The 144179-nt window shown below is 32.7% G+C and overlaps 7 protein-coding genes and 1 long non-coding RNA gene across 12 annotated transcripts in view; 7 read left to right on the top strand and 1 right to left on the bottom strand.

Annotated features, from left to right (window-relative positions):
• LOC139512041 (DNA/RNA-binding protein KIN17-like) overlaps positions 1–762 on the top strand; it is a 20236-nt gene extending 19474 nt beyond the window's left edge. Inside the window, exon 11 of the mRNA XM_071299360.1 lies at positions 270–762. Within this exon, the coding sequence (XP_071155461.1) occupies positions 270–338 (69 nt within the window). The 3' untranslated portion in view covers positions 339–762. The remainder of the gene's footprint in view (positions 1–269) is intronic.
• Positions 763–18217: 17455 nt separating this feature from the next.
• Positions 18218–31099, top strand: LOC139481951 (tyrosinase-like protein 2). 2 transcript variants are annotated; one of them, XM_071265528.1, is made up of 5 exons: positions 18218–18975; positions 20349–20405; positions 20842–21235; positions 28182–28294; positions 29533–31099. In XM_071265528.1, exons 3-5 carry the CDS (start codon positions 20843–20845, stop codon positions 31085–31087), a joined length of 2061 nt encoding a protein of 686 aa, XP_071121629.1. In that variant the 5' UTR covers positions 18218–18975; positions 20349–20405; position 20842; the 3' UTR covers positions 31088–31099. The 2 variants fall into 2 exon arrangements, with proteins under 2 accessions (XP_071121629.1, XP_071121636.1); XM_071265535.1 differs by lacking the exon at positions 20349–20405 and having other exon boundaries at positions 18614–18975.
• A 27858-nt stretch (positions 31100–58957) lies between these two features.
• Positions 58958–63565, top strand: LOC139481931 (uncharacterized). 3 transcript variants are annotated; one of them, XM_071265504.1, is made up of 4 exons: positions 58958–59275; positions 59585–59991; positions 61123–61220; positions 61912–63565. In XM_071265504.1, exons 2-4 carry the CDS (start codon positions 59593–59595, stop codon positions 63473–63475), a joined length of 2061 nt encoding a protein of 686 aa, XP_071121605.1. In that variant the 5' UTR covers positions 58958–59275; positions 59585–59592; the 3' UTR covers positions 63476–63565. The 3 variants fall into 3 exon arrangements, with proteins under 3 accessions (XP_071121605.1, XP_071121621.1, XP_071121613.1); XM_071265520.1 differs by having other exon boundaries at positions 59139–59285; XM_071265512.1 differs by having other exon boundaries at positions 59192–59332.
• A 6439-nt stretch (positions 63566–70004) lies between these two features.
• LOC139481924 (uncharacterized) lies at positions 70005–74187 on the top strand. The gene is made up of 3 exons (XM_071265491.1): positions 70005–70923; positions 71667–71764; positions 72571–74187. The coding sequence occupies exons 1-3, from the start codon at positions 70525–70527 to the stop codon at positions 74120–74122; spliced, it is 2049 nt and encodes a 682-aa protein (XP_071121592.1). The 5' UTR covers positions 70005–70524; the 3' UTR covers positions 74123–74187.
• Positions 74188–77786: 3599 nt separating this feature from the next.
• Positions 77787–84231, top strand: LOC139481923 (uncharacterized). Its single transcript, XM_071265475.1, has 3 exons — positions 77787–78458; positions 80936–81033; positions 82371–84231. The coding sequence occupies exons 1-3, from the start codon at positions 78057–78059 to the stop codon at positions 83923–83925; spliced, it is 2055 nt and encodes a 684-aa protein (XP_071121576.1). The 5' UTR covers positions 77787–78056; the 3' UTR covers positions 83926–84231.
• A 4961-nt stretch (positions 84232–89192) lies between these two features.
• On the top strand, positions 89193–91299 carry LOC139519405 (uncharacterized). Its single transcript, XR_011663583.1, has 3 exons — positions 89193–89286; positions 90121–90228; positions 91076–91299. It is a non-coding gene; the product is annotated as an uncharacterized lncRNA (long non-coding RNA).
• Positions 91300–105512: 14213 nt separating this feature from the next.
• On the top strand, positions 105513–117924 carry LOC139512010 (uncharacterized). Its single transcript, XM_071299317.1, has 4 exons — positions 105513–105736; positions 105827–106233; positions 114690–114787; positions 116238–117924. The coding sequence occupies exons 1-4, from the start codon at positions 105691–105693 to the stop codon at positions 117793–117795; spliced, it is 2109 nt and encodes a 702-aa protein (XP_071155418.1). The 5' UTR covers positions 105513–105690; the 3' UTR covers positions 117796–117924.
• A 1277-nt stretch (positions 117925–119201) lies between these two features.
• LOC139512019 (uncharacterized) lies at positions 119202–125172 on the bottom strand. 2 transcript variants are annotated; one of them, XM_071299336.1, is made up of 3 exons: positions 125003–125142; positions 124317–124670; positions 119202–119409 (listed from the first exon to the last, which is right to left on the bottom strand). In XM_071299336.1, the coding sequence occupies exons 2-3, from the start codon at positions 124663–124665 to the stop codon at positions 119330–119332; spliced, it is 429 nt and encodes a 142-aa protein (XP_071155437.1). In that variant the 5' UTR covers positions 124666–124670; positions 125003–125142; the 3' UTR covers positions 119202–119329. The 2 variants fall into 2 exon arrangements, with proteins under 2 accessions (XP_071155437.1, XP_071155428.1); XM_071299327.1 differs by lacking the exon at positions 119202–119409 and having other exon boundaries at positions 120756–124670; positions 125003–125172.
• Positions 125173–144179: the final 19007 nt, after the last annotated feature.

Here is a 144179-nt window from a genome sequence, read left to right as displayed (position 1 = left end):
GTAATGCACATTCTCATTTGTGGTGAAAGAAATTGAGAATGGAAATAGGGAATGGGTCAAAGAGACAACAACCTGATCAAAGACCAGAAAACAGACGAAAGCAACCAATTGGTCTTCAACAAAGCTGGCCCTTAAACAAAAATGTTTACTACTTTAATCCTTATGCAAAAATTAAAACATCCATAATTTCTAAAATTTATAATTCATTCACAATGTATTCCATCTATTACATTAAAAGTTAAACTAGAGTGCTTATTATTATATTTCAGGGTCCATCAAGAGGCAGAGTAATAGAAGGTATAGAATATGAGGATTTAAGTAAACTATATCAGCCATGACAGGATTACACCTAATTGAAGCCACTTAAGATCTCTGTGATAAGAAAAACTCATTAGCTTATGAGTAAATGGATCATTATCCCTGTAATAAATATTGATCTATCATTAAGCTGTATAGACAGAAACGTGAGTGTAAAAGAGAAAGTTGCCTTGAAACAACAGATGTTGCAAAAGATTAAATCTTTGTTGTAATAAACAAGAGATTTTCTCATACCTTTCATCACTTATTCAGAACAGTGAACTCAGTTTGTTGATTGTATTTTTTTAATATATTTCTTTTAATTGCATATTTTTCAAATGACCATTGCAATTTCTGTTTTTATTAAAGGAAGATTTGGACGAAAAGTCAGCGTTGTAAATTGTAAATATTGATTTTTAGTGTAATATAGGATAATGACTAAACTATTTTATATTGATTATGAAATATTCTTATTTATTATGCCATCTGAAATGATGATCTTTTACTTATGAAAACTAAGTACAGTACTTAAAAGGGGAAAGTTTAGTTTAAAATTGAGTTCCCGAAAGACTTTTATAAATTGTTATTTTAAATAGATGGAGATTTGTCTCATTGGCACTCATACCACATCTTCCTATACTGTGGATTCATTTATTTTCGTGGGTATCAATTTTCGTGGATAGAGAAAAAAAGACGTTTCGTGGTATACGTAAATTCGTGGATCGCTGATTACAACAACAAAAAATAGATACGTAATTCGTGGATTTCTTTTTGATTTAGGAGATCATATAACCTCCTTGGTTTGATCAATAATAAAACAAAACAAAAAAGAAGGAATTCATTGAAAAAGCTCGCTTGGTCATTCTAGGTTAAAGTGTTCATTGATAACTTCGATTACAATAATGGACAGAGACAACTAATTATTTGTTTGTTTTACAATTTATAAATTCTTGTCTGAATTCTATAAGGCATTTAAAACTTTATGATTGAAAGCTCATTTCCCTAATCACGATATAATAAACAGTGAAATAAGTATAAGGTGTGAAAATAAATGTTCCTGTCATAATCGATATTACCTACGGGCAATATCCTCGTACTTAATCCTATTCATGTTTAATCACTGGTAAACCAAACTATGACACGGTAATTAACAACTTGCAGTTATTTTCTATGAACAGTTTTAATCAATTTTAAAAAGTAAATTATCACTGATATTAGATATATTTATTATAGATTTAATCAAAATACTTGTATCTTCTTTCAATAAAATACACGTGTTATGTTACAATGTTTATCGCTAGTCAACACTATACTAGATCTGTATAACATAACCGAAAATAAACATCTGACTCAATACACATTTCTCTGGATTATTCTTCGTTGAATTCTTAAATTCGTGGTTCGCTGTTACCCACGAAATCCACGAAAATTGGTATACCACGAATAAAAATGAATCCACAGTATCTAGTATTGAGTTATGACCCAGTACCTAAAAGAGTACCATTCAGTTTTAAATCAGGAGTTTAAAGGGTAGTGTTCAGTTTTCTGGAATGGTAAGGGTATGATTAAAGATAAGGACATGTGGTTTGATTGCCAATGAGACAACTTTCTTTCAGAGACCAAAGGACAAAAACGTGAAGTATCACCCATACATATACTATGACATTAATGCTTGTTATTTATGCATCTTTTGAGACCTGAAATCACAATTATGTCACATTATTGTAAAGGTAAACCTGTATTATTGTGAAGTATGACTTATAATCCTGGTACTTTTGATAACTATTATCAAAGGTACTTTATGTAAGAAATATTGGTAAAGTAAAATACTGAACTCCAAGAAAAATTCTAAATGGAAAGTCTGTAAGCCAATGGCAAAATCAAAAACTCAAAAACATCAAACAAATGGCTAACAATGTCATTTTCCTGACTTGCTGCATGCATTTTCCTATGTAGAAAATAGTGGATTCAACCCGGTTTTGTAGCACTAAACCTCTCATTTGTAAGACACCACCAGTAAATTCCATTATATTGAATAGGTGGATATCATCGTGTATCATCAGTACAGCGGATATAGGTACTAACCAAGCGGGCGTGATCGATTTTGACCTCACACGGTAATGAAAATCTTTGTTTTGTTCACATAATAGCAATGTGTAACTCAATCTAAACATAATTGTTGTTTCAAGAAATGATTTGGTCGTAGGTTGATGATTAGAGATGTCTCATTATTTTCCCAAAACAAGAAGGCAGTGGCTATTTGACCGGCACCGGCTAAATAGCAAATTTGCTATTTGACCGGCACTGGCAAAATAGCAAATTTGCTATTTAGCCGGCACTGAATAAAATTGTTCATTGATGTGATTAGTCATGTTAGTGAGAGAATATAAAAAGTAAAATCACAAAAATACTGAACTTAGAGGAAGATCAATTGGGAAAGTCCATAATCACATGGCAAAATCAAATAACAAAACTCATCAAAAACGAATGGACAAAAACTGTCATATTCCTGACTTGGTACAGGCATTTTCAAATGTAGAAAATGGTGGATTAAACCTGGTTCTATAGCGCTAACCCACTCACTTTAATTTATAACTTAATAATATAAAAGCTGAATAATAATTTAAAATCATTTTATCACAATATCAAGCATTAAAATACAGTCAAATCAAATATAAAATATTGAAGATGTTCATATAAATAAATAATTTATAACTTAATAATATAAATAAAAAGCATGAAAACACCTAAGGAGGAAAACAACCAATATAGTAGTATGAAACGTTTCTGGACATACATCAAACATCAGAAAACAGAAAGCAATGTAGTTGCACTATTTCACAGTGAAGGTATACTACACACACACACACACACTGTAGACCAAGCAACCATTCTAAACAAACAATTCTGCCTTTTCCACCAAGGACACATATAATGAATACGAGTTTAAATCCAGATGCAATATGCCAGGTCAATATCCGTTAGCAGAGGAACTCAACATCACAGAAATGATAAAAAAAAAATAAAATCCAAATACAGCAGCTAGACCAGATAATATAAAACCTGAACTACTCAACGAACTGGCCACAGAAATAGCCCCAATCCTTACAATCATTTTCAAAACATCAATAGAAACTGCGGATGTACCAAATGACTGGAGAAACGCAAACGTAACACCAGTATTCATTAATAGAGTACGCAAGTCCAGTATGAGACCCATACTTTAAAACAGAAATAGATTGTCTAGAAATCGACCAGAGACGAGCAGCAAGATATGTGTCCAACAAACACCATAATCACTCATGTGTCAGCAAAATGAGTGAGCACCAGGAATGGCCATCTCTGCATGGGAAAAAGGCGAAAAGACGCTAGACTAACCATGTTCTATATAATAGAATACAACAAAGTCGTCTTGTGCAACCAACACCACTGTCTAGGAACATGCACAAAAAATTTTCCAAATTCCAGCATCCAGAAGTGATTACAGGAAATACTCATTTTTCCCGAGAACGATCAGGGATTGAAACGCTCTCCTTCCTGGGGTAGCATAAGCACCGTTAGTCGAGGCCTTTAAAGCCTCGCTGACAAAGCTGAACTAAATTATCAAATTGGGGTGGGTGGGGGAGGGGTCTGTATGCGTACCTAAGTCATGGCATAATAATCAGCTCGTTGATTGTTGCCATTATCAGGCAGAAGCAGAAGAACACATTTGTATACATATATCATAATACTAAATATATTTTTTTCTAAAATATTTATAAACTAGAGGCTCTTAAGAGCCTGTGTCTCTCCGCTTGGTCTATGTGCATATTAAACAAAGGACACAGATGGATTCATGACACAATTGTGTTTTGGTGATGGTGATGTGTTTGTAGATCTTACTATACTGAACATTGTTGTTGTCAGAATTATCTCTATTTATAATGAACTTGGCCCAGTAATTACAGTGGAAAATATTTTCTAAAATTAACAAAAATTTACAAAAGTTTATGAAAATTGTTTAAAATTGACTATAAAGGGCAATAACTCCTTAAGGGGTGACTTATTTGTAGATCTTATTTTGTTGAACATTATTACTGTTTACACTTTATCTCTATCTATAATAATATTCAAGATAATAACCAAAATCTGCAAAATTTCCTTAAAATTACTAATTCGGGGGCAGCAACCCAACAACGGGGCCGATAGATCTTGACCTGATAAACAATTTTACCCCACGTCAGATTTGCTCTTAACTCTTTGGTTTCAGAGATAAAAGCTAAATCTACATTTTACCCCTATGTACTATTTTAAGCCATGGCCTCCATCTTGGTTGGGTGGCCGGATCACCAGACACATTTTTAAAACTAGATACCATAATGATATAATGATGATTTGTGGCAAAGTTCTGTTAGACTTGGCCCAGTAGACGGACGACGGACGACAGACGCCAAGTGATGAGAAAAGCTCACTTGACCTTTCAAGGTTAGGTTAGCTAAAAAGTAGATGTCCAAATCTGTGTAAAATCTATGGTTTAAGTATCCTGCCATGCGATGAAAATAGTGTATGTAAAACTACGCAGATCATAAAAAAGACAATATTAAAAGTTGTTTGCTACGAATTTCAAAAGGACACATGATTTAACATTTGCAATTTTTACAAAACCAATTCTTTGCCTTTAGAAGTTGTTTCAATCTAGCACAAGATAAATTTTGCCACTCCAAACAGGAACTATACATAACACTGGCTTTCTTTGAATCTGCACCATGTGTGCATATGTTGCATATGAAGGAAGATAGGCTTCTTTTTCTTCTCTTCATATAGTTTTACGCTCTTTATAAACAAGATGCAGTTAAAAGTTCAGATCTTGCTTCAGCTTGTTCCTCGGATGTATTTGTATTTTAATTTTTTAAATATATTTAATTTGATAGTTAAAAGTTTAAGTGTTTATATGAGTAACAGTTACACAAGTTTTTAAATATAAAATTTTGATATTTAATTATTATTCGTACATTTTAAGTCCATTGAGATATAAATTATTCAGTGCCGGTCAAATAGCAAATTTGCTATTTAGCCGGTGCCTGTCAAATAGCCACTGCCAAACAAGAACGGTTACTAAAAATATATGCAAATAGTTGTCAAAGAAGTTGCCACTTGTCTCTTCCGATATAATTCTATATTCATTGCAACTCTTTTTCTGATAGAAGGCCACTGTGTGTGTGTAATAAGTATAGTTGTATCAATGATTGGCATTGAAAGCTTTCATGCATATGTTTTTTTTCGATATTTTATTCCGAAAAGAAGCGTTGTGTATGGTGTTTAGCTGACCACATAAATCCTTCTGTACGGTGCATAGTTAAGTTGCTGTACACCGTACTCAAAAACACAATTTTCATACTCGTTTATTACCCAAAAAGTTTCAAGGAATGAATAATCACAGGTAGTTTTATGATTGGTAACTATTACTTTTGCCTTGTATTAGCTTTCTTTCAGGTAAAACATGTAAATGTCTCGACAATTGTATCGAAATTGAAAGTTGGTGTTGACATTCACAACTATTTGGGTATTTGCAAGTAAATTGTTCTTATTAGAATATAGAAGTTGTCTTATAAATAGGAAAAAATTGATGCGAAAATTATTTTGGATCAGGAATTTCAGATGTTAAAAAATATACACTGGATGTTGATAAAACAAAACAAAGATTTTCGTTTCGGTGTCAGTTCAAAATCAATCATGCCCGCTTGGTTAGTACCTATATCCGCTGTACGATGATACACAGTGGATATAGTTTTTATATTATCATGATACATTTGTATTATATATAAATTATAAGCATGGCTGCAAATTGTTTGAATACTAAGTGAAAAGCTGTATGACCAAAAGGGACGAATATCTTATCTACCTAGGGTCAACTTTACCTGGTGGACATACGAATATCTTATCTACCTAGGGTCAACTTTACCTGGTGGACATACAAATATCTTATCTACCTAGGGTCAATTTTACCTGGTGGACATACGAATATTTTATCTACCTAGGGTCAACTTTACCTGATAGACATACGAATATCTTATCTACCTAGGGTCAACTTTACCTGGTGGACATACGAATATCTTATCTATCTAGGGTCAACTTTACCTGATGGACATACGAATATCTTATCTACCTAGGGTCAACTTTACCTGGTGGACATACGAATATCTTATCTACCTAGGGTCAACTTTACCTGAATATCTTATCTACCTAGGGTCAACTTTACCTGAATATCTTATCTACCTAGGGTCAACTTTACTCACGCATATCGTATCTACCTAGGGTCAACTTTACCTGATGCAGATTGAAGCTTAGTTTCTTAACTAATTAATTTCTGGATTTACCAAAGGAGAGTTAATGAAAAAAAATATAATCAGGCCTAAAAACATATAATATTGATTATCTCAGTAGTGTTACTGTGTTTCCTATCACGATTTCCATGATAGAGGGTTGCTGCTTACAAGGAATCTATTAAACTAAGAGTTCCAAATGGTGAAGTTGAAAAACCATATCACAGATGATACCTGATATGTTCTTCCGTCATAACTACAATCCCCTTCCCTTTTCATGAATGTGACCTACCGAATTAGACTATTTACCGTTTGTTATAAGATGAGTTACACGATGGGTGCTACTTTTGGGGCAGGATCTGCTTCGCTTCTGGAGTATCCGAGATCACCCCAAGATTTGGGGAAAGGGGGGGGGGGGTCGTGTTGCTTAGTCTTTAGTTATCTATGTTGTGTCTTGTGTACTATTATTTGTCTGTTTGTCTTTTTCATTTTTAGCCATGGCGGTGTCATTTTATTTTCGATCTATGAGTTTGACTGTTCCTCTGGTAGCTTTCGCCTATCTGTTTTATACACTCAGGGACTAGATGATTACCAGCTGCATAATCGACCTAGTGATAAAAAATGAAAATAACATTTTATAAATGTTAGTGCTTCAGAAGAACTATTCTGGGTTCAACCCAAACATTAAAAGCCAAGGATAGAAATACTTGAAGTTTGATTCATACAATCTTCTTTTTATGTAAATGCTCTTGGTGTAATGCAGGAGAAAACGATTGTTTTATGAATGTGTTATTAAAATCAAGAGAATTGTTGTCTAATTGATATGCAGTCAAAGATTGATGACTTGAAGTTGAAGGAACCCAATGTAAAAATATCCTGCTTTAAAAAAAAAATCGGTTCATTCTAATTTCAAAAGATTTTTTTTTATCAATTTCTTGAAGTTTTTGTCGTATCAGAGTAAATAATGCATTGAACAAATGGAAATTTACCAGGACATGTCATAGTTATCATCAAAACTGAAACTCGGTTGTATTAAAAGAATTAATTTAAAAGAAGTAAATGTTGTAATGTCTGTCTTTTGACTTGACACTGCCAATGTTATTGATTCATATAAACCTTTGCTTGTGACCTGGAATCACTATTTAAGTATTGATAAAAACCTTTGATAGTGCTTCTATAAAGGTTTCGGAGTTTTGACCAAGAAATACGAGTTTAGTGTACCCCATGAACTATATATTCGTGTTTCGATTATTAAAAAAATCCCTTTGCGCAAACTACTTTTTTACATTTTTATTTTACTTCTCTGAATATGTAATTTACGAAAAGCTGCTTATTTAAACATCTTGATCAGATGTTCAATATTTTACTATTTTAAACTTATTGTAATGAGCATTAATGAAGTAATTACATTTTATCAACATAGTTATCAAAGGTACCAGGATTATAATTTAGTAAGCCAGACGCGCGTTTCGTCTTTATTAGACTCATCAGTGACGCTCATATCAAAATATTTATAAAGCCAAGTACAAAGTTCCAAAATTCCAAAATGTTGTGCCAAATACGGCTAAGGTAAAAGACTAGTGTGTTTTCTTGTTTGTCTTGCAATGATTATTGACCCATGCTGTCATTTTTGGTTCTCGCTTTGAAGCTGCCAGCAAAAGAACACCATTTTCTTTGATTATTAGTTCGAATGAGGAAAACAATTGCACAAGGTTATATAAAGAAATGTATGCTCTGATGAATATTACCATATAAAACAGACTAACGACCACGGAGTGGATTGTTATGAAACATAATTAGGTTAATTTAGGTTTTGCCTTCCAACTGTTTTAATTTTGGCATCGCTGACGAGTCTTATGTACTTAATTATAAGCCTGGTATCTTTAATGAGTTTTTTCAAAGGGTGTGCCGATGCAACTGATGGTGGACGTCCAGCACTTTAGTGGTGACATGAAATTTCATTCATATGTTAATTAAAAAAAATTACTGTTCATAAAACGGTGAATCGTATCTTCACCCAAGGCATAGATTCATTACCCGTACTATTTTATTTCAGAATTTATCGTTTTTTGCTCTCCAACTTCTAAATTGATTTAGCCATTCAACAGTTTTAGGTGTCATTGATTGATTTTATGTAGACGAAACGTGCGTCTGGCGCACCAAATAAATTGGCTGGTATCTTTAATAAGTTTTTGGAAAGATTTGAATTATTGTACCAAATCTTTCGTAAGGCACCGGCTTCATTACAATAAGTGACAAAGGTTGGCTACCAAATCTACAAAATGTATACACACTGAAATATAGTTCCATATAATTCTTATTTCTGAATACATATGAATGCACGAACTGTGAAAAATTCGGGTCATATTTTTTTGAGCAGTTTATTCAAGCATGTATTTCCTTAAGGTTTGTCTCTAATGTGCAGTCTGTTTTTTGTTGTTTTGAAGGTAGAGTAATTATACAATACCAGTATAATCGATAAATTTCACGATAACTAAACAATTTGTTCATTGTTTATTACTTTTGATCTGCACTTTATAAAGTTCCGAAAATTATGAAAGAATTTGATGAAGTCACATTTAATTTCTAAAACGTGTTTCGAAAATTAAGAAAGAATTTGGATGAAATTCAAGATTAGATTTGTATGACTTATCTAACTTATATTAATAGTAGTGAAAATTAGAACACTAATTAAGCGATTAATCTTGGATTAATCTTCGATTTATTAAACGAATTGACAAAATATGACAGTTACATATACAAAAGGAAGTCAAGTATTTAACTTGATAAAGCTGTGCAACTATCATCTGTAATTAATCAATTATTAAATGCAATAATCATCTGTTATTAATCAATAATTAAATGCAATAATCATCTGTTATTAATCAATAATAAAGTGCAATAATCATCTGAAATTATTCAATAATTAAGTTTAATACACTCATCAGTGATTGGTGTGAAATACAAACAGAAGTTTCAATATTCTTAACCCAAGCAAACCAATATTTGTTTTTACTCTTTACCCCGTCAAATGTCTATGAACAATTTTAGCCGTAGAAGTGTATTTTCGTTATTACGAAAGAATCTCAATTTCAATTAAATGAAATGAGATTTTGTTCAGTTGAAAAAAGTACATTTTCAATGCTCATTTGTTGAAATTTTAAAACGACTAACTGAATAGGAATCTTCATAAAATTGTTTTCAAAATATAAAATCCGAGAAAAGTAGTATACCAATGTTTCCATTAACAAAATACCTTAGAAAAAATATGTCCCTAAAAGGATTTAAACCTAAGTAGAATAACCGTTGTTTTGTAATTTGTTCTATTTCAAAAGACAAAGCGTAAAAGAGGAAACTTGAGGGAAATGTATTCAGATGATATAAACTGCAATTGAAACGAAATTGTTTTGCAAATTATCATTGATTCACATTTAGCTCATTTCATTCAATGAAAAGTGCTTATCCTGCGAATGACCGACAGTTAATGCAATTGTCATTAATAGTGTTATATTAAAGTACTTTTCATCCACACCGTTACTAGATATGATTTGAAATTGTTCAAACTGCAGAAATGTCACTTGATTTGTCATTGAGACATTATAAACACGTAGAAATTTACGTATGTGACCTTAAATGACCATTTCACTCATTTTTTTCTATCAACTATGTTTGAGCGACAGCTTGATTCAAAATAGATTTTACACTAATGAACAGCGGTGAATTATCATTGATATGGTCATGAATATAGATTAACTGTTTACCATTTTTTTTTATAGAATTTTTGAAATACTAAGGCCTTTCTACCCCAGGAAAAAAAAACCTTAGTTGTATCTGGCAAAGCTTTTATGATTATTTGGTCCTCAAAGCTCTTCAACTTGGTATTTTATTTGGCTGCTTTAACAATTTTTTTCCGAACACATTCGAACGTCACTGCTGAGTCTTTTGTAGACAGAACGCGCGTCTGGCGCAAATATAAATTTCAATCTTGGTATCTATAATGAGTTAATTGAGGCAAATTTTACTTTAAAAAATGATTAGAGGGTACCATATCAATCACAATGAACCAATTTGTCAGAAATAATATCGGCCTGTCAAGGTATAGAAAAAAAGAACTAACAAAATGTCCTTGTACGATTGATAAAATAATTAACTTCCAAATTCAATAAATTATCAAATATACGATAGACCAAGTTCAGCATTTCAATTATGTTTACTTCTGGTAAATCTTAATATGAACAGTAAAGCAGAACTGTTTTTGAAAAGGAGTTTGACTGTGCTATGAGTTTCATTTGTTTGTTTTTATATCTGCACCATGACACATTTAAAACAATCAGTCCTGGATATCATATCAACATACGTTCACCTTCATAAAGTCATATAAGTGCAGACATGGTGCAAACCTATGTAAAAAGCTTCTTATTGTAGTTCAATTGATTTTTGACTTGGAGTACCACATAGTTCAAAGTGATATCAATTGTTCTTGGAATTTACATAACAAATTGTTATTAAGGTTAAAAGTATCTCTTTATATTAACATATTACTTAATGTTATGAATAAATGTTGGTTTTTTTTTCATTGAAAGGATAGAAAATTGGAGACATGATTAAGTACATTATAATTAATTATACTAGGCTTTGTGACACAGCTGTTCAACTATATGAAACGTATGGTGTCAATATCCGACAAATCAATGCAATTAAAATGATTGAAATACAAACAATAACAACGATTCTATACATGCAACACCCGTAATGCGAATTCACTATAAGAAAAAGGACACAATCGGTGAAGTAACAGATCAGACGACTACACTTTGATTTTTTTTACGTTATATAAATAAATAAATACGTTTAGGTATAGAACCAACAATGTGGGCCCTGTCTGAAAAAACATATTTTAAACCAAAAAAATCCTACCCATAGCTGCAACTTTGTCGATAAGTAAAATATTTGGGTAAATATGGTCTCAAACGAAAGCTTAATGACTTGGGATCACTTGAACCCTCATCAAATATAAAAAAAATAAATAATAGGAAGGCACATGTGTCTTGTTGCTCAGATTGGAAGTACCTGTTTGTATACTACCAACCTTCCGGGAACCAGTGTGCTCTAATATACAGATGAATTCATAATGATTTTTTTTTTGCAAAAGTCAGTATAAAGTAAAGTTTTGACATGAAATGATTGTCGCTTTATTTGAACTTACGACAAAGCAGCCATTAATGCTCTCAAATGCAGACTATAACAAAAAGAATGGCCCATGGATTAATAGTTATGTTACAAAAACCACGTATAAGTATCTTCACTATTGTCCATCTTCAGTGTACTAGCTAGAACGTTTGGACAGAGCGCCGCGCCCGCCCTTTTTCTTGACGCCCGTGCCTTTTTCAGTCGTTTCCCCAGCGCCCTGCCCTTTTTATCGCGAAATTAGATTTTTTTCTCCGATGATCTTTGTCAAAATGTTCGTCGTCATTTTCTTTCCTTGTTGACAACGAGGAACGCGTCACCTATTACTAATTAGCATAAAAATTTGCATAAAAAGTGTTTACCTTGACTATCGATTGATTTCGGGATTAGAATTAAACTGAGAACTTAATTAAGTCCAAATAAATTTTAAATCATTATATTCACAAGGCCAACTCGAGATAGACGCCTGAAAGATGAAACCAAAAAGAATGTTAGACAAAATAAAACCCTGAAATAGTTCTTTGCTATGTAAGTGTAAATTATTTTTAGAAAAAATATCATTTTTAAATCATTAACGCGCTTAACTAAACTCCTACAAATTAAAAATAAATAAAGATATTTCCGGGTTTTTTTTTTATAGAAAAGAACCACTTCAGGCGCCTGTCTCACCAGTTAAACGAAAAGTGCCCGAAACTAGCCAAACTGAAACAGAATCTCCGCGTAAAAGGCATTATAGTGGCCATCGTCTAGGTTTTGTTAAGAGTTGGCAAATCGGCAGAAAATTGTATCAAAACTACAGATGTAATGAATAATAGAGATATGCCATTTTGTATATATACATACCAAGGAGAAACTTGATGCAAAGCATTATTATTTACTGTTTCATTGCATTTGATAGAAAAAGAGTACTTTGTGGCAAATAAACCAAGATTATTATAGAAAACCCACAGCCTTTAATGCAGAGATTTTTGTCATAAAATTTGAAACATAGATTACTTACTTGCTTTTCTATAATGTGCTAGTGTTTATTTTTTACAAAAAATTCTTACCAACCTGTTAATTCTAAAATATCTCGTGATAAGTCACTAAAGTCGAGCACACCCTAAAAGGTGTACTTGATTTGGTCCATATTTTTATTTGTTTTAACCAGTAATTACATCAATAAACTAGTTTTAAGGAAATCATTGCTAGCACTGCATGCAACAATCCAATATATACCAGTCATCAAATTGCCAAATATGAGAGTACAAGGATAAAGGCTGTGGATTTTCTATAAAATTTCCCTATGTTTAGCATTGAATTAACACAAGGATACATAATCCTTAGTGGTTTATAAGGAGATGCGTTTACAAAACCGGCGAAACATATTGTACCGGTCCAACGTACGAACGGAAAGACGGACTTCATTATCACTATAAACCCCCGCTTTACAAAGTGGTGTACAATTGAGTGTCAAAGAGACAGTTCTAAATCCAAAACAAAGTGAAGGAACTGTGATCAATTATAGGCTACAGTACGGCCTCGAATGTGTGTAAATACATGCATTTTTATATAACAACTAAATATATGTGTTTGTACACATTTCTGAAACTTATATATACAACAAAATTTCCTCTTATTTAAACAACATTTAAACATCCTTATACTTTATGTAGTAAGTCGAGTACACCCTATCAAGCTAAAACATGTTTCATAAGTTTTCAGGATGTGAATTTATTTAAGGAATGACTGTGATATTTTTTCTGTCTATGAAGAAATAACATAAAAAAATTTGGTACACACTGAATAACGCGCGTAGCGGGTTATTAAACAGTGTGCACCACATTTTTTTAAATAGACAGAAAACAATATTACAGGCTTTCTTATAATTTAATTCTAAATTCCAATTTAAACTGTAGAAAACCATGAAAAAACGTTGATGACGTCACGGTCACATGACTAAATTATATCTATGGGCTGATAATAAAATAACGTCAGCCAATCAGAGAACACGTTACATCCAAAATTAAATTATTGAAATATATTTGTGTTATTTAGAAAAATGCCACCTTCTAATGTATCGTAAATAACTTTGAAATCACCACTAGAAAACAGTGAAATAAAGACTGATCATACAGTTTCAAAATATACTAGCGAGACTGATCGTACAGTGACAAATTCAAATAAGTGTAACTTTCTTATTTCAGGCTTCAAAGATCAGGTTGAAACTTTTACCACCACTTGAAGTATACTTCATTAGTTAATTAAGTCTGGTTTTTACGTTAATTTATACACTAAGAGGGTAAACAGATTGTTTTTATGTTCACAGACTGATTTTCCTTAGTGATGCACTTGAAAATCTCTTGATTAAGGCAAAGATACGAAAAATGAATGTGCTGAATTTATTTCTTAACCATTTGAAAATATCGATGTCAGCGGAATTAATCATTTTAGCAATGTACAGATGATCAACTTACCGTTTAATTCAGTATAGCCATCAAATTTAAAATGTGATCCAAAAAGTTCTCGCTTCGAAAATCGCGACTTCCGGATATCGTACAGAATAGTATCTACACTGTATAATGGTAATGTTAATTCATTTTTAATTACTATCGGTTCTTATAAAATAAATATAAACAAGGTATTAAAAAGAAATTAGAAATTAACATCAAGTTTATCAAGACTGCATTACTTTTAAGTTCAATTATTTTTTTTATTTGATGTTACTATCAATTTTATTTTTAAGTTGATATTTTTCATATTTCAACCTTTAATTTATGATTTAAAGGCATATTGTGAATTATAACTTACCTTATTAGATAAAGCACTTAATAGTTGATGTTGATTTCCAGTTTTATTTAATACCTTGTTTATACTGCAATATTGTATGTATTGTGGTAACATATTTTTGGGAATATCTTTAGAGCACCACAGTTTGAGTATAGAGTTCGTTCTGCGCAGTCTTTGTTTTTCTATGCCGTGTATTGTATTGTGTGTGTTTTTTCAAATATGTTTTTTCGTCATGTCTTTGTCAATATTTATCGACAAAGAAGTTTTAATTTCCTTTTGGTATTTTTCGCCTCTCTTTTTAGAAGTTTTAAGAAAAAAAACCAAAATACTTGACTCTAAGATAAATTCAGAAAGGTAGAAGTCAATAAAACCTGACAAACCAAAATACTCGACTATATCAACGAACTAAAACAAAAACAACAGTTCTATGCTTGACTTATCAGTATAGAGATTTTCCGGTGGAAATACTGAATTAAATCTGGCTCATAGCTAACTAGACACTCCACTTGTATGACAGATGTTTATAGTTCCTTTATTTTGTCAAAATTTGTATTAGCATGATTGCCTAATTTGACCGTACTTGAGATGCAGCAGTGTAAATTGTGTAAATACACACCATAAACTGAAATTATCCAAATGATCATACAAATAAATATGACAAAGACGAAAACATATTTTTGTCGCTGACAGTACAAATTAAGTAAAACATAAACAATAGGGTACACAAAATGAAAAGAAAATTATACAAACATGATCTGCAACAATTGCACCTCCGGACCAACTCTTATTAAAAACACTCCAAGCCAAAACCTGAAAGCTGAATGCATAAAAACCAAGCAGAGTCAAAAGCCGTACTACACAAAAGATTATTAATATAACAAAGAGAAACAAAACAAATATAGAATAAACAAAAGATACTCGAAGTACAACATGGAACTCAACGCCATCTTGTATTATTTGTGATGTTGACATTTAATATTAATAAGTTATGTCTTGGAACATTCTGATAAAATGTTAAAATAAAAATGCACGAGACGCAAAACCTGGTTATTTGACTGGGACACCGATGACGTTTTCCAAAGTCTTGAGTAACAGCTGCAATCTCTTGTATTTCTTATCAGTTTAGAAATGTAAACTCTATATGCGGGTAAAACTGGAATATTGATGCTAAAATAAAGAAAAATTTTGATTTCAAAATCGTAATCGTCTTGGTTGTTTAAGACTATGATGATGAGATGACCACCAGAGTCAAGTTCGATAACTATATCGTAAATGACTCGAATAAAGCTGTGTCTTTGATTTCTAGTTCAAAAGAATATATTAATGGGACACAATCAGAAAAGTTTGGATTGTTAATGGAGAGAAGAAAATCAACATGCCTGTAATACTATGTGGAATTGAATGATCTAGCTTCTTTGATCTTAAAAGAGGGACGGAAAATACTAGAGGGACAGTCAAACTCATAAATCGAAAATAAACTGACAGCGCCATGGCTAAAAATGAAAAAAAGACAAACAGACAAACAATAGTTCACATGACACAACATATAAAACTAAAGAATAAGCAACACAAACTCCATTCAAAACTTGGGGTGATCTCAGGTGCTCCGGATGGGTAAGCAGATCCTTCTCCCCATGTAGCACCGTCTTGTTGCTCATGTTATAATAAATCCGGTAAATAGTCTAATTCGGTAGGTCTCATTCATGAAAAGGAAGGGGATTGTAGTTACGACGTAAGGAACATATCCGATATCATCTGTGAAACGGTTATTCCATAACGGTCAACCAACTCTTGATGGCGTGCGTAAAATTTACGAATGGATGATTTCAACTTCACCATTTGGATCTCTTGGTTTAATAGCTTTCTTGTGAGCAGCATAATATCTGTATGACAATAATTTTCAACGGAGTCTATTATGAATTGTCTGGATTTAAGCAAACGTAGGAACGCTTAAAGCCAATTATTTGTAAGCCCGGGATATATAAGAACCTAAACATATGATAGAGCTATATGTAATCAAAAAGGTCAACTTTGTCTGAGGGAATATTAGAAAAATTATTTGCTTACAATTTCAAAATTAATTAACGGACAATTTTAGAAAGGTTTGTTAAAAAATCATATTAATACTAAAGAAATGATACTCTTGGGGACTGATAGTCAACCAGCAGAGTAATTGCTTCAAACAAAAATATTTCAACAGACCAATCCAATTTTAATTTAAATAGCCTGTGGGAGGTAAATGAGAAAAGCAAAATAAGTAAATCTAAAGAGATCACCAAATCCTACAAGTCCCTTACTAAACAAAACAATTCGACTTATATCCACTTTTTCAGTTGGAGCTAAATGAGAAATCCAAATATATAAATTTTAAGAGATCGTCAAAGCCAACACGACCCTACCATAACAGACAAGTCAATCTTAATATCGTTTGGCCTTAGGAGTCAGATGAGGAAAGTAAAATCATTGATCATAAGATATAAGCAAAGCCGAGAACGCCTTCCTTAAACAGACCATTACAACTTAAATCTAATTTGTCTGTTAGAAGTAAATGAAGAAAACCAAATACACAAATTTTAAGAGAACAACAAAACCAACATGGCCTCGATTAAATAGACAGATCCGACCATAAATTAATTTGCCTATGGGAGGTAAATGAAGAAAGCAAAGTATATGTACCAAAACATATCTTAAAAAGATCATCAAAGTCATCATGACTTGACCCTATCAGACTAATCTGACTTAAATCTACTATGCCTTTGTGAGGTGAATGATGGAAAGCCAAATACATAAATCGCAAGAGATCAACACAGTTAGCACAGCCTTAACTAAACAGAATAATCCGACTTTGTCTGTGGGAGGTTGATAATAAAAGCATATTATTTTGTGTATTTCGATGTGCCGGGAAGCCACGGATCGAATCGATCAATCAGATCATTGGATGTCAAAATTCGCGGGCTAAGTGGAGATAATCGGGAATTTTCTTATAGGTTGCGCTGTATCGAAAACAAAACAAATCTCTCGCTAGCGGCAACAGTCGGTAATACGACGATACCACGTTACTACCTTGTCATCGTGCCTGTTTGTTCATAATAAAAGCATATCATTTTTTGTATTTCGATGTGCATGTTCTACTTTTGAGGTACGGATGGGTATCTCATATACTTCTTGGGAGGTTGATAATAAAAGCATATCATTTTTTGTATTTCGATGTGCATATTCTACTTCTGAGGAAGGGATGGGTATCCCATATACTTCTTGGGAGGTTAATAATAAAAGCATATCATTTTTTGTATTTCGATGTGCATGTTCTACTTCTGAGGTATGGGTTGGTAGTCCATATACTTCTTTTCTTGAGATCTCCCGACGAAGATAAGAAACATGAAACCAATGAAACCCCATTCTATTGAAAACTTGGCGTGTGTGACATTTATCCTTCTTAGAATTTTCAGGCACTAAATTGATAAACAACGAATTTGGTCATTTGACAAAGTAGATTTTTCGTATTCATAATGATTTGTAAAACTTAACAATCAAGATAAAATGTGTGTTGCTATGGTCAAGCTATGCATATAAAGGCTCGATCATCACCTGGTGTATATTTTATGAACTTGTTTTCACATTCATTTTCCACTTAATTGATATTGTAAATCATTTTAATACTTGTTTGCGACCAAAATATTTAAGACCTTTGTCGACATATGGCTTTGAACTCACTATCATTTGTTTTTTTTTCTTTCTTAAAATGGCTTAAAAAAAATTAAGGATCTATTGTTATTTCCGCCAATTGTTGTTTGTTGCTTTTCCGATCTGAATTTGAAATACTTAAAGCCAAAATATCAATATTTTCTATCAATCTTGAAGGATGAAATTGACAAGTCTAATTATTCAAAAGTCTAGTTCGGAATGTTTATTTTCCTATTGGAGAAATACAAATAAGAAAGACTTAAGTATTTTATACGGTATTAATCGGCTGTTAAACTTAAGTTTGTTTTATTGCTCAAAATATTATCCCCATTCGCCCATTTGCAACTAGAATTATGTACGTAACAAAGACGCGCACGTGAACTAACAACTAAAAGGACGTTACTTCGCTGTTTCAGACTTCATTTTGAACGGATTAGGTGACTCTTTCATGTTGTTTCAAAATTTCCGAATAATGATGTAATTGGTTCATTTATGTGTTTAAACCTGTTGCTTTACAAGATTAATACCGTGTTTGCATACATAGTCTCAATGGAAAATGAATATATATGAGAAATAAAAAAGACAACCTAGAAACATAGTTTTCATTAAACACAGCAATATAGTTTTGTACTTTTATATCAGTGTAATTAGGTTGAAGTTTTTAAAATCTTTATTCTAATAAATAGTTCACGTAACTCAAGGATTAGTATTATCAGAAGTGATCTTAACTAAAAAGGTAAGTTTTACACCAGAAATCCAAAAACTGATGATTTCTACTTAAGAAAATGCATGTACCAAGTCAACAATGTGACAGTTGTCCTTTTGTTTGATGCGTTTGAGCTTTTGATTATGCCATTTGATTTGGGATTTTCTGTTATAGTTTTGCGATTTGACTTTTTTTTGTTTTAATTGATGTTAGCGACATAACTTTCTGAAATTTTTCTAATACAACTAGTCAGACAATTTATACATTATCAAGATAAGAAAATCAGCAAAAACAAGAAACCAAGTATAAATCTAAAAAGTCTCCTTTTTTCTTATTCTTTTAAAGTTTCAAAACACATAAGCGGAAATCAAATAACCGATTTACTTCTGATTTTGCCATGATGTGAATTTTTGCAGTTCAGTAGTTTTATCATTTTACTTATTCCATGTAATTTTGATCGTCTGATTTTAGAAGGCTTCATAAACTAGCAATTGTCCAGAATACTGAGAAAAACTATGCCACTTTATTACAGATTATTCATCAGCTGGATGCTAGAACATTTGTTAGTTATTGCGCATTCAATTACTTCATTCAACTCATTGTGTGAAGAGAAGATATTGAAAAGGTTATTTCGAATTAAAAAAAATTAAATATTTCTTCTTTTGGTGTGGCTCGGTATTTATGCATTCTATTACTAAGTCATTGTGCTGTAATCCTTTTTTGTATTCTTATCTATTACTATATATGTGCTTTTTCTATAGAGTGTGTCTATGTAATTTTTTTTCTTTTTTGACATTGTTTTTATTCTGATTATTATTGTAACACAATATTGACATTTTAACCGACTACATAACTGAGAATTAAAACGGGGAATGAGACAAGAACCCAACCAAAGAAAAGAACACAGGTTTTGTGTTATGTTTTTCTCACACTATGTTGTCAATAAAATGGTTTTCTATGCGACTCTATACAAGTGAGAGCTAGCAATAAAACCAGGTTTAAACCTCCATTTCAACATTATGCATTGCCTGTACAAAGTCAAGACTATGGTTTTGATTCATTCGATATGTTTGAGCTGTAAATATGGAATTGATAAGAAACTTTCCGTTTTGAATTCTCCTTGGAATTCGATATTTTTTAATATTTTTTTTCATATCTATTTGACGTTATGGTATTATTCATTTCATATATTCGGTCAATCTGGATTAACCATTGTTGAGAAGTTTGTTATTTTTTAATTGTGTCCTACGTTTGAAAAATGCGTTTATTTAATTCATATGAACCTATTTGACAAAAAAGTTTATACAGTTTCTTAATCTTTAGTATTAGATAGTGTTCTGTTATTGGTTATTTCAGTAGAATTTAACTTTTCCTCCATATTTATCTGAGTTTAATATTTTTAGCACACCTATAGAAACCCATAAAGGATACGATTAATCTGGATTACCCATTATTGTAAAGTAAGACATATTCATGTTGTTTGATATATGAGTTTATAAGATCAGGTTAACCTGATTGACATTACAATTTCATATAGTTTATAAAGGATAAGATACTTTTATGATTGGTTGTAATTTAAGTAGAAAAATGTAACAACCACAAGGATACATGTACCTGTTCTAAAAAATAATCAAAATGAAATAGATAAAAAAAAAAAGCCGTCCCAAACTAAACTCATTAACAATTGTCTTTCAATAATCAGTTTTTTCAATCTCGTAAGTTTGTTGCTTTTGAGATTTGTTTAATTATCCAACAATGAAGATATATAAACCTTTGAATTCACAAAAATAACACATTATATATACACACAGACAATTATCAACATATATATGTAAGTATATGGTGTCTTTCTAATTTGAAACACTTGAACTAAACAACCATACTTTTATTTTTCAGCATGAAACACATCACCATAATTTTGGTTTTTGGAGTTGGATGTATTCTATCACTAGTTAGAGGTATGATAGATCCCGGAGACTTACCAGATGGTCTGAAAAAATGTTTCGAAATGAAGACTAACAATAGTAACGTCAAAGAGGTTCCGAGTGAAGATATCTGTATAACGTGTATAACAGATTATCTATGGAAACAGGGAAAACACGTTCATTGCTTCAATAAAACAGAACATGATGTAAAATGGGTAGCGGAATTATTGGCAGAACTTCATCCCGCTTCAATGAGAACTAAACGAAGTGCACCGAGACGATGTCGAAGAAAAGAATACAGAATGTTGACAGACGATGAAAGAGAAGATTACCATCGTGCTGTAAATCTAATGAAAAAAGATAAGGTAAGGTCCGGCGTATTAAATTATAATCCTGTTACCTTTAATAACTATTTACACTACTTGGTTCGATGCCACTGCTGGTAGATGTTTCGTCCACGAGGTTATCATCAGCCCAGTAGTCAGCACTTCGGTGTTGACATAAAAATCAATTATATGGTCATTTTTCTTTTATTTTTAAATACATTTCATGTTTACAATACTTTGATTTTTTTCTTATCCCTGGCATAGATTACCTTAGCGGTATTTGGCACAACGTTTTGAAATTTTCGACGCTCAATGCTATTCAACTTTGTACTCTTTTGGGTTTCTAACTGTTTTGATCTGAGTGTCACTGATGAGTCGTGTGTAGACGAAACGAGCGTCTGGTGTACTAAATTATAATCCTTGTACCTTTGATAACTAACTATTGGCGGTAATAATATAGTTTTTGTATCATGTTTGAATTGATAAAGTTTGATAAGCACTTACTAGTAGATTTGTGATTTTTTCAATAAATTTGCCGAAATGCACTTGATGTACTGTAATAAAAAAAGCTGCACAATGTTCCTTGTGTGCATTACCCTGGTAGGACCGTTTCAAAACATCTGAAAGTTCTGAAAACAGTTATCATCTCTCAAAATTTAAATCAAACTGTAAATGTCTATTAACGCCTTAAACGTGTATTATTATATTATACTTATCGGAAAGATCCGAGTATTTAATCCTTAAAATATAGAAATGGCGTTTCAAAACATTTTGAAAATTCTTTAAAATGTAAACCTTTACACTGTCTTAATCTGAAATTTATCTAAAATCAAATAAAAAAATACCAGACCCTCAACTATCCTGGGTTGTAAAACAGTTGGATTTCTTCCCGCTACAAGTTCATAGCATTTGAACGCTTCCGCTTTTTTATTTTATTTCATGCAACATAAATGACAATTAAACAAGTAATGCATTTTTGTTTGGAAAGCTACAAATGAATACGACAATGATTCCACACACAAGATTAGGATATATAATTATTATCCACGAAAACTTATCACGGAACCCCATTCATAAACATATTTACTATGACAATTATATTCTGACATGCACATTAAACTCACATCATCATAAAAAACGGGATTAAGGACATTAAAGATTGAATCATATAAAAATGTAGAATAACTATTTTAAGAACAACCATCTTCTAGAATATTTTAAGTGTTCAATTGTATGGGCAAAGAAGAGTATAGGTATACACAAGGGTCACAAATTAATCGAATACAAAACAAATTTGTAATTTTCTTTACATTGTACTTTTATCAAATATACACAACGACAAGGAATCTTAATATGCTTATACACAGTTTGAAACTAAACGAAAAAAAGAAATGTGTCGTTAAATTGTATTGTATTGCTTAATCTTTAATCAAATCATTTACCAGTCAAAATAGAGGCGGAACATATTTTGAGTAATAACTAAGCTCTTCTTAGAGGGGCACTAGCTAAGAGATATACAAAAAAATAAATAAAAAAATATGATTTTGTTTGTTCAATCATTAATGAATGTCAAATAGTGCAATAATAATTCATTTGAAAGTGAATAATCCGACCTTATTGAATTCATATTCATGTGACCTTCAACTTAACCCATTAGTATAAGATGAACAGTAAATAAAATGAAAAGAATGTCAACATTGAAAGGGAAACAAAGGTAAATGATTTTAATGTCTGATTCGATTCACCAAAACTTTTTTCGTATATATGCAAAAACGATGATAAAAAATTTATACCAAAAGTCATCTCTAAGAGTGACTAGTGAAACATAATGTTTATGTTCTTGTTCGTCAACTCAAACGAACATAAAATATTTATGAATAAAAAACCAAACACTATTAGGGATATCAGCTCGCCTGGACAGTACAGTTAAATAAAGGCAACAGTAGTATACCGCTGTTCAAAACTCATAAATCCATGGACAAAAAACAAAATCGGGGTAACAAACTAAAACCGAGGGAAACGCATTAAATATAAGAGAACAACGACATAACACTAAAATGTAACACACATAGACAAAATCCCACGAGAATAACAAATATAACATATATATATAACATCAAAACCAAATACATGAACTTGTACCGTGACACGTCTTATCGCAATGTGAATTTACACTCAAAGATAAGAGAAAACAAACGACACAACGTTATAATGTAATACACACAGAAACGAACTATAATATAACAATGGCCATATTCCTGACTTGGTACAGGGCATTTTTTAAGGAAAAAATGGTGGGTTGAACCTGGTTTTGTGGTTAAGCATGTTTATTCATTTTATTTACAATATATGAATACTTGTCTGCACGCCCGTAGCCGCTGCTTCAACATATCATTGTCCAATTATACACAATCTACAAAAAGAAATATCTTTGTTAACAATCTTTACAAGCATGTATAATCTTAAAAACACCCACATCAATCATAAGCATGAATACATCAATTTACAATATTGACAAAAGAAAAGTGGGTCGGTGGGTGGGGTCAAATGACCAGACTGAACTGTCCGAAATGCAAGAGTCGAATGACACATAATTACACACAGATTTACCGTTACAATTCTTCCCGCTTATATTAGCTCGTGAAATACTCATTACTCTAGAGTATACCATAAACCGGTATATCTAGTCATGTGACAAATGTCACAACAAATACACGTGTTCTTTATAACATTGATAAATACATTTATCAAATTCTTGAACCAATGCATGTATGTATCATAAATTTAGTCTTCTGTGCACGATGTTTTTCTTTTTACGCATCCATATCGTATAATTGCAAAACAAATTCCCTCGGTCTGTTGTGATGTTTACATAATGCAGCTAATTAATTGTCATGTTTTGAAGCTGTAGTGTACCGATTACCACCTTAGTAAACAATCAACTGTTGTGATGTGAAAATATAGCAGCTAATTAATTGTCATGTTTTGTAGCCGTAGTTTACAGATTGTCAACTTATTAAACAATTAACAAAGAAGCATGAATATTTAGCACGTGTTTAACATGTAGAATACGATCATAATAGATTATTACAATGACAGATCCATGCGTATTGCAATCACCGGATTTTAACGGGAGAGGTCACTGCATACGGAAAACTTATCGGCGAATTGTTTACTGGAAGCAAGAAATTACAAAAGTAACCTTCTTCTTAATTTTGACTAATTAAAGAATTTTCTTGAGAAAAAATATATATACATAAGTTTTATAATTAAAACTAACCAATTAGTTATAAAAAACATATGCATTTTTTTTAATTTGAAGTTTCATATGACTTTAATCTATAATATGAAATTAAACAGACTGAGAAAAATTCAATTGTGCAAATTCGCGATCTATTTGTGTCTATATGTATGTTTATGTCGCTTTCATGAACTTCGGCAGTCTTGTTTTACATTGCCTTATCGGAGCCTTTTATAGCTGAATATGCGGTATGGGCTTTGCTCATTGTTGAAGGCCGTACGGTGACCTATAGTTGTTAATGTCTGTGTCATTTTGGTCTCTTGTGGACAGTTGTCTCATTGTCAATCATACCACATCTTTTTTATATATTCGGTAGTCAACTCTTTTATTCATTAGATGGCGTCTCGTCTTTGATTCCCACGAAACGTATTATGGTGGCCCATTCCTTGTAAATTGCTTATTTTAGACTTTTTTATACCTTGGATATACGCTTTATTATGTTATAAATCAGATATGAGAATTTGAGTCCAATCGGTAATCAAAAATTTGACAGACATTGCCCCTTAAACAACCATAGAAAAGAATAAAGAACAGATACAAGGTACATAAAGTAGGAGATACCAAAGACCATAATTTACGAATGACAAACAAAACAATTGCTAAAACTAAAAAAAGAAAAGACAGATAATGTTTATAAAATACTACACTGACAATCAAAGATTAAGCAAAATGTATCCTACCAAAACAGACGGATAAACACAGGTGCTTAACAGGTAAGCAGTCACCACTCCATTATCTAATTATTGTCTTCCCTCACTCTAATTCGCCGACAACGTTTGCGTATTCGGTAACCTAAACCATGCATGCAGCCGTTAGAAAATCGACAATCACCCAGCGCATATACAAGGGGAACAAATGTGTAAGGAAGATACTAGTAGTATTAATGGATTTAGAAAGAAACATTATATTCACCAAATAATTTTATGAAATATATTGTGTCGATTATACATTATTGATTCATATTAAACGAAAGATAAACCGTGCACCTAGGGCTTTGTTTAGTACATTTGAATATGCATGCAATAATAACCATATAATCAAAATCGCCCGATAACTCATTTTATATGAATTGAATTCTGTCAAATGACATTATCGAAATAACCAAAATCATATAAATTAAGAATTATAACAATACAGTTATTGCGCTTTTATCACATAATATTCAAAATAAATACATAATATCTGTGTTAAATAGATATCAATAATAAATAAAAAACGAATAAATTAGGTGTGGTGGTAAAACTCATTTCATAACTAGATCTAACAACACAAGTTTTTCATCAAAAGATCAACGCACTATCTATTGTACTAACTCGTTCCAAGTAATGATATTGACAGATACATACTCATTTGAAATACTAGTAGATAAGTAAACACACAAAAAAGTAGGAAATATCGTTAATTAACAAAGTCATAGTTTTACTGGTCCTCATTAACCTGATTTAAATTGAATTCATTTGAAAATGAAGTTCTTTAATGGATATTTTGGATATATTAGTAAATCTTTGGAAATAAGATTTCTTGTATGTAAGTTAACTTTATAGACAATTGGTTTCAGCATTAATGCTAATATTAACTTCTCCAAACCATCAGCCCAAAGCTGCTCTACATACAAATACAACGTATCAATGATTTCTAATTTTCTAGATTCTATAGCATAAGACGGTTAAAAATAAAATATGGTCGTATGATTTCTTTAATTGAAGTGTTCGTTCGAGACAAGTGCCCTTTTTCATTAAATCATTGTCGTGAAATTGAGTGTTAACTTCCTTGCCTGTTTTTTTTTATTATATAACTTTGCATATAATGTTCGAGATTGAACCGTAAACAACATAGTATTGTCTTTAGTTCATAGCCAACGATTTTGAAGACTTTTTAAATATCAAACAATAATGATAAACACTTTTATCTAATACTAATGTTATTTATGACCTGAATATCAGTTATATTACCTATGTCTTTACAAATATGTTTTTGTATTATCACAACAGCATACTAAGAAAGTATAGGATTTAAAAAAATAGATAATTTGACTATACGGTATGGGCTTTGCTCATTGTTGAAGGCCTACGGTGACCTATAGCTGTCAATGTCTGTGTAATTTTGGTCTCTAGTGGACAGTTGTCTCATTCGCAATCATACCGCATCTTCTTTTTTTTTTTATATATTAACTCCTTCTAATTAGTTGATCGAAAAATTGAAACTGGGGAAACGTTGAAGGAATCACATCTCATACCGTAACGTTTCTATTAAAATGCACCATTTTTTCCGAATGCACAATAGGAAGATTTACAAAATAAAATCAATTCTTTAAGCTCATTAATCTGTATAAAATAACAGTTAATACTGCTACAACAGCTGGTGGTAAAAGAATCAAAACATTTTTACATTGTTGTATCAGCAAGTTTAGAATGGGAAAGGGTCAAGGGGGTAAAGGAAGCATTTAGATTTTTTTCAGTAGTTTGACTTGAAATATTTTTTATCCATTGTCATCGAATGGGACAGCTTAACTTTTGACCTTATCGAACTTTTTTTAATTGTATGCCTTCCCTATACCATTCTTTACATAGCTAAAAATGTCCAAAGACTCCACAAACAATGTCCGAATGATTGAACCGTATCATGCTAACCTCGAGTGCAGCTTTAATGAATTTAATCCTCGACCGAATAAAACTGTCAAAAGAAATCCGCATTAACTGCTTTTCCAATAGGTTGAGAAGACTTTCTGTGGACGTTAACTATGTAAACTTTTAGGTTGATATACCAACTCAGCGTGCCGGTCTATAACAATGCACATTTCATATTCATACCACATCAACATGTCCTCATTTATATATGCATGATTTATTGTTAAATATTAATTTTCCAACCAAAACTCTTTTTGTCTATTGGTCTTTCTCTTTCATAGCCATGGCGTTGTCTGTTTATTTTGGACATATGAGTTTGAATGTCCTTCTGGTATCTTTTGCTCCTCTTTCAAATGAACACATTTATAAGCGGCAGAAAACAATCTTACGAGAAAATGAAATATACATCTAAGAGATATAACATACAATCATTATTTGTATTAAGATTTGTGTGAAAACGACCGCAGGTGAATGTCCATAATTATAGTTTTGAAGACTGTGTATGCTAGTGTCGTGTCAGAGTCAATAAAGACACCATTACATTAAATATCAAATGTAGCAATATTTGGTATAGTATTATTTGTATCTTCTACTTAAGAAAAATTGACCCTAGGATTTTAAAATTTAATTAGCAGTATCAAGATTTACTACTATAAATGCTAAGCATTACATTAATTATGTTCGTATGGTAGATTACTAGTAAAAAAACATAAAATTCACACATATCATCATATGTATCCTTGTTACATTAAATCAAGCAAATTTACTTGTTTATGATAATGATCATATTTGCTACTTCGATAGGTTTGCTATATTTTACCCTTGCAATTCTAAATGAATTCTGCAAGTGTAAAAAATTCATATTTCCATTTTTGGAAATTTAATATGCTCTCATATTTGTTTTAATCGTTATAAAAAAATAGTATAAGACTGCTTAAATTGTGCTCTGTTTCTTAAATACTTTTAACATGTTTAAACTATCTTTTTATAATGACAATACAAATATTGACAGTTTCTCAAATTTAGATTAATACTAACTTCTTCTGTCTGTTTCCAGAGTATATGGCCGAATCGCTACGATGGCTTTGTGATCTTCCACAGCGGAATGTCTGGTAAATCAGCTCACAGGGGACCTAACTTTTATGGATGGCATAGAATTTTATTGATCATGTAAGTATTCCAAATTAATATTTTACCTACAAACTATTAGGAAAAAATTAGTTCATGCATTTATCAACATATGTTTGAATATATGTATAAACGTAATAATCTGATTGTAAACCATCATTTTCTAATTCAATATCATATAAGATAATAATAATCATATACCTACAAAGTAAACATCAAAACTATTATTGATTAAAAGTCTTCATAAGCCAATGTGAGTTTCCTTGAATTTATGTTAAATATGACAAAGAGATGATATCAAATGCCAGGTGATATATCTATTAGTAATATGAACCTGACTTTTAATTAATTGATTGATTGGACGAGGTTAGCTTAACGTTAACGTGTAATTGAACGCAAAATAGTTTGATAATATAAGGATGTTGTTAACATGAAAGTTCAGACTTTTTATTATACTGTGGATTCATTTATTTTCGTCGGTACCAATTTTCGTGGATTAAGGAAAACTTACATGTTCGTGGATATTTAAATTCGTGGTTTTGCTTAAGTCTTCGTACAAGCCTATAGGAAATTATTAATTCGTTGAACATTTATTTCGTGGTTTAACAAATTGCAATGAATCCACAGTTGTACCACAACTGTTTGAAACATATTCATTTTTTTTTCTTAAAACTGAAGTTTTATATGACATTCATATGAAAACTTCGCTGGTGTAGCAACAAATTTATGATAAAAATCAGTTTAAAAAAGTATTCACACTTAGGAAATTTTACAGTCGATATAAAGATTAGTCTATTGACAATTCCATAGTTGAACTTTAATATCCATGTGTACTAGTTCTTTCCTTTTAGAGGGACATAAAGTGTCAACGATAATAAAGAGCTATCGCAATAAGCAAATGCGTATGTGCGTAATTATCTTAAAGTTTTCAAATCTCTAACATGGAAACATACTTTACTCATGAATTTTGCTTTGAATTAACATAAGATTAGTACTTTGTGTCTTTTGTCTGTTAAAAATAATTTAAATGTGCATATCACGTGAGACTTAAAGAGGAAGTAAATAACACTCACTCCAAAGTTAACAGGGTTTCCAATTTCGCAATTAATAAATTTTGATCGCCACAATTTTTTGTTTAAATTGGCGATCGCCAGCGGAAACCCTGTGTACATCTCTTTACTTTGGTGATTGGATGTGTATTGGGGCTTATATGTTTTAGAACGTTTACAATTAAGTTCCTTATATATTTCAAATTGAAAACAATGTTCTTTATTTTTCAGGTACGAATATTCGTTACGAAAACTTGTACCGGGTGTTTGTCTACCATATTGGGACTCTACTTTAGATTCTGCCATGTCAACAATGCCTGAAAATTCTATCATATGGAGCAAGCATTTTATGGGAAATGGAGATGGACAAGTACAAACTGGTCCATTCAGACGTTGGATGAATATAGATGGCAGTCCACTTATGAGAAATATTGGAAGTACTGGTCAATTATTGACAAAACGTACTGTCTTAAATATCCTTTCAAAGCGTTATAATCACCAAATATGTGAGCCTTCGCAGAATGTGATGCATAGTTTGGAAGGGTTACACGATCAGGTTCACATGTGGATCGGTGGTAAAATGTTTGATATCGCAACGTCACCAATGGATCCAATTTTCTTTATGCACCATGCCTTTGTTGACTGTCTGTGGGAAATATTCAGGAAACAACAAATTGGATATAAGATAGATCCCAGTAAGGATTATCCCAATACCGGAGACCTCTTACAACACCCAGATAGACCAATGGACAGTCTTCCACCGATACCAGGATTTGGAAGGCTAAGGAATAAGGATGGTTATCTCTCTTATTGGACGGATAAATTTTACTTTTATGACCCTCCTCCAACATGCAGTTTCCCAACTTTAGACTGTGGATCAAAGTGGCTAGAATGTGACACAAGAAGGAAAATTTGTGTTTCCAAAAGTAACCAAGCAATGTCTTTTCAATATCCAACTTTTAACTCATTTAATCCCTGGAATTTCTACTTAAAAAGAGGTAAACGAGACACATATAAGGTTTTATTAGGTAAGCTCGGCGAAACTGAATCTCCTGATCAAAGCCAAATGAGTTATGAGAAGGTTAAGCTAAACGTTCCAAAGGAGGTTGCTTTAGGATCACCAATACAAAATGCATTTGACATAGATTGCGTTCAAGATATAAGAGCATGGGCATTTATGGCTATCAAAGTAATCCACTTAAGACCTCAAGAAGTTAAAATGTCAGCGCATATCATTGAAAATGGCAAAATACAAGATACAGACATGTATAACGAGAGTAACTACAGAAGCTTAAAAACACATATAAGACCCGGTTCTCCCGCCATGTATGATACTTGTATGGAAGACAATTCTGGCGCTTTCAGGATCAATCTCGTATCACGTGGACTTAGTTACAATGGTTGGTATGAAGACTATGTTATGGTAGACAATCGCTTACCCATCTCGTCACATGTCGGGTATATTGCATTCAAAAAGCCAGGTCCAAACGATACAGAACCAGTTACATCATTTATTTCAGCAACAGATACATGTGGTCGGATGTGCAAACCCAAGTGTCTGAAAAAGGGATCAGGTTCAAAGCCGACATATGTTCCATGTGATGGAGTAATTAAGGCTACAGCACAATCTCCTTTGATGTATGGAGAGACGTATGGGGATGCTGCAGGTGACATCTGGGACTTCTCTGATCCCATGGTTCCTGTAAGCAAGGAGAGTGGTATCTTTATGATATTCTATTGTGATTATTCGGATACGTGGCCTTGGGAGAGTTGCAATAAAAAATAATTCAATTTGCAATCCTTCTTTTTTTACAATAACCACACATTTTTTCGAGAGAACAGTAATGTACAAATTTATTTAGGTCTTTGTTCAGTCAGATCACCAAGCTACGGTTTATTCAACCGTTAATAAATTGATTAAGCGAAAACAAGTCCGAGTTACAAACTAAAACCGCTGGAAAGACCGAACTGCAACAAAAAGTTGGCTTTATTGACATTTTTGTTAAAATAATTTATTTGATACAACTTTTAAAATGCACATCGAAATGAGTGTTATTTCTATTCAAATTCTACTGAAGGAAAACAAGTGAAAATCTCCTTTTTCACCAAGCATGCCAATGCTATTAGATTAAATGTGATGATTACTTACTTTCAACTCACAGCATTTACAGATTTTCAATATAAGAATAAATATGTTATTGACATTATAAATCTGAATACGTCATATAGCTGAAATTTGCCAAGGAGATAATGTTTTCAAAGTAGGTAGTTCGTAAAATTTTAATCAAATTTCAATCATCATTGTACATGTACGTGTAGATGATAGGATAATTTCTATTGTTGTATCTCTTTATCCATTATCCATAATTCAAGATCAGAAATTTTCAACTACTATTTTTCAAGTGAATAAATTTACAGTTTGTAAAAGGATAACAGGTCGGGACCACTACCTTTTATGGAAATGCATAAATTAGCATACTTATGTACTCGCACGTGTAATTGTTTATTTACATGTGACGCAATTTATTTTAACCTAGGTTTTTGACCAATCCACTAAATGAGTCACAATGCATGATGGACTACTACGTGTTTACAATCAACCAAGAACACGTGTTATTTACTGAAATATAACACATTTTTTCGTGCAATGCGGGATTCACAATTTCGCTTAGTTTTTCATTTTGTGTATCCTCATCTATAGTTCGTGATATAAAGTATTACTTCCATCACTGGTATTAAAGAGATAATAGTAACTGCAATTACGATTATCCCAATATGGCGACGGTAGATATAGGTAAAATCTTTACACTCGTTTTTCTTAAATGTAGCATGTTTTTGTCAATAGTTACTCAGCTGCAATGTTTATCTATACCATTACATCATATTTGAATCGTAACGGTGCACTGGAATTGTCTAAGAGCTGTGAAAATAGCCGTTGAAAAATTCGGGATGATAATCGTAACTCTATGGTATTTTTCTTCTTTGATAATCGTAATTTTCTTTATATGATAATAGTAACTGAAACATAATAAATGTGTCTTTCAGCATTTCAATGGTATTTTGTGTGTTAAAAATGTAAATGCCCAATTAAACGATGACATTAACGCATATAAAAATAAATGAAGAAACTTACAGGTTAATATCTAGGATAAATTTACCTATATATCTCTAATTGATGAGAAAAAGGATGGATTAGCTATATCCCATATTCCAAAAGTGCAATCCTTTCAGACTTAGAAAATTTGACCTGACCAACTTGACCTCGAAAATACTATTGTCCTGACCGATATGAAACGGCTAAAAAATAATTTATTATTGACAGGATAGACTTCAAATTCGATATCAAGGAAGATTAAATCATTTATTACAAAAATATAAGAAAAAAAAATTAAAAAAAATATTTTAAGAGTTAGAAAACTTGACCTGACCAACTTGACCTCGAAAATACTATTGTCCTGACCGATATGAAACGACTAAAAAATAATTTATAAATGACAGGATAGACTTCAAATTCGATATCAAGGAAGTTTAAATCATTTATTACAAAAATATAAGAAGAAGAAAAGAAAAAAAATATTTTAAGAGTTAGAAAACTTGACCTGACCAACCACGTCCAGCCGTGACAAATGTCCTGACCGATATAAAAGTGCTAATACTTGCAACATTGTTGGTATGATTGAGTTTTTAATTGAAACCAAGTCAAATTGTAACGTTTTTATTTTTGTACTTGCTGCAATAAATTGGAAACAAAATATTTCAAAGGAAATAAATACTTGACTTAACCCCTTAAACTTAATACACAAACAATAACATTTTTAGTTCTTACCTTATATTGTAATTGAATTTATATATTTCCTATCCATAAAATACAACATCCAAAGCAAATAAATTTTGTTAAATGAAAAGATAGGGGAAATATGAGTTGCTGAGTGACTGTGAGTATTGTTTACCCCTTTGTAACACAAATCTACTTAATTTGATTAATAATTCAGATTGACTAATGAAACTAATTATTGAATTATTAACCTCAATTAAAAACTATAAAAATGTATAGTGATTAGCTAGCTACCTACTGATTTTAATAACTAAGTTAATTGAAAGTTTTCTTTTTCTTTTTGGTGCAATAACTAAGTTAAAAAAAATGTATTAAAATAAAGGCAAAGGAAGGTGACAAGAATCAATAAAATTAAAACACACCTACATTAATTACTATAATCACAATTTGGAATGTTTTCTTTACAATCAATAAATTTTGTTTTATCTAGTTGTTGAGTGATTATACATGTCATATAAAAGCAGGAAATGGGCTTCGTTTTGTTTGAAAAGGATGTGTATACAAGCATATACATTAATATTATATTGGAATCACAAAGAAATACAATAAACAATACACAATAATAATTTCAATAAAATACACAATACCGTTAACAAGTACAATACAAAGAATAATTATATTACAATACATAATACAACACAATATACAATACAACACAATACAACACAAAACACTATACAACACAAACTTAAATACAGAATACACAATTATATAAATTTGAATTACAATACAATACACATTACAACACAATAAACAATACACAATACAACACATTTCAATTACAATACAAATTTCAATGACAAATACAAATTTCAATTACAATACAAATGTTTATAACAATACAAATTTCAATTACAATACAATACACAACACAACACAACACAATTCACTACAATACAATAATATAATACAATGTTCAAGCATCGCGATGTTCATCACAGTACCAATCTTCTGAAACTCCTGAACATGTCTGATGAACCCACTTAGTACAGCTTATCCGTCCTCTTTTCGCTTCACATCCAATCATGTTCTCAAAAACATCTGTTTTACCACACTGACAACTACACTCAATTCTTCTTGCATAAATCCTAACAAAGTCTGTACTTGATGTTGTATTTTGAGGAAATGGTGTAAAATGGCCCTTTTCCAAACACGATATCAAATGTGGTCGCATGTATTTTTCAATAAACTTCGCCCGGTACGTCTTTGAGTGTTGAGTTTTTCTTTATGACAATATTCCACCAAGTTGGCAATAGCATACACTCCACAAGTTCAAGTTCATAATTAATTAATTGGATTAACAAATAGGTGGTTAATCTAATCACCACAAGCCCCTAATCAGATTAACTAATAGAGCAATAAGAGAATGTTAACATGAATAAACAATACACACATTCAGCAACTGGGATTGGGCCTAACACTTTTCTTTCCTTCATTTCAACTGTATCTCTCGTGTTCAATGTCGTTTTTAATATTATTGTGATCGGATATTTTAATTTCACTAATTTAAGGTAAGAGGTTAACAAGTTAGAAAATTTATCAAGTCCTACAGTGGTCAGGTCAATATTATTTACCCTTGTAATAATTTTTCACTTATTTCTTTTAGTCATTTAAAAATTTAATAAGATAATGATAGTTTTCAAACTTAAAGACATTTATTTAAGTAATTAAGATAGTCATTCTATTTTTTAAAGATACATGCCTTTTTTCGGTGAATAGCCTATGTTGGTCAGGTCAAGTTTTTTTTGTCTTTTCAACATTTTTTTTCTTTTTATTTCTTTTAATTTCTTTGTTAAATGTTGCAATCTTCTTTACTACTCAATTTGAATTCATTCATTACAATAACAAAATAGATAGAAGCATTTTATATCGATCCGGACATGAGTCACGGCAAATGTGTAGTTGGTCAGGTCAAGTTTTCTAACTCTTAAAATTATTTTTTTAATTTTTTTTCTTATATTTTTGTATTAAATGTTTTAATCTTCCTTGGTATCGAATTTGAAGTCTATCCTGTCAATAACAAATTATTTTTTAGCCGTTTCATATCGGTCAGGACAATAGTATTTTCGAGGTCAAGTTGGTCAGGTCAAATTTTCTAAGTCTTAAATTATTTTTTTTTATTTTTTTAATTTTATTTATTAAATATAAGTTCTCATCGTGTTTGATTCCAAATTTCAAGTAAATCCTTCCAATAACAAAAAAGTATTAAGCATTTACATTTCTGTCAGGACTTTGTCAGGACATTGTCAGGACATTGTCAGGACATTAGTGTAACCCGTCTACAATGTCGTTTTACTATACCTTACAAGAAGACTTTTTTACATTAAGTTTAAATTTGTACGAATCGCAACCATTATGTTTATTAACGACAAAAGGATATGATATAAATAGATGACATATCATTTTAGTTAGTTGAGGTCAATTTTTTGAAAATATGAATTCAAATTATCATGAATTACGACTAAGAGTCACTATCACAAATTGGTTGACTGTTTGAATAACTCAAAGATGTGATATTTGAAGTGGACGGGACATAACATAATGTATAAATGTTAATCTGCGGGTAGTTTAGTTTAGTTTAAACATATTTTATTGTCCAAAAAACATTGACAATAGGATTAGACACACGTTTTGCAACTTAGAACGTCTTCTCCATTACATACAAATAATAAATAACCGAACAAAAATGAAATACATTATAATAACATCATAAACAATATTAATATGAAGACATGAAATTAACGAGAATTTAAACGACATGGCTCATCTATTTCTAAAAGTCGAGTTGACCGTAAATTTTATGATAGACCTACCTGGTAGGTTGTATTATCTTGGAATAAATATTCCCTCAAAAGGTAAGTTTTTACTGTATTTTAAACAAATAAGTTAAATTGTTGTTGTCAACTGATGAATTATGTACTAAAATCAAATTGATGATCCATGTCTTGGGAAAAAATGAACAATTTCATTCGAAGTCAACAAAAAGTAATAACATTGTTATTGGTATATATTTAACCATAATGTCTATAAACTATGAAAAGCGATTGGTCTCTTTAATATAATTTTGCACTTTTATAAAAATTAGCCTGTTTATGTTAATAGTAAACAAAGCATTGCCGTACATTAAATTTTCAAAGTCGGTAGGTATATTTTCTTTTCTAAGTTCAAAAAATAAGGTATTCCTTTGCACTGTATAATTTTTACACGAGAGGAAATAATGTTGGGCATTTTCGTATAAATAACCACATTGACACATTGCGTTAGTTTTAATATTAGCGTGATACAGATCCATGTTCAGGGCACTGCATTTGTTTCTTATTCTTGCGTGTAAAACATTTAAATATCTATCGCCAATATTGAAATATGTAGGGGGTGATTTGTTTTTATAATATTTCTGTTTAATTTTTAATTTAAACATATTTAAAGAAAGTTCATTTCTAACACTTAAATCAAGCGAATTCCACAGTTTGATACTAGATGGAATAAATGATTCCTGATAAAGAGACAGTCTGCTAGAGGTTTGGTATATATTTTGACTGCCTCGTAGATTGTAATTGTTTGTTTCTGCAACTGTAGGGGGTATTAAATCTAATAAGTATTCTGGGGCATCCTCTTTCATAATTTTGTAAAATAAAGTTAATTTCTTAACTTCCCGTCTAATCTTTAATTTTTCCCATCCCGTCTCTAAATAAAGTGATTGAGTGCTAGCATAGCTTGTTAGACCAGTGACAATACGTGCTGCTTCCAGTTGTAATTTTTCTAATCTTTCAGAATTCAACTGTCCGCAATTATCCCAAACTTCAGAAGAATATTCTAGAACAGGCCTTATAAAAGTTAAATATATTTTTTCTAAATATTCCCTTTTTAGTCGGAATTTCAAACGTCTAAGAACATTTAATTGTTTTGATACCTTTTCTATTAAAGAATCGACATGCTTGGTCCACTTACAATCACTGCTAAAAAATATGCCTAAATGTTTATGACTAGTAACTGTATCTACCTGAACTCCACCAAAATTAAAAATCAGGTTATTTTTTGAATTTTTGTTACTAAATAACATGATATTAGTTTTATTTAGATTGAATTTAACTAGCCAATCATTTGCCCAGGAATTAATATTTTGTAGATCGATATTTATCATAGATTGGAGAGTAGTTACATCTGGAGCAGTATGTCCAATAGATGTATCGTCTGCAAACATTCTACTTAATCCAATCATATCATCTGCAATGTCATTAATAAATATTAGAAAATAAAAGAGGACCCAGTACCGAACCCTGTGGAACACCAGCTTTAAGATTACCTAATTTTGAAGTCGCATCTTTTAATACTACCCTCTGAGTTCTATTTGTTAAGTAACTTTCAATCCATAATAACAGATTGCCTTTTATACCATATCTTTCTAACTTAAGAAGTAGACCCCTTATCCATACTCGATCGAATGCCTTGCTTACATCGGCAAAAGTTAAACTTGTATAGAATTTATTGTCTAAAGCATATACGATAGAATGATACATCTCAATTAGTTGATGAAAAGTAGAGCAGCCGGGTAGGAAACCAGACTGAAATTTATACAAAAGTTTATTAGAAACTAAATGATTGAATATATGTTTATATATTATTTTTTCTAGTACCTTGCTCACGCAAGAAAGAAGTGATACTGGTCTATAATTACACGGCATTGACTTATCTCCATTTTTAAATAAAGGAATAACATATGCCAATTTCCAATCTTTAGGAAATATATTTTGAGAGAGCGATTTATTAAAAAGAATACATAAGGGAAGTGCAATCTCATTTTTTACTGCTATAAGCATTCTATTACTAATTTTGTCTGCGGGTAGACAAGTGTTTGTATGAAATTTCATGTTTATAACACTTTTAAAAAAAGTCGTGAATCAGATGGAGAGGTGAAAGGTACCAAAATGACATTTAAATTTCACAAAGTAGAAAATAAACTTTATGAACGAAGAAAAATGTTTGAAAAAAAGCAAAAAATCACAGTACACAAAAAACAACATAGAAAACTAAAGAATGGGCATAATGACCCCCACCAAAACCTGAGGTGATCTGAGATATTTAAAAAGGAGTAGTAAAGAGTAGATCTCTACTCCAATTTAGAGAGAAAAAAAACAACAACAGGGCAGGTAAATGTTTCAGAAAATGTTCATCAGTAGGACACATATTGTCACATATTACAAGTTACCAGCTTTGACTATAGTACAATAAAGCAGGTATTGCATGCAGAGCGCAAAGTTTATCAGCTAACAAATATTGTTTTGCTTGTCTTTATCTTCATAAATTGCAGCTGTCTCTGAACGTGCATTTGTATTACGGCATTTTGATTAACAGTGTTGCTTCTACACTGGCTGCTTCTGGTTTTTGTGCATCTATCTAAGCTACATAATACATACCTACATTTGTATTCAAGTATTTATGTAATAACAAAAGTAATAAAAGAAATAAAAATAATATACTCAGTAAAGGCAAACGATTTACTTCTCGTAAACAAAATGACTTTCTTTTCACTCCGTAACGACTTCTAAGTTTTAAGTCATAAAAGTAAGTACTGCTTACAGTCATAAACACTTTAACTATCTTCAGATATTTGAGTGGCATTCGAATTGCTGAAATTCCTTCGTCAACGTTCTAATTGATTTTCTGCCTATGAAGGTAAAATAAAATTAATTAAAACAATACAAGTCAAACAACAATGAAGGATTTTATCAAATTCGTACCTACATTGTTATAAGGTCGGCTATGGTAATCGAATTTACAACTTAAGCCTACATAAAAGAACGCAAGTCTAACATCATATAAATATTATTTAGATAAATTTTCATCCATTAAGGATAACTTGTGTACTGAATAATTTAAATCGAAAACAGAAGTTTATAAATTGCATGCAACTTTTGGGATTTACCTTTATCAGAAATCTTCAAAGCCGAATGTTTGAAACACAGGAATGCACAAGATCCGAAGCCGTTTACAAGTTATGTGACAGACATGAAACGAAATAACTTAATCGATATAAGAAAAGCTTTGCCTGAGGGAGTTTCAACTAATTTCTTTATTTATAAACAAACAATTTAATAAAGGTTTGTTATAAATCATGTAAGTATCGACGTATTGGTTATTGAACAGTTGATACCCTCAGGGACTGACATTCCATCAGCAGCGGTATAGACCCAGAGCTGTAAAACTATTTAACAACGCCACATAAATTGCATGCGCCCGAAACAGTTGAAAAGTATGGGACATAACAAATTCAACTTATTCTCAAATGGTATATAAGATAAAAATAGCCTTAACATGCTATCATTTCTTTCCTTCTGAATATTTATTTTAAAGTTGTTGGGATTAAAACCATCTGTTCCAAAATTTAATTGGCTAAAAGGAAATAAATATCCAAATTTATTGGTATTCATCTTCTAAATGACGCAGTCCGATTTGTTTTACATTTGTAAAATGTCACGAAATAATGTGTGCGAAACAATTTCGTCATGATTTATATATATACAGAATATATATTGCAATATAATCAATCTGGGGTTATAGTGACTTATGGTGATAACAGGATACACAGAGGTTTTTTTTAGTTAAATGTTGACAGTGTGAAGCAGAAATTTTTTAATTTACAAATTCGGAACACGCTTAGATAACCCGTTATTCTTTTGTATCCTCAGCTTCTATCACATAGCTGGGACTATTATACTAACAGTATAATAGTCCCAGCAGATAGTAACAATGTCACGATATCACAGTAGCATGGGTTCGAATCCCGGCGAGGGAAGAACCAAAAATTTGCGAAAGCAAATTTACAGATCTAACATTGTTGGGTTGATGTTTAGACGAGTTGTATATACATTATGTACACAGCCATGTATCACCATCATTGATGGCGATCCGATGGATACATCTGTTGTAGAGTTGTCACTGACTCAGACGTACTTATAAATATAATTATTTTCTGTGACTGTATATTACATTAATTTGTAGGATCCTTTACTATAGATAATTTAGCTGATCTGTAACAATAACATCTTCATGCCTTATAAATAATGTACTGTAGTACGCCGCTAGATTAAAACTGACGAGGAAAGGTAACACACGGCCAGCGAAAGCTCTTTTTTTGAGAGCCCAGGTGGTCGTGTGGTCTAGCGGGAAGGCTGAAGTGCAGGCGATTTGGTGTCACGATATCACAGTAGCATGGGTTCGAATCCCGGCGAGGGAAGAACCAAAAATTTGTGAAAGCAAATTTACAGATCTAACATTGTTGGGTTGATGTTTAGACGAGTTGTATATATATACATATATAGAGTTGTATATATATATATATATATATATAAATTTCATATTAACAGTTATATGTAAAATTATAGAGATAATGTATTAAAGATAAATAATGTACTAATGATAAACAAATGTATTAATGACATATCTATCTATACTATTAAACGAGAAGACCTCATTTTGTGTGTCGCTTCTCCTCCTTCCACAACAAACTAATCATTATGCATCTGTGTATTATAGGTACCTTGCATAGTCGCATTTGTCATCTATTCTAATGACTATTCAGTTTTGGTTATTTTATGAGAAAAACGAAAATAAAGGTGTCCGGATTGTGTTCCCGTCACCAGACCAAATTATAAGTCATACAAGACTTCCGGTTTTAAACTTGCACATAACTTTCAATTAATGGAAACACAAAACATTGATACAAAAAACTGGTTTTTAACAAAATATAGCTGAAGAAAGGGACTGACAAGATGAATTTGATTTTTGTCTGTTTTTTTTTAATAAACAAATAGTGTTCATGTGTGTATCAACTGTCGGTGATGTTTATAAATGAAAAAGAACGATTTTTTTCACTAACAATTATTAATCATATAACAATTTTAATGCTCAGTAGATACTACTTTTTTCACTCCCCTTATGATAGTCAAAGTGATGAAACAGTTTTGACTCCGATTGTGGAAGGTTGCGCACATGCGCATATAAACACTGATCTCTTAACTCGAGTTAACCCGAGTCGGACGAATCGAAGTAGGCCGAGTACTCGGGGACACCAGGGGCGGATCCAGCCATTTTAAAAAAAGGGGGTTCCAAACTACATGTCCCCATTTAAATGCATTGATCGTCCAAATAAATGGGGGATCTCCACTGAAATAGATGTACCAGTGAAGAAATCTGTTGACAGCATGTGATTTGTTGTTGTTAAATATAAAAAAAAAAGAAAAAGGAAATTTATATAAATGTGCATGTTGATGTTTTAAACACATAATAAAATGTTTCTTGTAAATGGTTATCATATTTTGAATTCCACGTACTGAGCTGTTCCCAAACTTTATGTCTTTATATTCATATTTACTGTGTAAAATCATGCAGGATTTGTTTACTATGCTCTAAGTACATCTGAAAATTGAAACTAGAGCGGTTGGTTAGCCATTGACAATCGATTAACAAATACAAACCGATCTCTAACTATAAATTTATTAACTATGTCTATTACATAACTATCTTTAAGAAAATTGTAATGCGCATAACATGTAAAAATCTTTTACTCCAATTTTCCAACACATATAAGAGGATATTATACCTCACAGGTATTGTTTTCTGATTAGATAGATCGTCATTTAACCTGCAAAACTATCGAACCACAGATGTAAATCTTACAAAACGTACAGCATAACAAAATCCAGTCAGTCATCGGCGGTAACGGCCATATTGGTTGGACAACAATTTTTATTTTCACAAGGAATCTGTCTTCTATATTTGTTGTTGATGGGTGTAACATATAAAAAAAAATCCCGTTTCAATGTCAACTTACCACTGTTCCACGATTACACCAGTCTGTCCATACTTAGCTTTGATAGTGGGGGTAATTAACGACATTGACTTGTTATAAAGCCGTCGCAAAGTCAGGGACACATATTTTTAGTTTGTTAATTGGTCCTCCAGAAAACGTATGTTTACTGACCAGATATCAAATTATGGCATTAGTTTTAAGTAAAATGAGACGGTCAGATAAAGGTGTAAGACACTGCAGTTACGGAAATCTAGAACAGTTAAATAATAATTATTTGCATAGACATCTTTGGTGATAAATGAGACACATCAAATTAAGTATCATATAATAAAATGAGAATATATGGTATGATTGTCTATATATGAGACAATTCTCAACCATAGACCAAATGACTTAAAAGGTAACACATATAGTTCATCGTATGAATTGTTCTTTTGAGAACATTTAAGTGTTGATGTTTGCATGAAATAAGCAATGTAATATGAAATCGTGCCTTATACAATTCTACTAAAAGGATGAATCATGTAAGTATTGTGTATAATTAAACAAATAAACTCATCATAGATACGAGGATTGAAATTTCATATTTACGCCAGACGCGCGTTTCGTCTACAAAAGACTCATCAGTGACGCTCGATTCCAAACATGTTTAAAATATATTACATGAAAATATGATTCTCAATGTATGTTTGATTGAATTAAATGGTAGAAGTTATTCCGAGCATGTTACTTAAATACGAACAAGTAGACAGAATCAAACCGAATATTTGCCTTACAAGCAACTTTTTATGTTACTATGCGTAAATAATAACACGAAACAAGTGCATACAGGACATTTATCAATAAAAGACAGGGAAATTCAAATTATTAGTAAAATAAAATTAACGGGGCAAAAAGAAGAAAAAACAAAACCAATAATTTACAAAATACCGGGGAGTTTAAACTTTTATTCGAGAAAAAAACAGAACAAATACGACAAAAAGAAAAACAAACATGCAACATCAAAAATTAAACAAAAATTAACACAAATAAAAAAAAAGGCACAAAAGCAGTACAACTACGCTTTCGTATTTGTTAATATATCTGACTAGGTTGGAACAAGTTTTCTGTCTAGCGTTTTCACGGCCGACACTCGGCTAACCGAGAGTTTGGTCGGTTAATCTATATTGAGTATGCGGCTATATCGGCGGTTGGTCTGTTAATCGGGTTGGTTATACGTCTGTTAAGAGTAAAACTCACAATTTAATGTTAAACTCTGTTAAATATACAGATTTTTGCCATATTATGAGAACCACATCAAAAAAAGAAAAGTGTCTGACAAAATGATATCTATCATAGAACATTTCCCACCAGTTAAAAAAATGCATAGCCTGCGCAGTTTTAAGTAAAACGAAAAGGCGTCTCGCAAGTATGTGGTTTTTATGCTTGTACGCATAACAATATTTTGGATAAAAGGCTAAAAAACATTTTTATATATGATTTAAAGGACACAGAATAGTACTTTGGTTCTAAAAAAATAATTGTCATTGATAAATATTTCATAATTGTGTAATAAGTTGAGTAATACCACATTTTAATGAATATTAGGGGAATACAGTCTGTTAATGGGTTGGACAATTTAAATCGTGTCAGTTAAGAGCTATTTAGCCACGACAATAGTCTTACTACCTTTAGTTTATATTTTCACATTGAAAAAAAATGAGATGTACTTGTGACGAAAAAATTACAATACGGTGCAACAGTATCCTTATAGAAAGAGAACTTTTATTTTAATTTTATTTCTTTGCATTTCATTGAAGGGTGTGTCACTTCAATATAGCGTTATATGGACTGATTGGCCGCTCGAATTCGCACGAATTTATTATTTACGCCAAGTTATCAATCAGCCTTTTTTTTTTTTTTTTTGTCTGTTCAAAGTCTGTAACATCTATGAATCTGTCATGTGTTGCAATGCAGCTGGTTAAATTCCATGCGTTTTCTTTGAAATACTAAGGCTTTTCTACCTCAGGAATAGATTACCTTATGCTGGCGTCACACATTGGCGTATAGACCGGCGTGCACCAAACGTACAGAGAAAATTGACAAAGTCGGTATACGTTAGTTGCATGCCATAGGAACGCTTAGCAATCGTTCAAAGCGCGTTGCATAAGTTTGTAGTACGTCGAAATACAAAGGTAAAATTGAGAAAGGAAATGGGGAATGTTTCAAAGCGACAACAACCCGACCATAGAGCAGGCCAATGCCACCAATGGGTCTTCAATGTAGAGAGAAACTCCCGCACCCGTAGGCGTCCTTCAGCTGTCCACTTAAAAAAATATGTATACTAGATCACACAAGACTAACAAAGGCCAGAGGCTCCTGACTTGGGACAGGCGCAAAATTGCGGCGGGGATAAACTAACCCGAATAATTCAATCGTTATATTCCGCTGATCTACGAAGGCTTCATTAACGCCTGAACGTCTTCCTCAATAAAGACCGTCAACCGGAAAATTCACACCACTATGCAATATGGGAATTTTGATTTAAGCTGGCAGCTAAAGAAGGAGGAGTTCCGGATGTTAATTGATGTTAAATGATGTAAACTGATGTTAATTGATGTTAATTAATTATTATCAGATTTGTGTTAATTGAATACACGTGTTTATTAGGATAACTCAAAGGCAGTTGCGCAGACTCATTATCCTGATCGCCGCCGATTGGCTCTCTCTCTCAGAGAGCAGGCGGCGCGGCCAATGATCATAAGGAATTCAAGCCCTCGTGTGGGAGAAAATCGGACACGGAAAGGGCTTGAATTATTCGAGTTAGGGATAAACATGTTTATGAGATATCAACCCTCCCCCTATTCCTCTAGCCAATGAAGGAAAGTAAATACGCTTGATGAACGCTATAATCCCAGGAAAGGACAAGGTATGATAAGGGCCGTTTCTGGCCCCCCTTTTTCCAGAATTTTTAAACTTTGAAGTTGAAACCAATCTCGCCTGTGTAATGAACTGCAGTATTTGCTCGTCCATGTAGAACCTTATTTTTAGGTGTTATGTACTCAAATATGTTCAAACTTAGACCTTGAAAAGGCTTAAACGGCGAAAAGTGTCAAAAATCTACAATTTCGTCATGTTCGGAGACAAAATTTGACATCAGCGCCAACGTAGACCATCTTGAAATTTTCAACCATCAACTGTACTCTTGTGTATCTTTCACATAATAAAATATCATGGTGGTCTACGTTGGCGCTCATGTCTTAAAATTTGAAAAATAATCCGATTGTTTACAATTTTGACAAGTCATTTTAATACGTCAAAGTGAACGGCACGGGTACGAAATTATTCCGGAATCCATAATTGACCAGAATATCACGTACGGACAGTTTTACGTCGTATCCAGTCATCAAGACATGTCACTCTCTTAAAGAAATATGTTGTACGTGAAATTATACCCATATAAATCAAAATAGTCTATCACTGTGCAGCCAAATACAGAGTTATGTCCCTTGAAATATGGTGATTTAATTTTTATTCATTATTATTTTAAAATATTCAACGAAATCTTACAAATGAATTTTATAATAAATTCACAATATATTCAAACTCTTTTTGCAGTTCTGAAGAAAATCATTTCATCAAAACTTATATATTTTGCACTTTGAAGTTTTCTATTTAACCATCTACAGAAAAATAGATTTATGTATATTTATTTCGTGTAATAGATGGCATCAGTTGAATTGCCGACCGTGCAAGGGCTATATAGCCAGTCAAGGTCGTTAAAAACTTCCATTTGTCATCAGTTGAATGAAAGATTTCAATTGTGCATTATTCTTGAGAAAAGAAGAAAAAAAAAATTATTCTTAATTAAGCAAATGTGCATTGTCCATATTTTAGTAGATATTTGAACAGAGAATTAAGAATAGTTATGAAAATGAGTCTTTGATAGATAAAAACGTTTTGCAGTACTAAACTAATATGTTGTGCATCAGTGCAGTCAGTATTGAACCCAAAGTATGAAATTATGTAATTATTAACATAATTCCATGTAAAGAGCAGTTGATACTGAAATTAAGTTAACTACACTTATACTACACTGAAAATTATGTATTTCCAGCCTTTTCATATATCGGTACACTAATGATTTTTCTTATATATGTGTCAGAGTACTCTTTTGACAAGCTGTAATCATAAAATAAAAGTACACATGGAGCATTCAATTGACTCAGATCCTATTTGGGTTTTCAAATAAAAATTGGATAAGACCCATGACAAACAAACTTATGAAGTATGAGCGAAAATACATGTGCATTTGTTTGCCATTTCGAACGTGTATTTTGTTTTGTCTGGAGTTCTATGTAAGTGACAAAATTTCATGCCAAACCTACACCGATTCCTGGAGTGCAAAATGTCCTCTTAATTCTATTTCACATTCCCTCCTCCCCTCACGTGACAAAATGTCGAGCACGTTGGTTAATTTAGATATGTCCGTACGTCCATCCATCCGTCCGTTCGTTTGTTACTGTCCGGACATATACGTCTAGCTATCTTCCTCAGTTTTTTTTTACCTAAAAAGCTTTTTATTTATGATAGAGGTGTGTATGTCTACAGGGTTTTGATTTTTTTTATAAAATTTTCTTCAAATGTCCGGTATTTTGACACATTAACATTTTGGTACAAGCTATATATAAAACAGTCGGTTATCCTCCTACAGTTTATGAGATACAGCTTTAATACCTCATAGGTTTATTGTACACATAATTGAAGCATGCGTGATTGCCACCGGATTTTTGTTATTCTTCAAATATTCTAAAAATGTCAGGCTTTTGGACAATATTTCTTGCTACTTAAAAAAACAATAAGGGTAGTTGTTGAATATTCACCAAAAACGGTAGTTGAACTTGTTTTCCCTCTCACTTGCTATATATATATATATATTATTGAAGGCACAAATTGCACTATCAGTACTATAATTTAATGTCCCTAATGCAATAAATAAGATTTTTTCAGTAATTTCAAATATTTATTCAATACCGGAAAGTTTAAACTTGGTGACTACTACAGCCGATGTCATTGAGTATGAAGTCAAAGGTAATATCTTTAGTTAGTTTGCTTGTTAGATGAACCATAAAGTCATTGCTAGGTCAGGTAAACTACCCTCCTTTAAGAATATACTAGTCCAGCAGATTACCAATCTATCTATCTGATGGGCTATGCTACTTCGAAAGGAGGGTAGTAAACCTGACATAATAATGACTTCACGGTTCAGCTAACAAGCAAGCTTACCAAAAACATTACCTTTTGCTACACACTCAATAAAATCGGCTGTAAATCTTGAAAATTGAAACCTTTTGGCTAGACATTCAGTCCTACAAGTGAAGACATTCAGAATGAAAATAATAAATAGATCAACATTGAAAGGAGAAATTAAGGTTGAAAACGAGTGCACCCGCACGACCGGGGATCGAACTCACAACATCAGCGTTGACTGACTAGTGATTACAGAAGTAACTTCTTAAACCACTCGGCCACCGAGACCCTTTAATGAAGTATATCTACGTTTCTAATCAAATTCAAATGTTTTGGAGTTTCATTAAATTCTACTTACCAATAAATGTTTCATTAAAAAAAGCATAACATTTTGGATAAGATAAGGAGATGTGGTATGATTGCACATGATATCTATACACCGGCGATCAATGTGCTAATTTCAGGATATATATCGTAAAAATAATATATTTGTAGAGAAGCCTTAAGATGTTCATGCCTCTTTCGACTACATATCTTCATGAGTTTTTAACGTCTTAAATCCTGACCTCATCGAAAACTTTGAACTTTGTTTTCAGCATTTCTTTCTTTAAAATATTGTGTTAAAAAGTTCACAGTGTACGATTTTTGAAATGACAAGCAATGGCATTGTACAGGCTATGCATATTTGCTATACATACTGTATAAATCTGATACTGAATCTTCAATAGTATTTTTAATCCATTTGAGTTTTTTTAATGTACCGGTTATCATCATGAAAATGTGAAATGCTATATTCATAACTTCCACTATTATTTATGAATTATAAGTGTGCCACTTCTTGTATAACTTAAAATTTTTGTATGCTCCATTTATGGGCATTATGTTTTCTGGTCTGTGCGTCTGTCTGTTCGTTCGTTCGTCCACCCATCCGTCCGTTCGTCCATCTGTCCCGCTTCATGCTAAAGTTTGAGGTAGTTTTTGATGAAGTTGAAGTCCAATCAATTTGAAACTAAATACACATGTTCCCTATGATATGATCTTTCTAATTTTAATGCCAAATTAGAGATGTTGCCCCATTAGCATGGTATACTATACTGGGGACACATTCTTGTTTATTTTATCTATTAACTTGTTAATGTTTATACTTACTAATCATTATGTGACAATATAATTTGTATCTATGCTTTTTTTTTTATTAAACCGACCAATTTCTTGATAGCTATCTTTTATTTAATACTAAAATTGAGAATGAAATCGGGAATATGTCAAAGAGACAACAATTAACCCGAACATAGAGCAGACAACAACTGAAGGCCACAAATGGGTCTTCAATGCCGCGAGAAACTTCCACACCCTGAGGCATCTTTCAGCTGGCCCCTAAACAAATATGTATACTAGTTCAGTAATAATTTGCGTCATACTTAACTCGGATTATAAACAAGAAACTAAAATTAAAAATCATACAACACTAACATAGGTAAGGGGCTCCTGACTTGGGACAGGCGCAAAAATGCGGCGGTGTTAAACAATTTTTTTAAGATCTCAATCCTGTTTTTGGTTACAGCATATGACTTAATATTTACTTCATCAAGATATAATAATGATAGCAAAAAACCTACTTCGGTATACAAAAAAAAACCCAAAACATTATTTAATCGTTGCTAAGCACTATTGTGGTTGCTAATCTTTTTATCAGCATGATATACAATTGACTTACTTTCATTTCTTACTGCTAGTTATTCGTGCATGTATTAACCAATCTAACCTGGTTTTACTCTAATTTGTACGATTAAAAATCACAAGGGTTTTTTCTGAAGTTCAATTTGATTTCTATCTTTTTCGGCTGTTGCTAAGCAACTTTTAGGTTGCTATGGTCAATTTCCTTTTCTTGAAAAAATAATGATGACTAAGACATCATATATATGAAAGAAAAATCATTTACGGTAGCTAAATCTTTAAATATTGCTATATTTATACCTCTGAGATGGCCGAAATTACAAATTTTTGAACCGTTGCTAGGCAAAATTTGTGTTGCTAGGTTGTTGCTAAGCATTTTTTAAAACTGAAATTGAAGTGTCTTTTCATTTGCAAACTCAAGTTAGTGTTAAACAAACAATACTTTTTTGAATCTTGCTAATGTGTAATGAGAAAGCAATGCATATATGTGATAATTTGGCTATTTATTAAAACCGTTGCTAGGCAACCTTCCTTTCACCGGAACATAAAAAAAATCATAGTTTTGAATAGTTTCTATACTAAGGCTATCAATGATGTATACATAAACTTATTTGGGAAGGGGGCCAAAAACGCCTCTTATCATTAAATTAAGAAAGGAAATAGTGAATATGTCAAAGCGACAACCACCCGACCATAGAGCAAACAACAGCCGAAGGCAACCAATGGGTCTTCAATGTAGCGAGAATTCCCGCACCCGTAGGTGTCCTTCAGCTGGCCCCTAAAATATGCATAATAGTACAGTGATAATGGACGTCATACTAAACTCCGAATTATACACAAGAAACTAAAATTTAAAATCATACAAGACTAACAAAGGCCAGAGGCTCCTGACTTGGGACAGGCGCAAAATTGCGGCGGGGTTAAACATGTTTATGAGATCTCAACCCTCCCCCTATACCTCTAGCCAATGTAGAAAAGTAAAAGAATAACAATACGCACATTAAAATTCAGTTCAAGAGAAGTCCGAGTCTGATGTCAAAAGATGTAACAAAAGAAAATAAATAAAATGACAATAATACATAAATAACAACAGACTACTAGCAGTTAACTGACATGCCAGCTCCAGACCTCAATTAAACTGATTGAAAGATTATGTCTTCATCATATGAATATCAGGTACAATCCCTCCCGTTAGGGGTTTAGTATCATACTATCATAAAATATATGAGAAGAACATAACCCGTGTCATGCCAACAACTGTTTTTTTAGAAATAAATGTGTTTAGTTCCGATGCAAAGACCCTATCAGTGAATCAATGTTAAAGCCAAAATATGCAATCTTTAATGACCTGACAACAGTATCGTAACTATATCCCCTTTTAATAAGTCTATTTAAAGGTTTTGTTAGTTTCTGAGGAGAATACTGACATTTTTGTGCTTTATAAAGAATATTTCCATAAAATTTTGGATGTGAAATACCTGAACGTATAAGATGTCTGCATGTTGAGTTATATTTACGAATTATTTCCTCATACCTTGTCCAAAGTTTGTATGCAGCATAAAAAAACATACAACATACGCCAACATACGTTTCTAGTACGCCCAATACACGCTTAAAGCTCGTTTTGCACACGTTACAAATATGATTGACAGGTTAAATGCATCCAAAATTACTAGCGTATTGGCAGCGTAAATGATTTTGAACACACCAGTGCTATACGCTGATGTGTGACGCCGGTATTAGTTGTGTTTCCTCAATGCTTTTCAACTTCGTATTTTATTTGGCCTTTTAAACCGTGATTTTTTTCGTCACTGATGAGTTTTTCGTAGACGAAACGCGTGTCTGGCGTAAATATAAGGCGTAAATATAAAATTTCAATCCTGGTATCTATGAGGAGTTTATTTCCGGTATGTTTTGTCTTTTGAAATTAATATTACTTTGATATTACACTTTTAGAAACCATTTCTATCAATTTTCAGATTCCATTGTCTAAACTTATGTTTCATTGTTCATGTGTTGTTTCCATATATTCTAGCCACTAATCTTGAGTCTATCCCTTTATTGATCTTTATTCAGATAACACCCCATATTATTGTTATGCTTGTAATGTCATTCATAACTCTTAACAGACCAATTAACAGACCGAGTTTTATACATCCGACCCATTAACAGACCACATTTTTTATAAAAAATTGATTTATGTCACCAAAATACAGTTTTTCGTGTAGATTTTTTACATATTGATGTTAATATGGGAAACAAACATAATGCCTGTCTTTTTTCGATGTTCAAAATATTGCATGCAAGTAAACTCAACCAACTTGTCATTTTTGTGTACATTTTGTGTGTGTAAAATGTGTATAAATTTACTGATGAGTAACTCGCCTTTTCATTTTATAGATCGTTTATTGAAGCTAGAAAAAAAATAATTACACCACTGGATTCAGTACTCCAAATCGTTTTGTCAGACATGAATAGTTTTTATGATATAAATATAATTAAAAAGTTATACAATGAAACATATTGACCTTGCAATGATTTTCTCGATAACACCTGATTAACAGACTTTAGCCAACCCGATTAACAGACCAACCGCCGATATAGCCGCATACTCAATATAGATTAACCGACCAAACTCTCGGTTAGCCGAGTGTCGGCCGTGGTTTTGTTGACTGAGTTTTTTTGTGTACTATATTTCTTTTAGTCATGATTGTCTTTCTTCGTCTTATAAATTCTAACATTTGTCTCGTATCGTCTCACTTTTATTTTGATTATATATTTTTCATATTGACTTGTAAACCAATACTCATATTCGTTTTGTTATACAATTGGCTTTGTATATTAAATCAATCGCTGTTGTTTATCCTTTTAACTATATGTTTTATTTACATTATTTTGAGTTTAACGATTATTCATAAGTTGTTGGAAATTCATTCCTATCAATACCTCTCGAAACGTCTGTATATATAATAGTTTAATCTGGAACAACAAGTTGACACCCTTTCCTTTCCTTTTCTTTCCTTTGGTTTTGTGATTTTGTTTTGTCTTTCAGTTTTTTATATGGTAAATATTTTCTTACTTTTTTTGATGTACGTAAATTGTCACGTATGATTCATATCTCCCCCTGCCACGTAAATGAAAATTGGGATTTAAGTTTCTGTTGACGGTTTACAAAAGAGTCCTTCGAACATATAAAGTTCAGTTTATAACTTCCAATGTGACAATTATTCAAAAAGACAAAAGGACATACGTATATATCAATAAAGGTCACCGTATTATCTACAACAACGAACATAACCCTTTATTTGTAATTCTGATTGGATATTGTTTTATTTCTTATCGGTTGTGGTTTTATGTCTTATTAATTTTCTACATGTATGTTAAAGTAGGGATAATTATCCACCTACTTCAGGTATAGAAAATACATCAATTGACAACATTGCAAACTTATTCCAAATTTTATACTCTTTTTTTTTTTAAATTTACATGTGACGTCACTTTTTGTGGGGTTGATACATTCGTGTGACGCCGAGTTCACAATTATATTATCCTGTATTTGTGTACAGTCGTTAATAAATTTTAGGTGTTCTTTGTTATTCTGTGTTTACCATGTCGAAATGTACTATTATATTATTTACTTCTCTGTCTTGAGTATTCTTGCATGTATTTGTACTGTATTCCTGTCACGTAATGTTGTCATTTTCTCGGTATTTTGTTCATTCAACATTTACGTATTTTTTTTTTATGTTACTGTTATGGTTCGGTTGGTTAATCTGTCATGCTTTATTGTTTGTAGTCCGAATGGTTATATAATTGCCTTTCCATAACAGCATTTTCATGACAATTGTTTGGACGAGTATTATGAAAATAATTGTATAAAGGACGAGATTGAATGCTTGTTACGTAAGCGTGTCACTGTTTTTGATATTCTATGGTGCTTATCGTTGATAGAATATGTTCGTGGCTGTTCGGCGGTTTGCATGCTAAGTCGACTATTATGTTATTTAGTTATGTATTTCTCTGTTCTGAGTGTTCTTGCATGTATGTGTACTGCATGCCTGTCACGTTATATTGTCATTTAAGCGGTATTTTCAACATTGTCATATAAGCGGGAGGTTTTGCTAGCCATAGAAACGGGTTCAACCCTTCCATTTGTTTTCCTTGAAATGTCCTGAACCAAGTCAGGAATATGGCAGTTGTTATCTATCCTATTTTTGGGAAAGTTTTAGAAATTCAAATGTGACGTCACTTTGTACGTCGATCTCTTCGGCTAACTCGGCTGTGACTTTTTATGTGCTACTTTAGGTTGTTTTATGTTTTCGATTTTTTTTGTAGTTAGTTAATACTTCGGTTTTATCATGTATATCTATTACATAGTTTTTTTTTTTTTTTATAAATTTACTGTTTGCAAAGGTATGAACTATTCTAATTAATAAGGATGTTCTTATCCCAGGCAGAAAACCTTAGCCGTATTAGGGACATCTTTTTTGAACTTTTGGTCCTAAATGCTCTTCAACTTTGTACTTATTTTGGCTTTCGAACTTAGCGTCACTGGTTAGTATTGAGTAGACGAAAAGAGCGTCAGGCCTTTTAAATTATAAATCTGGTGCCTTTTGATAGCTATTATTCGTGTGTTTCTCTGTCCTATATGTTCGCCCATTTATTTGTATTGTAGTTCTGTCATGTAATGTTGTCATTTTAATGTTATATTTAACATTGCCATGAAAGCGGGAAGTTTGGTTAGCCACAAAACCATGTTCAACCCACCATTTTTTTTTCTTAAAATGTCCTGCACCAAGTCAGGGAAACGGCCATTGTTATATTATACTTCGTTTCTGTGTGTGTTTCATTTTTAGTTTCTACTGTGTCGTACTTTTCCTCTTATATTTGATGTGCTTCCCTCAGTTTTAGTTTGTTTTTTTTCTCAATCGATTTATGAATTTCAAGCAGTGGTATACTACTATTGCCTTTATTTATCTAATAGTTCGTTTCTATATATGTTGCATTGGCGTTTGATTTTGTTGCACTTTATACAGGATTTCTGTTGTTTCGTATTTTTCTCTTATGGTTAATGCTTTCCCTCGGCTTTAGTTTGTAATCCGGATTTGTTTTCTCTCAATCGATTTAGGATTTTTGAACAGTAGTATACTAATGTTACCTTTATTTACCGATCAAATGACCTTAGATAACCAAAAATTAAAACCTTCTTAAAAATACCTGACTTATGATTATGTACGAGAGAAATTTGTTTCGTCTATAAAAGACTCATCAGCGACGTAACAAGGAGGGGAAAAAACTCGTTTGAAGGCCAGATAAAGTACGAAGTTGAAATTGAGTTTATTTCATGCTGTTTGGATTTTTAGAGGTGGGAACTATATTATTCTCTTCCTTCTAGATGATAGGCTAATTCAGTTAATACATTCTAATTGTGTATTATTTCTATTCTGTTGAACATAAACGTTTAAGCATTTATTCTGGTGACCATCTGTTTCTAATGACTATGTATATGGTCCTGCCCACATAATTTGTTATAAGGAGATTAGTTTGAAAAATCTGTGTGTTTCACCATGCAAATAATGTACTCGGGTTTGTTTTACATTTATAAAATGTCAAAGTATTTGTAATTGCAATAAAATTAGATACTTAGTACAAAATTTGTGTTAAAAAGTTATGAATTTAAGAATAGTGTTTTTAACAATCATTTAATGCTTATTCACATAACACCCACTTTAGGACTGTAATGAGTTGCTATGAAATTGTAATCTCCGTTTTGGAATTAACATTTATCTAAGATGCAATAGGACTATTTCACCTTCCATCAATTTTTACGTTTACTAATCTAGTAGAAAACAATACTGTACACGTAATGTTGTTCATTCTGTAATACTAGAACGTATATTTTGTAGACGAAACGCGCGTCTGGCGTATATACAAAATTTAGTCCTGATATCTATGATGAGTTTATTATACATAAGAAGTTCGTTATTTGCAGTTAATTTGATAAAGAAAAAGTATTTAGCATGTCATTTTGAATAGCCCTTTTTAGGTTTTATTTCTTCAACATCGTTAAAACATATATGCCTTTAATAGTAAAATGGTCCCATAGACAGTCTCCGAAAAATAGTACGATATTCCTTAATATATTAATTTAAAATAATATTATATTGAAGAGAAAAATAATAGCTTCATTAGGTAATCTATTGATATTACTAAGACTAATGAATTAGTTCCTCTATCAGTAAATGATTTTGTCGAGAAAAAAAAATGACATTTGCATGATTTTAATTCTTTTCAAGGTACATTCCCTGGGATATTCTATCTCTTTTTTACGTTTATTCGTATTATTATATAACTGCTACAAGACATTAAGATTCACTTCCTTGCTACATAAAAGAGGGACGAAAGATACCAAAGGGACAGTCAAACTCATAAATCTAAAACAAATTGACAATGCCATGGCTAAAAATGAAAAAGACAAACAGACAAACAATAGTACACATGAAACAACACAGAAAACTAAAGAATAAACAACACGAACCCCACCAAAAACTAGGGGTGATCTCAGGTGCTTAAGAAATTGACTGTACCTGGAAAGACAGGAATATGACAGTTGTTATCCATCCGTTTGATGTGTTTGAGCTTTTTAGTTTGTCATTTGATTAAGACTTTCCGTTTTGATTTTTTCTCGGATTTCAGTATTTTTGTGATTTTCCTTTTAAATGTCATATCTCGGATGCACTTTTCTGGATTGACCTTCATCAGGAACGTTGAAAGCCGAATATTTGAATACCAAGGATTTATAAGAACTTAAACAAATATAAAGCTACGTAACCAAAAGAATTTTCGAACATTTCGATTGCTTATGATCTTCAAGTTTGTATTTAATTTAAATTTCAATCGGTTTAGAATAGAGTCTTTTGGAGACGAAAACATTTATGAAGTACAAAATTATCAGTCTTGTATCTTTGATGTCTTTTTATTTGGAGTGAACTTTTTTTCTTCATAATTTGGAATAAAATTATAAGTTATGTAAACGGGAGGCGACATTTATAATTAGGTTATCCATTTCTTTGGTGAATAAACGTTTATTGTCGTTACTGTATGTTCTGAGCGAGAGTCAATCACTTTATAAGTTGAAGGTTAAAAGATAAACTTATCACCGGATGTGTACTACTATGAGCCACACGATGGGTGACACACGTGGAGCAGGATCTGCTAACTCGATTGGAGCACCTCACCGGTTTAGGTAGGGTTCGTGCTGCTCAGTCTTTAGTTTTCTATGTTGCGTTTTGTGTATTGTTGTTTGTCTGAGTGTGATTTCCTTTTTAGCCAAGGTGCTGTCAGTTTATTTTAAACTTTTGAATGTAAATGCATTCTTTAGCGAAACCAAATACTGTCGTGGCTCCAAACCTTGTGACCTCTGAGTCTGGTCAATATTTTGACATAAATCAGAAATGCAACTGAAAACATTATATAAATAAACATAAAAGATCGATTAATAAGACAATACTCAAGTATGGTCTGGAATTCGAAGTTATATAAATATTATCGATTTCTAGCCAATGTCACCTGACTTTATACATTTGGGAATATGAAAAAAAATCCGTAAACTTAATTTACGTATACGGTGACAGAATTTTCAATCAATACCTCTAGATAACTATGTATGAAGGTTGAATCCACTAACATTACCGGTCAGTCTCTATATATGGCATATATTAATATTTGAGTCGGGGTGGGGGATATAACCTCAAGAAAGTGAAAATAATGATAAAAGCCAAAACCAATCACAGTTGTGAAATGCATAAATAAAATCGAACATAACATCAATATTCACAAGTTGATGAGTCACTGGTAGACGAAATGCGCGTCTTACGCAAATATAAAATATCAAACCTCGTATCTATGATGAGTTCATTTACAACTCTTGAACTTAATGTAACGAATTTTCAACTCTTTTCTGGTGTATCAATTATAAGCCTGGTACCTTTGATAACTATTAACACCACTTGGTCGATGCCGCTGCTGGTTGACGTTTCGTTCCCAGCTCCAGCCCAGTAGTCAGCACTTCAGTGTTTACATGAATATCAATTATATGGTCATTTTTATAAATTAACTGTTTGCAAAAGTAAGAATTATTCGAAATACTAAGGATGTTCTTATTCAAGGTCATCAATTACCTTAGCCGTATTTGACACAACTTTTTTGGAATTTTGGGTCCTCAATGCTCTTCAAATTTGTACTTGTTTGAATTGGCTATTTTAATCTATCTGAGCGTCACTGATGGGTCTTATGTAGACGAAACGCGCGTATGGCGTATCGAATTATAAGCTTTGTATCTATTCAATTTTCTCCTGTCTATGAATTTATCACATTGAAAACTGAATTAGTTTTAGTTTTCAAAGAAACCAAAAAAATGCCAAGCTATCTGCATGTACTATTTTTTTCGTTAAGTAAAATTGAGAATGGAAATGGGGAATGTGTCAAAAAGACAACAACCCGACCATAGAGCAGACAACAACCGAAGGCCACCGATGGGTCTTCAATGCAACGAGAAACTCCCGCATCCGGAGGCGTCATTCAGCTGGCCCCCTTAACAAATATGTATATTTGGTCGGGTTGTTGTCTCTTTGACACATTCCCCATTTCCATTCTCAATTTTATACTAGTTTAGTGATAATGAACGTCATACTAAACTCCGAATTATACACTAAAATTAAAAATTATACAAGACTAACAAAGGCCAGAGGCTCCTGACTTGGGACAGGCGCAAACATGCGGCGGGGTTAAGCATTGCTTTACTAAATATCTAACGTGGTTGTTTACACTTCGAAAAAAATCAAATCAAGAAAAAGGGCATATTCTGAGTATCAACGTCAATAGCTGGAACAACAGAAGGACACCAATACTTGATAGAAGCCTCAAATGAACAATCCAAATATGTTTAAACAAACAAAAAAAACCTAGACAATATCTTAATATACAAGACGCGGGAAAACCAGAGATATAAGAAATAAAGAATACTTCAACAGCTTTAATCAAATAGCTGCAGAAAAGGTAAACGGATCTGCTTTATCCTGTTGAATTTTTAAGAAATCTATCGATAACTGTCAACAGCAAAAAATAAAGACAAAATTGTAGATTGGACTAAGAAATATTATTAAATGTTCTAGGTTTTTAAATACTATGACCTAAAAAATTACTTTAAAAACATATTCATTTAATAGAGTAGGAGCAATGCAGTGGATCACAAATAAATGCTATAGAGAACCAGGGACTCTAACATCACTCCTTTCTCTCAGTAGACAAAACGCGTGTCTGTCGCATTAAAGTGTGGTATCTATGATGTGTATTAGTAAACGGTTGAAATTCATTGACAGGATACTTTTATTATACCTTTGCTTTCTTTTTATTGTTATTTCATCTTTACGGTGTGAAAGACATTTTTCGACCTTTGTATCTTTTTCTTCAATCGGATATTAAACCGATCCACACATGTACATATATACCTGTCCAAAGATGTAACATCGGAAGTGGTATACTTAACCTCAGTGTACACATATGCATGAAGCATACTGTAAATTAACACTTTGTCACCTATTTTCCAATGCAAAGTATTGGAGGAATCCCATGTCCAAGCATAGTTAATATTTATAAATAAGGCATTGGATGAAGAGTCGTCTCATTGGCACTCATACATGTACCACATCTTCCTATATCTATTGAATTCCTCCAAGAATTCACATTGGAAAATAGGTGGCGTGCAACGGAGTAGAATACCTTCCATCTACTAGTATATAATTATTACCAATGACGGCTGTGGATATTAAATAAGCAATTGATAGTAATTAAAGTTTTTTTTTCTAGCATATTTATGTAAGTCTAACATTGAAAACAGGAATATAGATTTTGGAAAAAGGGGGAGGGCAAAAAATTAGTTCTGTTCCCAAGTACCCGGGGTAAATCTACATGTTAGCAAGTTTTTTTACTTCATCATTCACACCAACACATCAACCTTAATTAGAGACTATTAAAATCATTTAATGAGAGAGACAAATGAACCCATCACATGATCACATTATGCTAAGTCATGATTTCTTATGTATGGGTGCCGACATTATTTTCGCTGTGTTATACTCTATTATTTTCATAAGGTTCCATTGTTTTGTGAATAATATGCATATTTGCTTAGTAGATATCAAAATATAATATAGAGCTTAATAACTACGAGAAGTCACCGTAAAATTTAATGAGCAAATGCAACTGTTACTTATTAAAAAATATAACATAATTGAATAGGTATTAGAATCATATAAGTATGAGTAAAATTAATAAAATTTACACGCGCAGGGACTTCATCGAGATCACATTTCTTTAAATATCAATAGGCAACAACGAACATAATTCTTTGGATCGGAGGGGAGGTAAAAAGTGGTGTGAGCGAAATTTTGTTCTAATTTTATGACTTTATAAACGAAAAAGTAATCACGAAAGAAATTAAAAAAGAAGACAAAATCTTTCTTTTAGGCAGACCAAATATATCATTTATCATTTCAAAGTTAAAAGTAACATTAATTAAGTCAATTAAGTCTAAGGGATTGCATAACAAGATACGGAAGAGACTGACTTCTCTTTTTTTTTTATTTTTAGTAATGCTTTTACACAAGACTACAAGAAATCTGATGCCGATAATATCAGTAAGATCTGTTATGGTACATCATTATATTTTTCAGGTTTTACCATGCTGTGTTTGCGTATTTGGCTTCTGCTGTCTTTGGTCAGTTTAGGAAGATGTTTGATAGAAGAAATACAACTGCCGCCATCTTTAAAAGAATGTTTAATGATGAAGAGTAAATACCAAGACGTTACTAAATCACCCAGTGAGTCCGTCTGTAATAATTGTATAACAAGATTTTTGTGGAAGGAAGGACCGAACTTGCAAAAATGTGACCACCCGAACGATAATATAACTGTATCGGACATAAGTAACTATTTTGGAAAACTTCTACATAATGAAATAAAAGGAAAGCGAACACAACGTCAAGCAGGGAGTGTTCTTTATCGTAAAGAAATTAGAATGTTAACACGTGCCGAAAGACTCCGATTACAAAGAGCCTGGTCAAAAGCCTACAAAAGTGGAGTAAGTACAAAATTTATTATGTTTTAAAACAGTTCTTGTTATTCTCGTCACTGAAATTAAATTTAAAACTAATTATAAAATCATCAATTGTTTTATAGATTTAGTCTTTAAAGATATTTATTTATGATAAAGTATAAATAAATATGTAAAATAAAAATGCAATATTTGTCCATAAATTAATGGTCGTCCTCTACATTTACTCTGGCATATGTAAGTCCTGTATTTTTTTCCTTCAATTTATAGTAAGTTTATATGTTTTGGTGTTAAGTGTGACGTCCAGTACTACTGAACTAGTACTAGTTTCTGTTTAAGGGCCGTCTAAAGCAAGCCTCCGGGTGCAGGATTTTCTTACTGTGTTGAAAACCATTTGGTGGCCTAATGATGTATTCTGCTCTTTGGTCGGGTTGTTGTCTAATCGAAACATTTCCTATTTCCATTCTCAATTTATAAAACGTGGAGAATTTCCGATGAGATAAAAGTATCCGATATAGCATTCTTTACTTTCTTCTTAACGTTTGTTACGCACTAGAGAGGTTCCAAGAAAAATAATATTTGTAAGCAACAAACGAGCGATACTGTGTACTTCTTTCGGGTACCACAGATGTTGGAATTCCCACAGGTATCAGAGCTGCAGAAAAGGCACAAAATATTAAGGATGCTACTGATATTTTTTAATATTGTTTCAAGAAACAGTCATATAAATTTATTTTCGACAATGTAGTGCTTCAGTCAAGTAGTAAAAGGCACACAGCACAATAACAATATCGCCTTTAGTGGGTTCAAGACAACGCATCCTACTTGGTAATAGAGTCATTGAGTCATTAACAAAAATCAGAAATCTCAGACGACCAACTCCTTTTTACTTATTGATTTGTGTAATTAAATATTTGAATGGTTTCCAAAATTTTATTTGATACCTTTCCTGTGATGTCTTAAATGGATATAAGAAGATGTGGTATGAGTGCCAATGTGTTTATTTGATGTTCCAAAATAAAAGCTAAGAGTGTAACACACGTTTTGGAAAATCAAGAGCAAACAATTCTCTGTTTTCTAGATTGATACATCTTGCACATCTACAAAAAAATATATATTACATATTCTTTCTTTATAATACGTACTTTTTATTTTCAGTATTTTGGCTGGCTTGTTAGATTTCACAACGACAATAGCAGAAATGTTGCACAAAGCGGACCTGCCTTTCCTGGTTATTACAGATTTTTATTACTGATGTAAATATGCATATTTCCTTTTCCTTTAGACAAACTTCTTAATGAGAAAACTATTTGAGGCATAGACCTTACGATCTGGGTTTTTAACTTTGTTTATGCTTTATGAAAACTCCGACAACTTTTATGGGACAAACGCTTTAAGAGCAGACATCAATTGCAAGACGGAACATGCTCTCATTAATATACCGAGTTTTTGACTGTAAAAGACAACAAATTACGTATATCTTCGACTGTTCTGTTAGTGAAAAATAAAAGGAAATATAATGTACGTTATAAGTATTCAAAATTAAATATAAACGGGTCGGGCAGGTATTGGTATCCCTTGCTGAGTGTGCTAGAATGGGAGTATGTTGGTTCAATATCCGTTCGTTTCAAGCCACAAACTCGAAAATAAGTATGTTATGCTTACAATATTAGCATGTGCGATTAAGGAATAAGACTGAAAACTTTTTGAACACACCAGCTAAAGTTCAAAAGTAAACAAAGAAACAAAATTGGTTTTACCGATTTCTTATATTATTTTGGGTTTCTGTATATTTAATAATATCAAAGAGTTTAATTTTTTTTATTTTCGATAGTTGACTGGCTAATAGCACATTTGCGTTAATAATATTTTGTTTAGGATTTTTAATAAGCAACAGTAATGTCTACCTTTTGCAAGGAGTTACATTTTAAAAATATTTCTTTTCAGATTAGAACGAATTTTACAGAGTTTTGATCCAGAAGTATCTCTCCCTTATTGGGACACCACTGTCGAGGCTAATATGGATAAACCTGAAAATTCCATACTCTGGAATAATGAATACCTAGGGGAAATAAACGGATTCGTCAACACTGGTATTTGTGGGGGATTTAGGGACCTTAGGGGTAACAAAATCATAAGAAATGGTGGGAATGGTGGTGCATTATTTACACATACTAATCTAACGTATGTATTGAATAAACAAACCATTGGCGATTTAGTTGAAGATTCTAGTTACGATACAATGGAGTCGCTTCATGGCAATGTTCACAATTATATAGGGGGTACAATGTCCTTACTTGAATTAGCACCATGGGATTGCGTTTTCTGGTTTCAACATGCTTATATAGATTATACTTGGGAATTATGGAGATATACCCATGGGTACAACATTGACTATCCATTTAAACCCAACAAAAGAATACAAGAGGCTGAAGTCCCAATGGAAAATATGCCTTATATAGATTTTCTTGGACATATTCCGACCAACAAGGACGGATATGGTCATCAGCTCGCATCTTTGACCCAATATCAAATGTCACCTACTTGTTCACAACATAACCTGTATTGTGGATCACCTGATTTGCAATGCCGAAGAATTGATGGCTCCTTTAGATGTACTGCTGTCGATAGAATATTTAGACACAGTGTAGCGCCATATTTAAAAGCTGCGCAAGGCGGAAAAGTCAAGCTTGATTTAGATAACCACCATGAAGGAAAAAGGACAAAAAGAGACACCACTAATATCCATCTGACTACTATTAAAAACACTGTATCTATTGTAATTCAATCAACCGAAATAACAAATATCTACTTTCCACAAGAACATGAACCATGTATGGGAAAGCCAATTCAAAATAATTTTGTAGCAGGTTGTACAAAAGCAGACGTGAAGAGATGGGCATTTATACCAATTAAAGTCGTTCATTTGCGTCCAAAAGAGGCCCATTTTACTTCACAAACCGAAACCAACGGAAACAAGAACAGATATGATATGTATGATGAGCACAAATATAATCATTTGAAAAAGCTTGTTCGACCTGGTAATCCAGCAACATACTATAATTGCCAAGAAGATGAATCCGGTGCATTCAAAGTGAGACTAAAATCTACTGGATTAAGTTACTTTGGTGCATACACTGATTATGTATTTGTTGACAACAGACTTCCAATATCCTCTCATATTGGTTATATCGCAGTTGAAAAACCAACATCGTATACACCTACAGACGCATTGATAACTGCCTCTGACGCATGCGGACGATTGTGTAAACCAAGATGTCGTCAATGGGTGAAGGGTAAACTTTATTATGTTCCATGTTCCGGAGCTATTAGAGTCACCCAACAGAGTCCGTTAATGTACGGAAACGACTTTGGGGATGGTGTTTTATCGATTTGGGAATTTAATGAAGATTTCACACCGATCGAACATGAATCAAATATCTTTATGGAATTTTTCTGCGATTATTCAAATGAATGGATGTGGAAACAAAGTAATGCATACAAACGTTAATGATTTGTAATTGGTTTTATACAATTACATAATTGTATTAGATCTGAAAAAAAAGCACAGAATCTGAATAAAAACTGAATTGTGATACAAGTATTAGATATTGTCTCTTCTTTTATATCGTGCTAATATTTTTACATGAACATTTGCATGATATAAAAAAAAAATGAGATGTGGTATGATTGCTAATGAGGCAACTATCCACAAGAGTTCACGCAGATTAAAAACAAATAAAGTTTACGTATTGTGATCAGATAACACTATTCTAATGGCATTTCAGCAAAAAACAAAGATCTTGATCTCCCTTCACTGAAATGAAAGGCGTTACAAACACTGTTATATTACCGAGTATGCCAAATACTCAACGAAAACTCTTTTCAAAGAAATTATCATTATTTATTTCATCAACAATCGAAGCTGGGCTTCAGTGATACTTTAAAGGGTCTCGTCTTAAGAAATTGAAACACTTCAAAGTAACAACTAACTATTCAATTTATACCAAAAACAGTTCTTCACAAAAAAGACATGAAAAAGACATGAACCAACAAAAATCACTGAATTACAGATTTATGGCGTAGGAAGACAAAACAATACATTTTAAAACTGAACAGTAGTCGAAGCACAACAAAACAAATATGCATCTTTTATATGTTACACTATTATTTCAGATTCGGGTGAAGGTTGGCGCCTGTAAACACTTTTTGCATTTGTATGCACATGTCCTAAGTCAGGAACCTATTGTTCAGTAGTTGTCGTTTGTTGTTGCGGTTAATAAGCGTTTCTCGTTTCTTTTTTTTTTTTATATGAGATTAGTCTGTTAGTTTTCCTGTGTGAATGGTTTTGCACAAGTCACTTTTGGGGCCCTTTATAGCCTGCTGTTCGATGTGAGCCAAGGTTCTGTACTTTAACCTATAATGGTTTACTTTAACTAATTGTGATATTGATAAAGCAATATATGCATTATTAGTAATTCGATCTCTAAGTCGTTTCAAACAGAACGTGTCACAGTTAAAAAATATATCAAAACTTCGAATAATGTAAGATGACAACTATGGACATATAGACATATGTTTGAATTAATAAGTGTCTTTAAGGTTAAGACTGTGCCAAAAATCGATTGAAAAAAGTTAACTTTCGCTAAATAAACTACAAAGACAAAGGAAAAAACACAAAATTACCACAGTCTAAACCAAAACACAACACTGAAAAACAATCGAGCAATACTTACTACTAGTAACCAAAAACCGGAGATATACTCATGATCTAGATGCATTGGGTAAAAAGTTCCACAAGAGACATCCGTCGTTTTACTTTTGTCAACATCAATAATTAGTAATGTAAATGGATATACATCTTGGAGCGTGTATAAAGCGATTTTTTTCTGAATTCACCTAAACAGGAACGTTCAAACCACCAAACATTAAAATATAAAAAAGAAGATGTGGTATGATTGCCAATGAGACAACTATCCACAAAAGACGCCTTGAATATATAAATACTTGAATACGTAATCAGCTGTTTGAACAAAAGAGTTAAAAAAATGAAAAGTCAGTTCTATCTAAGCTGTAGGAGTTAGAACCTTAGTTTCAAAGTAAATTATTGATTATGAATCAACGGAAATTTTTGAAACAGTGTGCTATAAATCATGTCCTTACCGAAGCACTGACTACTTGAAGTAACGGTACACTCGATGACTAAACGCACACCATAAGTTGTATCGATCCTAAAATACCGAAAAGAAAATAACACTTTATAAGTTTGGGTACATCCGCGGCACTATTTTGGATTAGCCTTCATAAAAAATGCTTTTAAACATTTTAAGGATGTAAAAAAATACGTAAAATACGTATGGAGCCATATGCCAAAAAGTACATAAACGAATAGCCTATCAAATGTGGTCCATTCTGCTTGAGATCTACCAGCAGTGTTAGAAAAAAAAGGAAATTACGCTTCACAAATTTTATTCGACCGAATCGCTTTTTTTCTGGATATTTATTCATCTGGAATGATTAATAATTACATTAGTTTTGTGTGCTGACTAGAATCTGTGAGTATGATTGGCCATCAGAAATTGATAAGTATTTCAAAGTAAGTTTTTATTTCAGCATAAAAAAAAAGTAAAATAACAAAAATACCGAACTTCGAATAAAATACTAAACGGAAAGTCCATAAGCAAATGACAAAATGTACAGTCATTCTCTAATGTGGAAAATGGAGGATTAAACCTGGTTTTATACCTAGCTAAATCTCTGACTTTTCACGATGACAGTTGCATAAAATTCCATTATATTGATAATTATGTGTGAACAAAAACATACAGACATTATATGTAATAATGTCTAAAATAGGGATTCAGCAGTCAAAATGCTGTTATAACCTTAAGAACAGAAAAAACAAACAAATATGTCAACAAGGGAATACAAAGATAGCATAAAGACAAAGCACATTAGCAAAAACAAAAGACAAGAATACAAAAACTTAAATTACCGCTTCACAACAACACAATGACGGGATGTACAAGTACTGAGCAACGTCAAATAAACACTACCAAAAATAGACTTAATTAATAGTAAAAGTAATAATTTACAAAGACAAATAATAGAATACAATAACACGTTATACAGATGATAACCAAATCCAGTTCCTAGAATCTATACTTGAAGACCATATTAATTATGAAGTTGATACGGAATATTTATCAACACGGTCTTGGTATCTTCCGATGAACTTCATTTTCTAAAAAAGGACGATACGTTCTTTGACTACCCCTGGTTCGTCAACTTTCTGCTCAGACACTAAAATCGTCTCGTTTATCATAGATTCTGTTACTGATATGACCGCTTATGTCAAATTCGAGGTATAAGTCTAAAACGAGACAGAGGAAGCCGTGTCTGTTGTTTCTTTAATTTCTAGTCCTTGATGATATATAAATGGAACCCAATCAGAAAAGTTTTGTTTGTTAATGGAAACAACATCATCATTACACATGTTAGCATTTATGACAAGCCAATGTCGACCTTGTAGCAATACATAGGAAAATAAACCGAAAACTTTGATAGAACTCAAAATTACAAATAGATGCATAATAAAGTAGCTAAAGAATAGAATCCTTTTTTTTGTAATTGAATATGGTTGATAAAGTTTTGACTGTATGCAAATTTTGAAGCGCTATATAAAAAATGTGCTTCGTTCAACGCTATAACAATCCAAAAAATTACGAAAACAACATTTCAATTCTTAAATAAATACATGACTTCGTGAGGACCTATAAAAGCAAGACCTATGTATCTAGATTTAAAAATTCTTATGCATATAGATTCAACTTTGCCTCACGGTGTTGAAACTTCATTTCGTCATCTATGACGAGTTTATTCTTTATTCAAATCTTTTAACGACAAAGCGATGGGGGTATTCCCTTTGTAGAATTGTTAAAGTGAAAGAACACATAACAGTCTATTATTTGAACTTGGAATTATTTTTAACTATGGAATTTGCTTGATTTCTTGTTATTGAAATTTTTAATAAATTCCATGATTATTCTGTACTGAAATGTTCTGTGCTGCGCACAACACTATCTATTACAAAGAAAATAGTATATTTCCAATAGACTGTACTGTGCCGCGCACAACACTATCTAACCAAAACACCTTGTATGGAAAGTGTTATTAACCACTCAAAAGATCATAATACAAAATAAACATGGAATTTATAAAAAAAATTAAACACAAGAAATTATGCGAATTTCATAATTAAAAATAATTCCAAGTTCAAATAATAGCCTGTTACGTGTATTCCTTGATAAACTTCATAACACAATAAAGCATTGTTTTCTTTTCCTAACAAAAATCATCGGAATATGTTAACAATTTAAACTTGGTCATATGATAGTTGATTGGTTAATTGGTTGGAATTTAACGCCACTGTTGCACTATTGTGCATTTATTGCCTTGCCAAGGATCTGTTCCTACTGAAGATCGGTAGTTATTGCCAGGTACTTCGGCTTCCTCCACCAATAATAATTGTCCGCCAAGAAAAGGATGCCTAAGCCCAGATATTAAACAAAATTCTTCTTTGGAAGAAAACTTAGTATTCATAATAAACCTTAATAATTACATTACGGTGTTTACATTTCACAACTCGTTCGCTATGTCTGTGTCTGTTGTGATGTTTTTGATTTTAACGAACGTCATCTATGTATTACTGGTAAATTATTAAGCCAGGGATTTTGTGACCAAAAATTACTTTCTTTCTTAGATATACAGATTTGGTTTTGAAGATTGCTTGAACCTTTAAAAAACTTATTTCAAAAGGGACAGCACATCCTAAATTTTACGGAAATGTTCTTCACCGTGCCGGAAATTTTAAGAAACAATCCTAGTTAGCTTATCGATCCTTTCAATAAACTTATTCTAAAAGGTTACCTATTCAACACTGTAATTAGATCATTGAATATTGTTTTTATTGGTATTAATATTGATTTTGTTATCAGTAAATTAAAAGCAAACTAAATATTATTGTTTATACATATACACATTCATGGATCTACAAACTGTCGATACATGTATCTGTATCTTAGCATTGCACAAGGTCATCGTTTGCTCTGACTGTTTATGCCGTCTTTACACTAAATCCATTGGATGTTGGATGTGTACTGATTGATAATTTAGTCTTATATGCATGATTTTTTTAGCTGTTAGTTGCTTTGAACTAGCTGTCAGTAACTGCGAGTACTCTCCGATCTGTATTTAGTGTCTTTTTGTTGATGGGATGTACAAATATCCCATATTGTATTTGTGGTATTTGTATTTTAAATTTATCCATCTGATGAGTTAAGCCTTTATCAACTGATTTTTATAGTTCGTTCTTATATTGTACTGTTACACCACTGTCCCAGGTTAGGAGTAGGTTGGGATCCATCCCACTAAAATGTTTAGCCCCGTCACATTCTGTATGTATGTGCCAGTCCCAAGTCAGGAGCCTGTAATTCAGGGTTGTCGTATGTTTATGTGTTACATATTTGTTTTTCGTTCATTTGTTGTACATAAATTAGGCCGTTAGTTTTCTCGTTTGAATTGTTTTACATAGTCATTTCGGAGCCTTTTATAGCTGACTATGCTATATTGGCTTTGCTCATTGTTGAAGGCCGTACGGTGACCTTTAATTTTTAATTTCTGTGTCATTTGGTCTCTTGTGGAGAGTTGTCTCATTGGCAATCATACCACATCTTCTTTTTTATACTTATCAATGGCTTTGGATAAGTTTCTATGCATTCTTACTGTCTTCATTCCTGGTTTTGTTCTTTTGTGCATGCACATATTCGAGCTTTTTCTAGTTCAACAGAAATATTATAAATAATGACCGAAACAGCTTAGAACAACTTGAAATTTGGTATACACATTCATTAGATGTCTTTCAGCCTTAGATGCAAGATTTTTTTTATTAGTTGTTATTAGCTTTGAAGTAGCTGTAAGTAACCGTGAGTACTCTAAGATTTGTACTTGCGTCTTTTTGCTGTGGGGATGTATACGTACCCGTCAATGTCCACTCTGGTTTTTTTTGTTTTTGTTAGATGGATTTGCTAAAAAAAAGAGTTAAATTTGGGAACAACATGAAATCTCACAAAAAAAGAATAAGTGGTAGTTGTCAATGAGACAACGCTCAACAAGAGACCAAATGACACTGAAATTATCAGTTGTAGGTCACCGCATGTCCTTCAACAATTAGCAAAGCCCTTACCGCATAGTCAGCTATAAAAGGCCTCGAAATGAAAATTGTAAAACAATTAAAATGAGAAAACTTACGGCCTGATTATTGTACAAAAAATGAACGAAAAACAAATATGTATCACAGCAACAAACAACAACCACTGAATTTCAGGCTCCTGGCTTGGGACAGGCATCAGATGGATACCAATGAAAATACATATAACAAAAACATAGAGTGGACGTGACCGGAAACTTGTACATCACAACAATAAAAAGAAACTAAGTATAGATCTGAAAGTGCTCGCAGTTACTGGACACTAGTCCAAAGCCAATATCAACTTATAAAAAAATCATGCATCTAAGACTTAGTTATCAATAAGTACACATCAACGGTCCGATGGATTCAGTGTAAAGATTGTGTTACTATATATCTCTATGACATATACCTTTGATTTCCTGTTATTAATACAAGAAAATACAAGTAATCTTACACACGTTCATTAAATGTTCCTTACAACAAGAAAAATGATCAATTGTGACTGAATTAAGAAAAATAATGGTTTTACACTATTTAACATTCTTGAAATCATTTATTCGTTATATGATGAAGCAGGCGAGCATTTGCTAAGAATGCGCGAGAACTCGAAAATGCGTTTTTAATTCTGTTTCACAGCTGATTTCTTTGAAACCTGTTCCACGTATTCTTCTGATCTTTTTTAAACTTTAAGAATAAAAAGGAAAGGAATTGCACATGTATAAAATGTCATCCATGTATGTAACATTATTACAGAACCTTTCAGATGTTACAATTTTGACGTACGAACTGGTTTGAAATGGCTTCGGTAGTCAGTGATACTATTTTCTGTGACATTTAATGAAGAACAATTTCAGTGGTATATTCCTTCAAACACCAACCTGTTTCATTTTCAAGGATGGATAGATTTTAAAGATTAAAACTAAAATGGTATCATATGCGCACGTCATTAATGCTTTCTCATGTATAGACAATACAGCTTAGTCGTAATCCATTGTTTTGACAAAATGTAGATGCCTACACGTGTATTAAAAATGTACTTTGCGCTTAATAAATTTAAACAGTCCGTAAAATCCTATGAAAAATAGTTCAAAAATTTAAAAGTCATGACAAAATCATGTGTTATATATAAGCATGGTTAACTTACAGATGGTTGTGAAATTTAAGGCATTCAGAAGGCACGGTACAGCATCTTTTTTTTATTCTTCTTAGAAAATAATTCTGTATGTTTCTATGACAAAAGATTTGAGCGTATTGAAGGAAAATACGCAAACTAAAACTAGATCAAGACAAAATCATAATCAGCAAATACCATGTTGTGTACATGTATTTTACTGTTATTGACTTTTGTCAGTGTCGGAAGATGCTTCATAGAAGAGATTGAACTGCCGCCATCTTTACGAGATTGTTTAAGAATGAAAACAAAATATCAAGATGTCACAAAATCTCCCAGCGAGTCTGTTTGTAATACCTGTGTTTCAAGATATTTATGGATGTCAGGACCAAACCTGCAAAAATGTGATCACCCGAATGATAATACAACTATATCGGACATCAGCAACTTATTTGGAAAACTGTTATGTGAAGAAACATCAAGGAAACGAACAAAAAGGCAAACAAGAAATATTCCATTCCGAAAAGAACTTAGAATGCTCACTCGTGCAGAACGGCAGAGATTACGCAGAGCATGGAGAAAAGCATATGACTTAGGAGTAAGTTTTATGGACATTTTTCACTAATCTTGTATGATAAGAAAAAGAAGATGTGGTATACTTGCCAATGAGACAACGTTTCTCCAGAACAAAATATTTTTTTAAAAATATATTTCACCGTTATACTTGCCAGTGAGACAAGTGTTCTCCAGAACAAAATGTTATTTTTATTTTTATTTTATCGTTATACTTTCCAATGAGACATCCTTCCACCAGAACCATATGTTTTTTCCCTCATATTTTACCGTTATACTTGCTGATGAGACAACTTTCCACCAGAACCAAATGTTTATCTTTCTTATATTACCCCGTTATACTTGCCAATAAGACAACTTTCTAGAAGAACCAAATATTCATCTTTTTGATCATGACTATCACTCTCCCCATAAGTTAATGTTTTTTGTTTAAATCGAGACTATCCGGTGTACTTGAATACCCCCCCCCCCCCCCCCCAACCCCCACGAAAACAAATAGAAGAAAAAAAAACTCATTGAAGAGTATTGGTGTATATTTGTAATTATACAAGCATAGACAGAAAAAAAGACATCGTCTAGTACTAGTAATATGTAGAATATTAAAATGATTGTATCATAGATACAAATTAAAGACAGGTCGTTTAGTGCGATTTATATTTAAAAAAAAACCCAACCAATTTAACTGCAATACATTTGTCAATGTGTACATTAAATAAAAAACACAGTTTTCTACATCACAGTGCATAAAGGTCTGCATGTCATTTTCAGGATTTTGGATTGGTCGCTAGATTTCACAACGAAAACATCCGAACTACCAGCCACAACGGACCAGCCTTTCCCGGATATCATCGATTCCTGCTTCTTATGTAATTATCATATTCCTATATTTCTAAAATTGCAATGCATCCCATTTTCTCACATTTTCCCGGTTCACCAATTAGGTGATGAAAATAGGATTTCTAGCAGTATAGTCCGTTTCATCATGTTCAAGTTAACAAAAGAGGGACGAAAGATACCAAAGGGACAGTCAAACTCATAAATCTAAAACAAACTGACAACGCCATGGCTAAAAATAAAAAAGACAAACAGAAAAACAATAGTACACACGACACAACATAGAAAACTAAAGAATAAGCAACACGAACCCCACCAAAAACTAGTTATAACAATAACAAGTTAACAAGGAGTACACAATGGAGTAAGTCCTGGAAAAATTCAAACTTACATGTAGCAGATCTAAAGAGGTAAAAGTACTGGTTTTACATGCTGATTATTAAAGCCTATTGTCTCAACTTTTCTAGAATAAGATTATGTGAATGTAGGTACATTTTGAAGCTGTGAAGTTTCGCTTAACTTACATCGTCTTTATTTGATGCCTTTTTTGGTTTAATCAGGGCTTCAAATATTGTGTTAGGTTTTCAACTGGTTTTTTTTACCTAGAGCATCACATAAGAGTCATTAATTGTTGAGTTGTGGTGAATTAAAATACGTCTGTGAGTTGTAAAGCAGAAACAGTGCTAATAATATTAAAGGACGTTGATATCCTCATTTATTATGAATACATAGCATCAAATATAACAATTCTTTATTAAGATTTTTTAGAATTCCAATTTTGAATTACACACATGACATTGTTTATTACGTCTTCCTTTTCTTTAAAATTACTTTCCAGACTAGAAAGAGCTTTACAAAAACATGAACCTGGAATAACTCTCCCGTATTGGGACACAACTTTTGAAGCTAATATGGATAGACCAGAAAATTCTATACTCTGGACTGATGAATACCTTGGTGAACTGAATGGATTCGTCGACTCTGGTATTTGTGGTGGAGTAAGGGATCTTAGAGGCAATAGAATAATCAGAAATGGTGGCAATGATGGGTCTTTATTCACATGGACAAATTTAACTTATATAATAAATGTAGCTACAATTGAGGAATTAGTTGAAAATTCCAACTTCGACACTTTGGAATCGCTCCATGACAGTGTTCACGCTTACATAGGCGGAACAATGTTAGGACTTGAATTAGCGCCATGGGATTGTGTCTTCTGGTTTTATCATGCGTATATTGATTATGTTTGGGAGTTATGGAGATATTCTCATGGATATAACATTGCATACCCTAATAAACCTAACCATGGAGGACAACAGGCTAATGTTCAAATGACAAATATGCCAGCTATAAATTTTCTTGGACGTATTCCTACAAACCAAGATGGATATGGTCGTGAACTAGCATCACAGTGCCATTATCAGGTTTCACCTACCTGTTCACAACAGAACGTTAATTGTGGATCACCTGATTTACAATGTCGAAGTTTTGGCAGACAAGTGTTTGGATGTACTGCTGTTGACAGAATATTTAGAAATAGAGTACAGCCTTATATTCAAGCAGCCAATGGCGGGAATGTCCAGATTACTTCCAATAACGGAATAAGAGGAAACAGAGGCAGACGAGATACTAGCGCTCACCATAATTCTAATACCTATACTTTCACAGTTAAGGCAACGGACGTAGCAAATATTTACATTCCTCAAGAACGGGAACCATGTATGGGAAAACCAGTACAGAACAGCTTTATTGCAGGTTGCTCTTCAGCTAATGTGAAAAGATGGGCCTTTATACCAATCAAAGTCGTTCATCTACGCCCAAAAGAGGTTCATTTCAATTCACAGACTGAAGTCAACGGATATCGAAACAGATATGACATTTATGATGAACACAAATATAAAAATCTGAAAAACTTTGTACATCCGGGCAACCCAGCTACATATTATGATTGCCAAGAAGACGAATCTGGTGCATTCAAGGTTAGAGTGAAAGCTTCAGGACTAAACTACTACGGTGCATACACTGATTATGTATTTGTTGACAACAGACTTCCTGTATCCTCTCATATTGGATACATCGCTGTTGAAAAACCTACGGAGTATAAGCCAACAGAAGCATTGATAACTGCTTCTGACGCATGCGGAAGATTGTGTAAACCAACATGCCGGAAATGGATAGATAATGATATTTACTACGTTCCTTGCTCTGGAGCTATTAAAGTGACTGATGATTATCCATTGATGTATGGAAACGACTTTGGTGATGCTGTATTATCGGTCTGGCAATTCAAGGGGAAATTCACTCCAATCGAGAGGGAATCAAACATCTTTATGGAGTTTTACTGCGATTACTCAGATGAATGGATATGGAAAGAATGCAATTCACATTAAAGTTAATTCATTGATCGGTTTGTAAAAGTGGTTCAATTGTCTATAAAATACAAAGTTTCAAAATGGTATTGTTTCATCATTTTTTACTTATACAATGGCATTGTCACTTTCATTTCGACTTGTGAGCTTGAATATCTCTTTGGTATAGATGGTATCTCTTTTATACAACTTGCACATTTCTTAAATAAATAGTATCAAATCTAAGGCATATCCCAAAAGCTTACAGTTTATTCAAACCTAAAATAAAATTCAAATAACTTTTAGGAACGCTTAAACCTGATTATTAACCAGGAACACTCATAATTTATTATTATTAGGAATACTCAAAGTTTAAGGTTTTAGAATTATTTTGCTCTAGTCAACGAGACTGATTGATTTTAAGGACAAATACACTCATCATAGATACCAGGATTGAAATGCTATATTTGCGCCAGACGCGCTTTTCTTCTTCAAAAGACTCATCAGTGACGCGCATAAAAAAAATGTTAAAAAGCAAAATAAAGTACTAAGTAGAAGAGCATCGAGGACCAAAAATTCCAAAAAGTTTTGCCAAATACAGCTAAGGTTATCTATTCCTGAGGTAGAAAAGCCTTGGTTTTACCTAATTCAAAGTTTTATAATTTACAGTTAATTTATAATTATGAAGATATCAATGATAAATTAAGCCAACACAAAAGTGCTGACTACTGGACTGGTGATTCCTTCGGGGAATTAAAACTCCACCAGAAGTGGCATCGACCCAGTGGTTGTAAATAAACTCATCATAAATACTAGGATAGACATTTTATATTTGATTATAGTTATTAAAGGTACCAGATTACAATTTAATACGCCAGACGTGCGTTTCGTCTACATGAGACTCACCAGTGACACTCAGATCAAAACAGTTAAAAAGCCAAACAAGTACAAAATTAAAGAGCATTGAGGACATCAAATTCCAAAAAGTTGTCCCAAAACGGCTAAGATAATCTTCTCCTGGGATTAGAAAATTATTAGTTTTTCAAAAAATTCATACTTTTGTAAACAGGAAATTCATAAAAATGACCATATAATTGATATTCATGTCAACACCGAAGTGCTGACTACTGGACTGGTGATACCCTCGGGGACGAAACGTCCACCAGCAGTGGCATCGACCCAGTGGTGTAAATAGTAATCAAAGGTACCAGGATTATAATTTAATACGCCAGACGCGCGTTTCGTCTACATACGGCTCATCAGTGACGCTCAGATCAAAACAGTTAAAAAGCCAAAACAAATACAAAGTTGAAGAGCATTGAGGCAGAAGTGCGTTTCGTCTATGTCTATCTTAACTGGCAAATCAATATTCTTTGATACACAGTGTTATTTCTGATTAAAACAGTACTTTTTTTCAAAATCAAATCGAATGGAATTGATATTCATATATAAGTACGGAGGTATACGCTCCACTAGATTTTGAATGACCTTGGAATTATTGGTTATCGTATGGTCTTCAACAAGGAGGAAAACCAACACTGTACTGTCGGGTATAAAAGGTTCCGACATCAAAAAGGTAATCAGATATAAAGAAAAGGTAACGATCTTATTTACAACAAAACAATTTACAAAATAAAAATATGGCAGACATGAACCAACGGCAACCACTGAATAACTGAAAATTAAATAATTCGAATTGATGAACAAAACAGTTTTTTTCATCAAAATTCCTTATATGTTATATCAAATTTTCTCTAATTCTATGGAAATATATCCCTTTCCGAACCAATTGTATAAAAAAAATTAATTAACGTGTGGTTGCCGGTGATCTCAGAATATGATTGGCTGAGTCACAGGGTCATAACCTTTCTCAGCTCCCTGAATTGATCAAAATGTTTTAACAGGTGTTATAGAAATTGACAACTTCGTGGAAAGTGATAGGCATTCGAAGGGGATTTTGATTTAGAATAGAAGAAAATTTATCTCAAGTTTAATCATCAGAGAAACAGATTATTACACAGTTACGCGTGGATTATCGAAAATATCCAATCTCGATAGTTAAATTATAAATTTTAAAGTCCTCGCCGATGCTCGGACTTTAAAATTGATAATTTAACTATCTCGATTGGATAAATCCGATAATCCACTTGTATCAATGTAATAATCTATATTTATCATATACTTAGACTAGATAGCATATGATTTTTACCGTATGATAATAGCATAACATGAACGTAAATTCCATATTTTTCGAATTGGTGCTTAGCGGGGTGATATGAAATATTTATCACATGCTTCAAATATTATCACATGTCTTTTCGTAACGTTATCGCATGGCATTCCGGTGATACTCAGCAAATTCCGGAAAATACACATCAATGGTACTTTTCAGTGAAAAACATTACAAAGTAGGATACAAAACAAATATTTGGATACAGGAAAGTATATTGTATAAAATTCAATAAAAAAAATAACTAACAAACAAACAAACAACGAACGAACGAACTTACAAATGATAAAATTAACGCATTTTAAAAAATTCCAACATATTTTAGAAAGTTACTTTACTGAAAATAATGACTTTTCGAAACAGTATTCATTATGTATATTGTTGAATTATGTTTTTAATCGTTCTTATAAGAATAGATCATACTGTTGATTTTCTTCTCTGTTAAGACATTTGATAAAAAGATTTCATTTTGGATGTACTACATTTTGGGTCCGACGTTGGTAAACTTTTCACTCTTTAAACTTCTATTTCTATTTATATATTAATCTGTTATTTTTCTCCATTGTTGAAGCATAACTTTATGATAAAAAGATCATAGCATGTCATTTTTCATATCGCATGTATTATCAACCCACGGTCAATATCAGCCCTCGAGCCATGCGGCTCTTGTGCTGATATTGAACCTAGGACTGATAATACATGCGATAGGAAAATGCAATGCAATAATCTAATAATGTAAGACTTATTGCATATTAATATCTTTAAAGTAGTCTCCACCTATTTCAAGTTTATTAGTTCATTTTTACAAAACAGACAGAGTGGATTAGCAATAGTTCCCTAAATTCAATTGCTAAATAATTGCTTTGTTGACAAAATAACCATTCGCACAAAAACATCACAGTTGAATGTTGCATACTTAATTTAGCATGCATTTTACAAGAACATTGTATGTTAATTAGAATAAAACTTATACGAAATTGATTTATGAAAAAACATGCATATTACATAGTGGTTTTTAAATACCACACACATATTTAAGGAATTTTGTTTGTCCTCAATAAGCATTGGTAGGATGAGGTTTTCTGTATGAAGCGAAATCCTTCTTTGTGCTGTATAAAATGTATGCATACTATGTTGTTCTATGTCTTGGCGCTCGTTCCATATTGTGCATTTGCCGTTTTTGGGTTGTGATTATCAATTGGTCCTTATTTACGTTATGTTTATTTTCCAAATCGTTTGCTTATAATGCCTTAATATGTAATGACATCGTAAGAGTTCAATGAACGCAATATATGTATAAATGGTGCGCAATAAAGTCAAGGATTTCATAACTATAAATTCCTTACAAGAAATTGTGTAAGACTAATAACATCTGGAATCATCAAAGTAGTCTCCACCTATTTCAAGTTTATGAGTTCTTTTTTTCAAAACAATCAGAGAAGATTAGCAATAGTTGCCTATTTTCAATAGGAAAATAATTCCTTTGTAGACAAAATAACCATTTGCACAACAAATACCACAGAAAAATTTGTATACTTCATTTAGCATGCACTTCACCAGAAAATCTGATGTTAATTATAATAACTTTCGCGAAATTATATAATGCTAAAATATGATTAGTGCCAGTAGCCTTTAAGTAAGACACGCATATTTAAGTAATTTATTGTGTCTGAATAACTCTTGATAAAGTAATATGTATGATTGAAGTTACATGTATGAGGAGAATAACAACCTTCAGTTGTAATTATGCCTAATATATTGTGCTTTGTACTGGTGTTCACTTTTGTTAGTCTTGGGAGATGCCTCATAGAACAACTAGAACTTCCACCGTTTTTAAAAGAATGTATAGTCATGAAAACACAGCATCAGAATGTGAAAATATCACCAAGTGAATCGGTTTGCAATACTTGTTTAACACGATATATGTGGATAAAAGGACCAAACTTAAAAAATTGTTATAGTGTTAAAGGTAATACATCTATGACAGATATTACAAATTTCTTCGGAAAACTTCTCTGCAAAGAAATTTCAGGAAAACGAACAAAGCGATATGCCAACAAAATTCGATATCGTAAAGAAATAAGAATGTTAACAAAGATGGAAAGGTTACGATTACGGAGAGCCTGGAACAACGCTACCGAAAGTGGGGTAAGATATCATTGCAATAAAATGATAAGATCATATTTTAATACCAGTAAAATTGAGAATGGAAATGGGGAATAAGTCAAAGAGACAACAACCCGACTAAAGAGCAAATAACAGCTGAAGGCAACCAATGGATCTTCAACGCAGCGAGAAAATCTCGCACCAGGAGGTGACTTGAGCTGGCCCCTAAAAAATTTGTGTACTAGCTCAGTGAAAATGGACGCCACACTTAACTCAAAAATACATAATGAACTAAAATTTAAAAAAAATACAAGACTAACACAGGCAAGAAGCTCTTGACCTGGGACAGGCGCAGACATGCAGTAACTGCCATCCAAAACTTAACATCAATAAACATTAAAATGAGTAATACGATATGCACAAAATTAAAATTGAGAGTGTTAACAATTTAAGGTAGTTTGCATTAATTATCTTAATTGGTAAGATTTTTTACATAGAGATAATAAATTTCTAAGAGTTTTGACACATTTTCCTGTATTCGTTTCACTGAAAGATTACCATCCGAAATTTGTCAAATCCTACTGGAATTTGAAAATCTCAGATAATTATATAATTCATATTTTGTTCTGCCCCACATATTGCTATTGATTACGATTGGATTCAAATTTGCAAATTGTCTTAAACTAATCTCAATTAATAAGTATCCGAATGACAATATTAGCTTTGCTTTTAACATATTTTTGATTTAGTTAAAAATAATATTTTCCGTGTTTTTGAACGACATTAATATTTAAAATGTGTAAAATTTACAGTTTTTGTTATTCTCAGGCTTAAATAAGTTGGTCGTCTAAAAGAAATAAGTCATAATACTGTAGATTCATTCACAGAGCTATGATATTGAAATTGAAAAAAAGAAGATTACAAATTGCCTTTCATAGGATAATGAATAGGCCATCTGGGCCCGTATAAAGAGTTGCAAGGGTTCTAAACATGCACAGAGCATGACACTCAATCTACATAAGGCATCGAATTTATCGTCCTAATTTTGACTGGACGTGGCTTAGTACCTGTGCTTTCCGAACAGCCAAACAAACGTCCCACTTGGAATGGGTTTTGCTGACAGTCGATAGAAGACCAAATTGATCTTATTGTTACTTGGGAATCAGATAAGGTGGATAAAAGAATCAAGATTAAATAACCGGTTAAAAATATAACATACATATATAGAGCAAGAACGTAATGATACGAAAGTTTTAGTAACATTTTATCCTTGAAAAAATCAATTGGATCAGGAAACAGGCTTAGTTTATGTAAGCCCTCTCAACACAACATGGTACACACAAACTATTCTTCTAAAAACCACATCAATATGGACCCTTGTTTGTACTCGACAGACAAACTGTATCGTGATAGTTCAAAAGTCTTTAGAAAGAAATGGTTAAATCCATCACATTTTGATGCTGTTAGTCAGTGGCTGTCGTTGGTTGGTACTTGTCATTTATGTTTGCCTACAGTTGCTTACTGTGACTTCATTTGGACTCGATTTGAAAGTTTTTTAATTGACAATCACACCACATCTCCTTATTTATATTCTTAGCGGAGTTCCAGCAAACACAAAAAAATCAAGTCTGTACTTTTGACCAGGCTGGGGATCAAATACCGCACAATCTAGTTCACACAAGCCGGGCAAGCAATCAGCGTGGTGGTCAGACAAAAATGGATTGCACGAAATGTTGATTAAGTGTTGACATGAACATGAACGAATGAACATTTGTATATCACTATGCTTTCCACGATCATTTACAATACTAAAACTTAAAAAGAAAAAACTACTGGTAATGAAACCCATATATATGTCTTTTCCATACCTGTCCTTGCTCTTCTATTCACAATTAGATATTACTCAAACTCTTATAAATCACAGACCACCACAAAAATATAAATTTTAGTACCCTTTGTCTTAATAATATAAGAGTTGCAATAAGCAATTGAAACAGATGGACACACTTCATATAAACTTTAAAAAGCTAAACGAAATGTATTTTGAGAAACATACTAAGATCTATGAAAGAGTTACCTTGGTATAGAGTGGATGTACATTCTATGAAATGCACAAGATTATTGTATATACATGGTCTATAAAGGTTACAGAAAGAAGTTACAATGTATAACATTTATTAACCAAAGACACACTGTATTCGGCAATACAAAAAAAACTACCATAAACTGGCCAAAGAGAGATAGTTCTCTTATACATTTTTTCATTACCAAACGTCTTTGACAATTAACGTTCCCCTGAACTTTTGGTTTGATGGTCAATGAGATTTTGTAATTTAAACGATAATTAAAAAAATCTACTCCCTTCGAAAACAAGCACGTCACCTATGATAATATCTGCACATGGCGTAGTGCGCAAAAAAGAAATAGTAAAGTGCATGCCTTAAAGATCGCTTAAAAGTGATTTTTATAACGATCGACATTATTTCTATCTTTATCGATATGTTTTCTTTAATTTTCAGTCATATGCATGGCTTGCTAAATTTCACAACGAGCAAATTAGAACTTCTGCTCATCACGGACCTGCTTTTCTTGGGTACCATAGATTCCTGATACTGATGTAAATATTATTTAATATAAAAGGATGTAGTATTAGTGCCAATATGACAACTCTCCATCCAAGTGACAATTTTTAAAAGTAAGGCAATCTAGGTAAAAGTACGGCCTTTAATACAAAGGCTTGGCTTACATCAAACAGCAAGTTATAAAGGGCCAAAAAAAAAAAGACAAGTGTAAAACAATTCGAACAGGAAAACAAACGGTCTAATCTATATATAAAAAAAACGAGAAACGGATAATAAAATTGAGAATGGAAATGGGGAATGTGCCAAAGAGACAACAACCCGACCATAGAAAAAAAAACCCACCACAACAGAAGGCCACCAACAGGTCTTCAATGTAGCGAAAAATTCCCGCACCCGGAGGCGTCCTTCAGTTGGCCCCTAAAACCACACTTACAAATGACAACCCTTGGACAACAGGTTCTAGGACGTATTCATCATTAGCAGTCTTTATATTCATTTGAGAAAAAATAAACCAATGTAACATATTAGTTTAACACCCTTTATGCAATATAGCTTAACACAATGCAGTTGCTGTCGGCTTCAGTGATTAGAAATGGCTACATTTAGTAAAAATAAAATATACCACTTAGAAACAAATTTATTTGAGATAAATTCACAAAAAATTCATTGTTTAGTTTGGTTGATATTTTCCCTTGCCATTTAAATATATGTTATCGTTTAATACGAATAAAAGGAGAAATGAGGCATACGTTGACAAATCAACAGTGCTGATGATGATGGATGTCGGTTAAACGGCCATGTAGCGGCAAATTAAATGTATATTCAGGACGAGAACATGTTAATGTAATATCAATATTTACCCTCGTTGTACTAGGCAAACATTCTGATTCGGAATTTCAAATTCACACTGTCATAGTCCAGAGAAAGACATGTCACCCTACCTGGGCACATAGTTCTGACTACAAACTAAACAGTCTGTTCTTACTCCTTAATACCGCGTGTTAGGCGGAGAATCAGCAAATAACAATTTTTAAGTATCAGAGTTGACCCAGACGGGGTTCCAACCTTGACCTCCTGCGCAGGGGGCGAATACGCTACCAAGAGACCATCAAATTGGTAACAAAAATGTTGGCGCAAATAAATTACACAATAGAAATACTAAACGTAAATATCATTAGATTAAGAATTTTCATAAATCCTTCAAAATCAATTTCTAAAACGGTTTAACTAGAAATTAAAAATTCATATATATATGGTTTTGTCTGACCTTAAATCGAATTCAATTACAGTTTTATTAAGATGCATTTTAAAATTATCTAGCGTAACAATGTATTTATTCTACAATAAAGTTCTGTCTGGTTTACTTTTGCAGTTTGGAATTAATTTTGCAGCATTTTGATCCTTTGGTGACGCTACCGTATTGGAATTCAGGTTTGGATGCAAATATGGATAAATCGGAAAATTCTATACTCTGGACGGATGAATATCTTGGAGAGTTTACTGGAGTAGTTAAAACAGGTCTTTGTGGTGGTGCTAAGGATAACAGTGGCAATCCAGTTATTAGGAATGGCGGCAATGCAGGATCATTATTTACTTTCGCTGAAGCAAGGGACGTGATGAATATGCCTGACGTTAACAGTCTAGTCGAACCGTCTCCGTATAACACTATCGAATCTTATCATGACGATGTGCACAATTACGTAGGCGGATCAATGGCACCGATTGAATCAGCACCATGGGATTGTATTTTCTGGCTTCACCACGTCTATGTAGATTATTTATGGGAGGTATGGAGGTATACTCACAAATACAATACTACCTATCCAACAAAAGCCGGGATGGAAGCTCAAAATCCTAATATCACAATAAAGAATATGCCTTTCATAAATTTTCTTGGACGTGTTCCCATGAATAGTGATGGATCTGGTGTACAGCTTGCAAGACAAAGCTACTACCATCTTTCACCAACTTGCTCAAAAGACCATACTGATTGTGGTTCGCCTGATTTGCAATGTAAAATAAAGAAATCGGGTACAGAATGCGCTTCTGTCGACAGATTTTTAAAAAGACAAACACAGCCTTTTGTTGATGCCAAAAAGCATAAGAAAGTTCAAATAAATTACCGTAATAAACAAAAACAAAATAAAAAACGCGGGAGAAGAGACACTCATTATCATTCTACGGCAATAGCTAATAGTTTTAGTATAACAATAAATGCGGACCAAATTACCAACGTGTACGTTCCACAGGAACGTGAACCTTGTATGGGGAAGCCTATCCAAAACAATTTTATTGCAGATTGTTCAACTGATGCAAAGCGTTGGGCATTTATACCTATCAAAGTTGTCCATCTTCGTCCAAGAGAAGTCCACTTTGCATCACAGACTAATGTTAATAGACGACACAACCGATATGATATGTATGACGAACATAAATACAAATATTTGAGAAAACTCGTACATCCGGGCAATCCTGCGAAATACCAAGATTGTGTTGAAGACCAATCAGGAGCATTTAAGGTCAGATTGAAGTCTTCTGGGTTAAGTTACTTTGGTATATATACAGATTATGTTTTTGTCGATAACAGACTTCCGGTTTCTTCTCATATTGGCTACATCGCTATTGAAAAACCTAAAGTAAATAAACCGACGGAAGTCCTAGTAACTGCATCCGACGCATGCGGACGACTGTGTAAACCGACCTGCCGCAGACAAAAAGGGGGACATATCTTTTATGTCCCTTGTTCTGGAGCCATCAAAGTCACCAAACAGAGACCACATATGTATGGAAACGACTTTGGCGATGCTGTATTATCAATTTGGCGATTCCAAGGCACATATACACCTAGAGATAGAGAGTCAAATATTTATATAGAATTTTTTTGTGATTATTCAAATGAATGGATATGGAAAACGTGTCACAAATAACTGCTTAATTGATAAGTTTTAAATGATAATAATTATGTTATATGAAAAAAAGATTAATTTAGAAGTGAATGATACTCTGAAAATGCTAATGTTATAATTGATTCTTCTCTTACTCAAACACTTATTGCTTACTTTCCAAATTGTATTTTCAGCATGTACGTCGAATTGTTAATGGAAAAAAAGATCAAGAAATATTTATATTTATTGTCTGTCAAGTATTGAAACGTTTAATACTTGTCAAAATTTGACTATTACCAGTACACTATGCTGGTGTTTCTATGCTTAATAAATTGGAGTACAAAGAAAGATTTCTTACTTTTATATATCATATTATTTGAACTTGTCATGATCTTTGAAGCTTAAAATATAAAAAAAATAAATAATCATACAATATCCTGTCAGCTTAACTATAATAATTTGCCTGCTTGTATATTTCACTCTTGTTTTCGATGTAATTTCTCAACAACAACAAAAAAAAAAACAACAACAAATTAAAAAAAAAAACATCACTTAATTGAAAATATATGGTAAACTAATCGATCCTTTAAATAAACTTATTCTAAAGGTTACCAATTCAACACTGTAATAAGATAATTTAATATTGTTTTTATTGGTATAAATATTGATTTTGTTATCAGTATTTAAAAAGCAAACTAAATATTACTTGTATGTTATATACATTTACACATTCATTGATCTACAATCTGTCGATACCTGTGTTTTGCCATTGCACAATGTCATGTTTTTCTCTGACTGTTTATGACGTCTTTACACGAAATCCATTGGATGTTGGATGTGTACGGATTGATAATTTAGTCTTAGATGCATTTTTGTTGTTGTTAGAGGCTTTGAACTAGCTGTCAGTTAATTACGAGTACTATCAGAACTGTAACTAGTGTCTTTTTGTTGTTGGGATGTACAAATACCCGTCCACGTCCACTTGCATTGTTATCGATCTGATGAGTAAAACCTATTTCAACTGATTTTTATAGTTCGTTCTGATGTTGTACTGTTATACCACTGTTCACATGTTAGGGGAGGGTTGAGATACCGCTAACATGTTTAACCCCGCCATATTCTGTATGTATGTGCCTGTCCCAAGTTAGGAGCCTGTAATCAAGTGGTTGTCGTTTGTTTATGTGTTACATATTTGTTTTTCGTTCATTTATTGTACATAAATTATGCCGTTAGTTTTCTCGTTTGAATGGTTTTACATTGTCATTTCGAGGTCATTATAGCTGATTATGCGGTATGGGCTTTGCTCATTGTTTAAGACCATACGGTGACCTATAGTTGATAATTCACCACATTTCATTCTATTTCATTCATATCGTTATCCGATACGCTCTTCACAAAAAGAAGTGGATCATCCAAGTAGAATAAAAACTCAGATGTTGAAGAAAGACAAAAGAACCGTAAAAAAAATCCAACTAAAACGCAACGAACAAATGACGGAAAAAACCCACATATCAATGAAACACTGTTCAAACATATAATTATAGACACATGTATTCGTTCAAGTCTATTCAATCTGCCTTGCCATGCGATAACGAACACAGCAAAAAAAGTCCTACTGTTTCAGGTTAGGATGAAGGTTTGCCCCTGTTAAAACGGCCAAACCTGTCCTTTATCAGGAACCTGTTGTTCAGTGGTTGTCGTTTGTTGGTAAGATTCATCTGTGTTTCTCTTTACTCGTTTTTTTATTTAGATTATACCTAGATATATTTTAACATTACAACACAGAAAGACATACTTTAAACTATCAATTGAAATGCTTTTACTCAAACAAAAAGAAAATTTTAACAAAACAAGTAATTATACAGCGAACAAAAATCTATGACACAACATAAATACAAAATTTAAAACAATGTAAAAAAAAGACAACTATAACTTTGGACAAATGGAGTTGTATAAATTAACATACACATGTAACTTAAGACATCGGGATAATTTTGTTGCTAGAAGTGCGGACATATTTATTTTTATGAAATACATTTGTTGTTCACAGTACAAGAACAGAGATGAAAATTTATCGCAATTCTGAACATTTATCATTGAATATTTTCAACTCTACTCCATGAAGTAGCCGCAGTCATGATCATCGTCATTATACATCACATACTCTACATGATGTCTCTGTAAATCATTTGATGCCGTTTATACAAAAGCCTATAGGTATTTATCACATTCCAACGAAACTTTATTCTGCCTTTTCTAAAGTTGGCGTGAATCAGATGTGGATACTAAAAAAAATCCAAAGATCTTTTAGAGTACATACTATACAAATATAGCTTTTATATGAGGTTGATACAAGGATATATTGACATGAAAGAAGTATATTGACTGAGGACGAAGTCCGAGGTAGATATAGTTCTTTGGGTCGATATATCCTGTATTGACCTCATACAAAGTCTATATTTGTTATATTATTAATTTCCGACCATATTTGTATAAAAAATCGTCATCTGATTTTGTTGGAATTTTATTGATATCATATTGCCTGACTCTCCTTGACTATAACAAAATATAAGTTGTTATTTCAATTGATTTTTTTTGTCATCTTATGTATTTGAAGATTTTTTTCGTCAAATAATCGATCACATATATCATTTGTTTCAAAACGTTTCAGATCGTTTAACAGTATCCTGAAATTCAATTCATGACGTCACATGGTATGTCGGTTTTTACATATTCTAAAAATAACCGTGCAATATGCTTTTTGCTGTGCAATATGCTTTTTGCTAATCACCGTTTTCTCTCTACCTTCGAAAATATAGTTTAACATGTGACTATCCTTAAACGAATTAAAATTTGTTGAAATATACGAATTAATAATGTTAATTAATAATACTCTTCCATCTTACAATATAAATAAAACTTTTGACTTTTCTACACTTTAAAAAAAGTATTCCCAATTCTATACAAAAAGAAGATTTGAAAGAGTTGGTTTTGGTTTGTTTCATTAAAAGAATGGCCAACATAGATACAAGTATCTTGTCTAAGGGAGGGATAAAAACCTACTTTGTAAATGATCACTCTGATTCAAAGAAAAAATTATCTGAAACTGACATTATCAAGAAGCTTGATTTCTTGATTGACAACAGTTTTGTTATGTTTTGAGAACGTTTTTTTTAACAAACTATTGACATTCCTATGGGAACCAATTTTGACCCTCTTGTTGCAGACTTGTTCCTTTATTATCATGAGGCTGACTTCAACAGGAACTTTTTAGGAAGAAAGATAAGAAGTAAACAATATCCTATAACTTTACTTTCCGCTATAAAGTTAACGTTCTCTCACTAAATAATTCAAAATTTTGTGACTATGTTGAACGCATATATCCATCGAACTAGACATAAAGGTTACAACAGATACAGTAAAGTCTGCATCATATCTTTAATTACTTTTAGAAATAGACAATGAGATTCGGTTGAAAACAAAACTTTACGACAAAAGAGATGATTTAGCTTCCCAATTGTTACCTTTCCATTTCTATTTAGCAACATATACCAGCAGCGCCTGAATACGGAGTAAATATCTCCCAATTGATACGATATTCCCGGGATTGTATTTTCTATCATAATTTCATTGATAGAGGGTTGCTGCTCACAAGGAAGCTATTAAACCAAAAGGTCCAAATGGTGAAGTTGAAATCATCCCTCCGTAAATTTTACAGCCGCTATCACGAGTTGGTTGACCATTATGAAATATCCGTTTCACAGATGACATCGGATATGTTCCTTAAGTCGTTGATACAATTCCGTTCCCTTTTCACGAATGTGACCTAACGAATAAGACTATTAACCGGGTTTGTAATTACATGAGCTACACGACGTGTGCCACATGAGGAGCAGGATCTGCTTACCCTTCCGTAACGCCTGAATCACCCCCAATATTTGGTGGGGTTCGTGTTGCTAAGCATTTAGTTTTCTATGTGTACTGTTGTATGTCGGTTTTTTTTTGTGTCTTTTTTTAGCCATGGCATTGTCAGTTTATTTTGACTGGCATCTTTCGCCCCTCTTTTATCAAAGGGGTTACATAATAAAATAGTGCAAAGAATATAACACTAAACACAAAACAAGCAAACATTGAATAACACAAATGCATTACAAATTATGTCAACAGTTCAAATCAACACAATCAAAACGCATCCCAGTGATTCAGTGGAGACATGATTTAAATTAATCTTTTCTTTCCTTACGAATATTATTCAGATCATAATGTTATTACTTATTTTACAATTTAATCACTGAGTATCAAACTTAATTTGAATAATTATTAATTGTAAATGTCTTTAAACTAAGTTTCAATAAATCCGAGAACTCTTCTATTAGTGCTTTGTGTTTATTGTTTTTGTGTTATTTTTGTTTTTGTTTTTGTGTACTTCGTATCAATTTATTGAGTCAAGCTATTCCAACTTGGTGTTTTAGTTTCTCCTTATGTTCTGCTCTTTTACCACTGTACCAAGTTAGGCTACAAAAAGCGCACAGCTTTCTTTTAACCACAGTGACTTCTCATTTTTATGTGTCTGTCCTTAAGATAAGAACCAGTTATGCAATGTATGTTGTTGATTCATGTCTGTTATTTTAATTGTATCACATTTTCCATGTCGTGGTTTTTAATGCTGTCTATCCACGTCATTTGAGCTCTTGCGGATTGTTGTTCCATTGGCGATCTTATCACATTATCTCATTTTCATAGTAATACAAGATTGAGCGTTATTATAATAAGAAGAAACGGGACACAACAATCAGTCTTCAAATTCCCTGTTTGAGGGCTGACAAATGAAACGTAGAATAACAATATGACACGCGGTGTCATGTCTATCATGTAGACATGAATACATCACTTATACATAGAGGACAATCCAGTGATATTCTTGTAATGTTGGCCAGATCCTGAGAAAAAGACATGCTAATTATGTTCCAATTCGTAACTTCAACCGAACATAAAGCATTTCTCAATATAATACAAAACTCTCACTTGGGAGTAGCCACTTGCAAAAGTCAAGTGCATTTTATTCAGATAATAAATACACGTAATTCATTTTATATCTATGAGAATTGTGTGAATTGTCTGTCTCTGACTAGCACATCAATATTTGCGACCAATCCTGGACTATCAATCTGTAAATAAATATTTTTTTATAATTATTTATTTAAAAAAAAAAGCCTCTAGAACACTTGACTGCAATGACTCGAATGACTTGAACTACTATCAAACCACCCGTGCATGAAATTATACCCGCATTCCTTATATAACCTCATTGGTTGATATCTTTGGCGGAAGTACATGTGATACATCCTCATTCTTTCAATATCCAAGCTGTGGGAAGGTCGTGCTCCACGTGTTGTCGGCAAAGTAACTATATTCTTTAACTTTTACTTACATTTGCCTTGGTGGTAATATAGCCTTGGTGGCTTTAAGACCTTGGTGGTCATTTATATATGCCTTGGTGGCAAACGACCTAGGTGGTTATTTATATATGCCTTGGTGGCAATAGACCTAGGTGGTCATTTATATATGCCTTGGTGGCAATAGACCTAGGTGGTCATTTTTATAATTTTTTACATTTGCCTTGATGGCAATACTAAATTAAAAATACTAGCCTTGGGGGCGCTAAGACCTTGGTGGTCATTTATATTTGCCTTGGCGGCTTCTTGATAGAACCGGAGACATATAGTACATATGATATTATATGTCTCTGATAGAACTAGATAGTAATGTTTGACCTTGGTGGCAAAATGTTTTGGGATTTGGACCTTGGCCAGTAGTTATTATCAATCCAGGTGGTCAGATATTTGTTATGCCGTAAACGCAGGGCAAAGTGCTATCTCTATATAAACATGATAAATATATGTGGAAGTGGGGGTTCTTGGCATTTTGGCGACCTGTAATTGAAAGGAAATTAATAAATTGTTTATAGCGTAAATAGTTTCTTTTGTTTCTTTTGAGTGTTGTGGACTTTTCATTGATTATTACATCGTACATACTGATAGAATTGCTCTTTAAAGACTTTGTTAGAAAAGAAAAGAAATATTGAGAAAGTGGAATAATTTAGTGTGACATGTCACTTGATATTATTGTTATTTACCGGAGTGATGTGTATTGAATTATGAGGTGTCTTCGTCGAGGTCCGCGTTCAGCGGTCTGTTTGATTGTATATAAAATTGAATAGAATGGTTTTGTTTTCAGATGGTGTTACCTCTGATGAATGAAGGAGAAGCAATATGACATTGTACGATGATTCATGTCAATGAGTTCGAATAACCTAAAGGAAAGGATTTTTCTGATCAGAATATGGTGAGAACAAAATGCAATTAATATTGAAATAAGGTTTTGATTTCGAAAGATAATTATATATTTAAAAAAAAAATGAATGGGAAAAATACGGATATAACACTAATAAAATCAACGGTACCAATTTTGTTGCACCAGATGCGCATTTCGACAAAATATGTCTCTTCAGTGATGCTCGTGGCCAAAATATTTGAAATCCAAAGCTTATATAAAAGATGAAGAGCTATAATCCAAAAGGTCCAAAAAGAATAGTCAAATTCGTGAAAGGAATCAGAGCTTTGCATGAGGGAGATACATTCCTTAATTTATAATAATTTCTAATATTTTGTAACAGCAAATTTAAATAACACAAAATATCCGTATTTTCATGCCAGTACCGAAATAAATTATGTATGTCTGTGTTGAGAAAGGCAAAAGATGTCAATATGGCACGGTACTTAAAAACAAATGTGATGGAAGCAGCTTTATGGTCAAATGAACCTATTAAGTAATTCTAATAATCTGTCCATAATTTCATGTGGATGTGTATATGATTGCATTGATGTGTTAAAATATGTCGCATGAATCTGTTGTCTTCGCAGATTAAATAATGATTGTACTATTTTTTGTTTTGTTTTATTTAATAAATATAATGTTAAATGATTTTGTATACTAGTACAAATGTATACTAAAATTTTATTTATGGTTAAAATTTTTGATTTAAATTTCTTTGTCTACAGTTCGAGGGACACTGATTCCCTAGTGGGTTTTCCACGTGGATTGTAGGCAAAGGGATTTTTCCTTTTCGAAATGTGGCTAATGCTGTCTTAAGTACAAATAAACATCTTGTTATTGGTTAATATATTTTCAGTAGAGTTGTGAAGAATCAAGTTGAAATACAATTGTCAATGTTCCTGATTAGAAAGTAAAAAGTGTGTTTGATTTAACAACAGTAAAGAAAGAGACAAGCCAGCATAGTTTACACTTGGAGGTGAAGTCCCTTTGCTTACAAGCTATCCATATGCCGAAGATGTTATTAAATAATACAATGTTCATTTTGATATGATTTCATTGCCTTAACTCAACTTTTAAAAGTCTATGTGGTCAAATTGATGAGAATTTATTGAATTATGAACTATTTAATATAGAACTGTGTACATGTATCTTGAAATTTTTAGAAGTGTTTTAAAGTAATTAAGGAATAATATTTAATAAAAGTGCTTAAGATATTTTTGTTTTGAGTATTGGGAATACTATTACTTCGGGGAAAGCCTTGCTAGTGGTGTAATTTGAGATTGGCCTGCAAATATGCTGTATGGACTATAGAGTTTTCTATGCCCATAACTTAACATGAACTGGATGCAAGATTATATCAATCACTGAGGATATGTGTATAACCTCATTGGTTGATATCTTTGGCGGAAGTACATGTGATACATCCTCATTCTGTCAATATCCAAGTGGTGGTTGGTTTAAGGGCTATGTTTGGTCAGGCAATACATATTGCCTGTTTGGGTTGATGAGGTTCTTGATAAGTTCCCCCCCCCCCCCCACCCATAAGTAACAAAATGTGGATTTGTTTTTATATTTCTATTTTAATATTGGTATTACATGTATGCATTTTGGGTTGATGAGTACGAGACAACATTAGAAAAGCATAAGCATTACCATGGGATCATGCTGATGGAACACTCCTTCGCTTTATCGATTTTCAAAGGAAAGGTCAAATAGGGCAAGTGTATTGGTATGTTTGTGCTTACTTTTTCATTACAATGGTAAAATAAGATTATATATCTCGGATGACAATAAGGTTGATTATAATGCTTCATTTAAGGAGCTCCAGAATAGTTATATAAGAAACAACTGCGCACTTTATCCAGTAAGCTCTTGTGCATTGCATTGTGCATAGTAGTCCACATTTTGATTTCTGAAGCGTATAGATATTATCTTGCATTCGGTTCTTTCCTCTAGAGGTTTCTATGCCCATAACTTAACATGAACTGGATGCAAGATTATATCAATCACTGACGATATGTGTATATCCAATCAAACAAACCTATCTATAAATAACATAAACACGTGTATCGTACCAAACACAACAAACTTTCATCGATATATGTACAACTTTGATAAATATAGTTAATTTAAAAAATATAAAGGAAGCTGTATTCAGCACACGCACAAAGTTTATTGATTGGTTAATTGTTAACTCCGCTTTCAATACTATTGACTATTTCCAGGTGACCTTGGTTTTTTTTGGGAGGAGGAAGTCGTAGTGCCGATGGAGAACCACAAGTACAAGTTTAATGATTTCTACGTCTCTCAGTTTGGCACGTGAACTGACTTCCATCTCATTTAAAATGATCATATTTGTTAAAAATAGAGAGATCAGTCATATTTTGACTAGATTTACTGACCACTTCACGATGGTTTAAATTTGAATATGATCAACATTTTAGACATGTAAACTGTATTCATTGTTTCTCATAAAGAATTATCTTAAACAGGAAAAAATTTAGTTTCTCAAATATGTGAAGAATGCACTTTTCCTTCTAGAGTTATGTCCCTTTACAAATGCAGATTTTTGGTTTCCAATCTCCAAATTAAGTTTGTGTCTCAACCAAATTTTATGAAACTTATACACAATGTTTATATCCACAAAACACGGATCAAGTTCGAATTTGATGGCGTAACTTTTAACATTTCAGAGATATGCCACTTTGCACATTTAACAAATGCGTCATATATTGGTTCAGTTCCCTAACTTAAGTTTGTCTTGACCAAATATTATGTCTTGACCAAATGCTTATAACCATAAAACACAGATCAACCATGAATTTGTTGTTGTCATTTGTACGTTTTAAGAGTTATGTTTTGGTCTCAAGCATCACTGAAGAGGCATTTATTGTCGAAATGCAACCTTGTATAGAACAATTGGTATCGTTAATGTTATTACTACCACTGGTATTGACTGTTAATTCCAGAGGGTATCACAGAATTATCAATAACTGTTACCGTTTATGTTATTATGCTCTTTACATATGGAAAAACATGCTGAACTTTTCGTTTCCGATCTCTAACTTAAGTTTTCATTAAACAAATGTTATGAAACTTATACCCTATGTTTATTAACACTAACTCAGATTAACTGCGAATTCATTTATTTGGCGTCACAGATTATCTGTTGTAGACGAACCACGGACACAATTTTGAAGCGTGTATACACAATGAATTTATTTGTAATCACTAGGTCGATGTCACAGAGGATGTCACAAGCCTAGTAGTCCTTGATATGGTCATAACTATAAGATAAGTAAATATTTACTCAACATTATTTTTTCTAATGGTTTTCTACCACAGGGAAAGATTACCTTCCTGCATTTGGCAGAATCATTCTTAATTTTGGGCCCTAAATGCTCTTCAACTTCTTATACTACTTTGCCCTTTTAATATTATTGAACTGAGCGTCAATGTTGGGTCTTTTGTAGACGACATACGCTTCTGGCGTACACAATTTTAGTCCTGGTATACATGATGATCTAATCACAAGCACGTGGTCGATTCCAGGGAGGGTTTATTCGCCAGCCAAGTTGTGACACTTCTGTGTTGACGTGAATTATCATTGATTTAGTCATTCTTCTAGGTAAAATGTTTACTCATCATTAATTTTAGTCCTGATATCTATGGTGAGTGTTTTTTTCCTTTCAAAATCACCCATGGAACTTTAAAAAAAAATAAAAATCATAAAATCCAAATAATATTTACACATGAAGTTGAAAGATATAATCCGACTTGACCCATATCGTGTTGGTTCATCGTTTAAATTCAAGAAATATGATATAGTTACTTACTGTTAGGAACATATTCATCAATCATCATAAACAAACTAAAAAAAGCATGGCAAAAACAACGAACAGACAACCGAAAGACAAACAACAGTATATAAAACAGATCACATAAAGTTTTAGACTGAGCAACAAGAAGCGTACTAAAACAGGGATGATGTCAGGTACTCCGGACGGGTAAGTAAATCCTGCTCCATACGTGGCACTCGTCGTGTTGCTCATATACGTACAAACTCAGTGAGAAGTCTAAAACGGTAGTTCATTTACGTAAAAAATATGACGGTATAATGGCTGTGACTTGTAACATATCCATCATCATCTGTGAAACAGATAATCAATAACGGTAAACCAACTTGTGATAATGTTCGTAAAGCCTCTGAATGAATGATTTTTACTTCAATATTTGGAACCCTTGTTTAACAGCTTCCTTGTAAGCAGAAAGCATTTATCAAGGAAATCGTGATTGGAAATAAAAGTTCTTGAATAGTACCCACTGAGAGATATACCTACAAATGCAGGCGTCGATGGAATGTTCCTGCATAGAAATTGAAAGTTCTATATACGGAATCTGAAATCATTTCTTAAAGTAAACTTTTATTCTCGACCGACTCTCATTGTTAATGTCTAGATGTAAGTCAAGATAGGAGGCAGAATTAACGTAATCTGTTGAATCCTTCATTTTCGTTAGATGGGATATATGGTCATTATGTTGTTGATAATGCAATGTGATTTACACACAACAACAGTCTTGTTTAGGCCTTAACATGTATCTACTCACCGAGTTTCAAAACAGTTATGATATTGTCTGATTTGATCGTGAACATAAATTCATTAGACTATTCTTCGGAGAAAGTATAGAAACAAGAATAAGAATAGCATTCATCTTAAATTTATGTGTAGGGGCTGATTAATGAAATAATCTGTTTAAATTACTAACGTTTTAAGCGGAGTAAATTATTTTGTTAGGTGGATTCAAATTTCGGATCTCCAGTTGAAAACGAAAAATACTTTATTAGACTTTTTATCTTAGTACTTTTAAGTACTTTGTTTTGAAAATACTTTCTAAGTGCATACATAATTCTAAACAATAGCAAATTATCAATTATTACGCAATCTTTCTAAAGTTCTTGTGTAATCAGCAATATTCCCAAAAGATACAAAACATATCTAGAAAAACAAATTTTAAATAATCCTAGTTTTAAAAACTAATTATCTGCATTATCTACGGACGTGTTAACGCAAATGTGTATTTCTATAAAAGTATTTTATGTCAACTTTACAGCTGATTAACGTTTTCATAAACAGTTTTGTAGCATATGTAGTTAACAAAAAGATTAGTGGAATTATCAGTCCATCAAAGTTTGCAGTGCAAATTCTAATGTTTGATAAAGCTTCAAAGGGAGGAGGATTGAGATGTTTGACCACGACTCATTTTGGCGCCTGTGTAAAGTCAGGAGACTCTGGACTTTGTAAGTCCTGTATGTTTTTAAAATTTTAGTTGATTTATATGTTTTGGAGTTAAGTGTGACGTTCATTTACAGTGAATAAGTACTCATTTTTGTATAGGGACCAGCTGGAGCCAGAAAGGGTGCATGATTGTATCGCTATGTTGGAGACCCATTGGTGGCCTGTTTTCTGTTCTTTCGCCGGGTTGTTGTCTCTTTGACACATTCCACATTTCCATTCTCATTTTCATTCTGTATCCGAGCTATTGAACTAGATTTATCTAAATTTATATTCAGATCTCTTTCAATAAATGGTTCTGAGCTTCTGGTAAAACTCAATAAAAAAATATAGATTGATTAGAGGCAAAAGTTGTTTGCTGATTGTTCGAGTTTCATAAATCTATTAAAAAGATACAATTTACTTTAAAAAAGAAAGAAACTCAATGACTCAAAAAGAAGAGATAATGGGCGCATCGGTAGATTCGGTACTTATTCCCATATTTAAAACATCTAATAGATAGTGCTAATATGGCTCATTTGAATCTTCTTGAGTATCATTGTTCCAATAAACAATAAGCATTAGCTTGAACTTACAATTTTAATAGTTAGTTCATCGCTAAACAATCTTGTTTTCAATAGTAAAAATAATGAGAGGTAGTATGATGGATAATTGAACCCAATAAAAACAAGAGGATAGGAAAGTGAAAAACTACAGGTCATCTTACGAGTTTCAACAACGAACAAAACCCATAATGTATATAAAGACAACAAGTTATGAAAGGAAACTTAGTGACAAAATGTTTAAAAAAGAAAGAAAAAAAACCCATCTTCTTTACAAAACCTGTTATTATACTTGTTTCAAGTAGAATTTACTAATACTGTCAATGTGCATATTGAACTACTGTCTTTTTTTTCTATCCATTATACTCCAAAACGATAACACCTTAATTTTACTTTACTTGAGTAGATTAACTTTCATCCTGAACGCCAAAGCAAATATTTGAAAGCCAAGGACGTTTGCAAACAGAATAAATTGAAGAGTTGTATGACAACAGGGATCCTAAAAAAAAATAATCAAGGAAACATCAGTCAGTCGTTTGCTTGTTTAAAAACAAAAAAAAGGGAGGTTAATAGAAGAGCCTACACAAATGCTGTACACTTATTCACACTTGACATAGAAATTACCGTAATTGTCCTAATTAGAATCGAAATAATTGATGCAAGCTATACTTGATTGTAGTTTTAACATGAGTAGGCATTATTCGTGTAATGTTAGCCCTAACTCTCGCTCGGGCAAAAATAATCACGAATATAATGCCTACCCATGTTAAAACTACAATAAAGTATAGCTTGCATCAATTATTTCTTAATTTTAGTCTACGATATCTTTTTTTACCATTAGTTGTTATTGGCTATGGACAATATGTCAGTAACTGCAAGTACTCTCAGATCTTTACATAGGGTCTCTTTTGTTGAGAGATATGTCCTTTTGCTGTGTATCAATCTGATCTGTTGAGCTCTTCTAATTGATTCAAAAGTTTGTTTTTACGTTGTACTGTTACACCACCGTTTAAGTGTAGGTGTGTGTGAGTTTTATGTTTCTTGTTTATGGCTTTGTAACAGTCCGGTATTATAGAATTAAACGCCTTTTTAAAGGAATTAATTGGTGTATGAACTCGACCAATACACTCACAAACAAATAAAAGTCCGAAGGGCTTTTATGATATGTTTGTGAGTGAATTGGTCCAGTTTATACACCAATAAATTCCTTTAAAAAGGCGTTTAATCCTTATAGTTCTTTAAAATTGGAGATAGGGAATATCTTTTTCTACCCTCGTTACCTCTACCAGACGTAAACTGTATATTTATATCATTGAATAGGCCTGGCGTATGCATATATTTGTTGGTTAACGTATATGAAATTTTCTATGTGATAAAAGGTAAACTGCAAATACTCTTATTATCACTCAAACGAATGTTTATGTGTATTATTTTATTTAACGATTAACGTGAAGCGAAAATCAATTTGGTAACGTCGGTGATATTATCGCCGTCATCTTGTTTACATTGGTTACGAAAAAAGAAGTTCAGTTAACGTCGTCCATCGAAAAATAACCAACTTCTAGATCAACTACCGGAAGTTTTCTCGACCAATCATATCAACGTATACCCTAAGATACAAATCATATAAGAATTATTGTGTCATGACAACCCTGTTCTATGTTAGGGGAGGCTCACTGCCACGTTAATTATATGCCTGTCCAAAGTCAATAGCATGTATTTCAGTGATTGACGTTGGTTCATGTCTTTTATGTCTGTTTTTCGTAAATTATTTTGTCATGAATAAGGTCGTCAGTTTTCTCAATTTAATTGTTTCTTTTTTTTTTTTTTTTTTTTTTTTAATATTAAACATATTTTATTAGCAATCACCTGTTACATCAACCCTCAGTTGCCCAGGGAAGCAACTAAGGGGGCCCCAATTTTTACAGTCTTTTTTTTCTTCATATTGTTCACTTTACTTGAACTTTGGTGTTGACTCATTGAAAATCATACCGTATCTCCGTATTTTTATATGAAAAGTTATTCAAATTCGAAAAATCAAAAAAATCAATTTGCAATCTTCTCCAAAAATAACAGTGTCATCTTCATATAACAACCAAATATTTTTAGAAATATGTTATTCAGTAAACTTCTTTCAAAACATTCTAAAGGTTAATTATTCAGATTTCTGAGGTAGTCTTTTTAGTCCTTGGGAATATGAAAAACAGAAAAGGGAAGAGATTTTCATCCTAATGTACTCGTGTTATACTGGCATAAAATTCTGATCTCGTTTTCTTTATTGAACACAAAAATTTTATATAACATGGAAATGCTTTTCCCTATTTCTGTCTTTCCAGTAAACTAAACCATAGTCCAGTTCTCGAAATAATATCAAACTGTCTATCAAAAATCTATGACAGTACACAATGTGTTTTTACCAAATGATTAGCACAATCAAACAAGTACATGGACAACTCAAATGATATCTGCAGTTGATAGCTTTTTCGACTAAGATTATAACACAAAGTTGATTGTTGTACCTATATTTTTGACACGTTTTTTTACGCACGGTTGTCTGTATAATGAATTTTTATGCAGCTGTCATATTAGTGAGAGGTTTAGCTAGCTATAAAATCAGGTTTAATCCACCATTTTCTACATAAGAAAAGGCCTGTACCAATTCAGGAATATGACAGTGGTTATCCATTAGTTTGATGTGTTTGATCTTTTGGTTTTATCATTTGATAACGGACTTTCTGTTCCAATACTTGGAGTTCAGTATTTTTGTTATTTTATTTTTTTCATAAAATTGTTGTGGCATTTCCCTACAAACGGGTTGGTTTCTATAAAATAACTTCCAGTTTGCTAAAAAAAGATTTCAACCTTTCAACTATTATGTATGTTAAAAGATTAATAGACAATATTTTGGTGAAAGTGCTTTAAGGGGTACTAGCTGTCAAATTCATGTTCACCGATTTTAATCAAATTCTCATATTTTATTTATAACAATGTAAAACATTTATCCAAACTAGTAAACGTCTAAAATAAACAATTAACAGGACACGGGCATAAAAAGACGTAGCTTCGTTTCGAGTGTAATTTAGCCAAGACGCCATCTCATTATTTATCGAGTTGACCTCTCAAATCATCCGATGACCATTTAAGCGATGGAAACATAAATAAATATATAAATAGATTAAGCAAACTCGTGCTGTTGGATTAGTCTATGTCTATTTAATTCATATAGATGAAAAATATATGTTTATCATCGTTTTTACCTGTATTAGAATGATATTTTGTGGATCGAATCAGTCAATCAAATGATTTACCTTTGTTTCACTTTTGATATTGACATTCTGTTCCTTTGAATATCTTTACACATACAATTTACGTGTTATTCATCTCAAGCTAAAAGGTTAAATTAAAGTTCACATGAATGCGGATTCAATGAGGTCGAATGATTCACTTGCAAGTGAATTCGTATCAATGTTTTTTTTAGCATATTTTGTCAAAATTGAACCATACTGGCTGATAAAATCGAATTAATTTTTCACTATTTGCATTTCATTAATGATTGAGCAAAACAAATAATATATTTGATGTTTTATATATCTCGTAGCCGGTGCCCTTTTAAAAGTTTTGGATTTTATTTTCTTATCTCTTCTTTCATGTACAAATCGATTAAAGGATGCCACGAGTCAACTATCTAAGATTAATCAAACAATTGTAGTATACCGCTGTTCAAAAATACCCGTGTCCTTTACAATATTAGACGGTTCACAATCAATCGACAGGCCAACCTAGAACTGGTTATCAAGGAACCTGCTTTAGTTTAAATGCATGGTAGTCTTCGGCTGAATGCTCTTTGATCGGGCTGTAATCTCTTTGACACTATTCCTGTTTATATTCTCAATTTTATGCAAATCTGTAGAGCTGCTGTGGATACAGATAATTAGATCAGCGAATTCTAAAAGGCGATGTAATAAAACTGAGTGGTTGATTCGTTGATTGATTGTTGTTATCCTAGAACTTTGATCATGTCTAAGGATAATAATATGCCGTCACCTACTTTATTTAAAATTTCAACATCCTCTACAAGACTTATTTTAACTGCAATACCTTACTTTTGCTACACAAACCAACAGGAATATCACTGAAAAAGTATCAGTGTTTTTTTGTAATAAGTTAAACCATAATAATGTAATAATGAGGGAGGCATATTTTTTTTAAATGTTTCCTGTTTTACACTAGATTTAACTCATTATTGTTTGCAGGATTTTTTATGTAAGTATTAAAAAAATTACTTCTAGATCATGGATATTTTCAGTGGCTTACTTTTTTTGCGATACGTCTAGATTAGGAATTGGAAATAGACTTTTATGTATCGGATGTAAAGAAAAAGATCAAAAGCAATCGATTAAAGACTAGTGTTGAACGCATAATGAGCTGGAAGTCGTCAACACACCAAAGGATACAAAGAACAAATGAGGTGTAAGCGGATATAGAAAATTACTTTGCTGAAAATCCATAATTTAAATTGATTCACTTCTTAGAATTATAGCAAATATGCCATTCTATCAGTACTTCCATGTATTAAAGGTTCATCAAGTAAGTTTGCTGATTAAAAAATAAAACTGTTATTAATCATTCAAAACAAATTGATTTTTTCAATATTATGAATGATAAGGTCTTCCAAAAAAAGGTGTTTAATAGGATGATAGGGAAGACAGTAATAAAATTGACACAATCTGTTCAATACATGATAAATAACAAGGAAAATATTTGTCCTGAAAAAAAACCCACATATTTATGAAGACTGCTAATGGTTATCAAAGGTACCAGGATTATAATTTAGTACACCAGACACGCGTTTCGTCTCCACAATACTCATCAGTGACGCTCATATCAAAAAAGTTATAAAGCCAAACAGGTGCAAAGTTGAAGAGCATTTAGGATTCCAAATTCCAAAAAGTTGTTAAGGTTAATCTATTCCTGCAACATTATTTTGTCGTCGACTCTATGAGTATAATATCCATTTACATAGCCGTAATTTCATCTTTAAATGATTTTTGAATTACGCATACATCAAAAAAAGGGTCGAAAGATACAACAGCGACAGTCAAACGCATAGATCGAAAATAAACTGACAAAAACCTAGCTAAAACATAAAAAGACAAACATACAAGCAATAGTACAAAACGACGAAAAGACACACAACAGTCTATGAAACATAACATAAAAAACTACAGACTGAGCAACACGAACCCCGCTTGAAACCATTAGTGATATAATGTGCTCCGGAAAGATATGCAAATTCAAATCCTTCTTCAAACGCAAAATGTAACAATCCCAGGAAGTCCAAATCTGAATAAGACCTGATATGCATGCGTCACAAAGCGAATGCATCACATATTCAGATGTCACAGCTTGGAGCAAGACAAAATCCGTAACAATGTCAGATGGATCAAAATGAATACTTATGATCTATGACAGAAGGTAATAAGTATGAATGATTGTAAAATATGTATTTGTAAGCTAGCACAATCACATAACTAAAATATAGGATATTGTTTATCTGCAGGTATTGATATCATTTTGCATATATATGTATCTCGAATTATATGTTTGTACTCATACTCTAAACGACAGAATTAATTGACATCATTATTCTGTACAGTTTTGAAATATTATCTACATTACAAACTTTTTTCAACTGTAAGTTAAAAATATTGAAATATTAAGTCCCGATACTGTTGAAATATAAACTATGAAATTTCATCTATACAATTTCTCTTGCTCAAATAGAAGAATATTTGACGTTTTCCTTGGTATATTATACAAGTAAATTTAAGACAAGATATGTCAACAAAATTGTGAAAGTTGTTTGCTAAGATATTTTTAAATCATCAATATTGAAACCAAAAGGACACATCACTTAACGAAAATACCCTTATTGTCATACTCATGTCAATACTTTATAAAAGTAGACAGGAATAACATTTTGGATTTGACAAAAAAAGCAAATGATAGTACTTCGTTCATATATTTTTTTCTCTAAAAAATATCTATATAGGACTTTTCTTTGCCATATTTTACCTGTTGTGGTTGGATTTATATGCTGTCCTGGAAAACACAACAAACCAGGAACCTGTTCATTTAATACCTTTCTTCCATCAAGACAGCTCTGTAGGTTATGAAGGTTTTGTGTGTTGTATAATATACATACCGCCCATCAAAGTCCAAGAAGAGGAGTCGTCCAACTTGCAACTTATATTTTTCACTCTTAAGGACATTTGCGTTCTGATTTCATCTTTAGTCAGGCTTTCATTTTATGCTTCAGCTGGTCTGATGATAGAGGCAAAATGGAGAATGCCTGATGTGATGAAGTTTGGGCTGCTGGTGGTTGGTTGGAGAGATTATCTGATGAATTTGATAGGAGAGGCAATGAAGAGCTTCTGACTGCTGTAGGAGAACACTTGAATAAAACATGTCGTTATCTTAACTTACAGAAGGGTTTGTATCTCACAATTGTTATGGTATAACTGCAAAAAAGTTTTAAATATTGCTACAATATATTATTTTGGAACTGTACAGCAAGTGAATACTCTATGAATTATAGGTATTCTTGCATAGGTGAGCAATGTCAAAGGTCTGTGTTTTGGCAAGGAAAAAATCAATCTTACCAATTTACAACATAGAAGAGTATTAAGAATTTGAGGTGAGGATCTGCATTTTGTAGAAATCGCTTTAGACATAGATTTGATAATCACGCCAGCCATTTAGATAATGTACATGTATTTATTTTACGTGCCTACTTGTCGAAGAACGATTCTTTACAAAAGGCAGTTAAATATTGGCGACCAGTAACACTGACTGTCATGAATTGTATGCAAATGTAAGCAAAGTTTCGTTGAACACCTTCCACAATTCCTCCAGTCAAAATGTCTGACATCTACATTAGAAGTTTAAAACTTGCAAAACCTAATATTCTGACCAAATTTTTTAGCTGGACCTGCATACCATTGTATTAAAACAAATCCTTTCTTATTTTGTGAACACACATGGGTCAAAAGGATACATTTTCTGTAATAAAATTGTTTGAATTACGTTTACAAAAATTGGTTTTCAAAACAAATGGATGAATTTTGTAATATTCAGACTGAATCTAATCTCTTATCCAACCATTGTTCATTTAGTCATTTCATTCTGCAGCAAACAGTCAGAAATATCTAAGTCTTCTAATTAAAGCATATTTAGTAAAATATAGATAAACTAGCGTTCTCACCTGGAAAATCAAAGAATACTACTGAATGCATAAAATCGAAAATTACATCAGATTCTTTTAAGAAAAAAGTGCAAGCATATCGATAGAGTTAAATAAAAGGGAAAAGATTAAATAAAGTCATTATAAAAAAATAACTAAAATCCTGAAATCAAAGGAAATTCAAAACGGAAAGCTCAAACACATCAAACAAATGGAAAACATCCATCATATTCCTGAATTGGAAAAGAAATTTCCTGTTGTACAAATATGGTGGATAAAACCTAGTTTTAAAGGTAGCCAAACCTCTCACTTGTAAACCTATTTTAGATGGTTGACTTTTGGAGTCCCTATAAGTCGTACTGCTGCTCGAGTAATCAAGTATTTTTACGTATTTTACTTTCAACGTAATCGATGGATAAAATCTAGAATTACATAATTTTAATTTTTTTGGCCGTCCAAAAGGTAATCATTATTTAATTTTTTGGGTTTCTTTTGAATTTTGCACACATACATTTGACCTTTAGTTAAAGATGGGTAGTGCATATATTCAGCATGATAACTGGAAGAGGGAAATTACCAAAAGGAAGCAAAGAATTGAGTCCACATAAATTGTTCATCTACAGGTAAACGATGATTTACATACTTTGTCAATTTACTGATATGAAATCCAATTAAACAGGTCTGACAGAAATCGCAATAATACTATTTTCACCTACTTAGAAGTCTTAGATATGGTAAGATGTGGTATGAGTACCAATGAGACAACTCCACATCTCAGTCACAATTTGTAAAAGTAAACTATTAAAGGCCTTCAACGGGAAGCCTTGGCTCACACCGAACAGCAAGCTTTAAAGGACCCCTAATAGACTACAATTCAACCATTCAAACAGGAAAACCAACGTTTAAAAAAAAACCCGAGAAACGAGAAACACTTACTTGTCTGTTATTTATATTTATTTTTATATCAGGTATTATGACCATAGTCAATATCTGGATGCAATCATGATAATTTGAATTAAGTACTTATATGCGCACGACATTTCTTAAGACTTTATTTAGATTTCACGTATTGTCTATTGTTTCCTATGGTAATTTTGTAATTCTGGTATTTTCTTTCGTGTGGGATAAATCAAATTCAAGGTTTTGATCTAATTTTGTAACACTAAATTTGGCAGCAAATGGCCCCCTAAATGCTTGGAACATGTTGATACAAGGAAACTAAGACATAGATCAGTACATGAATGACATATGAAACAGATTTCCTAGGTTTTTTTTATTTTCAAGTACAAATAAGCTTTCGACTTATAAAGGGTGTTATACTCGGAAGTAGTGTATTATCTTTTTCAAAATTTGATTCTAAAGGAGAAGGTCCAGTAAGACCCCTTTTTGGCCCCAAAATAAAGCAGTTTTACAAAATTGTTAAAATGTAAACTTTTAGTTATTTATTGGACAGAAGAATGCTTCTGCTACATTAATATGGGATGTGTTTGACAATACAATACGCATATATCGGGTACTAGCACCATTAAGTCATGCTAAATTACTGAAATTTTCACAATTTTAGCATCTTAGTCAAATTTTACACGGTTTCCGTGTAAAACGAAAGTGGCCGCATTCGTGTTCATCCTTAATATTAAAATGTAAGTTGTATTTGATGATAATACATAACATATATAAAGGTTGAGGATGAACACGGATGCGGCCACTTTCATTTTTGACAAAACCCATCCGAAAAGTGACAATTTTCGGCTTATTTAATTTTTTTCATATTTGAGCTTGAATCGGATCGTTTTTAATGCCTAATCAGTTAAAATCTTTTTCATAAACTAATTGAATCAAATGAAATAGACACTTAAGTGTTTAAAAAGTGGTCAAAATCTTTCGTCAGATGAAGCTGAAATTTGAGGCAAAAATCGGTCCTTACCGGACCTACTCCTTTGCGTCTTCCCTCTTAAACTTTATACCCTGTTTCATATTATGATTGGACGGCATATTGAAAGCATCATTGCGTATATTTAAAGTCGTAACATGTTTTCTTTTCTCGTCATCTTATATTTGTTAACCAAACTATACTTGCATTCAGCTATAATGATTTACCATTGTAAATATTTTTCCTATAAAGTACATTTATTAAACAATTAAAAATACGTACATTCTAAGTCACAATAGTTCTCGTAATGGTGAAAACAGCTGATTTATAATGCACGTATTTCTGTAGGTATTTTTGCAGTTTTTGTTGTGAATCTATCCATCTATAATACGAGGAGAAAACATATTATGCCGCACATTAGGGAACAATTCACCGTAAAATCTGGTGAAGGATCAAACTGTTACTCAGTTAAATGAGAAAAAATGTTTAAGTAGGGATTTTACGAATCTTTAATATAAAAACATGATTATAGTTAAGTGCTTTTACAAACACAGGTTGACCAGCGAAGGTAATAACATATTTTATTCCTAAACACAAAAAATCAAATTTGATTTATATAAATTATGGCTTAAATTCATAAATTTACATTTCCTTTCAGGTCTCAAAATGCAGTGTGCCTTCGCATGCTTGTTTATACTGTCTTACATCAGTATAGGAACATGCTTGATAGAAGAAATAGAACTACCGCAACATCTTAAAGAATGCATAATCATGAAAACTAAATTTAATGATGTTACTAAATCCACAAGTGAAGCTGTATGTAATACATGTGTAACAAGATACATGTGGATGAATGGACCAAATTTACGAGACTGCGGTCATCCTCATGACAACACAACAATGTCAGACATTTCAGACTTCGTAGGGAAACTGCTTTGTCCTAAAATATCAGGCAAACGAAAGAAGCGACAAGCAGGACGCAATTATCGTAAAGAGATCAGAATGTTGACCAAAGGAGAAAGACAACGACTTCGTAATGCATGGAGCCAGGCTTATAGAAGTGGGGTAAGAAATTAGAAATTAATGCAACTGTCAAGCAAGTGGTTAAGGTAGCTATAAAACCATGTTAAACCCCAGTATCTACATATAAGAATTTGTATATACAAAGTCAAGAAAATGACAGTTGTTCTTCATTCGTTTGATGTATTTGGGCTTTTTATTTTGGCATTTGCTTAGGGAATTTCCGTTTAGAATCTTCCTCTGTATTTTTGTTATTTTCTTTTTAACTGTTGTTAACATATTATTAAAAATAATAATTAACTAAGTCCATACCCCTACGTGATAAGTAATAGCACACTAAAACACAAAGATAATTAGCATGATGCCTTGATGAAATTAGTCCACACCTTATGTTTCTTTTACCATTCGTCTAATCACTTAAAGTCATATGAAACCTCAAATTAAAAAAAAAATATGCATATGTTTTTTATAATTAAATGGATAGTTAACATTATACAACTTATGTATATATAATTTTTTCTGAGGACAATTCTTTAATTTGTCCATATTTAGAAGAAGTTTACTTATTTTAATTGGTTGCTTCCAGGAAGCAATTCGCCGACAAATTTTCCGTATGCATAGTGACCTGAGTGTGACCCTCCTCGTAAAAATCCGGTGATCGCAATACGCATGGATCTGTCATTAAAATAAACAATTATCTGATTATACATGTTAAACACGTGCTCAATACCCATGCTGTTTGTTATTTGTTTACCATAAGGTGACAATCGGTCAACTTCGGCTTCAAACCACGGCATTTAACTAAGAACTAAGTTTATGATACATTCAAGCATTGGTTCAAGAATTGAATAAACATTATTTTTCACCACTCACTCGTTTCTTATGGCTTTCAAATATTTAAGTTGCATCATATCTTAGGTACAATAAGTTTTCAAAGGTACCAGGATTATAATTTAATACGCCAGACGCGCGTTTCGTCTACACAAGACTCATCAGTGACGCTTTACTTCTTTTGTTTTTTCGTAATTGTTTTCAATACTGTGAAATATTTGAAAACAACGATATATCATAAAATGAACCGTTTTGCGGATATCCGTCTTGTTTTGAGATATTTCATTAAAATTATTAAATAATTAATTTTTAGAATCTTGATAACAACATGAAGTGTGCTTCTTAACATGGTTAAGTAATTTAACTTATTTACAGACTTTTAAATTGTGTATACTTGATATATTTAAGTTTGTGTTGATTGAAGTGAACACACTTTTTTAAATATGTTTCATATATATTTGTCTGCATAGTTAATATAATGCTTGTATGGGTTTTCAATTATTTAAAAGATTTATCTTTACGATGACTTAAAATTAAAAATATGCTCCTCATATGGTCGCTTGCATTCGAGCATATAAATTTTCCATTTCGAGAGCTTTTAAATTGCAATGCAGTATATGTTATGCTAATTGTTGAACACCGTATGGTAACCTATAGTTGATCACTTTTATGTCATTCTGTCCCCAGTGAGGAGTTGTCTCACCGATAATCTGAACAAAGCTTCGTTTAAATGCATATAAGTACACTATAACTTTAAGGGGTAGATATGATAAATCATTATTATTCTCTCTAGGTTATAAGTATTGCAAAGTTATTAAGAACGATATAAACTATTTAATAACAAGACAACGGATTTTATTTTATACTCCATGCCCAACTAGAAGAAACTAATATTTCATGAAGACAACAAATATTGGACCTTTGAAAGTATGAGTAAATTAAAATCATAGAGATAAGAAATAGAGGGTGGTTTGTATTTATGACTTAATGTTTGTATATAATTGTGTAATAGCTTTCATTTAGGTTTACTAATGTAAGAAAACGTGTTTTTCATATGTGTGATTATTGTATCTTTTCTATCATTTTTAAGCTAAAAATGCATGAATTAGATATAAATGTTGTAATGTCGTAATGAACATAAAAAAAATTAAAACAAAACGTTTAATAATTTCTGGCGTCCGAAGCGCTTTTCTGGATTTACCTCCTTCAGGAACGATTAAAGCCAAACATTTGAAATCCGAAGATGTACAAGTACTGAAACCATTGAAGACCTATATGTCAAAAATACCTAAAATTAATGGCAAAATTCATCTAAAGCCAACTTTGCCTGAGGGAATTAAAACCTTAGTTTCTTAATAATTTATAAATTTATAAACGGACAATTTTAGTAAAGTTTGTTAAATCATAATGAGTACTAGACCGTTGGTTTTCCCGTTTGAATGGTTTTACACTCGTAATTTTGGAGCCCTTTATAGCTTTTTGTTCGGTGTGAGCCAAGACTCCGTGTTGAAGGCCGTACATTGACATATAATGGTTTGCTTTCATAAATTGTTATTTGGATGGAGAGTTGTCTCATTTAGACTCACACCACATCTTCCTATATCTATATAATTCAATTCAAGAACATGTGAGTATATGACCAAAACTTTCATTGATAGAAGGTTACAGCCGTTTTGAATAAAACTAAATTTGACAACTGAAAAACACCGTTAAAGTATTTTTGCCTGAAATCGAAATGAAGCATATCGTCACTTTTTCATTTACTGTGGAAAACATGATAAAAATGTGTAATTGGATGTTAAAAATAAAAATATTTTGATTTCTTTAAAAACAGTTAAAAATTGACTGCAATTGAAATGACTGTACTGCATTTACCACAGAAAATTAGAATGAAAATTAACTGAAAGATTGGACATGCCTTAATAATTCATTGTTCAGTTTTTAAGAGATGTACACATCAAAATAATCATTCAGTTCAAAGTCGGTTTACTAATAAATGTTTGGTGCCTAATGAAATAATTAAACATGACAGTTCATATGAAGAATTCACATGTACTTCAATTCACATTTTGATTCAGTGATACATACAACGATTTCCCGTTCACTTTCCAGGATTTTAAAACTTTCGTAGCTACACACAAGTATTCTTTATTTTTTGAACTCCTTCGACTTTCCTAATTTTTGGTTTGAGTGTTCCTCGTGTAGTTAAATCCAGTAAAGCTTTATGGTGTTTATTTACATTGCAATATTATAAAATTACAAATTGTTCAACAAAGTCTCTTTCAACAAACTTATTGGAGCTATTTCTTATTTCTTGGCGATATATATTATCTTTTTATAAAGGTTGTCCGTTTTCAAATCAAAGATTTTCTACTTGATATCAATTTCTTGCTGTAAAAACTGAGATGATATCGAGTGAGCAATACATACATAATTGACAAAAACAGATGACAGCAAGGTCAAAAAGACAAAAAGACAAAAACAGTCCACATTTTCAATGAATTGATAAGCAGTTAGGATTAATGTGTACATAAATGGCTTATTCACTTGTTTTTTTATGTTGCAGTAAACGAAAATGTAAATTTTCAGATATTCTCAATGAATTTAGAAACTCTGTCTAATAAGCGAAATGTTTATAAACACGTCAAACATTCATTTAAGGAAATATCATTGTGGGGAATTAACTTCTTTTGCGTTAGTACACATGTACAAATATTGATAATATTTCATATAAAAATTTACAAATATATGCATTAATTTTAATATAAAATGGGATTACTAAATATCTAACTCACTAGTGCGTATAATGTATTAGTTTTCCGTTCGATAGGAATATAATAAGGCAAACAGTCAGCATCTGGGAAATCACGTTTAAAGAATTTAAGACAATTATCAGTGAGTTTTAAGTATGATATACCCATCCCCACCAGAATTCTTCACATTTTAAACACCTAACTTTTCTAGCAGTTAACTTCCTGTTGTAAGTTCTTGGTGTGTAAATATATTCTAAGTTTTGAATTTAGTCTGTAAAGGTTTTTCAAAAAATCAGACCAGCACTAATTTACTATTGAAAACCAATTATTCAGGGAACAACTGAAAGTCTTTTCATCCCAATTCACTTAAGATTAGAAAATTTAGATTGAATAAATACCAGATTTGAAATTTTATATTTGCGGCAGACGTGCGTTTCGTATACAAAAAACTCATTATTGACGCTCGAATAAAATAATGATAAAAAGGGCAAATAAAGTACGAATTTGAAGAGCATTCATACAGTACCAAAACTTCCTAAAGATTTTGCCAAATACAGCTAAGGTGAGATAATAAACCATTTTCGGAGTCAAAATATAGATTTCCTTACGCCAAAAAAAAAATTTAATATATGTATCCTAAATATGTATGCTTGAAATAAGAGTGATAATTTGCTTCTTCCAGTTAACAAAATTCCCCTCTGGTAGAGTTATTTTACACTGATTCCAAAAATATATGTTTTTTTAGTTTTTTCACATGAAATCATTGCAACAAATTATTACTTCCGGAATCTTAAGGTCTCTTCCTGCTAACCCTAAGGTCATATGTCTAATAACCAAATGCAAAAGACCCAATAGGTTTATTTATAAATAAATGTGAATTCATAGCAAAGTGCAAAACTTAGACGATAAATTAAGCTTTGATCGTCATCTGAATTTGAAGGTCATAAAGCAAGGACCTAAAATCAAAAGACCCTAAGTCTCTATTAGATGTGGTGAGTGAGTTATATCACAATACAGCTAATTCCAACTTTAGAATGGAGCAAATTCTATTTAATGTAAATGAGCTTTTGTAACCAAAAAAACATAAATTACGACATGTTGCAACTAACAGCTTAGTAAGCACATTTTGTAGATGTCCTGAACGGTTTCTAAGAAAGAGCGATAACAAGTCGAAATCAAATATCAAAACATGACCAACTCTGACCTTTGATATTGACCTAATTATCCTGAGGATATATCGAGCAATTTACAAAAAAGTAATGTTTCGATTTCTTTTGCAGTTCCGAATGAGTAGATATAATTAGATACACCCAGTGTTTGGTGAATAAAACTTACAAAGTAAAGTGTTCGGGTATAGGGTGTCAGTTTCAAAAGCGCATGCACTGTTCGATATCTTAAATCAAACATATAAGTGGTATCTTTCGAAGTACACCAACAGCACTAAACATTAGTTGTGTAGATGGGAAACAATAACAATTAGAAAAAATTCTAAACTTACATATAAGCACGAAATATTTTATAATAAGCCTAAATTGTAACTTTATTGAAACAGCTCAAGGTATAGCAATGCATTCTTGCATGAAAAGTCTTTTTTTAATAGTGCTCAGCCATTTCACTTTTTTATTATGACAAGGGATGAGACATGTAACAGTGCAGTAAAAACCTGCAAAAGTGCAATTTCTTACGAACGTAAGCGAAACCATATATTCATCACTAAATGCGGCGGGGTTAAACATGTTTTTTGAGATCTCAACTTTCCCCCTATACCTCTAATTTCGTTTGAAAAAATCCTACTGATGAAAACTAAAATTTTGAGGGGGCTCGCGGGTCTTAACAATTTTTTTTAATTTAATATAGGATTTCGCTATATTTTTCTATAAATTAACTTTATCTTATACTTAATAGAAAAATTAAATAAAAAAATGGGGTCATCGTTCATTTACGCTCACAATCTGCCTTCGAAAGAAGCATACATTTTTGTTAATGTCTTTTTTTCCTGATGAACTAATAAGAGAAATAGCGGTAATATCGAAATAAAAAAGAGCTAAATTACAGAAATCGCTTAAATTTTACAATTATTTAGTTTATGTACAGCTTATTCGAAAACACCAATAAAAAATATAGGTCACCGATGAGTTAAAAAGGATATTTCAATTTAAATGCCAAAAAATGGCATATTTGCACCAAAGGGAGATAATTTGGAGCTATTTCAATGATATCTACATTTTAAAAGTCATCTAGGGCCAACACGAATCGAGTTTTTGGAATGATTTTTGTACCATATGATAAAGTAACAACTACTAAAGGTCATATATTTAGGATTTTAAGAAACAAAAAAATAATTCCCTGAGGCAAAATGACAAGAGATTAGATTAGTCAGGGATATGACTATTGTTATCCATTCGTATGATGAGTTTGAGCTATTAATTTTGAAATTTCATTACGGGTTTCCCGTTTTGAATTTTCCTCGGAGCTCGATATCTTTTTTTATTTACTTCTTATTCTGTTTTTAAAGTCCCTTTTTGGTTATATCGATCGTCACTTGTGTCGATTCTTATCCATCCTTTTCCTTAAAATATTCGGCCTTTGGGGTTTCTAATAAAAGGGAAAATAGAAAAGCACTTCATTCGTATACAGTTTGTAAAGTATTATTTCCATTAATGAACACAATTTTATTATTGTTGTTGTTATCAAACAAATGTAATTCTCCAATAATTATTTTAAATGCCTTAATAATAAAGAAAAACTTTAATTTTTGAAACACAATTGTTTTAATTGCCTCTTGGTAGTATCTCAACCTTTTGTGGAGAATTTCATATACTCTCAAATTGTCTCTCTGCTTGCAGCTATCGTTGAGTCAGGTTTTATTTAACGAATTCTTTAACCAGTTACTGTTCAAAGAATTATATGACTTGTTAAATTGTATCAAGATGTAAATGTTATACTCTTATATATTCAAGGGGAAAACTTATCAAATTAACCGGCTCCTATCAATAATATATCTGTGCATGTGATTATCTCCGGGATGAAACGTCCACTAGTAGTGCATCGATCCTTTTGCTGTAAAACATGCAAAAGTACCAAGCTTACAAAATAACACAAAACACAGACTGATTGAACCTTTGTGTTGAAATTATTCAAACTACATCACTTTTTAAAGTAAGACGTATGTCAGTTCGTGTTTAATATGGTTATCACAGAATGTGTCGCTACGTGACGTTTAAAAAAACACATATTTCAATTTTGTTGTTTTTGTTATTGCAACCTGTGTTGTAATCTTCTTATGTATACAAGGTTAAAATCTAAAGATTTAGTTTGTTCATCAATTCTTATTAAGGACATGAAAGGTTATGAAAATACACATTTCCACCAAAATTTATTGATTTCACACTGATTCATTTGAAACAGGATCAAATAATGATGATAATATCACTCTGTTGTTTTATAATGTAAGTCAAAAGAGGAATAAGAAAATTTGAACATTTGAACATTAGAAATTAATCATTGCCATAACCATTGCAACCTGTTTCAACTAATTCATTATACTGTCAATAGCATAATTGGTACTATTGTAATTTAACCAGATGCCTATTTGGATAAAGAATTAATCTGCTCTGATTCTCGTTGTCGAACTTTTTGTCTCAAGCCAAATACAGGCATTGAAGGGTTAAAAAAACGACAAGGATAAGATGAAATTGCAACCACATTTAAGGAATAAGAGCATTACTTTATAAAATATCTACCGATTCATTGGGCGGAAATGCATTTTTTGGTAGAGTGAGCGTAGCAATCTTATTTCTTTGAAAATGATACTTGCAAATTATAACTGCACAACAACTATCTTTGATTTACCTTTTATATTATTATTAACTTCATCTTAAACTGAACTAATCACAACCTGTAACACGCAAGCGTTCGAAAGTCAATATGGTGCAGAGCGAACTAATATTCGTTGTAATGAGAAAATATATCCGTAAACCAAATACTGTGCATTAGTTGCACTATTATTCCCGAGGGTATAATAGGCCATTAGTCAGCAAATTATAGCATTCATGTACATTTTGTACATTTAGTTAAAAATTAATAAGACATAAAGATTTCACCACGCCAACCCGTTGATTGCAATATTTATCCATTCGAATTTAAACTGAGCTGCAGAAAGTAGATACATATTGTATATACGCGGTTAAGTAAATAATAAGTTTCTCTGATATTATGGAAGATTTCGGGTTCTTTGTTTCCGAACTGATATGGTTGAAAAATGCACAAATTAACGCTGTCCGCAGATAGTTTTGGCTATGATTTTTATATCACCTTTGGGCATGTATATATGATTGAGTTTCACATTTGTTCTTCTTCTTTTCCTAATGAGGGTAAATGTAGAAATGTTCTGTGAGAGCACTTAATTTATAAAAAGAGGGACGAAAGATACCAAAGGGACAGTCAAACTCATAAATCGAAAATAAACTGACAACGCCTGGTTAAAAACGAAAAAGACAAAAAGACAAACAATAGAACACATGACACAACATAGAAAACTAAGGAATAAGCAACACGGACTCAAAATGAGACAACTATAGGTCACCGTAAGATTTTCGTCAGTAAGCAAAACTCTCAAATAACAAGCTATAAAAAAACAAAATGAAAAATCTAAAACAAATTTCGACGATAAAATTTAGACCCGATTGACGAGCTCTCCAATCGACCTAATAAGGCATTGAAACAGCAAAAAATAAGAACAGACTTTGACAATCAGTTCATCAGATTAATAAAAAGTACAACTTTAACTAACAAAATCACAAAGACACAAAATATCTATCTGTATTATATCTGTATATAGTTCTCAGTACACATCAAACTTCCAATGAATTAGATATAAAGACTCATTAACAGTCAGAACTCTCGTCTGCTTTTCAGTATTTTGGTTGGATTGCCAGATTTCACAACTCTCAAGTCAGAACTTCTGCTCACAGTGGACCTGCCTTTCTTGGTTATCACAGATTTCTGATCCTGGTGTAAATATTTTATGATAAGAAGAAATATCTTTAAATGCTAAGTATCAGTGTACATAAAACATAAGCATAAAAGTGGATCAAAACTCTATATATCTCAATTTACAGTTCTCATAATCAATCACCTTAATTTTACATTACGAGTTTCGAGACACATAATGATTCATAAAGATGAATTGGTGTACAACAACTATTCGTTACCAGACGCAACTACAAAATAATCAGAAAATACATATCTTTTGAGAAATATATCACTTAAGGAGACTCGCGGGTATAAGATTTTCAGAAAAAAAATAAACATTAATTTTTCATTACAAATTTTATTTATTACCTTTAGTAGTTACTACTTCATCATATGGTACAAAAATAATTCCAAAAAATCAATTCCTGTTGGCCCCAGGTGACTTTTAAAATGAGATATCATTGAAAAGGCTCTATATTATCTCCTTTTGGTGCAAAAATGCCATTTTTTGGCATTTAAATTGAAATATCTGTTTTAACTCATCGGTGACCAATATTTTTTATTGGTGTTTTCGAATAAACTGTACATAAACTAAATAATTGTAAAATCTAAGCGATTTCTGTAATTTAGCTCCTTTTTATTTCGATATAACCGCTATTTCTTCTATTAGTTCAACAGCAAAAAAAGGACATTAACAAATATGTATGCTTCTTTCGAAGGCAGATTGTGAGCGTAAATGAACGGTGACCTCATTTTATTATTTCATTTTTCTATTAAGTATAAGATAAAGTTCATTTATAGAAAAATATAGTGAAATCCTATATTAAATTAAAAAAAAATGAATCAAACCCGCGAGCCCCCTTAAAACGATAATTTTCTTTGCATATATCTTTATATAATATCAATTTTAGGCAGACTTTTGAATTTCAATAACTCCTTTTGGATCATCTTTTTTTTTTCACAAATAGCAAAAGTATAAATTAGAAATATATTTTTTTGCAGGTAGATAAATTTATTTCTGTTTAATAATACAATGTTTTTTTTAGTATTAGTTGTAGTATTTTAAAAGCAACAACTGAGTTCATTAACGTTTATTTTTTCGAAAGAGAATACGTTGGTTTTTATCAGAGGTATATGTTTCTTCTACACATGACAAACTTACAAAAGAATATATGTAACAGCAGAATAGTAATCTACAAATCCAATTTTAAAGAACTGAATTGTGCTATTAAAACCACAAAATAATTGCGTGAAAACTTGCTGCTTCGAAGTTTTAAACAGTATTTGATCCTTATAAAATGGCATGTATAAAATTGAAAAAAAATATTCTCGTTTGAAATATGTTATCTGTGTGTTTTGTACGTCAGAAACAAATGTTTATCATTGATAAAATTTAACATTATTCAACACAACAAACGTATCATCAAAAGACATTGTTGAATCATTGCATATTTCATATTTATCTGAATATTTTATTCTAATTGGTTTCAGATTAGAACTGGTATTACAGTATTACGACCCTTCCGTCACAATGCCATATTGGAACTCTGGTCTTGATGCAAATATGGATACTCCTGCCAATTCTATACTCTGGACAGCCGACTATCTTGGTGAAATGAGTGGAACTGTACGAACTGGTATTTGTGGAGGCTTTCAGGACGTTAGAGGCAATGCCGTAATCAGAAATGTTGGTAACGCAGGTTCTCTGTTCACGTCAGCTGAAGTTAGGGATGTAATGAGGATGCCAAATATTAACCGTCTGACCGAACCATCTCCATATCCCACCATGGAATCTTATCACGACGATGTTCACAATTATATAGGTGGATCAATGGGACCTATCGAATTGGCACCATGGGATTGTATTTTTTGGTTACATCATACTTTTATAGACTATTTGTGGGAAGTATGGAGATACAGTCATCAATATAATACAGCTTATCCTTTTAAAAATGGACTTCCTGCTCAGTTACCAGACGTTCCGATGAAGAACATGCCTGTTGTTCAATTTCTTGGACGTGTTCCAACAAATCGTGATGGGTATGGTGTTCAACTGGCACGAAAAAGTTTTTATCAACTATCGCCTACTTGTTCAAGACAGAACACTTACTGTGGGTCCCCTGATCTGCAATGTAGAATGGGAACCAACGGAGCAGAATGTGCTGCTGTAGATCGAAATTTTAGAGCAAGAACGCAGCCGTTAGTTGATGCTAGAAGAAATGGACGAGTCCAGATGAATTTCCGTAACAATCATGGTAAAAGGAGAAAAAGAGATACCCACGTACACCACACAACTATCAGTCACAGTTATCACATTACTGTTAACTCTCAACAAATAACAAATATCTATCTTCCACAAGAACGTGAACCATGCATGGGTAAACCTATACAAAATAACTTCATAGCGGGTTGCGCAAGTGACGTACGAAAATGGGCATTTATACCAATTAAAGTTGTTCATCTGCGACCTCAGGAGGCTCACTTTGCATCACAATCTGACGCCAACGCCAAAAATCCAAGTGGGTATGATATGTACGACGAACACAAATACATAGGTCTGAAAAATGTTGTTAAACCAGGTAATCCAGCAACATATAATGATTGTATAGAAGATGAATCTGGTGCATTCAAAGTAAGACTGAAGTCGACTGGATTGAGTTACTTCGGAACATACACAGATTATGTATTTGTTGACAACAGACTTCCTATATCCTCTCATATCGGGTACATTGCTGTTGAAAAACCTACTGCAAATAAACCAACAGAAGTAATGATCACTGCCTCTGATGCCTGTGGACGACTCTGTAAACCAACGTGCCGAAAATGGGAGAATGGAAATCTGTACTATGTCTCTTGTACTGGAGCAATAAAAGTCACAGCGCAGAGTCCACTTATGTATGGTAACGACTTTGGTGAAGCTGTTCTATCGATCTGGCAGTTCTATGGCAAGTTCACACCAATAGAAAGAGAATCAAACATTTACATGGAATTTTTCTGTGATTATTCAAATGAATGGATATGGAAAGAATGTTATCAGAAAAAAAACTAAAGAAATTATATACTTTTTTCTTCCAAGTTTTTTTAATTTATTCTACATGTATGTTACCGAAATAGTTTTGTTTTATTAGCATCTGTTTGTGACATGAAGCAGAATAAATAAACGGTGTTAAGTAATAAATTTCAATGATTATTTCACATTATATACCTTATAAAAGAGGCTCGGAAGAGGTTGAATCGCTCACCTGGAAACAGTTTGCCTTTTTTTATATTTAAGAAACGCGCGTCTGGCGTACTAAATTATAATCCTGGTACTTTTGATAACAATTTACACCACTGGGTCGATGCCACTGCTGGTGGACGTTTCGTCCCCGAGGTTATCACCAGCCCAGTAGTCAACACTTCGGTGTTTACATGCATATCAATAACGTGGTATTTTTTAAAAAATTTCCTGTTTACAAAACTTTGAATTTTTCGAAAAGCTAAGGATTTTCTTATCCGTGGCATTTACCTTAGCCGTATTTGGCACAACTTTTTGGAATTTTGGATCCTCAATGCTCTTCAATTTTGTACTTGTTTGGCTTTATAAATGTTTCGATATGAGCGTCACTGTTGAGTCTTATGTAGACGAAACGCGCGTCATGTTTCGATATGAGAGTCACTAATGAGTCTTATGTAGACGAAACGCGCGTCTGGCGTACTAAATTATAATCCTGGTACTTTTGATAACAATTATTACTTTTCAATGCAAACAGTTATGTTTGTCAACATATAAATACTATAAAGTAGTATTTTCATAAATCTTTTATTGTTAATCACGTGTACAATTTAACCTACCTACAAATGTATTAAAGTTTATAAAACATTTGCAAACATGTAATTTGTCTTACGCTTTGACTTTCATGTAGATCGTATGTTGCTCATCATCTTAGCATTTCAAAGGGTTTTTTTCTATCTACTACCGTTTTGATAAAAAATACATAAATGACAAAAACTCATCATTCAGGGAAACTCTTATCATGAAGTCAATTGAAACGTTGGCCACTTTGCGATATTTGAATACTTTATTTGGATGAACTTTCAAGCGGCTTGTAGTTTTTCTTTGCCTATCAAAGTTTCAACAGAACGTATAAACATATCAATTCAAAGACAATAACTCGTATAAGAGATCAGTGGAAAATTTCTGTAGTCGTACTTATTTAATGTTATCCCAGATGCTAATTAAGACCAAACAACAAATTGGCAGTATTTGGCCACAGCCTTTAATATTATATTCTCATAATTTATACATGTTGTATATAACTGAAAAATGAGGTTACCCGCATATTGCTGATTATGGCAACCGTACTGTCATATATATATATATATATAAATTACTACCACAGATGATGGTAACTGAAGATAGGATTAAAACAATTTGGAAATCACCGTGGGAACACAGGTGATGGATCGAAACCCTTACATTGTTCATCTAGATCTGTAGTAAATGATCCTATTCATAAAACAAAATGTTTTTTGATGCAGCGAATTATGCAAATCACAGGCCTAATAAATTCAGTCTTTGTTGGAAGGTTCGATAACTTCGATCAGACTTCTTCACAGGTCCTGTCTGTCCAAATGGCCAAATACATATAGGTGTTCAAACAATTGACAATTGAAACATCACCTGAAATTATAAATTACAACACAGGCAGTATCTTATTCTAATACATTGTATTTACAATAGATATACATTTCGGGAGGAGGGAGGGATTTTGAATAAAATTTTCCTCTGATAAGTTATTTAAGCAGCCTCTCCTGTTGGACCCAAATTAAAAAAGGATCGTGACGTCAAATTGTATGGTTCACTAACCACCAATGAAATTTGAGTTTTCCTAAACTCACTAATAACCAACCAATGTAATAGTACAGCGCACCGTGATAACTGAATTTAAGTACAGGACTTAAATTCTATTATCCCAGATGCTAATTAAGACCAAACAACAAATTGGCAGTATTTGGCCACAGCCTTTAATATTATATTCTCATAATTTATACATGTTGTATATAACTGAAAAATGAGGTTACCCGCATATTGCTGATTATGGCAACCGTACTGTCATATATATATATATATAAATTACTACCACAGATAATGGTAACTGAAGATAGGATTAAAACAATTTGGAAATCACCGTGGGAACACAGATGATGGATCGAAACCCTTACATTGTTCATCTAGATCTGTAGTAAATGATCCTATTCATAAAACAAAATGTTTTTTGATGCAGCGAATTATGCCAGATTGACAGTGAAACAGAGTAATGATTCACTGTCAACCGCCATATAATGGAGGTTCGCTGCCAAGCTGTGAGCCAAATACATCCACTAAAAATCAAAGCAAACTTCAAGTTACATGTAACTACTAGTAAAGTTGCTGAATAAAAAAATACAAAATAAAACAAACTATATATATATATATCTACATTAAAATTTTACACAAGATCAATTATACAAAGTTTGGCTTAGGTTACAATATTGTATATTTATATCACCGAGACAAAAACACAAAATAAAACTACATATTTCATACTTATATATCAGTAGAGGGGAAAACATGACCATTGGTTTTAAGCATGAAAAACTCAAGACCACCTTGAATTGAATTTTAAAAAATGTTATTTCCTATAACAGACAAATGCACCCCATCAGATTTATACATGTTTTCAGTCCTAGAGATGTCTGGATAGCGTATATAATAACCACCCGATTCCAATATAAAGTTAGCTACTGCATTATTAACCCTGTATCTACATTTTTCCATTGCCTTACTATCGTTAGAGTATCTCCATTTTAAACGAGGCAACATTTGTGACCACACAATTTTAGTGTCAGGCAAGTCCTTTGAAATAAAGGTCATAGCTTGTATCAACTTTTCTCTTAAGTCTTTAGTTTTTATATTCCCTAAATCATTAGCACCTACTTGTACGACCAGAAATTTAGGAGGATCTTCATATGTTTTCATTATTCTTATTTGTCTTCTTAGCTGACTTGTAACCATGCCTGATTTCCCTTGCCACCAAATTTCTGCATTTAATCTGTCAAGACAGAGGTTAGTCCCACCAGGACGTTGCCTAGATTCAATAAAGGCATTCTTCACTAATGAAGACCCCGTAATCCAAATCTTTGCAGGTTTACCTATACAAATTTTTGTTATTTTTTGTAAATTTAACCAATAATAATAAAATTTAATTCAATACAAAAAGTTTTTATGATCTGATGTAAGTTTTGTAGGCATTGGATTTCCAACGCCCTAGTTGCATGATTATGGCATCAGGCACACCCCCAAGTGACAAACTAGTAGCACAACCAATGCGAAATGAATGAGAACTATAGTTTTTATAATTAACCCCGACTCTCTCCAGTGATTTTTTCAATACCGTTATGAACTGATAACGAGTAAAAGCTGCGCCATTGTAGTGACAAAAAAGTGCTCCTGGTAAAGGAGGTCTATCCATGAGAAAAGACTTTATTAACTTGCATGGGCAGGTCTCTGAATTAGGTTGGGATTGAAATATAATTAAGGCACCTGTACCCAACTGGTCAGTTTTTGATGAAGGTACACGTATATTTAAGACCCCAAAAGATGACCATGACACATCAGATATAGAGATAATATGAGCTGACTTTCCATTACTTACTGCTAATTCTCCTATTCTCAAAAGACCACGATAGGCTAACGAGAAGGCAGCCTGAAACAACTTAACTTCATAACTGGAGGAACAAATAAACGGTAGAATTTTAACTATTAATAGAAGTAATTCTTTGGTAATAGGCAATCTTGAATCCCTAATTTTTGGCCTTGTCCGGTTAACCCCCTCCATCATTTTCTTTATAATAAATTTTTGAGTAAAATCTTCAAAGTCATTCATTCTACTGAAAAAACTTATCCCTGCTAAATAACACTTAATAGAGGAATGGGAGTAACTTGCTTGAAACAAATATGCTATAAAATTGCACAATTCATACAAAGGTATTGGCCATACATTTGATAAACCAAACAGTTTTCTGAACTCATTAAAGGCCAATACACCTCTTTGATATGTTGTTAAAGTACTTGGGGCAACTGAACTATCGATAAGGGACCCAATTACATGTATATGTTTGAAATTAATGTCAAGAAATCTTCTGGTATCCCTGCTGGGGTCGTTCTGGCTGTTGGAACCAGAGCTCTGAAACGTGACATCTGAAATCGAGAGATGGCATCAGCTACCTTGTTATTTGATCCTTCAATATGCACAGCTTTAAATTGTATATTGTTCATCATTGTCAGTTACACAAATGGAAGAATCAGTTTCATTATTTCCTTATCTTTTGATGACCTTTTGTTTACAATACTAACCAATGCAAGATTGTCAATATTTAAAACGATCTTTTTGTTTTTTAGGTTTTCTGCCCATAAATACATGGCAAGCACCACTGGAACCAACTCTAAAAATGACATGTTCCTCATAATTTGTAAATCTTTCCATGTTTCAAGCCATCTAAACTGAACCCATGACCCCTGGAAAAATGCCCCACAGCCCAAATTTGGGTTCCCAGAGCTATCAGTGAAAAGTTGCAAAATTTCGTTAGATGTCCAAATTTGTTCTGGAAAGAAACACTGGCCATTAAAATTCTCAAGGAACTTTAATAACATGGCTATATCGGACTTCACCTCTATATTCAATCTTATTTTATGAAACGGCTTCCTTGGATACCCCATCAAATCATAAAATCTACGAATGAATGCACGTGAGGATGGAATGGCTTTTGAACAAAATGAGAGTAACCCTGTCACAGATTCTAACTCTTTAAGTGTCATTTTTTTTTAAACAATAAAGGTTCAAGAATCACTTTAAGCTTTTCTAGCTTTTCTGGTGGAATCAAAATCATCATGAGTTTGGTGTCGATAAGGAAGCCCAAAAAAGGTAAAACCGTGGATGGTCCCATTGTTTTATTTTCTGCAATGGGAACACCTAACTCATTACAAACATTCGTAAATGTATCCATCAACACCAAACAATCATTTGTGTTTTCGGCCCCCATAAAAATAAAGTCATCTAAATAATGATCAATAGAATTTAAGCTGGACTGCCTTTCAACAACCCACTGAAGAAAATTAGCAAAGGTATTGAAGAGTTTACACGACAGCGATCATCCCATAGCTAACGCTTTATCCACAAAATAATAACCATTAAATTTTATGCCCATTAAATCAAAATCAGCATGATTCACAATTAACAAACGGAAGGCCGATTTTACGTCCATTTTGGCCAAGGAAACATTACTTCCCAATGCATAAATCTTGTCAAGTATACTGTCTAAAGTGGAATAACTAACTTTACAAAGTGCGGGTTCAATATAAGAATTTACACTATTATTATCAGGATGTGATAAATGAGTTATTAACCGCCATCCCCCGTCTGATTTCGGAACTAGACCAATTGGTGATATGCGTAAATTTGAAATTGGCAATTTTGAAAAAGGGCCTAAAATCCTACCCAACTCTATTTCTGTTTTAAATTTGTTCAAAGTTTCCCATTTAAAGTGCTCTGCGGAAACTAAATTTTTTGACATAACATGTTCCCTAGGTCCTGTATATTGTAAACGAAAGCCAAGAGAAAATCCTAAATACAATTCCTCAGCTGCCTCCCTGTTCGGATAATTTTTAAGTAACTCTTGCAATCTTTCAATTCTTATTGGGGTATGCCCTAGTTGCCATAGACGTGCCAGGAGCTCTCGGTCTTGTTTGTTGCTGTTGCCTGAATACAAAATTTTGAGAAGACATTACTCCAGGTCTTGAAAATCTTGAGTTGACATATGGTTGTCTGACCCTTGAATTTGGTGTTGTTTGTGAAGGCAAATTATATTGCCTGAATTGACAGTTTATAACTGAGTGAACACCATGACATTGTATACACGCATGACTATATTGACAAAATGAATTGAAACATTTGCCGTTATAATTAAAGGCATAGCACTTTGACTTTTTATACACATTTCTATTAGCAGAAAATGTATTGTAACCAGAAGAAACTACTTCCAAATTTTGTGTGCCACTACTATCAGCCATATATAATAACCAAAGCTCTGAATCTACTATAGCCCATGAACTTGCCGGATCCAGTGCTTTGCGCAACCTAAATTGCTCATCATATAACTTCCAACCTAAATTATTTGGATTTCTTTTTGCACCGAAACGTACAACTGACATGTATTTAAGTAATTCTTGTAATCTACCTGAATGCACAGTACAATATACACTAACAAAAATGATAAATGCTGATGTCCACTGGTCAATAGACCCAATTTTGTTTTGCAGATTTTCTGTTTGCACAATAAATTCACCCCCTCTAAAAACAAGCTTTTGTGTAGCCTGCTGAGTATTGTTAGCTAACAAAATGCCTAAATCTATAAATTCACTTTTCATAATTTTTTCTCTAATACTTTGAGAAACATTAAAAGCAATATTAGCATGCATGCTGGGTATCTGAACAGGGTGGTCAAAGGTACTGAATGGCATTGTAAAATTTGAGGCACCATTAGTATTACCTAAGGAATGTTCTGGAGGATCTTGACTGGTTACAGTGTTGTACTCTCTTTGGTCTGGTAGTGGTACTCTTGAGTATAGAAGTGTGTTAGCTGTGCTCGTCAAATCGACTGGCCCTGTACTTGCACTGGTATATATGCCTGCCCCGGTCTGTGAAATTAACATTGGGTATGTCCCAGTAGAACTAGTAACTGGTATGAATGGTGTACCAGTATCAACTGTAGGCAACTGTGGTGCCGGTACTGACATAGTGTCAGGTACTCTCTGGTTAGCCTTTTTCCTTGCTGATGCAGCAGCCACTATTGGCAAATTTTTCCTTTTCCTGGCAGACCGCCTGAGCTGTGCTGACATGACTCCTAAAAGAATAACTCGAATTAAAAACAAAAAACACTGTCTGAATACTCAGTTAATCCAGATTGATTATTGCTTGATTAATTGTCCAGTAGAAAATATCACACATGTGTAATTAATATATATATACGAAGCAAATTACTGATGTATCACAAAATGCACAAGACAGCTAAAATTAAATTAAATAGGCTGTGACCGTTTTATTATTTAAAAGACAGTACTAATAATAAGGTTGTGTGAATTGCATGTAACTCTGTACTCCATTATCCATCAGGAACACCCATATTTCGATAATTATTTGACTTGATGTTATTGTTTACATTAAGTACCAAATTACCTCTTGTACAATCCTTGTACAAGATTCAGAGTTGTACACCGGTGAAACTCGTTCATAGTCATAGAAGGCGAAACAACGGAGACTAGTGTATTATTAATGTGGATTCTTTTCAGTGATAGAACTCAGTACGTTAAACTACATATTTAATAACAATACAAAGCATTGTGGGTTTGTGATTGTTTGGTGCAAGATGGAGATTATTGGGCATAAAACCGTCTATCTCTCCAGTTATTACAACCCTAAAACATCAAACGAAAAGGGATATACTGAATACGGAATTAGCATTGAAAGAGCTAGCAATGTAAGAAATGCTTTTATCATCTCAGCTGGTGATTTCAACCTACCAGGTTGGGACTGGTCTAGCAAAGAAATAAAGTTGCACACTCAATGCGTTGCAAATCATGAAAAGTTTGCTGACATATTAGATGACAATGGCATGGCACAACTTGTAAACAAGCCTACTAGAGGACCAAATACACTAGACCTTGTGTTAACAAATCATCCAGATAGCTTTATGAGAATTGAAACCTTACCCGGACTTTCTGACCATGATATTGTTTTTGCTGAAGTAAATCTTAATCCCCGGAAATCTATCCAAAACCCAAGGATTATACCATTATACAGAAAGGCAAATTGGGAAAATATAAAAGTTGACCTAATTAACCTACATAAAGATATCATCTCAAAGAATGAACAGAAAGAGGGAATAAATGCACTGTGGACACACTTTCAAACTAAATTAGAAGAAAGCATAGGTAAAAATGTACCGAAAAAGACCGCTAGAAAGAAGGATGGTAGTCCCTGGATAACAACTGACATCAAACGTCTAATAAGAAAAAGGGATAGATGGTATAAGAGAATTAAAAAATCTGGTAATAGAGGCGACAAAAACAAATTCAAAGAACTAAAACGTCGCACACAGAGAGAAATCAGGAAAGCTTACTGGAATTACATCGACAGTATAGTCTCACCACCAGACCTGAATAAACCACAGGAAAAACCAAACTGCATGAAGAGATTCTGGACTTTTATAAAACACAAGAGATCAGATGGGAGCACAATACCCCCCCCCCCTAAAATCTAATGGAAATCTACACTCAGAACCAACAGAAAAAGCAGATATACTCAACGGACAATTTCAGAAAGCCTTTTCAGACAAAACCAACATATCAAACCACGAATTCCAAAAGCAGTGTAATATGTCTGGTAAATTTCAAAACATCTCCGACATCAATATTACAGAAAATGGTGTTAACAAACTTCTGAAAAACCTAAATCCAAACAAAGCAGCTGGACCAGACAATATAACACCTCGAGTCCTTAAAGAACTTGCATCAAACATTGCTCCTATACTGACAATTATATTCCGCCGCTCATATCTTACAGGGGATGTGCCAAGTATTTGGAAATCAGCTAACATCTGTCCAGTGTATAAGAAAGGGAAGAAATATGATCCAATTAATTATAGACCAGTTTCACTCACCTGTATATCATGCAAACTAATGGAGCATATTGTAACCAGTCACATTATGTCTCATGCTGATGCACAAAACATAATGTATCCACTACAACATGGCTTCCAGAGGGGACTATCATGTGAGTCACAACTCATTGAATTCATCGATGACATAACTGGCTTCTTAGATCAAGGTAAACAAACAGATTGTCTCATAATGGACTTCTCAAAGGCATTTGACAAGGTTAGTCATAGCCTTCTCATCCACAAACTGAATCATTATGGGATAACAGGTAAAACTAATGAGTGGATAAAGAACTTCCTCAGTGACAGAACACAATCAGTAGTGGTGGAGGGAGAAACATCAACCTCAATACCTGTGGAGTCCGGCGTACCCCAAGGATCTGTCCTGGGACCAAGTCTTTTCCTATTCTACATAAATGACATGCCCCAGGATCGGAGATCCAATCAACTGTACGACTGTTTGCTGATGACACAATTGCGTATGTCACAATTTCATCCGATGCTGACTCAGCAAACCTTCAAAAGGACCTTGACAAACTAGCTGTATGGGAAACAAAATGGCTCATGAAGTTTCATCCTGATAAATGTAACGTGCTCACCATCTCCAAAAAGCGAACACCAGCTAAATACAGTTACACACTACATGGCCATAACCTTGAACATGTCACAGCAGCAAAATACCTGGGATGTACCATTGCATCAGATCTCAAATGGGGTGATCTCAAATGGGGTAAACACATTAGCAACATCTGCTCCAAAGCAAACAATACCATCAGTTTTCTTAAAAGGAACTTAAACATCTCCCCAACAAGTCTATAAAAGAAAAAGCATATGTGTCCCTCGTCAGACCAACATTGGAATATGCTAGTTCAGTATGGGACCCGTACCAACAAAATGATATTTATAGATTGGAAATGGTCCAAAGGAGGGCAGCAAGGTATGTTACTAACAGATACCACAACACTTCATCTGTTAGTGACATGCTTGAACAACTAGAATGGACTACACTACAAGAACGAAGAAAACAGAGCAGACTGATAATGATGTATAAGCTTAATAACAACTATGTAAAGATTGATACATCAAATAAACTGATACCAAACGAACGTCCTTCCAGGAATAACAACGAAAAAGCATTCAGAATTCCATCATGCAAAACTACAGTTCGGAAGGAGTCATTCTATCCTAGAACAATAAGAGAGTGGAACACCTTGCCCAACTGTAAGGTCTCTGCCCCGAGTCCTGAATCTTTCAAGGCTCAGTTCCGTCAGTAATTAAATTGACATGTTTTTATTTGCACTTGTATATAAAATTCACCTAGTTTTTGTTTTTGTTAAATTAATTATTTTTTTTTTTTTTTTTTTTTATACATGCGCGCACTCCATAAATGTGGCAGAATAGTCAACCAGTTGACGGTGGCCGCTTACTGGAAGAAGGAAGAAGAAGAAGGGTACATTCCATTTAAGTGTGTAAATAAACAATAACTAAATTAAGTATGCGGACCAGGACGCGTCTTATAAATTCAAGTATTGAAACCCATTAATGTGGGCGTGTAGCCAAGATGATATTCTCCTTTCACATGATAATGGACACAATCAACGAACGGAATATTTTTCCATGGCTCCAGTACGCATACCAACACGAAAAGTTATTTCAAAACTCGCCAGATAAAACATTTTTGCTAATTCTGGTAGTCCTAACATATTACCAAGAAGCATTATTTACCTTTGTTATATTTGAAAATTAGCAACAGAAACGAAAAAAACATTGATAGAAAATTTAATAAACCATGTGCTCGCCATGTGCTCGCCATGTGCTTCTGTAAGTCAGTTACATGTATCCCTAATTTTTGGATAATTAACGTCAATATTTGTCTTTTTTATTGCACGACTCCTCGTTAAATGTGCGTACAGCTATAACAATTCCTTTCAAAAAATATAATATTTATAACATAAAATACTCCCTGACAATTATTTTGAATAAAATTTTCCTTTGATAAGTTATTTAAGCAGCCTCTCCTGTTGGACCCAAATTAAAAAAGGATCGTGACGTCAAATTGTATGGTTCACTAACCACCAATGAAATTTGAGTTTTCCTAAACTCACTAATAACCAACCAATGTAATAGTACAGCGCACCGTGATAACTGAATTTAAGTACAGGACTTAAATTCTATTACTGATTTTGCTAAACTTTTTTGTTATTTACACATACTCTTTCTCTATAATTATACTTTCTATTAAAAAATGGATATAATTTGTCTTAAGCCAGATGATGAAAAAATAATATTCCAATAAAGGTGAATACAGTTATATGCGATTAAAAGAGGATAATTTAGAATCAGGTCGTTTAACAACCTTATGTCGTTGACACTTCTGACATGGTTTTGTCAGTGAATCTTCGAGTTTTTGTATCTTACACCTTCATTTTACAACCAGTAGGTCGATGTCACTGATGGTGGATCTTTTTTCCCGCGAAATCATCATTCGCCGAGAAGCATACACTGCATTAACCTAGAAAATAGAATACGTCGTCCAGTATAAAAAGGTTCTAAGCAGACGTCATCAAGGACATAGTGTCGTCTGAGATAGCTCTGATAACACAAAGCATGACAAATACTATATATTTTGTTTGGGCTTGTATCATATTTTCCCTCCGGTTTGTATGATCCGTTCATCCTATATTGACTCTTAAAATTCAAGAGTTTATCTAAAAATGAGGGTACTTTTTATATGGCCTTCCAAATACCGTTTCGATCCCTAACATCACTGAAGAGACATTTATTGCCGAAATCCGGATCTGGTGTACTAAAAAAATATTGACACCGTATGTTTGTGGCATAACATCGTGGCCATAAGTTAAAAAATGTTTTTCTGTTTAGTATTAAATCTATATTAAGATCCATTTTGTTACATCTTGTGATCAATTTTATTTGGCAATCGTCAATGGCAGTCAGCAGGGTTAAAGAACATCAGTTGTTCGACCTGTTAGTCAAATGAGTTTTGTTTAAATATACTTTTTCACTTTTTTGGTCTTTTGGAAAATGTTGTTTGTTCTGTTTTTAGACCCTTCTACAACGAAATTTGTTTTACATGCACACGTATAAAAATTGCGGTTTTTATCCAACTCAATCATAGGTTTGAACGTAGTTTTCAATTTAGACTCGTTTTTATATATATATATACAAGTACACACCCGTGATATCGCGGGTCCGTGACTGAATTAAAGTATATACATGTATATTAAGCCTTGTTTTAGTAATTGATATTGTCATCTGATAAAGTTATGTCGATTATACGATACTCAGTTTTCTCTGCTTTCAAATCTTTGTTTGAACCCGTCGACCCGGAACTTATCAATTATTGGTAATATTAAGTATTTGGAAAACAGAAGGTCCTGGCTATCCAGGAATGGAGTATTTTTTAATCAACAACATTGTCCTATATTAGTTATCTTAAAAAGTATTGCTGATTGCTGAATAAAACTACAATAGGGAACAATTTGACAATGATTGAATTTATTAGTGTCAGCCTTTTGATTATGACCCGTGTATATATCAAAATCCTAAATACACCGTTTGGTGGTGCGCCTGTCAAATGCGGAACGTACAGATAAGTTATAGGTAACAGGTGAATATACTATTGGTATCGGTATCGGATTTGACCCGGAACTTGTTAATTATTGGCAATATTAATTATGTGGAAAACCACAGGTGCTTGAGGACAGGATCCTGTATGAGCCGCTTATAGTCCCTCCCCCCCTTTTTTTTTTAATCATAAATCTCCGATTTTTCTATCTATATCACTTATTTGTACTTATTTGTACCATATATACTAATATACCATATTTATACTCTTAATATGCATGTTTACTATCAACGTGAATCTCGACTATAGAGCGAAGCGAAAGGTTGCCAACTTCGTTTCAAGAAATTGGGGCAATGGTCAGGAAAAATTGTTTTAAAATCTAATAAAATGTCTCTTACCGGTCTAATCAACGAGTACTTGCTGTTCCCACATAATTATCCTTATCGAATATCAATATCCAGACATAATATATTACTGTTTAAACACTTTTAATTATTTTTTTCGCTGGTGGTGTTGCTGTTTTTTGGTCCATTCAACTTCGATCAACGGAAGTTACAAAACAACGACATCTGTGTGGTCTTCAGCTCAAGAAGGATAACTCCACATGAAAACGCGGGAAATTAGATGAGTTCCGGGGTATATGCTGGATAAGAAAACATAAGAGAATTTCGAATGTAAACATTTCGAAAATCTCTTACTTTTTCTACCCCGGAACTCATCTAATTTCCCGCGTTTTCAAGTGGAGTTATCCTTCTTGAGCTGAAGACCACACAGATGTCGTTGTTTTGTAACTTCCGTTGATCGAAGTTGAATGGACCTAAAAACAGCAACACCACCAGCGAAAAAAATAATTAAAAGTGTTTAAACAGTAATATATTATGTCTGGATATTGATATTCGATAAGGATAATTATGTGGGAACAGCAAGTACTCGTTGATTAGACCGGTAAGAGACATTTTATTAGATTTTAAAACAATTTTTCCTGACCATTGCCCCAATTTCTTGAAACGAAGTTGGCAACCTTTCGCTTCGCTCTATAGTCGAGATTCACGTTGATAGTAAACATGCATAATTAGAGTATAAATATGGTATATTAGTATATATATGGTACAAATAAGTACAAATAAGGAATATATATAGAAAAATCTGAGATTTATGATAAAAAAAAAAATATAAAAAAAAGGGGGAGGGACTATTTGGGGCTCATACAGGATCCTGTCCTCAAGCACCTGTGTGGAAAACAAAAGGGTCTGGAGTGGTGTAATTTTTAATCTACACCATTGTCCTATATTAGCTATATATAGAGTTGAATTCTTTGATTTGTCGTTTTTACCCGATGACGGCTGACAAATTGGACCTCGTAATTTTAGTATTATAGATATGTATGTGTACCTCAAATACGACAAATCAAAATAACAAAAATACCGAACTCCGAGGGAAATTCAAAATGGAAAGTCCGTAATAAAATGGCAAAATCAAAAGCTCAAACACATCAAACACATCAAACACCTCAAACGAACTTCATATTCCTGAATTGGTACAGGCATTTTCTAATGTAGAAAATGTGGATTATACCTGGTTTGGTTGCGAGGTTAACCTCTCACTTGTATGACAGTCGCATATTATACCATTATATTTACAAAGTGTGTGAACAAAACAAACAGACATAATAGGTAAACATGTCATAAATAGGGGTACAGCAGTCATAACATTGTGTTATAATTTTAATCACTATAAAACAAACAAATATATAACAAGGAAACACAAAAAAGGTCATAACACAATAACCATACCACGGTTTAATTTATATTAGTATACTTCCAAGGAACGACTCACTTAAAACATTTGATCGGGTGCGGGTTTTCAGAGATCAACCTTGTTTTTTATGACCATTACAACGCATGGTGAATCCGAGAACGAATTGTCGATTTTGTTGGGCCTTGGTAGATTTACCATACTTTTGGAATTTGGAATACAAGGGCCCAAAAAGTGACATTAACATAGTATATTCTTTAGATCTGTTTTTTGTTATCAACCATAATTTTCTGGATGGTGTTGACTCGCCTTATAAAGAGCAATGCAGTTTTATTGGGTGCTGTCGCTTTGCTTCACATATTGAATCTATCACAGTCAGTCTTAGTTGCCTATATTTTTCTTTAGCCTTGTTTCTTATTTTCGGGTTTTTAACTCTCTAAGAAGCATAATGTTTAATGCTTTTAATTCAGTTGCCAGTAGTTTGTTCCTTTATATAACCACGTGAATCCATTGCATGACGAAACTTCATCAATTATCAGATTCACATTGGTTATATCATGAATATATTCAGACATTTGATTTTGTTTTAATCTTTATTCAGTCATTTGATTTTGTTTTAATCTTTATTCAGTCATTTGATAATTGGGTAAGGTCATTATGTAACGGGCGTACATCTTTATCGTCTCTTTTGATGACATTGTTGTCATATATTGTTATGGAGTATGAGTAAAACCAAAATCACAAATTACTGAAGAAATCTTGAATTAAATTAGCAGAAACGAACACGAATTACGCATAATGGCAAACAATCTTATCAAATATAAAAAGATTCAGACATTCTAGCTTAGACTTCGGACAGGTGTCATTACTGATATACTAAAATTGACCAGTAATGTTTAGTGACTTTAAATGACGATAAAAATGGACACGTAAAATTATTATTACAAAAATTCAGTCTTATTACTTATGAAAGTCATATAATATAACGGGTGGTGTTTACAATGTAAAAACATTAAAATCAATTTCAAACTATCACAAATATTTATAAATTAAATGTGAACCATGACTAAAGATAACTGATTCGTAGTTTTGTAAAAAGAAATGATCATTTCAAATATTCCAATCCAATTAAATTTCATAAACGACCGATAATTTCGTTTTTGGATGTGCAATAAGCTACAGTTGTTTACTCAATATGTCATTTGGTCCGAGACCACAATTAATTCGTAGTGCATTTCTTTTAGAACATAAATGAAAATTAAAAAAATCCCACCTGTGCTTTCTCAATGAAATTTTTACAGTGTGTTGTACTACTTTTGGGACAAATTATATCAAAATTATAGAAAACTTCATCGGCTCTAACTCAAAATATGGACAATTTTATGTTTAGGGCGTCTTGAAATCTTTTGACAGCTTCCGAAGTGCCAATTTTTAACCTTTTTCAGCTGGACCAAATCACTACTTTCCTTTAAAATTCCAAACCAAACTTTTTTTACAGTGTAATTTCACCCCCCTACTTACAATTTGAGGCATAAAACATGGAGAAATATATTTGGAAGGGGTATAAAAAATATTGGCAAGTAACCCACTGTCAACACTAGGGACTATATTGTGGTCTCGGACCATTTATTACTTTGAACTGTTACACAGTACATAAATCAAAACAGCCTATTTCTGACCAAAAAAAAAACATGATTTATTTTCATACTTACAATAATGAATTTTAAAAACAGTTCCTCACCTTTTATTTCATAATTGTGTCATTTTATATAAGATATTTTTCGAATACATATGAAATTTTCTAAATCATCATACTTAAAATGCATAAAAAATGCATGCATTTCTTATATTACATTACAAGGACTATGCCATGAATTGTTTTAAGATTATGCAAGACAATGGTCAAAATTAAGGTTAGCGAAAAAAACACGAATGTACTCTTTCTAAATGGGTTAATGCTGTTTGGGCTTTGATAAAAATCAGAATTCAAAAGAAGTATTTTAATGTATCGAAACACGCATACTACATCTATCTTCCAAGACAGAAATTTGGCTATGCATCTGTCATTCCTTTATATATATTTTTGTTGTTGTCAGACTTATTTAGTTTTCTTAATTGATTTGTTTCATAATTTTCATGTCAGTTCCTGTTATAACCAATATTATAGTTACGGTATGGGTTTTTCTAATTGTTGCAGGTCGTACGGTTGCCCATACTTTCTTACGTCAACTACATTTTAACTTTAGTGGATAGTTGTCTCATTGACAACCATACATCTCCTTATTTTATATGTTTTGCTTGGTGTTGCAAATTTTTCTCGTAACTACTTTATAACGGGACTTCTGAGTTATTTGTAAAATACATACTCCATGGATGGTTTCGTCAGGATATCTGGATCTAATTCTAAAAATTAACACTAATGGTCGATTTAGAGCTTATTTGTACTCATAATCTTCAAGTTTTAAATTTTGATCTTTAAGTTTCTATGTTGCATATCATATACTTCTCAGATGATACAATATTCCTGACCTTTCGTTTCCTGTCAATATTTCTTACATCAGTAGAGGGTGGCTGATTCGCACAAACTATATTAACCACTTCTACGACAATGGAAGGTTTTAACAACCTTGACTGGCTATATAGCCCTTGCACAGTCGGTTCTACTTCTACTTGAGGGTTCCTAACGGTTATACCTAATAATGAAAAAGAGTCGAAAGATATAAAAAGGAAAATTAGAAGTCGTAATTTTAAGTAAAACTAACTAAATCAGGTCAAAAACGCATTTGATGAAAAGGAAAAAACAACCTTTAACAAAACACAGCACAAAAAAGTCTAAAAACTGAACACAACGTACCCAACAAAATCTTGAGATGATATCAGAGTAGACTGGTTCGTGATCGCAATATTCAGTATGTTACACATATACCAATATAACGTAAGAGAGTATGGCTATTAGCTGATACCTGGAACGTAGTACCGGGAACTAGGATAATATCAGAGGCAGATCATGTACCACGTGTACCAAACGTCGCACTACTCGTGGTATGTATACATGTGGTTTTAAGTCCATTTGGCGATGTAATAAGCGTAAAAATGAGGACGAGAGAATGGCTATGACAATTGGAACATACCCGTGTTCATCTGTCACACAGATAATCCTTAACAGTCAATCAACTTGATGGCGCCCGTACAAGAAAGTAGAAACGTCTTTCCTCAATATAAACATAACACTGTTAAATAAGGAAATATTAGTACATAGAATCAACCGTCTATGACAACCTATCCTTTGACAGACACAATGACAACAAGATCGCCTAAAGAAATAAGATATTGTATTTTATCAACTGGCACCCAAAAAACTTTACAAAACATGTAAAGTAGCAGCGGATACATCCGTAGTAAGACCTTCAGTTGAATATGCATGCCATTTTCAATATATAGACAAAAGCATCCTAAGAAAGTTCTTCACAGTCAACACAACACTCTTTCTTATATAGCAAACCAGTCGTTCATCAATATTTTTTTTAAAGTTACGAACAAAACAAATCGTAAGCGAGACAATTCAATATGTTTTAAGTATAATTCACTAATTGTTTAACAGTAAACGTTCAGTGGTAAATATAACAAAAGTTTACGGCGAAGTTGAAGCGATTGCAATTCTATATAGGTGTAATACCACCATTGATTTTTCCCTATTAGTCTTTGTTAAATTGGCACTTTTAAAAAAATTGTACAGTATTTACCTTTATTTCAACCAAAGAAATACTTTGCATGTGTAAAGTTTAATCCTTTCCAGTGATACAGTGAAAATTTCACACTACATTTCATTGCATATAAGAAAATAATCATCGCCGGAAGTAAACAACCCAATTTTTACACTGTTATTTACATGTTACCTGCTTTGGTAACTACGTAACCTTAACGTTCCAAAATATTTTATAAGACCATCAAATAAAAAAAGAATGATGCTTTCAGACATCCAACATACATATTTACGACTCAGAAAAATTTAAGTGCATTGAAATGCAGGGTTAATTTTCTACAACTGTCAAATTCAAGGGAATATTTTTTTAGACCTACTTTCGTATGCAACCGGATGTGACGTACCATGATTTGGTGGTATTACACCTATATAATAGTCAGGGTAACAAATGCAATCATGTTGGTTCAGTAACTATTCAAAGTAGGATAACTCCAAACTTTTCTTATATATTGGATAGGATTTCATGTAATATATTTCTTATCTAGCAAACCTGTCGTTCATCAATATTTAAAAAAAAAATGTTAGTCATTGTTTGATATCTTTCAAATTTATGAGACATAACGTCTATATCGCACTGTAAATAGTATGAAATTCAAAACAGTGTAGCTGTGGCCATTGATTGACCCATCAAAATCATCCATTGACTGGGACAATTTACGTGAACGTTTGTCTGTAACAACCACTGTTCATGACGTACCTACGATAGACATTTAAACTGTGGGGTCAACAAAGGTTTCTTAACGCCTTTAATTATAAAATAATTCGAAAAGTTAATCAGGAATAACCTTTGTGTTTTGATTTATATAATTGATATAAATCAAAATATCGTGTTATTTCTGATTAACTTTTCGAATTACTTTATTTAGGTGTTGAGAACCTTTGGTGACCCCATAGTTTAAGTGTCTTTAAAAAGTACATAGTGAGCATTGGTCGTTACATACAAACGTTCACCTAAATTGTCCAAGTCAATGAATGATTTTAATGTGTCAATCAATGGCCACAGCTACACTGTTTTGAATTTCATACTATTGAAAATTTAAACATAATTTACATATATGTTCGAACTTCATCAACAAAGAGTAAGCAGCTTAGTGATTACAGGAATATTATCAAAAAGGGCAAAATAATATATTTGTCAACGTTTGTTAGTACAAATTGTTTTTATGTTTACATGAAAGTAAAATGTTTTGTCGCAAATTAATCGTCCGATTTATTAACGGACCCCTAGATATTTGATATATAATCAACACGAGTATGTTTCTTTGACATTCACATAATCACATTTTCCAAAACAGCTGATTAAAATTAGCCGTCTATACATGTATATTAAGTTAATGTTCATGTATTTAATTGATAAGCAGATTGTTGCACAGGTTCGAAAGCATTTCACTATCCAAACACAGAAAAATATAACATAACGTCTTAATTCCAACCGGAGTTTGCTATGTATTAGCATTTGCACATACAAACAACTAAATTAAACCCACATTGTTTCTGTTCAGAGCACGAGTTTTATTATCAGTGTTCAGAAATTCATGTGACTGTCATTCTATTCCCAAATCAGCTTAGGATAATCAAAATAGAAGATGTTCTGACATTTTGTATAACCATTGTTATAAGGGCTGTTTTTGTTGGTATGAAGACGTCTAGTATGTGTTTAAGTTAGATGTATTTCTGGTTTGTATCATATGTGCATGTCCCAAGTCAGGAGCCAGTAATTGAGTGGTTGTCGTATTTGGCTATTTTTCATATTTGTTTTTCGTTTATTGTTTTGCATAGTTTGTTCTTGTATTGTACCGTTACACTACTGTCCCAGTTAATAGGAAGAGTTTGGCGCCAACAAACAAGTTTAACCCTTCCACATTCAGTGTATGTCTGTCACAAGTCAAGAGCCATCAAGTAGTCGTTTGTCGATGTGTTTCTTATATGTTTTTCGTTCCTTTCTTTTGTACAGAAATGTGGCCGTTATTTTTCTCTTTATAATTGTTTCGTAATTTCGACGCATTTTTTAGCCGAGTATGCGGTATGGGTTTCACTCATTGTAGAAGGCCATACAGTGACATATATTTGTTAATGTCTGTGTCATTTGGTCTCTTGTGGAGAGTTGTCCCATTGGCAATCATACCACATCTACTTATTTCCATACATATAATTCAAAGGTCATAAAACAATATAAATGAGTTAATATCCCAATTTTGATCGTTTCGAGAAAAACTAAGAAAAAACATTATTTTGTTTTACCAAAATATGATTGCTTCTATATTTTTTTTTATAAAGAATGTGTCAGAAAATACCATATCTCAAAGGGTAAAAAAGTCACAGACAAAATGGTTGTATGACAGACAGTTAAATGTCCGAAAGAAAAACGTAGACGAAAAGTAATGTTGTCAATGAGATCAAGAAAAGACAAAGCCTATACCAAAAGTAAGAAAGGGGCGTCGGTCACCAATACATGCCAAAAAATTGCCTCCGTTGATATTCTGCAAATATCCAATATAGCAAATTACATGGATCATCAATATTGACCATTTGGTATATGGCCGTGTTCTTAGCGACACGTACATGAAGGTCATAAATTAATTTGTTGAATAAAAGGAAATCTTTAACTACGTCTAATGGGTGCCGTATGAGGTCTGACAATTTTTAAGTTAAAGTTTAACATCAATGTATTTTGTCTTGTAATGGAATAATTCTTTCTTAAGTAGATAGATATCAAGTGAATTGATCAATTTATGTACATTAGAAGTTGGAGAGAATGGATCAAAATTCCCATGTATTTGTTTCACTGGCAGTGTCATAATCAGAAAAAATTATATCGAAATAACTCTGATTTCAGTATAAAGATTTTAAAGAAAAAACTTAAAAACTACTAAAAAAAATTGTCTTTCGACAAGTAATCCAGATCTATATATTATTGTGTTTATATACATTATAACAATTTTTACATGTTTTGGGTAATGCCCGTGTCACACTGTCCCGATTTTTATATACGATGGACACCCGAATGCGAAAATTGTAAGTTCGTACGAAGTTGGTCCCGATCTCGTTAAAATACCAAAAAGTGACCGAAGAAAGTACGATGAATAACGAAGTCTATAAGATGGTGCCGAAATTATATACGATTGCAAAAGATGGACATACGAAGGTTATCCGAAGACGGGTATTTAAGCTTCATATCTCAGCCGAAGCCTACATGATGGATCACGAAGGCTACACGATGGATTACGAAGGCTACACGATGGATTACGATGATGGCGCGATGGCCATACGATGTCTAAAAGATACGAACAGAATTTCGACAACATATCGTTTCTGTACGTTCCATGCATGGCGGGAAATCGATCTTTTTGTCTAATTCTTATAAAACTTAGTTTATTATCCCCTCGCCTACTACATGTAAGTTGCGTGTATATAAAATTGTTATTGACACTCTAGACCCAAAATGCTCAAAACTTGGTATGGTGTTACTCGTGAAGAATATCTTAAGCGCTATTGACTTTAAAGTTCAAAGGTCGAGGTCACAGTGGCAGTTGTAATACAAGGCAATATCACCCTTGTGGACACTCTAAAACCAATATGCTTCAAAAGATTTTAACCACATTTGGTATATTGTTCCTCCTTGTAATGATCTGACATTTTTTACGTTCAAGGCCAAAGGTCAAGGTCATGCAGATGGACTTGTTTTTTCTCCTTGAAATAGCATAATACACAGGAATTGGTTGCTCATTTTTTACCTGCTGGTTCTAAAGACAATATTAAAGGTATTTCCAGTTACTGAATGTTTTGGTTGATTTCTAGAAAAATAGTATGTATCAAATATGCATATTCAATTTACCATTTTCTGCATGTGTATATACAAATATAGTGTCCATATTTGTCCCCAATATGTTACATACGAGGGGATGCCACGCTCGGCATTGCCTTGTTTGAACTGTAAAATGTGTGCACTAGTCTGAATAATCACCCATAATTATGCCCATGTTTACGAGGGTATCACCAGCCCAGTAGTCAGCACTTCGGTGTTGACATGAATATCAATTATATGGTCATTTTTATAAATTTTCTGTATAAAAACAATTTTTCGAAAAACTAAGGATTTTCGTACCCCAGGAGTAGATTACCTTAGTCGTATTTGGCACAACTTTTTGGAATTTTGGGTCCTCAATGCTCTTCAACTTTGTATTTGTTTGGCTTTTTAACTATTTTGATCTGAGCGTCACTGATGAGTCTTATGTAGACGAAACGCGCGTCTGGCGTATAAAATTATAATCCTGGTACTTTTGATAACTATTTACTGATGTATCTTAAGGGCATACGATACAGTTTTGAACCTGTATTTAGAAGTTGATGAAAATTTGCATAGAGGCTATTTTTTACCTGATTAAATCAAATATGTTATAAAAAATATACCTTCATGTGTTACTTTTTGAGTAATTTAAAAATGAGGTTGAAATTTTGTATATTTGCTCAAAATTCAACTTTGTGTCCGTATTTTCTTTTTCGAAAGAACAACATAACTTTTTTGTTTTAAAAGATAAACACAAATTGTTTTATGTTAAATAATCGGCAATTTCTGTTTTTTATGAGTATCATTAAAAATTATGCATTTTTTCAAATTAAATCAGTTTGAATGAGAAAAATCAGTCGAAAAATGCATCTTTTCCCGATATGTCATAGTTTTACGTCGCAAAAATAACATTTTACGTTAGCAACGTCATTACCTCCCCTGTAACTGTATCGTATGCCCTTAATTAAAGGTAAGGTAATGGGTTCGTTGATCCCTTTTATTCAAAAAGAGCTCTTTCCAGGAGAATATCATAATAATATAGACAAAGGGAAGGATGTGCGGAAAGCAACAAATGCGGCAAAATATGACATAGAGAAAACAAAATGGTTATGGAGTAAACATTCGTGTGACAACAACTCAGACGATACATAAAAAATCAGAATAATGAAGAAAAAGTTGGTTTCCCTATATACGTTTACCTGCAGTGTTGGTGTACGAGGCGCGTTTATGATTTTCATTATGTTACTTGATATGGAAAATTGACAAAAAATAATATTTTATTTGTAAAAGTAAATCCTGAGCCTGTAATAGCTGCTCTTCTTGTTCCATTTGAATTAATAGAAACAACGCTGTCGCCTTTCTTGTTCTCATAGAATCATATGATATGAGCTCCATGTTTTGTGAACGTCTTTCTTAACTGTCATATTAGACTGACCAGTGCATATCGCGCATGGCACTTTAAATGTATTTTAACGCGAAAATTAACTTACACTGATTTAGCTGGATTTATTGCCGTCGTAGTTCCATCTTGTCGCCTTCGTACTTTTATTCGATGGCAACACGACGGGATTACGAGGTATTCACGAAGTCGTGTTGCCATCGTAAGACCTTCGGGTATCTTCGTGATTCATTCGTGTAGACATCGTAATGTCAAAACTGCCCGATGGAAACGATGGAAACACGAATGCAATACGATGTGCAAAGATGCATTCCCGGTGACATTACGATAGTGAGGATGGTGATACGAACTCAATACGAACCCTCAACATCGGACGCACCTTCGGGGATTTTTTAACATGTTAAAAAATTTAGAATCCTTCCCGAAGTTGTCCCCGAAGGCTAGAAAAAGTTGCCGATGTTTCTACGATGGTTAAAGATGGCACTACGAATAGCCCGATCTGGATACGATCAGTCCCGATTTTGAAAATTTCCATTATCGTGTTGCCATCGGCGTAAAAATCGGGACAGTGTGACGCGGGCATAACACATAATGCACCGAAGCACATCGTTAATCAATAATCGTCTGTCACGACTGCGTCCCGATTCTACCGAATGTAATCCGATAGAGATCAAATAGTGACAAGACAGTGAACCGACGCTGACGGAAGTTATCTGTTCGAAAACTGTCGGCATACTCGGGATGATCAGGTACTGTCGGAACGTAATCCTATCACGGTCCGCTCTATCGCATTGCAAACGGCTTTGTCTGGTCTCAGTCGTATTGTATTCTGTAATTGTCGCGACTCTGACGTGGGTATCATTGACGAATTTTGAATTAATAACGGGACAGTTTCGGAACGGTTTCGGCAAAAACGGTTCGCAATCGACAAGATCTGGATGCAATCTGGACTCAATCGGCAGAAAAACAGCAATGAAAAATTTCTCCAGATCATTCCCGTTCCAAAGGACACCGTCCCGAATACACAGAACATTGGTAGGAATTCGATCCGATACAGCAGAATCTGTCACGACATATGCACGATTGTAATCCGACTAGACAAAATCGGCTGAGTTTCCCCGAATGTTACGGGACGCACCTAACTGTCGGGGTGCTTTGCCGAACTATTCGGACCCTTCCCGACCAGTAGGAATCTGTTACGAACTAAAACGACTGCGTTCAGACAATAATAGGACATTCCAGATAATTGAGGATACTAATCCGACTTTTTCACTTTTCGTGTCGTATCGTTGTCTGATCTCAAACGGGTGCAATAATCGGCAATGTGTGAACTCCGCATTACTAACATTTATGTTGTATAGTTACTTGATTTCCCTAGTCCTATTACAATTACTGTATGCACCTATAATACTGAAAACCAAAGGAGAGGTCGAACGACTTTTATATTTATATCCCATATTTATCCCATTGCTATACAAACTGGACTTTTATTTTCAGAATTGTTTTCAATAAATGGAAGTGTTGCCCATAAGGTACAGAGGGAGATATAATTTATCCGCCATGCAATTTTCAGTACCAATTCCATACAATTACAAATACTTGTTTGATTTGTCATGACGTCATAAATTTTACACAGTAGATAATTCACCATACAATTTTTGAATGATAAGAATTCTTTCAATGTCCAAACATATGTTTCTACGGTGGCAGAATGCGGCCATGAAAGAAAAAAAAATTATGTTGTTCCCTTAAGATACTATGTCGTTCCCTCAAGATGCTATGTCGTTCCCACAAGATAGTGATCTCGTTCCCTCAAGATAGTTATCTCGTTCCCTCAAGATACTATGTCGTTCCCTCAAGATAGTTATCTCGTTCCCTCAAGATAGTTATCTCGTTCCCTCAAGATAGTTATCTCGTTCCCTCAAGATACTATGTCGTTCCCTCAAGATGTTATGTTGTTCCCTCAAGACAGTTATCTCGTTCCCTCAAGATACCATGTTGTTCCCTCAAGATGTTATGTTGTTCCCTCAAGATAGTTATCTCGTTCCCTCAAGATACTATGTCGTTCCCTCAAGATGTTATGTTGTTCCCTCAAGATGCTATGTTGTTCCCTCAAGATACTATGTTGTTCCCTCAAGATAGTTATCTCGTTCCCTCAAGATTTAAAAATAGTATTGATATATGATTCATTTCGCCCTTCGAAGCGGAACTGTAGACGTGGCCAGATCCCAAAAGTAGAATATTTGCATAATAATAATGATATAATAATTCTGTATTTAAGAGAATAACTGAAAGGGGATAGGAGGGGTCCTGATCCAGAAATCCCGGGCTTAAACACACGAAATCTCGAAATCCCGAATTTAAATAAAGTAAATCCCGACGTCCCGTAATCCGAAAAAAAGAATTCCCGGATCCGAAAGGGTCAATCCCGAAATCCCGAGCTTAAAAACACCCGATCCCGGAGTCCCAGTAAAGGTAGCACTCCACAGTTAGATGTGTAGTTTCGCATTTTGGCCCCTGAGGATTTTTCAAATATAAGAGCTAGTGTGCAATAAAATTCATTTTTGGATAGCTGAGTATTAAAATAGCCTTCGTATTGGGTTTATATGAACATCAAGATCATATAATGTATGTAATATAGGCTGTTTTCTGTATGACAGTCCGTATTTGTATGTCCATACCATACATTGGTCCGGCAATTTTTGTAATGTTTTTTTCCAACTTTTTGTCGCACGAACTTTGTGATTATATTTTACGAAAAAATTAGGCGAAAGACACCCATTTTTTATTTGATCATTAGGAAGATTTATGAAAACAGTGTCTAAAAAGGTATCACTCAAAAGCATTGAAATTCTAGTTTGATCCAAATTTTGGGGGGATATGTGACATGCATGTTTACCCCCTTTTTGCAATATTTTATGGTAAATAAATGCAGAATGTTGCCATGGATACACAGAAAAGGAATTATTTTTCACCCTTTTAACATTTGAAAAATTAAATCTAAGGAAGATACTGATTACATACATATGCACATGTACAACACAAACAGTTAGGTTAATGTATTAGAAATCCAGGAATAGGAGATGATAAAACATTTTGTGGCTCATTTTTAATTTTATTTTCTAAGGGTGGTAAAGGGTTATTTTCGTGCAACGTTTTCGGCCTTTTCATTTAACGTGTTTTCGTGATTTGGTGTTTTATTTCTCGTTTTCTCGTGTTTGGTTCGATGTGCGTGCTTCGTATTTCCCCTTATTTATTTTCCGTGTTTCGTGTCGGTGGTCTTAATTTCTCGTTCTTGCATTGTTCCGCATTTGATTAAAAAGTGAATTGGAAGTAACTCAACGTCTTTACTCCACCGTTTCGAAGTTGGAAATAAAGAATAAATCAATATAATTGTATTGCTATGT

This window comes from Mytilus edulis, chromosome 1, assembly GCF_963676685.1.
Source record: "Mytilus edulis chromosome 1, xbMytEdul2.2, whole genome shotgun sequence".
In the NCBI taxonomy this organism is placed as follows: domain Eukaryota; kingdom Metazoa; phylum Mollusca; class Bivalvia; order Mytilida; family Mytilidae; genus Mytilus; species Mytilus edulis.
Note: the sequence above shows the minus strand (reverse complement) of the source record. Positions and strands in the feature narration are given on the sequence as shown.

Coding starts and splice junctions, on each gene's coding strand:
- LOC139481951 (XM_071265528.1), top strand. CDS start 20,843: ATGAAACACATCACCATAATTTTGGTTTTTGGAGTTGGATGTATTCTA. Junction 21,236..28,181: donor ATCTAATGAAAAAAGATAAG/GTAAGGTCCGGC, acceptor GTCTGTTTCCAG/AGTATATGGCCGAATCGCTA. Junction 28,295..29,532: donor CATAGAATTTTATTGATCAT/GTAAGTATTCCA, acceptor TTTATTTTTCAG/GTACGAATATTCGTTACGAA.
- LOC139481931 (XM_071265504.1), top strand. CDS start 59,593: ATGCTGTGTTTGCGTATTTGGCTTCTGCTGTCTTTGGTCAGTTTAGGA. Junction 59,992..61,122: donor CAAAAGCCTACAAAAGTGGA/GTAAGTACAAAA, acceptor TTTTATTTTCAG/TATTTTGGCTGGCTTGTTAG. Junction 61,221..61,911: donor TACAGATTTTTATTACTGAT/GTAAATATGCAT, acceptor ATTTCTTTTCAG/ATTAGAACGAATTTTACAGA.
- LOC139481924 (XM_071265491.1), top strand. CDS start 70,525: ATGTTGTGTACATGTATTTTACTGTTATTGACTTTTGTCAGTGTCGGA. Junction 70,924..71,666: donor GAAAAGCATATGACTTAGGA/GTAAGTTTTATG, acceptor TGTCATTTTCAG/GATTTTGGATTGGTCGCTAG. Junction 71,765..72,570: donor CATCGATTCCTGCTTCTTAT/GTAATTATCATA, acceptor ATTACTTTCCAG/ACTAGAAAGAGCTTTACAAA.
- LOC139481923 (XM_071265475.1), top strand. CDS start 78,057: ATGCCTAATATATTGTGCTTTGTACTGGTGTTCACTTTTGTTAGTCTT. Junction 78,459..80,935: donor ACAACGCTACCGAAAGTGGG/GTAAGATATCAT, acceptor TTTAATTTTCAG/TCATATGCATGGCTTGCTAA. Junction 81,034..82,370: donor CATAGATTCCTGATACTGAT/GTAAATATTATT, acceptor TTACTTTTGCAG/TTTGGAATTAATTTTGCAGC.
- LOC139512010 (XM_071299317.1), top strand. CDS start 105,691: ATGATTATAGTTAAGTGCTTTTACAAACACAGGTTGACCAGCGAAG. Junction 105,737..105,826: donor ACACAGGTTGACCAGCGAAG/GTAATAACATAT, acceptor ATTTCCTTTCAG/GTCTCAAAATGCAGTGTGCC. Junction 106,234..114,689: donor GCCAGGCTTATAGAAGTGGG/GTAAGAAATTAG, acceptor TCTGCTTTTCAG/TATTTTGGTTGGATTGCCAG.
- LOC139512019 (XM_071299327.1), bottom strand. CDS start 124,665: ATGTCAGCACAGCTCAGGCGGTCTGCCAGGAAAAGGAAAAATTTGCCA.